The sequence below is a fragment of the Abramis brama genome, assembly GCF_963993115.1.
Source record: "Abramis brama genome assembly, chromosome: 15".
NCBI lineage: Eukaryota > Metazoa > Chordata > Actinopteri > Cypriniformes > Leuciscidae > Abramis > Abramis brama.
Window position 1 is genome coordinate 26,800,275 of NC_139977.1, and position 119,073 is coordinate 26,919,347.

General features: G+C 36.5%; 3 protein-coding genes and 2 long non-coding RNA genes across 29 annotated transcripts; 3 read left to right on the forward strand and 2 right to left on the reverse strand.

Moving 5' to 3' along the window:
• The first annotated feature begins 5,369 nt into the window (after positions 1 to 5,369).
• On the forward strand, positions 5,370 to 79,414 carry nedd4l (NEDD4 like E3 ubiquitin protein ligase). 22 transcript variants are annotated; one of them, XM_084136125.1, is made up of 33 exons: positions 5,375 to 5,739; positions 16,458 to 16,531; positions 26,846 to 26,927; positions 31,050 to 31,088; positions 31,708 to 31,761; positions 42,566 to 42,616; positions 43,060 to 43,110; positions 45,054 to 45,115; positions 45,637 to 45,739; positions 46,802 to 46,962; positions 47,134 to 47,269; positions 47,469 to 47,654; positions 49,253 to 49,333; positions 53,869 to 53,928; positions 54,692 to 54,826; positions 56,039 to 56,206; positions 61,944 to 62,141; positions 64,538 to 64,615; positions 67,592 to 67,606; positions 69,508 to 69,562; positions 70,846 to 70,904; positions 71,414 to 71,479; positions 71,812 to 72,041; positions 73,055 to 73,176; positions 73,545 to 73,615; positions 74,234 to 74,329; positions 74,457 to 74,530; positions 74,614 to 74,674; positions 74,832 to 74,891; positions 75,376 to 75,483; positions 76,718 to 76,814; positions 77,316 to 77,388; positions 77,567 to 79,414. In XM_084136125.1, exons 1-33 carry the CDS (start codon positions 5,695 to 5,697, stop codon positions 77,667 to 77,669), a joined length of 3,054 nt encoding a protein of 1,017 aa, XP_083992251.1. In that variant the 5' UTR covers positions 5,375 to 5,694; the 3' UTR covers positions 77,670 to 79,414. The 22 variants fall into 22 exon arrangements, with proteins under 22 accessions (XP_083992262.1, XP_083992251.1, XP_083992252.1 ...); XM_084136126.1 differs by lacking the exon at positions 67,592 to 67,606; XM_084136127.1 differs by lacking the exon at positions 67,592 to 67,606 and having other exon boundaries at positions 53,872 to 53,928.
• Positions 79,415 to 81,753: 2,339 nt separating this feature from the next.
• Positions 81,754 to 83,171, forward strand: LOC311096904. Of its 2 annotated transcripts, none has more exons than XR_014609160.1 (3): positions 81,754 to 81,855; positions 82,237 to 82,364; positions 82,448 to 83,171. It is a non-coding gene; the product is annotated as an uncharacterized lncRNA (long non-coding RNA). The 2 variants fall into 2 exon arrangements; XR_014609161.1 differs by having other exon boundaries at positions 81,797 to 81,851.
• A 3,623-nt stretch (positions 83,172 to 86,794) lies between these two features.
• On the reverse strand, positions 86,795 to 100,606 carry alpk2 (alpha-kinase 2; the record flags this gene model as incomplete). 3 transcript variants are annotated; one of them, XM_084136327.1, is made up of 12 exons in its annotated part: positions 100,569 to 100,606; positions 100,380 to 100,457; positions 97,364 to 99,539; positions 94,388 to 95,870; positions 93,440 to 93,593; positions 92,810 to 92,940; positions 91,732 to 91,770; positions 91,273 to 91,571; positions 91,096 to 91,184; positions 88,124 to 88,341; positions 87,951 to 87,999; positions 86,795 to 86,996 (listed from the first exon to the last, which is right to left on the reverse strand). In XM_084136327.1, exons 3-12 carry the CDS (start codon positions 99,506 to 99,508, stop codon positions 86,795 to 86,797), a joined length of 4,809 nt encoding a protein of 1,602 aa, XP_083992453.1. In that variant the 5' UTR covers positions 99,509 to 99,539; positions 100,380 to 100,457; positions 100,569 to 100,606. The 3 variants fall into 3 exon arrangements, with proteins under 3 accessions (XP_083992453.1, XP_083992452.1, XP_083992454.1); XM_084136326.1 differs by having other exon boundaries at positions 100,380 to 100,599; XM_084136328.1 differs by lacking the exon at positions 91,732 to 91,770 and having other exon boundaries at positions 100,380 to 100,599.
• A 5,822-nt stretch (positions 100,607 to 106,428) lies between these two features.
• On the forward strand, positions 106,429 to 109,744 carry LOC311097988. The gene is made up of 3 exons (XR_014609348.1): positions 106,429 to 106,458; positions 106,552 to 106,625; positions 109,630 to 109,744. It is a non-coding gene; the product is annotated as an uncharacterized lncRNA (long non-coding RNA).
• On the reverse strand, positions 107,339 to 117,809 carry oacyl (O-acyltransferase like; the record flags this gene model as incomplete). Its single annotated transcript, XM_084137991.1, has 15 exons — positions 107,339 to 107,510; positions 109,078 to 109,220; positions 109,610 to 109,796; positions 109,894 to 110,017; positions 110,985 to 111,095; positions 112,110 to 112,189; positions 112,298 to 112,463; positions 112,578 to 112,679; positions 114,213 to 114,315; positions 114,435 to 114,602; positions 114,748 to 114,980; positions 116,468 to 116,603; positions 116,812 to 116,890; positions 117,082 to 117,215; positions 117,656 to 117,809. The coding sequence occupies 15 exons, from the start codon at positions 117,807 to 117,809 to the stop codon at positions 107,412 to 107,414; spliced, it is 2,019 nt and encodes a 672-aa protein (XP_083994117.1). The 3' UTR covers positions 107,339 to 107,411.
• Positions 117,810 to 119,073: the final 1,264 nt, after the last annotated feature.

The window sequence follows — 119,073 nt, forward strand, 5'->3', positions numbered from 1 at the left end:
ATGAACTAAAATGGTTATATTTAAATGTAACAGGATCAAAGCACCTGTTATAAAACTAAAACTTGACTTTTTCAAATTACCTTCTGAATTTTTCCATGGCACATGGTCAAGTAGCATGATACTGTATGACTCAAGGCCCATTTCACCCCGGCAGACAGAAGGAAATCCTGCATGACTCAAAGATCAAACAAGCTCAGAAATGACCTCTGCAAATCAATGTTTCTATGGTCAGCTGAGAGACTAGCTGTGCCAGTTAATGGGTAGAGAGAAGGGGCTCTGAAAACATTCAGAAGTCATAAAATAAAGTCATAAAGTGAAGTCACAAGTAAAGTTGTGTAAAGGTCAGTATTTATTCATTTTGTAATGTAAACATGCATGGATTTTATTAGACGAGGACCACCCTTTGCTGATGAGTTTGGCTTTTACTCGCCTGCTAGAGAATAAGACTTGGTTTTTAATTACATGCTATAATACGCATGCACACACAGACATTGCAAAAACACACACAGGTATAGCCTCACAGATTTAATCCTAATGATTTCCCGTGCACCGTGCGGTTATTGAATTGACCTCGAATTCACTTGTGCCCTTGAGTAAAGCACTTAAAGGTCACCTCAGGGAGAGTTTGCCTGTAAGTATGTATAGATAAAAAAGTGAATGCCAAATGACATGCAAAGATTTCTTATGGACCAGACAACGGGCTTTAAGCTGAGAGAAACCCAGAAACAAGTTACTACGCCAGCATGTACAATTAAGTTTCATGGCTCCTTTGTGGCACAGTCTTTTTAAACATATAAAATGTTTATCTCATAATTGCAAATACATTATTTTAATTTGGGATCTAATAGCAACTTTATTAGTAGTATTTTTGGTGACGCTTTAGATTACAGCCTGGAAAGTACTGCGTAATTAAAGCGATTTTACAGTGTAACTTTCTGTAATTATAGTATACCTATAAAGTATTTACATGTAAGTATAAGGGAACAACATGTAAAGTTTGGGGAATAAAGGGGTAACAACCGGGAGAACCGGGAGAGCTTTTTTTTATATACTGTAAGTATTGTAGATCTAAGGGGTACTTATTCTACTATTATGATACAACAATCACATTTGGGAGCAATTTATAAAGGTTTCCAAGTCAGTATTATAAGATTGTCTGTATGTATTTTTTATTGTACTTACCCTGTAACTACATTGAACAAGAGGGGAACAAGCACCACTTTAATTTACGGCCCGCAATGTCACACTTACCCTGTAACTACATGGAACAAGAGGGTAACAAGCACCACTTACCCTGTAACTACATGGAACAAGAGTATATTTCCCAGTAATAAAAAAAAATGCAATAGTTTTAGCTTTACTTGCCTTGAAGCATGTAAGCTCAGACTTAAACATCTGCACTTTTGCTATAAAAAACCCCCCAAAAAACTGTAGGCTATAAATGCATAGATATGTACCCTGTAATTTTTAAAAAGCCTATACAGCTTGTATTGGTACACAATTATTACAAAAATGTGCACAGTGTATGTTCTCGCTAAATTGCTCCCAAATGTAAGATTGTTGTATCATAATAGTAGAATAAGTACCCCTTAGTTCTATAATACTTACAGTATAAATGTTTTTTTTCTTTTTTTTCTCCTTGTTGTTACCCCTTTATTCCCCAAACTTTGCATATTGTTCCCTAATACTTACATGGAAGTACTTCATAGGTACACTATAATTACCGAAAGTTACGCTGTAAATTCATCTTAAATATGTAGTACTTTCCGTGCTGTAATCTAAAGCGTTACCGTATTTTTTTAATGCTATTTGTTTTAAATACGTTTTAATAATTTCATAAATATACATTTTATGTAAATAAAAGAATTCAGTTTAACTATTAGTCCATTTTATTTTGCTTTATTTATTTAGTTAATAATTATATAGTATACTATATGTTCTTTTCTGTATTGTTTACATGCACCTGACTTCTGAATTAATATGCACACAGGCTCAGTTCTCCCTCCCTCTGTTTTTACATCCAATCCTCTAATCTGTGAGATTGAGCCATCATCATGGCCAGAGAGGGTCGACTGCATGTCAGGCTCACGCCAGCTGTCCACACTGAACGAGTGCACTGCCATTTGCTTCCGCTGTCAGTCATCTGTCCTATTGCCAAATCTCCTGAACTGTAGATCCTTACCTTTCTCATCCCATCATGTTCCCAAAAGGTTAGTCTTGCTTCCAGTTTTTATGGTATCATGTCAGTTCAGGTGCCTGTAAAACATTTGACATATTTCACAAATGCTTTTGAAATTAGAGGATCATTTGACAAATCAAATGAAAATCTCAATACAAAGTTCTGGCATGAAACTCCAGATTGCCCAGGCTGATAGGTCTTTAACTCAACCTGCCTGCAATCACATCATTCTCTATAGGGCACAGCTGATTGGTGTGATCCTGCTGTATCAGTAGCCAATGAGCTTGCTGCTCATCTTTCAAATACTTGGTCAGTGTCTGCTATAGCAGTTTGCAGCACGCTTCAGAAACCCTCCACCTTCCCCAGCTCCACTTGTACAGATCTGTTACGGGTAAATCATGTATAATCATCTATATTGTACAGCAGCAGCATGTCTTACTTGCTCACAGCAGCGTGTCCCGTATTGCTCTGCAGCAGCAGCGTCCCAGATCGGGGTCAGCCCTATGTTCCCACAGCCCTATGTTCCCACATTTCTAAGAAATTTTTTTTTTACTGAAAATTGTGAAAATTAGGTCCTATGTTCCCACAGTCCTATGTTCTCTCTTTTAATGTCCCCTATGAAGAGTAGGTTTTAGTGCTTGTGCTGGTACAGGGATAGCCCAATTACATCCCAGACAATTCTCCCTCCTGTGAGGGGTAGGTTTAGGTATGTTAGGGTTAGGGCTGTAGGAACATAGGGCTGTGGGAACATAAGGCTGTGGGAACATAGGGCTGTGGGAACATAGACATGCTCCCAGCAGATCTATTCTGGAAAGACAAAACAAATCAACACTTATCAAAGAAAGTCTGTGCTCAGATTTGCCAAGACACAAAGTCTGCAATCAAAAATCAGAGATCTCAGTGAGAACTCAACATTTTTCATTAAATTCTCAAAAGATCTTAGCTATGCAATCCACATTCATTTAGCTCTAAACTCTTATTGTCCAATATATTTCAATAATTCTCACGTTTTGTCAGATTTTTTTTTATTATCCTAAGGAATTTTAGGAGAAACATCTCAGCTGATACTGAATTGAAACTGTGAGCAACAAATCCATTCCCTTGGTCCATGCAAGAGCAACTTCTTAACAATAAAATTTTAATTTGTCTGCTTTTTCTATATCAGTTACTGTCTGTGGCATCAATGAAACTGTACAGAATAAAATACTAGTACATAAAAGTCCTTCCTCTTTCCCTACTGTAAAAGACAGCATTTATCTTCTCTTCCATCATGCAATAAATCCAGGATTTTACAATTACCTAAAAATGTGGCTATCCATTCAAATATATACTCACACCACTAAACTGAATCTGTCAAGATGCTGGATTAACATCATGATGTAGCCAATGAACTCTGACCCCTTCTGCTTTTAGAGTGATTGAAGCCATTAATGGGGTCATGTTTAGTTGCATGTGATGAAAAGCTTAAAAAGCAGTTGTGCGTGTAAAAAAAAGGTTGCTTCTAACGAATCTTATCTCATTCTCCCAACTTCTGCGCTCTTCTTTCTAGAACTTTCCACTCCTGCACACCTGCACCGGTGAGATTTCCATCAACCACATCCGAAAACCCTCCAGCAATAACTGTTTCCCAACTAAGGAACGGATTTCCGCTCATAGTTGGGTGGGTTAGGGAGTGGGCCAAAAAAATAAAAAAAATAAAGAAATCCTCTGCTGAACTCAATGTGTTTTGGTGTTACGTAATTCTACCATCTGGAACTAGAGTTGATTTAAAATGTGTCCATTGTGTTATGGATTTTTTTATTATTTTTTAAACAAAATCATGAAGTGTTTGAACTTGAACTAACATTGACATAATGCTTACTGGCATAGGTGACCTATTATATTTATCCTAGCTCAGTAGTTTAAGGTTAACAGGAGATTACTCACAACTTTTATATGTAATGTTGTCTGACGGTCATGAGTTAGTAAAACATTTTAAGAGCTTTATTGAATTCAGTACCACATTCTCAAAGTAATATAATATTACCAAGCTGCAAGTATCTAATTTATTCAGTAAAGTAACAATATATTTGGCAAATGTTTTTATTGATATTACCTGGTCATATGAACCTATTTCTGAGCTCACAACTAAGTAAAGCCCTTTTTAATGCATTACACCACAGTGCTTGTTTGATGTGCCACTCATCCAGGACAAATTATGTTTTAGTGGTAATATGAGGACATCTGCTGGTGCATATGTAAACTTTATGGGTAGGCTACTTCTGAAATAACATGTACAGTACATGAACCCTTTTTTTCAACATCAAGATTCATACATCGAAATGTCATCGCTTCTAACTCTGATTACATGAAAAAAAGGGGAAAATCTTCTTCTTTTGTTTTTTTTAGATATATTATTAATTTCAATGAATTTATTTATTAAAGTTTTTAAACTGTAAATTTATTTTAATACATTTTGCTTTTCATGCACACTTGTTAAATCGTGTGACCTGAAAAGCTAGGCATATGCTTAAAAATCTAGGTGAATAGTTTTATTTTTTCTCTATTAATAATAGAGAATATTTTTAATGACTCTTGTTTTAACCCTTTATTTTCAGCTTTTTCCTTTACAATTTCACAAACCTGAATTTTCCCCTCTCAAATATCCCTGTATGATAATTTTCATTTTTTCAGTCTGTTAAACATCACTTATGTAGAAAGCCAAGAACAATAAAATACAAGAAGAAACCAACATAAAACTTCTTTTAGTTCCGTACCTAGAGGCTATTTTACATGTACAATGAATCATGATGCATAACTGTTGGACTTTGCCCAATGTTGGGTGTTGATCATTAATTGGCACATGTTTGGCAGTAGCCTATCGCTCTTCTAACTCTAGAGGGTGATAGAGCACTGCTATTGGAGACCAGTTACCAGCTTTGAGATTCAAGAAGCTTATTACGGGCTTTTAAAAAGGCCTAAGTATTAATAAACATAATATATACATACAGACCCACAGATATGTATGTAATATTATAAACAAATGTCAAGCTATTATGGATCCTATATTGGGATCTAACGTTAACTACCCATCCCTGATTACTCCACAAGAGTGCAACAACTTTGCCCCGCCCTCAGTCGACACCGATTGGCTAGCCTGTCCTCTCCGAGTTTCGGAAAACCCTGTGATTGGCGCGGTACGTTGTCACTCAATTCAGCGGGGAGTGTTTGTGATCCTGAGAGGAAGTGAATGATTCGCGTTTGCACTTGACGAGGGGAAATCATATTGTTGGGGGAAATTAAGCGTGTATTCACCGAATTTCAGCCGTTAAATGAGATTAAACCGGTGGACGTACATCTTCTGTGACGATATGGTTTAAAAGGATAATCGTTTTTTTGCATTCAGACTTCGTTGCTTTGGATCAACTTGCATTCACAGGAGGTGGAGGAGGACAGACTTTGCTATTGTTCCAGCTTTCACACGAGTGTGTGTGTGTGTTTTCGTGTATGTGTGTATTAAACTGCCCTTTGGCTTTATGGCTACGAATTTTGAACCCATTTATGGACTCTCAGAGGATGAAGTAAGTACAGTTTTTTTCTAAACCATACCATCTTTAAGACACAATGTATGCCTCCTACCATATTAATACTGTATGTTTATAATTTTTCAATACCTGATTTCATTTTTTTTAATGGGGTTTCCAGTGTGACATGATCAGGATCAATTTCAGTAAGCTTAATACAGTTGTTTTATTGTTACAAATATAAATAGGAAGGTTATTAAGTATTTAAATGCCAATTGCCATCAGCTTGTTCTTCTCACTTCTCCATTAGATTAAATGAGATATCTAATGTAACGCTGTCATCAAATCGTAATATCTTACTATTAATACCAAAATACTAGTCTATATTTAAGTGTTCTAAGGCATAATGTGTTTTTTTTTTTATGATTGGCTGCTCACCTGTCAGAAATCAGGGTGTTGTTGCTTTTGGGTGTTGATATTATTGACATTGACACTGTAAATGGCTGACTGATGGATGTCTTTGTTTCCCTGTTTGTAGGAAAGAGTTATTTGTAGCAACACAATAATAGTTTTCCATGATATTGCCTTGAAGAAACCATGTGGGTGAAAAGATGAATGCACGATAATCAAGATTTATCTCTAGTGTCTAGGTGACACCAGTATTACAGTGTTTCTAGTAATGTTACAGCAGATTTTGTAGCAACCACAACACCATGTTGTTTGTCATAACAGGGCCCCGGTGTGACCCCTGAAAATTCAGGTCAACTGTCTTGAGAGTCTGAGGGCCGCCTTAGGAAGCAGGTGTTCGTTCATGATTCATCATTTTAAGTCAAATGCTGTTTCTCTCAACTGGCATACTAGATATGTCATTTAGTTTTTAATGCCGATGGTGATAGTTCAAGGCCACACATTGTTCATAGGTGTAAATATCAGTGAAGTGTTTGTGTAGGCGTTGATATTTGAGTCCAAAGGAGAGACCCGAGTTACTGTACAAGTTGGCAGCTACATATTTAAGTCTGTATCACATTAAATTGGCCAGTCAGCAATTTCTGGAAAGATATGTGACCTGGCATGCAAAGCATACCAGGTTTTTATGTGGAAAAGTACTGAAGTACTTTTAGTCCAAATCCCGAAACTGTAACGTATAAGCAGGGAAAGTTAATTAATAATTTCTGCACAATGGGTCTTGATATGTTTAATGTAAACAAAGAGAGGAATGTTACTAGCTGGATGTTCGTCCGCAGGTTAAACGGTGGATGATCAAAGTTAAGCATTTGTTCAGTGTTTGTGTTTGGGTGTTAAACAGCAGGAGAAAAGACTCAACATCCCCATATTCACTCTCTCAGGAAGTTCTCCTGAGAAAACCTTATAGAAAATAAGATCTGGCCAAAAGTGTAAACTTGATTTTATTTGATTAAAGTCAGCATTAAATGAAAATTCACCTGATCTATTTTCTAAATGCATGTTAATCTTACTGTGAATTATTCATCCAAGCATTTTTTTTTTTGACCTCGTAATTTTTTATTAAAATATAACTCAATGTTGAGGTGAAATGTCATACTTCTCTCTGGTGACTTATGACAGGCTTCTCCAATCATTTCTGCTTAAACCGCTCCTTTCTTACAGTCGACTGCAAACCCGCATTCAGATTTCAGTTATGACAGAAATATATTACTGTTGTATAATAGAATGTATAATGATAACATCAACAAAAACAACAATAATACAGTTTATCTCAACTGATTACCACCGTTTTTCATAATATATTTGTATTAAATCATAAAAAGAAAAATGTATTTCATAGGACTGTATTATTCTTAATTTTAATAAATTATTAATGATAAAAAATTTTTTTAATCTAATCCACAATCAATTCTTACATTTAATTGATTAGACATGCTTTTGATGTTTTTGAAACAAACAAATGGTTTCAAGTTTGTTATAATGAAGCATTTGTTCAAACCAAATAAATTGTTTTCATTCATTTAAAGGCCATTTTAACGGATGATAATAATAATAATAATAATAATAATTGATTGTTTAATATGCCGTATACCAATATACCGTAATATTTTCAGAGACTGTTTCTGTTATCATACCGTGAAAATCTCATACTGTTACTACTGTCTGTCTTACATTTTTTCTACATGGATAAATTCCCTATATTTGTTTTCATAGCCTTCAGTTTTCACATTTTTGTAAGACATTATTGGTTGGGCAGGATGTGGAATGAGAAAAAAAAAAAAAAAGAAGAATACAGAAAACACAATTGGATTTTTATTGGGTGCATGTAAACGTTGCTTTTGTGAACCCCTCCCCCCCCCCCAACAGAAGGGGTATTTTCATTATTCAGTTCAATTCACATTTATTTGTATAGCGCTTTTCACAATACACATCATTTCAAAGCAGCTTTACAGAAAATGCATGAGTCCACATTACAATTTAGAGTGAATGTGATCATCATCACTGAATAGATATTGTAATACTATAAAACACAGAATACTAGCAATCTCGGTATCAGTCATTGGCTGATCACAAGTATTTTCCCTCCAGTAACCCATCATGTTGACATGGTATCCCAGGTTATTGCAAAATACACACAGGCGCACACCACATGCAGACGACATGCATCGCTTCATCAGTATGCGACAAGCATCTATCAAGTTGGCTTGGAGTCAGCCTTGTCAGCGGGTCTGTTTACCACACAACATTTTCTCTGTCCTGTGGGATCCCATCACTCGCTCCCAGAGTTCCTGCTGGGCATGATCGTGCCTTTCTACTCCTATAGACCTCAGTTCCCAAGACACTGTTATTACACAGGAATGACAAGTTCTCCCTTAGGAACAGTCTGGCAATTCCTTTAGACCTTTTATTGACAAAACTCTTGTGGACTTTTAAACTCCCATTGAGGAATACAGGTTTATTAGATAACCATGTGTAGTTTAGGCATGCTCAATGAATTGGTGACAAATATTTATTGTATATATACCATACCATTTAAAAGATTTAAAATGTTTTTGAGATCTCTTATGCTCACCAAGGCTGTGTTTATTTAATCGAAATACAGTAAAACAAGTAGCCTAATATTGTTAAATATTATAAAAATGATTAAAATATCTGTTTTCTTTTTTATATATATATATATATATATATATATATATATATATATATATATATATATATATATATATATATATATATATATATATATATATATATAAAAAAATAGGAAAGCTGAACTTTCAGCATCATTACTCTAGATATCAGTGTCACATGATCCTTCGGAAATCATTCTAATATGCTGATTTGGTGCTCAAACATTTCTTATTATTATTAATGTTGAAAACAGTTGTCCTGCTTAATGTTTTTGTTTTTGTGGAAACGGTGATCATATATATATTTTCAGGATTATTTGATGAATGAAAAGTTCAAAAGAACAGCATTTATTTGAAAAGATATCATAACATTATGTCTTAATTGTCACATAATTTCTATTTCACCCTGCTGCTATTCATGTTTCCAACCAAGTAAACAGAGAAAGTATGTATAAGTTAACATTTAAAGTAAACCAAACATGTTGCATTTCATTTTGGAATTGTAAATTTTTGGTCTATGTTGGTTCTATTTCATTGCACTAGATGTTTTTGAACATACAAATGTTTCTTGTATTAAAATGAAGACATTTAAGAGACATTAAGACACAGTATTATTATATCACAGACAAATGTGTAATGCATACATTGCTTGATAATCATCTGGGAGTGCTCAGTTGAAGAATATTCATGAACAATGTTAATTTACCTTCTGATTAGCACATAGCCAATTAGTTAAGTCTGCTCAGTGACCGTCACATCACATAATTATTATTTTTCATGTGTAAAGGTAGGATGTATGTATACAGTATATTACAGCATACACAAAGCAGAGTAGGTTGTCAAAGAAAAACATTCTTGGAACCATTAAATAATAACAATAATCTGATCATTTGGACCTGTGGATGTGTGTTTTACACACAGGGAGGACACACAAACGTTTACTCGATTACGCACTCACTCGCTGAGCGTCATGAGCGTGGAATGTGATACAGAGACATGCTGTTACATCATCTTCATTAAAAATACATGATCTATAGTTGCAGCTGAATCATGTTTTCTTGATCCGTGTGGCATGCCTCTGTGCTGAGGCCCTAAGACGAAGCTAGAGATCCTGAGAAACCTGAAACTCCACAAAATCTGCCATTTACTACTATTATATATAAAGCTAGTTCCCCTTTTGATAGATGTATTACTTTGTTTATCCCTAAGGGCAAGTATACACCCTATAGTGCTTTTCAACTGTAATTTCTATTTTGATGGCAGCCAGATATCAGAAATTCAGAATTATTTTTAGTTATGTTATTTATATGTAGTCTATGGTAATGATGCTGCCGAAAATCTCTTGTGTGTTTAGGTTGCAGGCAGTGCTTCTCCTTTTAAATGTTTTATTTTCTTGTCAATATTGAATGAGTGTCTCTCTCTCTCTCTCTCTCTCTCTTTCTTAGCCAAGGTCAACATTTTGCATTTTTATTTTTAAAGTATTTCATATTAGTGTATCAATTTGCGTCCACGAATTCTAAGTGCGAAAGAAGCGTGAGAATAGAAAAGCGTTTGAATTTTTAATATTTTGGAACGTGTTGTCAATTTAATGGTGTTTAATGGAATTTTTGAATTTGGAATTCAGGGCATGGAATGAGTTGGATTTGGAAACTGTGTTTAATTCTGTGTGCAGTTCACAGAGTAACTGAGTTGCAGAGTAGGATGAAACAATAGGCAGTAATTAAGCATTCCGCACATAGCAACCGCATGCTTTCTGAAGGTCAGCGATGTAACCGGTCAGATCTTCCACCTCTCTGCCCCGTCGCTATGTTTCCCATAGATCAACCTATAAAGTATGTTGTTTAATGACACTATGAATAAAGGGAATCTTTCACTTGAACTTGCAACCTTGTTATCAAAACCAAATTCCTAAACATTGGACTGCTGCCCACTTCTTACACGTTTAGCTCTGAATGAACCTTGTCTCTCATAGTCTCCAAATAAGGAGTACAAACACAAATAATTAAATGTAGATTTTTACAAGTGTTGTTGCCGAACTCGTTGACTTCGCTAGGGTGTTCTGTGTGGTTTTCACGAGACTGCTATGTGGTTTCTAGGGTGTTCTTGGTGGTTGCTAGGTGTTTGCTAGGTGAGTCTCAACAAGAACTGACTAGTTTATCTGCATATTTTTTTAAATATACACTACTGTTTAAATGCTTGGTGCTCAGCAAAACTTAATAAAAAAGAAATAAATAAATTTATACCTTTATTCAGCATGCATTCAATTGTTTTTTACATTGTTACAAAAAAACTGTTCTTTTTAACTTCCTGTTCATCAAAAAATGTATCACGTTTCCACAAAAATATCAAGCTGCACACTATTTTTCAGCATTGATAATTATAAGAAATGTTTCTTGAGAACAAATCAGCATATTATAGAGTGATTTCTGAAGGATCATGTGACTCTGAAGACTGGAGTAATGATGCTGGAAATTCAGCTTTGCCATCCCAGGAATAAATTACATTTTAAAATATATTAAAATTAAATTGCAATAATATTTCACAGTATTGCCGTTTTTACAGAATTTTTTATCAAATCAAATGCAGCCTTGGTGAGCAGAAGTGACTTCTTTCACAAACATTGACCCCAAACTACTTAACGGTTGTCTGTTTTTTAGCTAATTAAACACGTTTTGTGTGTTTAATTAGCATGGTGATAGCTTGCTGTATTTTAGGGGTGCGTCTCAATCAGCTCCCTAGGACACTGATCAAGGAGTTAGCTATTTTTAGGGCAAAATCCTTAATTGCAAAATCCTACCAGTGCACTGAATCGTTCACTCCCTAAAAAGTCCCAATGCACTGTGAGAATGTTCCCTTAACGGAAGTTCTGAAGTGCGAAACATAAATCATGTGAGCCAGTTCACTACACATAATGACACGCAATAGATGTTTTTTAAAATGCAAACCATTAATTATATTTCAGCATAAACGTACATCGCTAGAGAGGTAATGTTCTAATGTGTTGTGAGCAGGGCCCTCACTGTCCGACTCCTTACCAGTGCCCGAATTTGTGTACATGATATACTGTTTCACGACCTAGGGAGCTGATTGAGACTGTTAGATACATGACTTTATACAGGATTTCCTTAAGATGGTTAATGCATCCCACGACTACTTTGAAGATAGTTTTATAGGTAGGTTTGCATATCGTGCATCACTACTCCTTAATCCCTAGATTGCCCTTGACTTCCTCCATCAACATAAATCTAAGAGATTTTTATGGTGGTTTCATCGTCTGCCAGATGAAAATTGTAGGTGTGTTTGCTTAGAAAAATAGTCAGAACCACCAATTAAAATGTATCATAATTTATATTGTTGTTATTGGCCTGCTGAGCATGCAGGCTTCTCAGTTCCTGTTGTTTGTGGTGTAATCTGACTGATCTTTAAGGGCCACTTAAAAAAATGTATTGCAAAATGAGCATGATGACATGCTTAGAAGCACTTACAGTGAACCTTTCAATAAGACAGACTTGGTTCTGACGAAACCAGGTGCCATAACATTATGAACTGCATTGATATGGAAATGCATCCACTGAACTCAGCAGTCTTGATTATGTAACTGCTGATAAAAGCATCTATACAAATGGTTTGCAAATCTGTGTTTAGACAGGTTAAAAACAGAAGCCCTTTGATAATAACTCGGGGAGCAGGGAGTCGGGTTGGGAATTGTTTGAATTTTAACGATTCTGATTCCGCTTATCGATTCCTAATTTCGAATCCAATAAGGAAAAAAAAAACGTTATCATTCACATTTATTCTAAATCTTATTGCAAAACATTGCATTGTAGCTGAATACTATGAACAAAAACCAAAGAACAATTACACAAGTAACTTTTGCCTATGGATTAAAAATACCATAAAAACAACTAGCCTAACTAATATAAATGTCAAGCATTATTAAAGACAAGTTAACCTTCATCATGTGACACTGAATAACTGCTAAAAATTCAGCTTTGCCATCACAGGAATAAATTAAATTTTTAAATACATTCAAATAGAATTATCACTACAATTTACAATATTACTGTATTTCTTGATAAAATAAATGCAGCCTTGGTGAGCACAAGCGAAATCTTTATTTTAAATTTTTTTAAGATTCATTTTTGGCGTTTTTGCCTTTTATTATGATAGGACAGTTAGTTGACAGGAAGCGAAGTTGGAGAGAGAGAGGGGGACGGGATCGGGAAAGGTCCATGAGCCGGGACTCGAACTCGGGACGCCCGAAGCACAGCTGCGCTATATGTCGGCGCGCTGCCCACGAGGCTATTGGCACCGTCAGCACAAGAAAATTCTTACTTAAACATTAATTCATGAACCAGATGAGTAGATTGCTTACTATAGCTTCTGTTTTATTAGTTCGGCTTCAGAAAACCAAATCTTACCTGTATTGGTGTACAAAGTCTGGCTCTTTTCTGCCTTACACTTAATATGCAAATACATAATCTATCAAACAGACCGACTCTAACTTTGTTCTGTGACTTGACCTATGCTTAGAACCATGTATTAAAGTAAAGGCAGTGATTTGACTGTGAACCGTCAACATTTTATGGCTTCCTCTAGGGAACTGCTAATGTGTTGTGCTGTTGTTTTAAGTGACATTTAAGACAATATTGAATTGCAGTTCTCCCAATGACCCCAGCAGACCAAGGTTTCCCAGTTGAGACCCGATGATATATTACTTGGAAATACCAAACCTGTCATTGAACTAATCGTTGGGTGTGCACAGGAAGCTAGTCGAAGCTTCAGCTCTCTAAGAGGCTCGTGGAATCTTAATCCTAATTATCCGGCTTGACAGCCACAGCCTGAGTAATACTTTCATGCCATCTTACATCAATGTGAAATAAAATCAGCTGCAGCCCTGTGACTTAATTATTATATCAGTCAGGCATGTAAACTATGGTTGTGGCAAAGCCATTCGTCCTTATTTATAGACTTGACATATTGAGCCGGTAAAGTTTTGTTGACGTAGTAAACACCACTTTATTTTGATCGCATGGGTCCTCCTTTGCTAATGTTTCCAGTCAACATATTTATGGAGTTTGTTGTGGCTGACGTAACTTGATGGTGAAACATCTGAGCTGGGAACCAAAAGATTGTAGCCTCAAATCTTCATCAACCTTCGTCTTGAGCAAGACATTTAAGGTCACGTTACTCCAGGGGGACTGTCATCTTAATGACCAAATAGTAATTAGTGGTATTGCTAATACTAATTTTAATTTAAGTGCTTGCTAATCTGGTTAATGTATTCACATTTGGATCAAGTGCAAGTAAAACGTGATTTCCTCTCTTTGCATGCACAAAACTCAGCAAGGATGCATTACATTTATCAAAAGTGACGATAAAGACACTTACAGTGTTACATATTAGCTTTTTGCTGTTTGTTGACACGATAACAGCATTGAACAGTAGCATCCCTTTTCCATAGATATTCATTGGCTTTTTAGCTGTTCCTCGCATCCTCTTCTAGTCCCTCTACAGCAGCCCTGGCCTTCATCGGCAGTAGCGATGAGTTGTCATTTCCACTAGTGGACAAACCCAGCCATCATCCTTGCCCTATCAATTCATCTCAAGAGTGTATAGGTGATTGAATGGATCAAGTAAGAATGGAAGGCATGATAGTAACTTCGTGTCTCGCTTGGCGTTCTGTATCTTCTGATATTTTAACCTCATTTAGAGGATTAAGGGACAGGCAAGGAAATAATCATAATTATAAGCAGAAAATTAATGTTCCAACTCTGACCTGCCGCTTTGAATTTTATCCGAGAGCTTGAGTGGTCTCGAAGGACAAGGTTTTCGGTCAGTTATGATTCACTTGTCAATAGAGGCAATGCTCTGAAGATGTGTTTGTGATCAGTGCATGTAAAAGGAAAACACACATTTGCAATCCTTTCATGCTAGATGCTTACCAAATTATTGTTAACACTTTAGTTTAGGGTCCAATTCTCACTTTTAACTAGTTGCTTATTAGCATGCATATTACTAGGATATTAGTTGTTTAAAGAACATATTAATGCCTCATTCTGCATGAACATATTCACAACCCTTAATCCTACCCAATACCTAAACTTAACAACAACTTTACTTACTATTAATAAGCAGTAATTAGGAGTTTACTGAGGCAAAAGTTGTTGTTAATAGCTAGTTAATAGTGAGAATTGAACCAGCCCTAATCTAAAGTGTGACCGAATTATTTATGATTGCTTTGAAATATAAAATTGATTACTTGTCTTTCAAATTGTTTACTTGTCCGAAAGCTTGGGTCATCCATTGTGATTCCTGTGTAAATACATTTATGTTGATTGGAAAACCTTTTTTGACATTTCTGTTGTCCAGATTTGTTTGTCATCCTTCTTCTAAACTTGAGATCTGAACTGTTAAGGGTGTTTCATAAGCCTGATCGGAGTTGAAGGCTATAGTGCTGTTTTTTTCTTGGCAATTTTATTTGATAAAGGCGTGTCGTAATGCAACAAGTTCTGGCGGTGTGGTTAGGGTGAGGATTAATACTGTACAATATAGACTTGGATTAGGGAGTGTGCTTGTGAAAAAAAAAAAGAAGAGCTTTGTTTGCCTTTATATTATGCAACTGGTCTTAATGTCCTGGAATTTTCTTGATAATAAGTAGTGGTTCTCCACGGATGATGTGAGATGAACAAGGGGTGTATTGTAAAAACTGGTTTGATTTAATTGCAAACCAAAATATTTGTTCTGTCCTAAAAAAAACTTTTAACCATGGTTTACAAATGGAATTTTCTTGATAATAAGTGGTGGTTCTCTACAGATAAATCTAGTCTTTGTTTGCATTTGATTAATAAAAGCACAGCTGCATCAGTCTGGGCCACCCGGTGGGAGGCCGGTAACACCCGTACCTGTCAGAATATAAAGGCTTCTCCAATCTCATCCATACTGTATTCGTTCTGTAATAATTAGGTCATATATGACAGGCAGAATAAATACAAGCTGTCACATGGTTGTTTGCTTCGGCTGCACGAATGATGTCTTGTGATAATGCAGATCGTCAGACAAATAGAAACAGAATTTCAGTCGTGTAGAGAGCAGAAGCGGGTAAAGCAGGAGAAGAGGGCCTTTCTTACCCTCTTACAGTGTGTCTTTTCTGGGCTGGTGAGCTTCAAAAGCAACAGGGCGAATAAGATGCTCGTTGTGTAATTGTGAGCAGCATGAATAGCTATTGAATGCAGGCCGAAGTGATGTTGGAGGCGGGATGCACTTATGCAGAGTGGGAGTCGTGAAATGGTGGTCGTATCGGATCTACTGCTGGAGAGATTTCGAAGGCCAAGCTGTGAAGTTTAGACCACTTTATTCAGTCATAAGACAATAAAACGTTTAAAGCTCCCAGAGGGTTTTATTTCTCACGGACGATGTATCATTAAAACAGATTTGTTTCCGTGTCTATCGATAAACACAAAAGCTTTTTTGGCTGCAGCTTCCTCCTAATTTCTTTAAGATGCTCTTTTTTGTTTTTTTGTTTTTTCCTGTCCTGGACGAGAAGTGAGGTGAAATTAGGACACTCTTATCCCGTCTTAAATTTAGGCCATGGGGCCGTTTTTTTTTCTTGCTTCCAGACTCATACTAGAGGTATTGATTTATTCATGATGGTCTTTTTCTGTGTGTCATGTTTTGCAGAACGAATCTCGTATTCTTCGTGTCAAGGTCATTGCTGGCATTGATCTGGCGAAGAAGGACATCATTGGTGCAAGGTAAGGAAGAACTAAAGGAGGTGTCCAGAGAAACGCTGCACCTGTTCAGTCTTTTCACGCATTCATTAGCAAATGCAAATGTTGGAACCGTCTAAGTGTGTGTGTATGAATGTGTTTGTCTGTATTTCCTCCTTCATTCATGTGGCAGACCAACTGAGCTGCACTCTGTGGGGCTTTCTCTTGAATTAGACAATAGACTTATCCAAACAAATGATCTGTTTGCCAGGAAAGGAGCACAAAGGGAAAATGCTTGGATGATCTCATTTTTGCAATGTTGCAAGTTCTATTTATTTGACTTTAAAGTTCTCAGGTCCTAAAGTCAGAGGTCAGAGAGTGCATTAATAACTGACAATGTGATTTCTGAACTCAACAGTTAACTTTTTGAATCTTGTATGTACCGTGTTTGATGTCAGATGGGCATTAGAATAGATATAAATGTTTATTTATATGTTTTTATTTATTCATTTTATAGGCCATTCACAGCATTTCCTGCCAACTTTGCATTAGGGTTTATAACTTTACCGAACTTATAGCAGTTAAAACCATGATTCCTTATACCAATTTAATAATCAAAAAAAAAAAAAGAATTATTAATATTACTGTATAAATGTTAACAATTAAATTAAAACAAATACAAGAAATTGAAAAAGAAACGGTAAACAAAGATACAAATTAAGTAAATGGTGATTGATGTACTTCGGGTACAGTATCTAAAAGAAGATTTTTTTTTTTAATGTTACAAAACATGAAACGGAACTGCTGAAATGTTGTATTACAATAAGTATATGTATTTTGTAATATAATACAAAATGTTGTACAAAAAAAAGTAAACTACAAAAAAAAACATAGGACCTTCATGCATTTAATAGGCAATCATCACCTATAACTGTTTACATTTATGGCCCCTGAAATGCCTACAATGTAATTTGTCCATGTTTATCGTTTATCAAACTCTATTACTTAGCTAATGAATAACGTGAGCTTAGGGCAGAAAATTATAACACTCACATTTACAGCTTGCAGCCTACAAGACCTGACTTTGGACATTTGTGAAGTTATGGTTATATTGTACCATCAAATTTTAATACATTTGCAGAGCCTAATAAATTTTGTTTTAAAATAAAATTAGCTTTAAACATTGCTAAAATGTCTTAGAAAATGTGCTGTTTTTTTTTTGTCACTTTTCTTGTATTAGGTTCAGTGCAGGTTTAACCTTTGATACCAAACATTTAAATTCTTAGAAGGCTTAACAATTGTCACCTAGTCACAAATCTCTAAGAGTTGAACTTCAACTTCAAAGTGGAGGTGTCTGGTGCTTGGCTCTCTGTAATGTATAATGACACATTGGCTCTAAGTCTATGCCACTTAGATAAATGCACCCTTATCTGCAGTTGTCCGCTATGTTGCATAATAGACTTATTTATTTTTGCTGCTTCGCAGACCAACGTATTTCCTTTTCCTTTTTCCTCTCGCAGTCAGTCACTTCATCTATTTTAAGACAAAGTGCCACAATATTTTATTAGGTTTTTATTTGTGAGGAGCAGTGTTGTATGTTTGAGATTCAGTGTAGTTGCTACTATGAAACTAAAATAGCCAAAAATGGCGTTTACAACATTTAGCTGTATTGTTTGTAATATTCACTACTGTTCAAATGTTTAATTTTCTTAAAAATAAAGTCTTACTGACTCCAAACTTTTGAACGTCAGTGTATATTTGGCCGTGTTTGAACTGCTAGTTTACTAAATCTCACTCTCATACCAGTGTTGCAAAAAATAAATGTTATAATATCCAAGATATAGTGGGTGTTTACTGTCCCAGAGGATGTGAAAGAGAGGGCTCTTACAAACGTTAAAGGTGTAGTATGTAATATTTAATATTGAGTGGTTAAAATGGATACTGTATTATTATACCAAAATGAAAAATATTGGAGAGAGTTGTTGCATGCCCCGTCATCCTCAGACTCGACACTCGTGTTGCCAGATTGAGGAAACGCAACAGGAACAACCACAGTTGACAGTAGAAGGCGAACAAGAGTTAAATTATCTGCGTTTTAATATGCCTCTGGTCATAGAGCTTTTTAGATGGATCCCGAGACTTTTTGGGTTGGATAGAATCTGTGATCACTAACCCAGTTCGTTTGATGGCTTCCATGTCTGCCGTGCGCTGGGGAAATCTGGCAACCTGGGGTGTCGAAAATACTATTGGGTAAACTGGCAGTGGGTGGGATCATGCAGACCAAAACAAAAGCAGACATTCTGACACGGAACGCACATTTCAAAGTAGAATAACTGGCTGTAGCATTCTTTTTCAGAGAAACCTTGGTGAACCTGGTGTGTTTCCTAAATATCTGCAAACATATTATGGTATTTTTATGCTTTAGTACAGTAAACAAAAAAATTACATACAACACCTTTAAAGCTAGGGTAGGCAATGCTTTTCATAAACACTTTTTGTTATACTGGTTGAAAATCTTTTCACATCTTTATAGTAATTAATAAAAAGTTCATTATTATTAATGGTATTTGCTTTGATACATGAGGTAGTTTAATGCCGTCTCTCGTGGTGCTTTGCAGACTCTGCTCTGGTTGTGCACGTTTATGTGTTTTGGTGTGGCTTTGAAGAGCGCTCTGAAGGAAGGGTCTCATGCTTTCAAAGCTAGCTTGCTATTGCTAGCCTCTACGAAACTGCACTACCTACTTAGCTTTAACCTTGGCTAATTATCATCCAAATTGATAATATAATAAAACTATATAATATAACTGGATATTAGCATCTTCTCTTTATGGTGAGTCGGATCGTTCATCTTGGTAACACCACATTATTTCAGCTATTTTCTAATTATGAATATATGGTAACCGTCATGCTGTGGAAACCCTTGAGTGCCCATTTGCCACTGCTGTCACAGTAAATGTGATTATACCATGGTCTGTCTGAATATTAAATTCTGATTGGCTGGAAAGTGTAAAAATGCAGTTTCATGCACAGGTAACTCCAAGTCAGTTTAATCACCGTTAGATATTAATGTGCTGTTTTCATTGAAGCGCACACACACACACGCTGTGCAGTGCACATACAGAAACATTCAGAAGCACACAAAAATCAACGCTGCCCCACGACTTTTATTAATAAAATAGCTTCGCTACTGAGGCGCTACATTATATTTCTCAGTTTAAGTAATTAAACTGACAGCATCGTTTTTAATAGAGACGCTGCACAGACATACACATATCTCTCGCTCTCTCTCTCTCTCTCTGTCTCTCTCTCTCTCGATAATTAATTGAAAGAAACTCTATTCATTAATTCAAATAAATATGTAATTTTACACAGTATCTCTATGTCTGATCCAACGCAAGCAGATGTTTAATGTTATCCTTCTGGTCAAATATTGTGCTGCAAACATCAACAACAGCTTTAAGTTGTCATTGCTGTCAAATGATCATGATATAAGAGGGATAATCCATGGCTAGCTCTGCATTAAAGATTTGAATGCGCTTCACGGAGGCCTCCATGTTGTGCATTAAAATCATTTAATGCACAGATAGCCATGTATTATCCCTTGCATATTCATTGTAGATTAATTAAAACAGGCCATGCCTCTATCAAAAAGGCGACTAGTTCTTTTAACTGAAAGATGTAACTTCCTTTGTCATATTGAGCATTAAGATTTCTACAGTTTTTTTTCTACAAGTGGTCCATCTCCTCATATTATCATCTGTTGTCATCAAAAAAAGTGTTTGAAAAGATTTGTTGAAAAAAAAAAAGCTTCAGACATTTAACACTGATTAATAAATTATACAAATGTAAGAGTAGTAACATTTTATTTAATGTAATACTATACAGAAAATGTTCTTCAAATGCCAGTTTTTGGTTTGAATGAGAAAAGACATTGATGTGTAAAATGGTTTGTATTTATCTCTTTCTCATTCTGCTCTACCAGTTTTCTGTTTCTTTCTGTCTCACACTTGCTCCTGTGGTGTAGACGTCACAGCTCCTTATGTTCTAACTGTGCTGATCTACTGTTGGTTCCATCAGACCTGTCTGCTCCAATCACAGAGTCCTAGAGTGTGTGCATGTGTGTGCATGTCTATGTGTCAGCGTGAGTGTTTGTGTATCCCAAGTTCCTACTGGTCGTAGATATTAGACATTCTAATACGCATTATGGGTATTTCCTCTATGGACAGATTGCTCAACGGCATGAGTGTTTCTGAGTCTGACGTGTTTGGTTCATGAGGATGATGCTACATCTGTGCTAATTAAAGCAAAAGATGTGCAGCTGAGCAAATAAGACGCCACAAGGCACCATCACAGATGTCTCAACGGAAAAAGTGAGGAGGGTTTGATAGAACAAAATCTGACTCCGAACAGAACGTCTCTCTCATTTGACACCTCTTTTGACGAATCATTCATATACTGAATAGTGAAATTAATTTAAAGCCATATCTAACATCTGCACTTAATTTCTGGAAGTCTTTGACCATGCTGGCATCGGCCGCTCAGAGGCTACGTTCAGACTGTTAGTCCAAATCCTTGTTTTGTGCATGTTATAAATAGAAAAACATCTGTTTTGCAAACTCTCTATGTTGCGGCGGTTGTTTTTGCCGTGTACCTACAGCCATTTGCCAGCAGCCATATCACCCTGTAGCCCAAGACTGGTTGCTCACTGAAGCTAAGCAGGGTTGAGCCTGGTTAGTAGTACCTGGATGGAAGACCTCCTGAGAAAACCAGGTTGCTGCTGGAAGAGGTGTTAGTGAGGCCAGCAGGGGGTGCTCACCCTGTGGTCTGTGTGGGTCCTAACACCCCAGTGTAGTGATGGGGACACTGTACTGTCAAAAAGCACCGTCCTTCTGATGAGATGTTAAACCGAGGTCCTGACTCTCTGTGGTCATTAAAAATCCCAGGATGTCCTTTGAAAAAGAGTAGGGGTGTAACCCCGGCATCCTGGCCAAATTTGCCACTTGGCCTCTGTCCATCATGGCCTCCTAATCATCCACATATACTGTACTGATTGGCTTCATCACTGTCTCCTCTCCACCAGTAAGCTGGTGTGTGGTGGGCGTTCTGGCGCAATATGGCTGCCGTTGCATCATCCAGGTGGATGCTGCACATTGGTGGTGGTTGAGGAGATTCCCCCCTTCCATGTAAAGGGCTTTGAGTACCTAGAAAAGCGCTATATAAATGTAATGAATTATTAATTATTATTATTATTATTACCAACGCAACATCATTGCCATAGAAACCAATGCAGATATTCTTGAAATTGAAAGTGTGGTATGGAACACACAAATTGGATCTGAACGGTTCCAATACACAATGTGGACAGTCAATAATTTTAGGGCATTTTCGCACCTGGCTCATTTGGAACTTTTGCTTCGGACCCTGTTGCATTTCTCATAGGCATTTTGTACACTGCAATCGTGCTCGGATCCGCACCAAAACAATTACTCCGAGATCGCCTGAATGAGGTGGTCTCGCCCACTGAAAACGAACTCTGGGGCGGTTCGGTTGAGGTGAGAAAGCAATCCAACCCAATGGACCAACGGACCAAGTGCCATCATAATTCATAATGGGGAATGTGTTATATAAAGAGCAGTAGTGTCTGATTATGTGAGATTTTGTGATTGAAAACCAAAGAGCATCTCTTTATTTGTGCTGCGTGTGGAAGGCAAGATGGATTCATTGAAATATCAGGAAATCCTAGGAGAGAACGGCATGCCGTCAGTGAGGAAGCTGAAGCTTGGGCATCATTGGACCTTCCAACAGGACAATGATCCCCAAGCATACCTCAAATTCCACCAAGGCTGGTTGCAGAAGTAGTCCTGGAAGATTCTACAGTGGCCATCAGTCACCTGACTTAAACCCCATAGAAAATCTCTGGTGGGATTTGAAGAAGGTGGTTGCAGCACACAAATCCAAGAATATTACTGAACTGGAGGCCATTGTTTTGAGGAATGGGCTAAGATTCCTCAGAAACGTTGCCAGAAGCTGGTGTCTGGTTATACATCTCGTTTGCAGCAGGTCATAACAGCAAAAGGGTGTTCTACTAAGTACTAAAGATGCTTGCCATGAAGGGGTTGAATAATTTTGAGACTGCAGAAGTCATAATAAGCCTGCGGAGCGAAAATGTTCTGCATCATCCATCAAGGATTGACAGAGGAACATAAACAGGTGAAATTTGACCAATTAAGAGGATGTTTTACTCACATGTGTCTTGCTCAAACACATTTTGGTACGCTTTGAAATGTTGCCTTTTGAAAGTGAACTGAACCAAGAAGAAAATGCAACATTGTTACAAATTAAGCCCGTTTCTGAACTAAGCAAACGATCCACTGGTCTGAAAACGCCCTTAGATCAGATTCCAATCGGATACACAAATAATCTAATTTGGACTGACAGTGTGAGAATAGCCAGAGAGCCCACGTACTTTGCAAAAGCTGATCTTTTATTAAAGATAAAAAGAAAAGGAAAAAGTGTGACATCTGGTCTCTTTCAGATTTAAACTTGATATACTGTAACGCATGCTGCTTTAATTTGTTTTGGCTTAAAGATATACAGAAAAGTCAAGAATTTCTTGTTTTGAAAAGTTCAGATTTTGTGATAACAAATAAACCGCATACAGTGCGTTTTTGGTTTGGGATTCTTTCATCCATATATTTGTTTCAGTAATTTTAGTTTAATTTTAGTTATCTATTTATTAGCGAGCCATTTTACATTAAGCTGTATAGTTCTTAAACCTTGTGTTGTCATTTGACCGCAGATTGCTATCAACCTTGAAAATGCAGTTTTTTGCACACACAGTCAATAATCCTGTTCACCTTTAGTTTACTTTACTTGAATCAGTTGAGATCAGTCAGTTGAGAGTGTCCTCTTTCTCAGAGTCGAGACTTGTTTTGCATTTCCCTTGGTTCCCTTCTCATTTCTGCTTTTTGCACAGAGTCAAGTACTGAACCAAGTCCCCCATGACAAAGTCGCCCATCTCTATGGTAACGGTGTGCACTGTTAGTGTTCTTATGACACCTGAGCGGCTCCGTGGCCTTTAACACGGGAAAATGGGACAGTGATTTGGGCATCTGGGGTTTCTCTAGTGCTGGCCAAGAGAAGAAATTCCAAAGCAAACAGATTTTTTCCGACTCTTGCCTTTGTCTACAGGCTATTCTCAGAATGATTTAGGCATTTTTGTCATTTGTTAAACACGTTTTTATATTTATACACTTTACTTTTACATCTGCACATAAACATATCGCTCATCACTTTTTTTTTTAAATCCGCGCCTGGAAGTGAAATTCATCCATCTGTGTTCGAAATGAGTAATGTGTTGACAAAGGCAAGAATGTCCAGTCTCAAAAGTGGTGTATTGTTTTATCCTAATCAAGAAAGCCAAATTCTTATATAAACATTCAATTAGAGGCGACGGGGAATCCAGACACTGCAATTAAAAACCAGAGAAGACTGTTTTCAGCTGCACAATGGTCTAAAGAAAAGGAAAAGAAGCTAAATAACTGTTCCAGAAGCCAATGAATGAAAATGCTGAGCTTGTAGCAGTGACTTTCAGGCTGAAACCCAATCTACATACTTATACTAATTACTGAAATGACTAATTAGATACTTGCTGGCGATTTTAAAGTACACCTTTTTAAGAATTAAATAAGCTAACATGTCAGTATTGGGATGCTATGACATCATAAGATTGTTTCCAAATTATATAATATAATTGGTAATGGCAGTTTGGGATTGGAAATTGGGATTAGACCATACTTAAAAACAGGTTTTGCGTTTTATTTTTTCCCCTAGCACATGCAAAAAATGAATAGATTTGAGATAGATTTTGTTATTTTTAAAATGTGAGACTATGCTTAGTCGATGTGGGGGAAAGGTGTCTTAGTTTAATAAACCAGCATGAAAACACCCACTAGACCCTTACGGAGAGAGTAAGCCACCTGGGATTCAGTCAAATCAGCAGTTCCTAGTCACACGGCCTGCTGTTTTTGTACAACACTTTCTGTTTTTGGTTTTCTATTTGAAGTGTTTTGTTTTCAGTAAATTCAGGAAAATTCCGTTGAGTTCTTAAAAAGACGACTATGATGACATTTTCCCTCGAACTTTGTGTTTGTTGTCATGTAAAAGTCTTCATGTCTCCTTGTATTTAAAGTCGATGTAATCTCTTTCAGGTGTCAGGTGTAAAATTCCATATGGGAAGTACGTAACCAATTCTATACGTTTGGAAAAGTGTATACGTTTTATATACACCGATGAGACAAAACATTATGACCGCCTGCCTAATATGCTGTTGATCCTTCTGCTGGAACAGTGCTGACCTGCTGAGGCATGGACTGTACAAGACCTTGACGGTGTCCTGTGGTTTCTGGCACCAAGACTTTAGCAGCAGATCCTTCAAGTCCTGTAGGTTGCGAGGTGGAGCCGCTTGTGGATCAAACTTGTTGGTCCAGCACATCCTACAGATACTCAATCAAAAAACATTGAGATCTGGTAAATTTGGAGGCCAGAGCAACACCTTGAACTCTTCATCATGTTCCTCAAACCATTCCTGAACAATGTGTGCTGTGTGCATTATCCTGTTGAAAGAAGTCACTTCCACCAGGAAACACCATTTTCATGAAGGGGTGTACCTGGTCTGCATCCATGTTTAGGTAGGTGGCACGTGTCCACATGAAAGGCCGGACCCAGGGTTTGATTGGACAGAACATTGCGGCACACTCCCTCCACCAGTTTGTTGCCGTCCCACAGTGCATTCTGATTTCATCACTTCCCCAGGCATACGGCACACATGTACACGTCCGTCTGCGTGATGTAAAAGAGAAATGTGACTCATTGGACCAGGCGACCTTCTTCCACTGCTCCAAGGTTCAGTTCCGACGTTCGTATGCCCATTGTAGGTGCTTTTGACGGTAGACAGGGGTCATCATAGGAACCCTGATTGGTCTGATCCTCCCATAACCATCATTAAAATTTAGTGAGGCTTGTGTAACATTAGACGTCCTGTCGCTGGTTTGTGGTTTGTCCCTCCTCTGACCACGGTTGGTAAATTCTCACCTCTGCTGACCTGGAGCAACACACAAGCCTTGCCGTTTCAGAGATACTCTGACAGAGTCGTCTGGCCATATCAGATTGGCTCTTGACAAAGCCGCTCAGATCTTTATTCCTGTCCAGTTGTGCTTGATCCAACACATCAACTACATTAACTAATTGATCACTAATCATCTAATCTACTCAGAACTTGACACGTGACCTTGTTAGGAAATTTATCAACATTTTTCGCTTCAACTGTGAGTGGTCATAATGTTTTGGCTCAGTGATAAATTAATAATTCGAATGTCTGTTTTCTTTTAAACGTACAGTGAAAACACAATTGTCCCTTACATATTTTTTTCTCATAATAGCTTAATGATATTTTCACAATTATTTACGTTAAGTTTCATGCTATAAAAATAACAAATTTTACAGTATAGAACTTTTACAGTTTTATTGCAAAATATGTTCAAAAGTACTACTATCAAGCATACTCGTCTTGTAAGTTTCTTATATAACTTTTACATATGGGATAGAGGCTTAACATGCATCTGACCTATTGTTTGATTTAGTCCCTCATTGTGTGTTTAATTGTTCCTGTTTGGTAAGATAATGAGTTTTGCTGTGCTAATCCTTAATTTTTTTATGGCTTCCGTTCTTTGTCTCCCTCCGGTTTCCTGACCACTTTTCCAACTTCACCTCACCCAGACCTATTGCTCTGAGTGTTAGTTGAGTTGGATGGGGAAATGCAGATACTATTCTCAAAAATCTGCCAAATCAGTGCAAATATATTTCCATTAATGTTTGTACAAAAATACAATATTTTCTACTTATAGTTTCACATTGTTATCTAGGTTGGGTGGGTACATAAATTGATTAAATTGTACTGCAGTAAGTTTTTATGGTTCTTAAGAGTACAGCGCAACAGATATAAATATATTCCACACAATACTGTTACATAACAAATTATGTGTGTATTTGTGTAAGAATTAAACGCTGGGCCCTTAAGCTTGAAGCTTATCTCCTTGGGAATTATTTTCCCAATGCCAAAACATGACAGATTTATTTCTTCATTATTTAATTGCCTGACCAGCCAAAGGAAAGTTTCATAGTAAAAGATGAGGAAAAAAAAGTGATCTATCAGTCTTGTAAAAATATAAATCCACTGTTTAATAAATGTTTTTAATGTTAATCTTTCCTAGTTTTTGATTGTATAAACTTTTAATTTTCTAAATTGTTGTTGTCTTAAAGTCTTATGTGTTTTTGTCTCTTTTCTTTTTTCCTCTTTAGTGATCCGTATGTCAAACTCTCCCTATATGTCGCTGATGAAAACCGAGAGCTTGGCTTAGTACAAACGAAAACCATCAAAAAGGTGAGTTTCAGTTGCACTCAGCAGCTGTGACATTTAGGTTTTAGTTGAATGTTTCTGAGAGATTTTAGGATGACTGAAAGAACTGAAAGTGAGGAGATAAACAAGTGATTGTTTAAGATGTTAAAGCCACTAGGAGGAGTACTTCCATAGACCGGTGCCAGTACTTGCATGAGCTTTCGTAGTTTTATCAGGCCTTGAATAATATGATACAACAGTATCATTTTAAGAATTCAGGACCATGTGAATGTATGCAAACTGCTCAAAATGAGAGAACTTTATATTTGCATTATTATACTGTGAACTGGGGAAGAAAATGTTTATTTGTCATGGAAATAATATCAGTCTTTATACTTTTAAAATAAGCTTAATTTACTTTATGTAAACATAATTATCTTATATCTTTCTTTTGATAGTGAGGTCAATTATAACCCAGTCGTGTTATTGACAGGTTTCATGACATTCACTGTCACAGAGTGCTTTATTTGTGTATGCAGTGACGTTAATGGAGTACTAATTCATACTTCCCTATTTATCTGTTTGTCCTTGGAATGCACACACAAGGAAATAAACAACGATGCCCAGAGAAGTCCTTTATGATAACGTCACCAGAAATTAGCAATTGAAATGAGCCTTGGTGTAACATTCACAGACCTCTTTAAAGCAAACTGCATGCTTTGTTTTGATGCAAATGTCTTATAGGCTGTGGAGTGCCCTTTGTGTTTTTAAGGGCAGAATAAGATAGTTTTTATGAATATTGTTCTTTAGAAAAAATATTTTAGAGATTCTGACATGGTGAATGTAATGAAAAAAAGTCCAGATTACCTATCACAACAAAATCAAAATAAATAAATACGTATGTTTAAAGACAACATTAAATCAAATGTCTAGTGTTTAGTATTGCTTATTACTTTAATGATTTAATTAAATCAGCTTAAACACTTCACAATAAGTTAACAAGAACTAAAAATAAAAAATACCTCTGAAGCATGTATTAATCTTACTTAGTAAATGTCAACATATACATTATTAAATCAAAAGTTGTATCTATTAATATTATTTTATTATTAATTTAACCTGCTTTAACAAGAACTAACAGTGAACAGTTGTATTTTATGTTAACAAAGATACTTTAGATAATTATAAAGATAAGTACTTTAACAAATGTATTGCTCAATGTTAGTTAAGGCTAGTTATTGCATTAGTTAATATTCATTAATATGACCTTATTGTTAAGTGTTACCAATATGATGATGATATGAGAATTGGGAGAAAAAAATATGTTTATTAATTGTCATTTATTTATTGAACATGTCACAATTCAAAAAATAGGCTTGATTTTTCTTAAGCAAAATCTAATTTAGCCTATTTCTTTATATTTTTGGGTGAAATATTTCTTAGACATATTCTTGACAGGTTTCTTTTAGACCACTGAATGAAAACTAAGAGTTTGGTCTCAGGCAGGCGATAAATCGACTTGGCAAGTCAGTCAGCATTTGGGTCCATTCAGTTCCATTAAGTCAGTAATCAGAAAGTCCTTACTCTGAAGTCTCCTGTGCTGTGACTGCAGACTTTTCAGGTTATAATAGCTGACAATGCACCGCTGTGTGGAACATAAGCCTCCTCAATCCTCAGGTCTCAGTGTTGACTGATGCTTTAAGCATCCTGCTTTGATGAACTAGTCTGGGAACCCAATGGTCTATGGCACAAAACAGCAGAGTATCTTGTCTCATTGAACAAAGACGTATGTTTGTGACCAGATTTAATTTAAGTGTAAATAGCTATTATGAAATATCTACGTATATCTTTTACTGTAGGCCTATATGAGACATCTAGTCTTAATTTATCACGATTGCACTTAGTAGACGTATTACAATTAAAAGTGTCAGGAAGATATTGCACTCATACATTTTTATGGAAATGTAATAAAAACAAAGCAGGCAGTTTTGAGTGTCATTATAAATAGCAAAAATTGCCAATTACAAAAATGTGAGGTTATACAATTTTACCTAAATGTAAATTTCATTAATCAAAAAAAATGTTTGGAAAAATGAGGACCTTACATGATAACATATGATACAAATTCAGGATTAAAACAAATCCAAAATGTGGCAGAAAGAAAAAAAAAATTATTTCACATTTAAATATACTGTATGTAAAATAGAGGTTAAAGAAGCTTGCTCATTATTTATTGAAAACCATTATTTTTTCCTAATTTAGTTTATTATTTAGTTAGAGTTTACATAATCATAGTAGGTGTGATGCCAGTTAAACTGTTTTTAACGACAAAACTAGGTTTACAATAGGCAATTACCTATTGGAAACTTTTAGACAAAGATAGATTAGAGTGAATTTGAGTTGCAGGCTATGACAAGATTAGTCTGTTAGTCGGGAAGTAACAACTGCATAACCTTCAATAGACATGGAGATGGATTGACTAGAGGCTGTTTGGCCAAGAGTAAGAGGAAGTCAGCCTTGTCTAGGTTAAGCTTAAGGTGATGATTGGTTATCTATTCTGGAACGTGAGAGATGCAGACTATGAAGAAAGTGGAAATGGAGGGAGATTATAGGCTCTAGAACGGAGTGTCGTTGGCATAACACTGCTAAGAGAAACCATGTGGTTTGATAACGGAGCCACAGATAATGCCATCGGCCTGAATACAGAGCCCTGAGGAACTAGTAGTTGTGGGAACAGTAGTTGAGTATTTGATGTGTAGAAAATTACCCTCCAGTTGACTTGATTTGGTTGTATTACCAAGTAGGATAAAAAGCAGGCAAGCAGTTGACTGTCGGACACAGTGGACATGTCAGGAAGAATCAAATCGGAGGAGAGAGAATGCCCTGGCTGCCATAAGTGATTTAGTCACTGTAAGGAGAGAGGATTTCAGTTCACCACTATGACTTGCTGACTTTTACAATAAAAGAGATGAGCAAAGACATACAGTAAGATAATGAATCAGAGTTGGCGGGTTTATTTAGCTGACAATGAAATTCTGTGAATCAGTTCAAACTGTTTGTTTCAGTGAATCAATTTGTGAATGATTTGTTCAATCATCACTCAAATGTCCTTGGATGAAAAATGTTTAACTTAGAAGTGATAAATGTAGGTAAATATTAGTGTTTACTGTGTGCTGTTATATTGATGCATGTAATAAAACGTTTGTAAGAGAGACGCATTTAAACACGTAAGAGCAGTTATATGTTGTGAAAAGACTGGAAAAATGCTTTTTTTTTTTTTTAGCTGTATCGGCCAGAGCTTCGTCACTTTGTTCTTCCTGTATAATTTACACCTGGGTGTATTTCTACGCTTTAATAACCCAAAGTATTTTCACAAGCTTTAACACATAGTTCACAGACCAATAAAGCAGACGTATTTACAGCATCCTGCATGCTTGTGTGTGCGAATCATATCAGTTTACACGTATTTGTATGTTTATGACACGCCAATCATTAATTTCTTGTGCGAATGCCATTTTAATTAGCGTCTTATTTTAAGTTTGAGACCACATTGAAAATCTGAGATTCGACATCGAAGTAGGATTAGGATTGTTAAAAACTGAACACTGTAAAACTAATTTGAAATAGAAGCATTCTGCTGTCTCTATTCTATGTTAAATCAATTAAGGTACTCATCTTAGGGCATTTAAATTAAACTGTCAATCAATCTGCCATGTTGACTTAATGATTAAGTTCTTCTTCCACTTAAAAGGATCGATACCAGTCAAGGGCCGGTGCACTCTCTCTGTCTGAATATCAGCACCCCCCTCCCCCCTCTTTCCTGCCTTCTATTTATCTTTCTCTGTAAGCTACCATAAAATATTTTATTCAAGTATAGTATATATTAGCCAAGGTCTCCTGCTCTAAATTTCCTTTGTGTTGTAAATCTCATCAAGATAATGGCATGCTAATCACTGCTGTTAAAATAACTGGATGAAATGATCCTCTCCACATTCTCCAACATAATCAGGATTTTTTGCAAATTGGTAATTGTGGAAAACATGTTATAGTTAATAAAATTACCTGTTTAATAAATTGTTCATTAGTGTTTTGAAAGGTTAGAGAAAAAAAATCGTAATCACAGAAACTGTTGAAATGCAAAAATTAACATATTTGGTTCTTTTTCAGACTCTCAATCCCAAATGGAATGAGGAATTCTATTTCAGAGTAAGTTGCTTTTTTTTTTTTTTTTTTTTTTTTGGTTATCAGAATGTTTATAAGCCAAACATGGCTCATCTAACTCATAAATTCACCTGCTGGGTTTTGTACTCGAAGGCACCCTGCTAAAATTTAGTTTTCTTTATTAAATCTTGACTCTGTCCAGTGCTATCAAGAAATCAGTGCTTTGTAATATATCTCGGAATGCACATCTGTTATTATACCTCACCTTTCGGCACCTCTACAACTGTAATAATCTATTATTAGAAGCAGCACATCATTTTGTGTGACGTCAATGGGCGGAAATGTTGCTCGTACGTAAAACAATCTAGTGAAAGATTGTGTTCCGTCTCTGCAGAGCTGCTTCGTTTAGAAGTCCATTCACACGGACGTGATTTATAGGTGCTATTCTAAGCCAATGATAATGCCATTGCCCCCAATGAAATGGTTTTATATCTACATAGCAAATGCCTGCTTTGTATGGTTAGGTGGCTTGCATGTAACTGAGAAGTGTTTTTTTATTCTTTACTAGCTATTGTATTTTTGGTTTATTAATTGAATTTCTTTGACAATGTTGCTCAAAAAACATTTTTATAACTTTGTGTTCTCTCTTCTGTCATGTCTGCAGGTCTGCCCACAAAACCACCGGCTTCTTTTTGAGGTGTTTGATGAAAACCGCCTGGTAAGAACCACCTCCACCTGACAGTACATGTCAGTCAGAATTGTAGCAGGCATATGACATTACTGGGCCTATTGTGTTACATTTAATAGATACTAGTGGCATGATGATCCCTCCTTCTCTTAAACGTGTGACATATTGTGACCTATTGGTGTTTTCTGTTACTACTCTCTAGCTCTGCTCCAAAATCTAGTAAATTGCCTTAGTTAATTTCTATATTCCTGACTGCACAGTTGACAATTTTTGATTATTGAGCCACAGCCTTGCCACAATGAATGCATGCACATTTAAATCTGATGTCTAGCAATGTGATTTCAGGACAACATTCACCAGAAACTCAGATTTTGAAATGCTTATGATGACAGATGTCATTGCCTTCACTTCACTGTGATTGGCTGCCGAGTGGCTTTTTTTTTTCATAAAGTTTATAAAGTTGAGCATTTCTTAACTTTTTGACACTCTCACTGTTTGCTCCTCTATGTTTTCAATCCCACAATCCCCCATGCCAGTTTTGAAAATAGAAAACACTCGCTTATCTAGCCAGTGTACTAAAATCGTCATAGAACATCAAAATTGTACGCTTTATGTGGGCAGCAACTCACAACACAATATTTTAAAATCACATGATACAAATAATTAAAATAGAAAATTAAATCAAGCAATTTTTTACTCTATCTTTTCATATTGAAAGTAATATAACTGTATTTATAATTAGCATTTCTATTGACTTTTCAGTGAATGATACAGTGCTGCCTTAGCTTTTAGTGACTGAAGAAGGCAACATAATGTTGCAGCTTACCCTTTGAGAGCTGGGAGCACATGTGATGCCTTAATTTGACATGTTATGCAGTCTAAGTAGGCAGCTCTCTGGGTTTTGGAATAAAGCTTGTGTGTTCTCCGGTGCTCCAGTTCTCACTTTTCTCCTCATAACAAAATTTAGTCTGAAAATAGCTTGCACCTCTGAAATGTATGTCCAAAAGAATCATTAAAACGGTCTAAAAAATGACTGCTTTAGTTGTTTGACCTGCACTGAAAGATGGATACATTATTAAATGATGTATTAATTGTGTAACAATGAAAGAAATTCCACTGTTATGTAACTAATGTCAGTGCTAAACCATTCATTAGTGTCACCATAGCAACGATGCTCAGTTGCTTTGCTTGGTATGCAGTTACCTACAGTACAAACCATTTGTATTTCTAATGGGGTGATGATGTGGAAAAAGAACCAGTTTAGAGTTCATTTTTACAAATCCGATTGACCAGTTTTTCTCTTGGAACATTTTTGTTCCCAGTTTGTCACAAAGAGGGTTTTTCATATTGTGAAGAATTGTGAAGATTGTTTTATTGTCTGAATTTACTAAATCTCTCAAAATTTGGTCTATAGTAATTGTGGTAAAACTTTATTTTAGGGTTCAGTTCTCGCTATTAACTAGTTGCTTATTAGCATGCATATTACTAGGATATTGGCTGTTTATTAGTACTTATAAAGCACATGTTAATGCCTTTTTCTACATGACCTTATTCTACATCCCTTAAGCCCGGGACACACCAAGCCGACGATTGGCCGTTGGGCAATGTTGGACCGTTTTTGAGCGTCGGCCGACGTAGTTTTCCCGGTGTGTTCCGCACCGTTGGCTCTAGTCTGATGCTGTCTGTTTTTTCAGGCCGTCGGTGAAAGAGGGAACTCTGATTAGGGCTGGGGCGGTTACCGCATTACCGCAATACCACGGTCACATGATGCCTACCACGGGTCTGAGCTCGTCACCGTCATCACCGAAAAAAAAAAAAAACATTGGCCTGCACATGTGTGCACGTTGTGTCTAATTACATTGATTCTAATGACATGGATTGTGTCTAATGACATTGTGTCTTACATAAGTTTTGTTTAGAAAACCTTGAATCCATCAAAAGATGGAGCACATCCGACCTTTCGCGAGTTGGGGAGCGCAATGTTCCATGACGCATAATAACATTCCATTCGTATTGACTATTAGGCCTATATGCGAGAGTACCTACAGACATCCCAAGTCTCCCAGAAGTTCCGGGAGTCTCCCGCATATTAATAGCGGCTCCATGATGCCCGCAAATTAGTTAAAATCTCCCGGAATCTAGAGCGAGCAAGGGTGATTTAAAGCGGTTTACCGCTATACCGCGGGAATTTCTTGCTTTTCAACCACGGTAAGAAAAAATCCACACCGTCCCAGCCCTAACTCTGATTGGCTGTTGAGCTTAGTGAACGAGTCAGTGCACAAGAATAATAGCAAAACAGCGAGCAAAGAAGTCAAAACGGTACAGATAAAAGGCTGTTCTAATGTTACGTCATCTTACCCGAGTGTTCCTTGGCGAATATTTGAATATTAACATGAGTGGAGTGGAATAAAGAAAGTGTTTAGCAGGATTGATATTCAAAACGGTAAGCACGCACTGCTTTGTTTATGGTTTGTGTTTCTGCAGCCTGCAGCGTCAGGTTTCCCTTTTTGAATGACGAATATAGATGAATATATCTGCTGAAATAGGCAGTTGTCTCATTTGCACGCAGGCGCAGAACGCGCATTCTAGCTGACAGTCGCCTGTAGTTCAAGTGCAGCTTCCCCCCCCCCCACGCAGGCGACGCGAGGCAACAACACAGTCGGCTTTCATCAACGCTAGTTCTTTGGGGTTGTTTTGGGTTGTCCCGGGCTTTAATCCTACCCAATAGCTAAACTTAAGTACTACAACACCTACCTTACTAACTATTAATAAACAGTAAATTAGGAGTTTGAGACAAAAGTCGTAGTTAATAGTGAATATGTGTTCCCCATACTAAAGTGTTACCGTAATTCATAATGTTTAGCAAATTACAGTCATGAACAGGTAGATTTAAAGTACATTTTAAAAATATTGTAAATAATTCGGAGAATCGTATCTGTCGCATTTACAGCACATCGATTCATCCACTTCCTCACGAAATACATTAAAGTAAGCGCCCGTGAAGTGGGAGAAGAAAAGAGTAAATATTATAGTTGCCTAATACCTACACAACGTGTATCTGATGTAAATAAACATGTTGTATAGTCTGTATGATGCACTGAATGTTCTAATCACACCAGTGTGATTGTACGTGTCAAAGGGTAAATATCTTTTAAATGTACTAAATTGCAACTTCATCATTACAAACGTGTAACAACAAATTGATTTAAATACATGACATGCAAGTTTCAATAGAAATATATTTTAGGCAATTTGAGCTGTTTACAGTGCAACTACATCTTTCAAACCAGTAGTTCTCAACTGGTGGGTTGCAACCTACAAATGGGTCACAATAAGGTTGGGAACAACAAGGGAAAGATGCTAAAAGCAAATAATAAGGCTTATTATCTTTGAAAAGAAAGAAGTGTTTCTTCCCCAATTTTTTTTATGTATGCACATTTTGGTTAATTTTCTAACATATACCATTTTGGTACTTCAATGATGTCCAGTGTAGAATCTGATGCTGAAGCAAAACCAGTTGAGAACCACTGAGTGCATTTTATAGCTCTGGATCTGAAGTACAGCTAATGTCACTAAGTATAGCATTTGGTTTGTGACTGGACAGTGGGATTGTTCTCTGTGCTAACTCTATGATGGATGTGTTGTGTGTGTGTGCGCATGAGTTGTTGCAGTCCACAGGGAAATGGTTGTTGTCTCCCCTGTGTGATGAGTTTTGGCCGAGTTTCAATGCAGAATCTGAGCGTATATGTCTGAGGGAGAACATGGATGGTGTCCCACTGACTGAACACCGATTTAATGATTTTCACGCTTTCTCACGTACATTCTCTCTGTCTATTTCCATCGCTCTGTTATCTTTTTCTTTTCTTCCCTGTGTCTTCTCATCAGTAACGTTGTGTTTCTTTGCTGTTTTCCCAGTTTCTGCTTTTCTGACTGTCTCTTGCTTTTTCAGTAAGAGCAACTCTGTTATTCCACTTTCTTTTGTACAAAGCATTTTGTATCCTCAAACTGTTTGACAGCTAGCTGTAATTAACTCACAGCATGGTGGTTCCCAAGCTCTATTACCGATTGGTGCATATTTTACTGTGATCCGAGGAAGACAGTTGAGGTAATGGCTTCTTTTTATAGTTAAGATGTAGATCGATGGGTTGTTCACAACAATTGATAGCAAATTTTGTAGATTTACATTTTTCTTCATTCCGAAAACCGCTGTCATGGAGACACATATCCATCCCTGAGTCGTGTGGGTGAGCGAATGTGCTTCTTGAAAACATGCCAGATCAAAAAACACCCGTTTGCCATCATTCAGCCAAATGTTTGCTATTAAGGGTTATGTAATGTCTCAGGTAATATAAAGACCATTTCTTAAAAACTAAGTGGAAAGTCAGTATATGTGTAGGTAGCACTGTAGAAGCCCTCTGTTGTAATTCCCAGAATGCTTGGTGCTGTGAAACTAATTCTTACGCCATGATGTCTCCGTTCTTTGTTCACAGCTCAGCCACTGCAAGGCATGTGTGCCCTCCAAAACAATACCTCCTTTAGAGAGCGCCCACACATTCACAATCAAGGCCTTTCTTTCAGTAGGAATCTGTCTCGGTCACTCCATCCAATAAGATGCTGCACTGACTTCACGGTTTATGTCGGGCTGGTGTTGCTGCACAGACACACTCTAATGTTGTTTGGTGTTTACTTCAGTATTAAGCTATCAGACTTGTGATTTCTGGATAGTGGACCATAAAAACAAGTGAAAAAATTCCCCCAAAAAATTCCCAAAGACTTCAGAATATCATAGACTGTTTTGGTTTTTAGGTTGGCTTTTTTGCTAAGCAACCACCTAGCAACCATGCAGAAAACCCTAGCAACCACATTGTAACTTTTTACTAAAGCGCTCAGCACCCCTTAGAATTGTGGTGGCGAGTTTTGCTTGGGTGAAGCAGAACTCACATTCTCTTCAGAAATTTTTTAAATGTTGTACATGTTGATTGGTTAAGTTTACATTATTGTTAATAATTGTCTAATTTGAATTACATGGATACAGTTGTTGACCTACAATATATTCCATTCCATTAGTGACATGAAGTCTTTCACACTCCTGGCAATTAAGTGCCTTTGCCCTCTGTTTCTTCTTAGACAAAGCTCTGTCTTTGTGCAGTGTCTCTTCAAGTTTGAGTACAGACAGTGTAGTGTCATCTCTCTACATGATGTGGGTATTGCACATCGGCTTTAGCAACTTATTCAGCCCGTCAGCAGTCTGGGTAAAATCATTATGTTATTTGCATATCTGTTAGCAGAGGGTTCTGGATACTGATCTAAAGATTCAGATTTTATGGATGATGGTTGTTGTGCAAAAGCAAATGCCAGCACGAAAACTTAAAATTATTTACCCCAAACAGATTTTTAGAAAGAGAAAAAATTACACAAGCTTGTGGCTTATATATGATAAATATGGCTGTCAGTGATTGATCATATTTCAAAAAATTCCAGAAAAGGTAAAACACGTTTTATATTTATTTTTTTCAGATTGCGCACAATTTAAGATGGTTTTTAAACTAAGTACAAAGTAAAGTAAATTGCTTTGTTGTTTTTGTTTTAGGAGTGTTCATGATTGTAGTTTTTTTTCTTTTTCTAGTCTTCTCTAGTTCTAATTAAATGGTCCCTCGGCTGCATCCTGAATCATTGTCTCTGTGTTGAAAGAGAGTGACTGTTGTGGTTTAAAACTTCCATTTGAGTATTTTTTTAGTGCAACGGAACATTTCAGCCATGTCAGCCCTTAAGGAGCTTGATGGGAAGTATTAAATGTCTATACAGAGGCCCCAACATAAAAAGATGTAGTATTTCTCCAGCAAATGTACATTTTCCTGGGTATTTCTGAGAATATCTGTAATGATAGTGGTAAACCTCTAATCCTATCTTCTGCTTACCAATATAGGACTTATTTATTAGGTTTTGTGTGCATTGTTTTTGTGTTGTTTGATTGTTTTTGGGAGTATGGATAAATTCTTCTTTTACCAGCTTGAGATATGGGTCATACCATGTCCCAACTTGGCTTGGCCCAACGTGCCCTGTGTGTGGGATGAGCACAAAGAATTATGAGCTTGTGGAGAGTGTTTCCTGAGTCAGCTGTGATCCCTCTCTTTCTCATTCCACCCCCGGCGGTCTAGTTCCTTCTGACAGATCAGTAGCAGCTGAGAGAGTGCTGTTTGGGTCTAACCGGGAACTGGGGGTGGGTGCCATCTGGATCATGTGACTTTGGCCACCCTACCCTCACCTTTGCTTGTAAGAGCACCAGGCGTCCTTATCCAATCACGCCTGGAATGCAGCTTGCCACTTGGGCTATTTCTGCTGACTGTCGCTATCGAACTACAGCTCGAACAGTTTGACACATGGGATGTGTTTTTTTTCTTTCCCCCGTCTCCCGTTCTTTCCAGATCCCTCTCTCTCCCTCTCTCTTTCTCTCTGTCTCTCTCCCTGAAGCTTGTGGGTTGAACTTTTAAGCTCCCTGGCAGCGCTTCATTGGTAGCTGTGAAACGAAACGCAGCCTCTGTCTGTGAGTAAGGGAAAGAGAGAGAAAGAAAGGAAAGAGGGTGGATGAGCAAGACAGAGAGGGAGAGCAAAAGGGGATCAGACACACTAAACGGTGGGTGAGACAGATCCAGGAAGAGCTGGACAGAGACAGATCAAGGCAGACAGGAGAATGTCTCACCGGCTTCGGTTATATTTTGGATCTGGACGCAGTAACACTGCACCAGAGTTTGAGCAGCTGAATGGGACTGTGGAAGACAGAGATGAGAGAGGCTATAGTGGCGCAGGGGCCATGATGTTCCATGTACAGCCGCAAAACGGAGGACTTGTCGAAAGCCCGGAGTCGGGTTCAGTTGCTTTTTCGGATGCCTCTCTAAAGCGAAGCTCTTCCATGTTCATCCCACAGCTCCAGAGTCAAACTGAACCACGGACGACCAAGAGCACATCTGTCCAGATATCTCTACAACGCTCAACTGCATCTCAAGAAGATGCATTACCCTTTGATCCACCTCCAGGGTACCCTCAGGATCCAGCTCCAGCCTACACTGAGCCTGATGAAAGTTGGCTCTTACCTCCACCTCCAGCTTACCATAGAGTAGAATCCACATCCTGCCAAAATGTGGAACAAAGTCAACCAGGTACTGAGCCGATCCAACCTAAGAGGCAAGTCTTTTGTGTCCGGCCATGTGATGGACAAAATGGTTATGCTAGTTTGGGTGTACCCAATGGAAGTCCTCAAGGGATTACCATTGGAGGTTTCAGTATTTGTAGAAGATCTGCAGATGGCTCCGATCCCCAGGAATTTAGGATCATGCCATACAGCGAGGATGGACAGAATGGCCGTTGGTCTGTCCTGCAAAGCTCAGACAGAGGTCCTGGCATGCAAAGACTGGTATTCCAGCTTCAGCAGGACCAAGGACGGCACCCAAGCCCTACTTCTCAAACTGACATGAGTGACTTAGGCATTACAGGTTCTAAAGGCAGCCGCTTGGTGCGGTATCCTCGGATCCGTCTTGAGAGGAGCGCTTCACAACCATTGCAATTCAGAGGAGCTCCTTCACGCCTCGGATCCATGCCAAACCTTCATGCCCCGATCTCAGAAATGGAGACTGAGAGTGAGATTGTTGAGAACAGAGCTCAAGGCTGCACATTCAAAATTAGTAAGGAACAGAACTCGCGACAGCCCAAGTTTAAGATCTATTTCAGCCAGGGAGGCGAACACAGCCCCATCCATACACAGGATATTAGCTTTGGAAAGGCGCCTACCTGCAGCAATCCACAGGTAATTACAACTGAGGGTCTAAAGTTGAGTTGAATATGAAGTGCTGATTCATTTTTACGTTTAAGGCCTGTTTTATTAACATGCCATTGTTTCGTTACCCAAAGAATGCAGTTAGGTGAAAACCTCGCATAGTGTGTTTTAATAGTTTTTAAGTGGCTGGAGAATGGGAAAAACAGATGAAAGAAGAGGTAGCAGGAAAGAGGAGGTGGGATCAGGAATGACTTACCCACATTCTGGGAAGTGAAAATTCCATGAAAATTGGGGCCAGGAGCAAGACGTAACCACGTCTTTGGTTTCCCAACAAGCATACAAATCCTTATACTCAATATGATATTCAGAAGTGGAAAATATACAGAAGCTAAAAGCATTTTCAGATGTAGCTTCATTCATAGGGGCATGTCCACTTGTCTTTTTTCCTTCTCTTAAGAGGAGCTTGTTCTATCTTTAGTCCCGTGTCAAGTGTTGTTGTTGGTTTTGAAAGCGGCCTTTCTCCCTTGGCCTGGGTCACTGTTCATCTCTAGTAACAGCTGTTCTGTGGTGATTAAGGTCTAATATATAGTTACACATACTGCTTTTCTTAGTTCCAGTAACTTTTTAAAACAAAGATTTTACAGACCTTTGCTAATATTGCATAATAGTTAGATTAAGCTCAAGGCTTTGTTTTGAGTTATTTGCTTCTTAAGCATTTCATTCTTTTTTATATATGCCACATATAATTAGTTATTCTCTACAGGTTACCATTGAGATTCGAAAGCCCCTTCAGTGATTCATTCCTACTCATGTTAGATGCCAATTCATCATAGCAGTGCTGACACACTTTAAGTGTCACCAGTTGTTACTAGTACTAGAACTAGTATTTATCATGTACAGAACTCATAACAGCATCTTTCTGATGGAATGTGGAAAGTGGGACTTCACAGCGATAACATTTTGGAAGGTCTTGAGTCTCTGAGATGTCCACATTCAAGAATCTTCCGATTCCACAATCAGGAATGTCACACACACATACCTTCCCCAATTTCCACGGTAGCTATCGGCAGCATATGTATTTCCAGTACCTGCTCAAAAGACTTACTGGAAATGAGTCAGTCAAAGAACCAAATGTTCCAGCAGCAGAGTTCATCAACTGAAGTGAACCCCTCTCACACAGATCTGTTTACTTTTTGCTGTCATGATTGCCCTTTTGAATTCCTCAATCATGTCTTTTGATGTATCTTATGACATTTGCTGAATTATCTCTGAAGGTAAGGCTTGTAATACCTCATAACTTGTAGAGTTCTTGTTTACAAAGACTATCCACTTTTACATTACAGATCTGTATCAGTACTACTTTTTAATAAGATGCTTTGCAGAATTTCCAGAATTCAATAGCTTTCACATAACTATATCAAATTTCAGTCATCATTTATTGCATTTGTTCCCTGTGGGGTGCATGGATTTCCCGTTGACTTGCCAGTGCTCAGGTTAATACATGCAACTGTTTGCTGTCTCACAAGTTTTAGCAAGCATGATGAGGGGATGTGGGGGGAAAATCTCACTTAAGTCTGCTGTGGCAGCTTTCTTGCAGAACTCAGGATTTAGTGCTTTAAAAAGCCTGTGTGTGCTCAGAGGTAAGAGAAGAACAACTTGAGAGAATGAAAATGATATTTAGTCAAGCTCTATCAGCATTTCCCATTGCTGTGGTGGTACCTTATTGTTGTGGCTCGGAAAGGAACCCTGTTGCTAAATTTGTGGGGGCTCCAGTCTTATTTTAGCACCTCTGAGTGTTGCAGATCAGTTGTCGGATGTTTTTTCTTGGGTCTTATTGTCATAACCCCTGACCCTAACCTTTGCAAACCTTAGCTACATGACCTAAGTAATGTAGCTAATGTTTCATAAACAAGCTCTGCTTCTGGTAAAGAGCACAACATGGTATTCCATGAAATTCTGTTAATTCTCCCATGGGCCTGTTGGTTCTTACGTTCCTGCTGTCTTGATTTCAGCTTGTTTTCTCTGTTTCTGCACATTTCAGCCTCTTTAACGGCTCAAGTCAACTGCTAACTCAGCTCTGTAATAGACGATGACTAAGCAAATATTTATTTTTAACACTCAGACCATTGTGTGGGAAAAGGGTTTTCAGGGTCATAAAGACATGGTATCTTAATGGTCTCAAAGTCGCTGTGGTTAAAAGACATCAGTTAAATAATTTTTACTTATTTAGAGCATCTTTTTTATTGCAAAATAGTTTGCTTAGTGACAGGAATCTTTGTCAAGACATAATTCTTCTGCAATGTGACCTTTAAGATTAAACTAGCGTATTGAGTTTCCTAGGTCATTCCTTCATACCTTACTACATTAATTGCTTCATTTAGCTTCTGTTTGTGATTCACAACTGCTGTTGGTGGATTGGTGGCTCTAACCCCATTTGACTCAGAAACACTTAACATTTAATCAGAGGAATGTCTCAGACATGGTGGGTTTTCCATGATGAATAGGGGGTTGAGAATGTATTTGTGGTCCTGTTTTTCACTCACCACCACAAATAGTGACTCATACTTAACCTTTCCACAATAAATGAGCGTTGTTGTCCGAAAGCTACACCCATTCTGCTGCTCTGGTGCTGACTAACTGGGTGTCATTGTTTTTATTTAAAAAAATATAATAATATAATTTTTTTATTTATATTTATTTATTTTTAATTAAAATTTATTTTTATTTTTATATGCTCAGATATGCTTAAGATTTTGTTGTTGTTGCTGAACTGTTTTTTTGTATGTATGTATGTATGTAGTAGTTTTGAGCAGTTTTGAGATGTTGCTAAAGATCTCAGATTTAATTGGTATTGGACAACGTTCTCCCAAATGTGGTTCCCGTTAACTACACCCTCTGTGTATTTAAAATATTTTACTGTTTGTCATTAATGTCATTTTCAACATAAAGCATATTCATGGTAATTCGTTTTTACAGATACATTCAGTGCCCTAAACAGTGTGCACCCCAGATTGCGAGGATGTGCTCGTCTTTGTTGTCTTAATAAGTTTATTCCACACACAGGCTCGCATTGGTCATGATCGGTCCAAGAATGGGCATTTCAACCTTGGTCAGGTAATCTACTGGTCTACCCTGACCCAACTACCTGACAATTACAGCTGACAATCTCACAGTTTGGCTTATTGGAATTGGTGGATGGACTGAAGGCTTGTGATTGGCGGTTCATACATTAATACACTCCTTCTGACTTTTGACCCTTACTCATTACTTATCTGCTGCACCTCATTGGGTTGGTTGTCAGGTTTTTCCTTTTTAAAGTGGCACCTTTGAAATGAACACTGTCCTTATTACTGTATTTCCTTTCTCTCTCTGTCTAATGCATACACATTCATTCTTCTTGGGTTATACAGATGTGTATTTGTCCTCATCTTTGTGGTTTTCATTGCCAAGTCCTGCTGAAGTCAGTCACTGTTTCACAGCCAAAACTCTACATTACTACTTTTTATATTATTTTAATTTATTCTCGCCCTCTCTTGTTCTTTCTCTTTCATATATAGACCAGAGATGACTTCCTTGGGCAGGTGGATGTGCCTCTTACCCATTTACCGGTAAGTTCATGTGCTCTTGTGACATTGAAGTAGAAGTAAAACATTTTTTTAGCTCTTAACTGAAAGGTTAAGAGATGGAAGTTATTGAGGGTCACATGACGGCAATTAAGCAACTCAAAATGTTGAAGCCCATATCCCTGTACGGAGTGGAAAGGGAATTGCTTGGAATGTAAACACAGGCTGCTTCTGAGAGGGCTATCCCAACTAAAAAAAATCACTCTGCCAAAAATAAGAAGGACTTCCAGGGTGGCCCAGTTTAGCCCCTACCACAACATTATTCAGTATAATAATGTAATAATGTTTGGTCAATGCAGCATTCCATTCATGTTAAAATGCGTCACATAAAATACTTGACCACCATCACTTTACAACACCAATCGATTTTAAATCTTAGCACTGGCTAGGTTTATATGTCATCATGGACTGTATATTTTCTAGTTGTGTTGTCACAATACTAGAATTTCTAACTTTGATATGATATACCATCTTCTAGTACAGTGCTTCTCAAATTGTGGTAACTTGGAACTTACAGTCCTAAAATTGTATAATTTAAAGTGGTGTTTTCTGAGAATCCTGAAAAAAGTATCACCATTTCCACAAAAATGTTAAGCAGCACAGCTGTTTTCAACGCTGATAATAATAAGAAATGTTACCTGAGCATATTAGCATATCAGCATATTAGAATGATTTCTGAAGGATCATGTGACACTGAAGATGATGCTGAAAATTCAGCTTTGCATCACAGAAATAAATTACATTTTAAAATATATTCAAATAGAAAACAGTTCTTTTAATTTGTAATATTTTTACAATATTACTGTTTTTACTGTATTTTTGATTAAATAAATGCCGCCTTGGTAAGCATTAGAGACCTATTTCAAAAACATAACAAAATGGTAATGTTTCCACACTTTTGACAGATACTGTATATATGTATGTGTGCATGGATTATAATTATATATGCAAATATTATTGTTCTATCTTAAAGTGTTATTTTTTCAATGCATATTATTTGTATCATTTTCAAACACAAATATGTTTTAAAATGTAAATGTTTTTAAAATAGTCTAGTACAGTAACTAATATTTTTGCAACATATACCTTATTGCTTCAAAACAGTCCAAACCACACAGCGTCTCAAAGAAGACAGGTGTTGGCAAGCTTTGCGCTTGATAAAGTCATTGGTTTTCAAAATGGCATTTTGTTCCAGTTAACTTTTGAGCAAGAGATAGTTTTCTTGCAGTGGACATTTAGGAAAAGATTTGGAATGGAACAACCCTTGTTTTTGTTTGAAACTATTTCCAGTGGCTAAGTGACATTTCTGTGCTGGATTGCATATTTAGTCTCGCACACGGAGTCTGGTCTGTTTTCCTTGCGGCCGCCTACATATCTACTATTCACTTCTGCATGGTTGCAGTCCAGACCACTCGCTCCTTTTATGCCTGGTCTTATTGCTGAATATTTAAAAGTGGTTTCCTATACTTGGATCAGACATGTATAGATGGATATATATTTCCTTGGAGTGTGTATTTATTAAGATACCTTGCAGATTTGAGTTCTTTCTGGTTTTGAAGTCTGAATGCTTTTCACCTCTAGTTTGATCTAGACTTGCCAAACAGGAAAGCTCTCCCGTTTTCCTTCAGGGCCTCCAATCTTTCCTCACATAGTTTTGGTTTCGGGCACTGGCAGAGGTGCCAATTCCATCAATTTCCATCAGATTGTAGCCACTAATGACCAGCTACGAATATCCAACCTGTGGGCAGTTTAAATGTAACGGGAGAACAGTGTTACATAAGACAGCTGGACGCCACCCAAGGGTCTATATCCCCCGTTCCCCACCTTCAGCCAAGCTGGGACTGTTATAGATTAATGCTTTGTGAGATTGCACTGAGATTAGCCCAGATCTGATGCATGTTTGTTTATTTTCTGAATTGTTTGTATAGACGGAGGACCCTGCAATGGAGCGGCCGTACACATTTAAAGACTTTCTCCTGCGTCCAAGAAGGTCGGTGGTTATGCAGCTCTCACAAACACAGTACAAGAACTTTAGTGTTATATTTTTAGTTACAACAGTCTGATGCATTGGTTTTACCTTATTCACAGGACTGTACGTTTGCTTCGATACAGCACATTTCAGAACGAAATGTGCAACTACCAAACTAACACCAGTGAATCCCCTTAATGCTTTGTGGCTGTAGTTACAGTCAAAGATTTTGCACGGGAACAGTTAATGCTTGTGCACTTTGCTATATATTTAATATACTCGTTGATTACTCCACTTGACTATACACTGTCTCACTATATGGATAAAATATTTTTTAAGAAAGATATTGAGGCTCTCAAAATATTAAAATAATTTCAAACTTATTTCTGATTAAATTCTGGTGTATTTAAGGTCTAAATAAATACAGTTACCACTTAAGGAAAGAAAACTAAATATGTTAACATTTTGACGTCTGTACTATATTTTACTGTACTCTGATGACTGTACTTGACTCTGTGATGACATGTTTTTATGTCCTGTAGTCATAAGTCTAGGGTGAAAGGCTACCTGAGACTGAAAATGGCCTACATGCCAAAGAACGGCGGGCACGAGGAGGAAAGCAGCGAGATGAGGGAAGAAGCTGAGGTAAAACCAACCCATTAGCAGGAAGAATGTATTTGATCTCCTTTAAATGACTCCACTTCCCCTCAGCGTTCATCTCAAAAAGAAATTACTTCAGGTTTAAATCAGGGTTAAATCAGGGTTTTTTTTTTTCTAGCAACAAAGATAGATTGGCATTTTTAATAAATTATATCAATAAAGCCTTATTTTTTTTTTTAAATAATAATTAGTTCAGACAATCAAATTTATAATCAACTAATTTAATCAACTAAATCAACTAAAATGAATGAATATGAAATGCCAAAATGCAAGTAAATTAATAATATATTAATAACAAGGGCAGTGCCAAATTAATTACGGAACATTTTCAAAAGACAAAAAACTATAACTAAAACTTGACCTTATATGAAATAGTAAATGTCTAAACGTTGATTTAAATTAGATGTGGAACGTTTGTGTGTAGATGTAGACCATCCAAGGTTATAGACCCTGGCACATAACAGAGAGAAGGCTTGAAATGTTCTACATCTGAAAAGACACAATTAAATGTCTCCTTTCTTGCTTTCTCTCCTGCTTTTTAGTGATTTTTAGTGGCTTTTTATCGTCTCATCCCCACAGACTACTTGGCATTTTCCATTTTAAAGTATGCCATTTGGCTTGAACCGGTTGACTGTCTGGCATTTGCTTCCTTTAACTTTCTAGCTTCCTGTTCTCTGACTTCTATTCCCACTGTTCAGTTTTCGGTTTGGTTTAATATTTTTCTTTCTCTGCTAGTCGATAGTACAGTGTCAAAGCAACTGCAATACTAATCATAACTTGGTGGACCAGGATTTTAAGATGGAACAGGATTTTAAGATTTAAATGGCACACTGATTTCAAGATGTATGACTTCCTTATTGAAATATTCTTGATATTAAAATGATCTTATCCCTTGCCCCTAGAAATATTGTCCCTAGATGTTTTTTTGTTTTTTTTTTGTGGAAAACTTTTGGTGCTACAATGATTACTTTTGTTGAACATCTGACTCTTACTTACTCTTTTGTCTCTCATATTCTGTTTCTATGTCTCTCACTTTCTTCTTCTCAGGGCTGGGAGGTGACAGACTCCGCAGATCCAGGTTCACAGAGACCTCAGCAGCTCCTGCCTCCACTGCCGCCGGGCTGGGAAGAGAAGGTGGATAACCTGGGCCGGACCTACTACGTTAACCATAACAACCGCACCACGCAGTGGAAGAGGCCCAGTAGTGTGTATGTGACCTCTTTTGCCATCTATCAAAATGGTTTAAAAGCACATGTAAAAACAAGCAAAAACAATGAAATACTAAAATCAACGTTTTACAACATTTTTCTTTGTGACGTGAAACCTTACCAGACTCTAATATGTGCGGAACAATTTTTATCTCCCCAACTGTGCTTTAGGGATGTGGTTTCAGAAACGGAAAATGATAATCAATTGCGGCAGATTAACCAGGAAGCCCACAGAGTTTTCCGCTCTCGACGGCACATTAGTGAAGACCTGGAAAATGAGCAGCTGGACATCAGGGACATAGACGACGTTAGTATTTAACCCCTGGCCTCTGAGGCTATGACTTGAGCTAGATAGCATCATCATTTCTGCGAAAAGCTTTTGCTTTTTTTCCCCCCTCATTGTGGTTAAAAATCATAAGAATATCAGATTTTTTTTATTTTTTATATATTTAGTGTAATAAAAACAATATTCTGTTAGGTTCTCATGCATATCCCTCCTTTTCCAGTCATGGGAACCCATATCTGAGGAAGACCCAACTTTATTGACTGAAGGTCTGAACCATTCTCTGTCCGGACCCTCCTCTCTGGCGATGCCCCTCTCCAGCACTCCAGAAATCTCAGATGAGATCAGCCTTAGATTGTCTCTCGCTCAAGACACAAACGGAGAAATCCCAGGACCCAGCTCTGCTGTGGTAAGAAAGAAAAAAAAGCAAACAAACAAAAAAATATCTTTCTATGTTAATAGATGTTATAAATACATCTTCATATACAGTTAGTGGCCAAGTGATGTCCGTAGGGGATGTTTGTTTTTAATGAGCCCTACAAGTTTGATTAAACCATCAAAATATGAGGAAAATATTTCATATATGAGGGAAGAACAAAACACTATTTAAAAAAAAAATGCATAGAAAACCAAAAAGCTTACAGAAAAAAAGCCTACATTGACTATAACTTAATATTTTGTTGTTACTCTCTTGTTTTTGCACAAGTTCTTTGTATGACAGCCTGGCCAAAATATGATGTCCGCACAATTTGGCATGTTTCATAACATTATCACAAACAAAACAATTGACTCCAAGCACAAGTGGCATGTTTTTTAGTCTACTTCAGGGTACTGCATTTGAAATTCTTGAAATTTTGTTATTGATGTCACAACTAATAGCTGACTCTGAAGCACATCCACACATGTGTACCTCTGTACACTCATGCTGAATCACTCGGTGAATCATTGTGGAGGCAGCGCAGGGGTCTTCTGTAAACTTCTGTGAACAGGAGCCACTCAGTTTGGAAAAATCTCTCTTACTATGGCTTTGTTAAATAATTTGCACTGGTTTGTCTCTTTTTGGTTTTCTTTTGGACTTAGATTGTGGTTTTCACAATAAAATTGCAAAATACATTGTCCATTTGTTCAGACAATGTAGTCTACATGTCCAGACTGATCTGTGCAGAATTAATTTAGTTACACAGAGCTGAAGGTGCTACAGACTCTTATTTGTAGCTGAAAGTTAGACTGAATGTTTAATAAACGGGGCCTAGGGAAGTTGAAACTGAACATTTTTCCTCTGCTGATGCCTATCATGACATCTGCCGCAGTGCTGAATTCATCAAGCATATCAGATACATAAGCGCCAGAGGCATTACTGTATTTATACAGTCATGCACATGATGCGTTTAAAATCACTCACTCATCTACCATTAAATACATATCGAATTGCGCATGTGAGTGAGACACTACTTAACTCATGTCGCATTTGAAATGACAAAAAAAAGTTCCAGAAAGCAGTTTTTGAAAATAAATTTTATAATATATATATATTAATATGAATATATATTATATACATTTATTTTCAACCACTGCTTTCAAGTGCATTTTGTCATTTCGAATGCGACGTGACCATATACATATGAAGACTTAAGATGCAAAAGCCTCTAAGTCCGTCTAAAGTGTATAGGTTATTATTTTATGTTTGTGAGTAAATTTAGATTTATGCTTTGGACGCTATTTAACTTTTTGTATGAATTTAGTCACATCCCAAATGGCAAAAAACTATTTAAAAGCAGTTTATATATAAAAAAGAAATGTATATATTTGTAAATATGAAATTATTTAATCATATCATAAGCAACTGTACAAATTTGAGTGTGAGAGGCCAAAATATTAGATTTTTGCTGGCTGTATGAATTTAGGGCCTGTACCACTTAGAAAATGGCCACTCAGATATTAGATATTTATGTCTTTATTTATTTATAACCGTGTCTAATGCCTTTTTATCTCTTTCTCTCACACCAGCAGAGTCATCTTTCCTCTCGGCTACGCTCCTCTAGTATGACTGATGGAGTCAGCGATCAAACTCAACCTCCCACACCAACGGTACACCTACTTTTCTCCTCCTCACCTCTCCTTCTCACTGCATGTGGTGATTTGTTTTACTCACAGGACCGTATCATCTTTTACTCTTTTGGCTTCAAATCCTGTCTCTAATGAACATCTTGGCTACCTTTGGGAATGACAATAATGTAACAGTAGGAATATTTGATAACACTTTCAAATGCTTAAAGTAAACATGAAGTTAAAATTAAAATCAGCCCTATTTACTTCATTAATACACATTCCTGTCTTAAATTTGATCATTTCAAAGAGGACAATTTTTTTTTGTCTTTGCAATTTTTCATCAAAATGATCAAATAGGCTCTCAAACAACTCTACTTTTTAAAGATGACATCATCACTTTTCTTGATCTAGTCAATCCCACGTGGAAACAAATCATTTCCCAACCTACAGTTGTTAGAATGAGTTGAGAATGATACTGTTGACTTTAATCAACTTTGGAGCCATGACATTCCTGACACATTGAGCCTCGGTGCTCGTAAAGGTTCAGGTCCGACATGGAGGATTTCCTGACAATGTTTTCCATCTCTTACTAATATTATCCTCCCACTTTGTACTATATCTGTTGAATAAAATAAATAACACACATTTTCACATTACATAATGCTTGACAGATCATTAATGCACATGCACAGGTAGTTAGAAATATCTTTAAAATTTGATTTATATTAAATATATATATATATTTCACTGATGTTAAGCATTATATAATGTAAGTGACAAAATAGTCAACGTTACATAAAATGTCACCTGATGTTCACTCAGAAACATATCACCTGTCTTTGTGTTTTGGTGTGCGTAATCTGTTTATGTCAAAGGATAATTCAGAGTGACTTATAGGGTATTATTAAGCTCCTAGGATTGATTTATTGAAGCTATAGTGGTGATTATGATGTCATCGGATGAGTTAACATGTTTCCATGGTGATAATGTAACTGTGGGAGTTCTGGAACATTTGACAGTGCAGCTTTCTCAGTAATGTTTGGAAAAAAAGTGTAAAAGAGTTGTAATCAATTGTCATTGCACAAGGGCATTTCCATTTACACATCGGTTTATTGATGGACATACACTTGTTAATGCTGATGTAGATGAATTACACAGCTGTAACATCTCATAATGTTCCACAAACTAAGTAAAAACGTACCACTGAGAAAAGTCCTGCTCAAGTCATCCTTGCGATTGAGGTTAGGGTTGATTTTAACTAGTTCTTCCAATGTTTCATCATTGTTCTCGGGCTTGAATTGATCTGGTAAAATCGACTCCATCGTTACTGTCCTTACAGTGTGTACAGTCATTGAGAATTTAGGAAGTCTCTGGAACTGAAATTCAGAAATGGTAATGGTCGTTTCGTTTTCGACACACGCTTTAAGCGGTAGACCAATCACAACAGACTGGGCTGTCTGACCAATCAGAGCAGAGTAGGCTCTTGGAAAGGAGGGGTTTAGAGAGGCCGAACCTTCGAACAAACCGTTTCAGACTCTTTGAGAAATGAGGTGATATGCAATGTATATTATGAGAAAATGAAAGGATTTTTTGTCCTTGGATCCATGTAAACCTATTGTATTTTCGTACTTTAACTTGGCTTTTAATGCTGTAAGATGCATCGATGCACAAGAAAAACAGTGTGCTGTCTTTTTAAATGATCCTCCAAATGCTGTTTTACAGCAGATAAGCCACATATGGTAAAATTAAATTACCCATGTGGATGAGGTCACTGCGTGTGAACTGCTCCCGTTTACATGAGACAGGAAACAGACACAGACACTGGATGTTTCACTGGAAGTCCACCACATCTTTGAAGCACTTTTGCCTCATTTAAAAGGCATGATTCCCAGCCTTGAAACTTATGTATTTATTTTCAGAAAATTTCCTGCCGGCTGGTCTCACGTGACTCGCTTCGTTGTGCAACTGTTTGAAATTAGGTTTGTGGAAGGGTTAAGAGATTGGGTTAGTCTCTCTTCTGTTTTGGTGTCTATTTCATTATTGTATCATGACATTTAGACCAGTGCATGCTGGGAATTTCCCAGATAAGATCTGGCAGCTCGCGCAGTAACCTTGTGCTATGGATTAAGATCAGTTATTGAACCTTATAAAGGCATAAAGCAAATGTGATGCACACTCAATTTGGATTTACTTCTAAGCTTTGAATGATTTAGTTGTTTGTAGAGCTTTATTTATTTGAGTACTAGATGTACTGACAAGGTGTTCAGAACCATATCAACACTCGACTCTGGAGTTGTTCGCCCATAAATGACAACTGTCTTAATTTACTCCTCCTCATGTCGTTCCAAACCTGCTGGAGTTTCTGGGATACATGGAGCACAAAATGAGATGTTTTAATGAATGTTTGTTCTGCTCTTTTTCATACAACAAAATATCGTAACCTCTAAAAAAAAAACAAAAAAACAGTTATGTACCATAAAAGTAGCCCATACAACTCATGCTCTATATTCCATGTTATCCTATGCCATTTTTTAGGAAAAGCCAGAATTTACACTACCTTTCAAACATTTGGGGTCGGTAAGATTGTTTAATGTTTTTGTCTCTTTTGTCTCTAAATGTCTCTTATGCTCAGCAAGGCTGCATTTATTTAGTAAAAAATACTGTAAAAAACAGCAATAATGTGAAGTATTACTACAATTTAAAATAACGGCTTCTATTTTAATATATTTTAATATATTTTAAAATTTAAAAGCAAGGCTGAATTTTCAGCATCATTACTCCAGTCTTCAGTGTCACATGATCCTTCAGAAATCATACTAATATGCTGTTTTTGGTGCTCAAGAAACGTTTCTTATTATCAATGTTGAAAACAGTTTTGCTACGTAATATTTTTGTGGGAACCGTAATAAGTTTTTTTTTTTTCAGGATTTATACGATGAATAAGTCAAAAGAAAAGCATTTGTTTTAAATAGAATTATTTTGTAACATAATAAAAGTCTTTGCTGTTGCTTTTGATCAATTTAAAGCATTCTTGCTGAATAAAAAGTGTTAATTTCATTTTTTATTTTTTTATTTCCTGATCCCAAACTTTTGAACAGTAGTGTAAATCTGTTACTGTCATATTGTATGGTTTTTAGATTTGTAATATAGTCAGTGTGTACTGCTTTTATGATACCCCTTTTGCCCTTCACAATATCTTTTGTGTTTCTCTGAAGAAAGAAAGTCATACGGGTTTAAAATGACATGAGGATGAGTAAATGATGACATGATTTTCATTTTTGGTTCAACCGTTCCTTGAAGTGTTATATCTGATTCCCTGATTTACTTGTGAATTACTCTTACTCATCTGGTCCAAGTTTTTGCAAGGCATCTCCTAATGCCTGTGATTATTCTAAAGAGCAGTCTTAAAAGTACAAACTGTCAACCTGAATAGTTTGAATATAAAGTAGTCACATTAATCTTTTACCTCCACACTTCAACAACATTCTTGAACTTTGAACTTTGAAGGAACATATCCTTTACGCTGGAAATAAAAAACGCTTTTCCTCATCCGCTCTTTATTTTCCATCCCGTGCTCTCTCTGCGTCGCGTCTACTTTGTTCTGACAAGAGGCCGGTTGGTTGGTGGCCCGGTTGTCTCTGACTGTGAAGTGCTTCTCAGAGCTGCAGATGAGGGATTTCGCTATAGTCACAGCAAATCTGTATGATATCAGCGTGGGCGAGAGGTGGCATTTCCCCCACACTTCCTGTCCCTGTGTGCAAGGAGGCTGACATTTCACACCAGTGCAAATGTTCAATCATTACTTGAAAGGATGGCTAATAGGATTGCCCTGTTTGAGACAAGTGTCTTTTATTACATCCATATAAAAGCAGATGGAGAGCATTTCATTTTCTGTCAGAGAGTTGAAGCTTTCAGCATTTGAAATGTAAACTCTGTGTGCCAGTCGGATGTTAGTCCAGGTGGTGTTTCCTCAGTATTTTAACAGTTGGTGAGTCAGTAGGAAAGTGTGAGTCAGTTTGAAATGCTGATTATTATTATTATTTGCTTTAGTTTCATGGTTTTGTTTAAATTTTGAATTAAAGGAATGGTTCGTGCAAAATAAAAATGCTGTCATGATTTACTGTCATTTTAAGACAAAATGTTGAAACTGTAATCATCTCTTAATTGCAAATTATGCTTTTTTTTCCCTCCACAAATAAGCACCTGGGTATTTCATGCACTCTCTTATCATTCTTTAATCAAATCAAATCTCAATGTTTTCTCAAATCTAATTATTCAACAGTGATTTCATATTAAACCCACTCCCTGAGGTTCATCTAATCACGTTATTCCACTTTTTTGGGGTTGCTGTATCTTTACGTCACACTGCGGGGCACCTCTCACAAAATCACCCCCTTCAGCTGTCAAAAATTACCTAAAATAACCAAAACCACCCTGAAATCAACCCCCCTCCTCTTCTCAACGTTACACTTTCTGGCTGACCCTGTCCTTCCATTTGCCCTCATTTCCCCTCTCCCACTTGCCCAAAACTGGGCAGTTGCCCGCCCCATCTAAAAGCAGCTGTTATTGTCCAGCAGAGCTCCCAGACCCGACGAACAAGAGCACAAACGGTCACAGGCGTTGAGGACACCATGGTAATGTCCACATGTTGTACTTTGTGTTCTCCTGTCTTCTTGGTTCTTCCCCTTCTTCTTTTTTTAAACATATTTTATCATATTAACATATTTTAAACATACTTTATATATTTTTGTATTTCATTTATTTTAATTTATAATGAGGTGGTTATTATTATTAAATAATTCAAATTAATATAATTACATTTATTATTACTTATATTAATTTAATTTATATTTAAAAAATAATTATTTGTTTTAATTAATTTATATTTAAACAATTGTTTTTTTTTATTATTATAGGAGCTCTATTTTAAAGGTGGCACATCTCATTTCACAAATATTTTTACTTTTTTTTTGTTTTATACCAGTTTTTTCAGCCATAAAATTAGAGATTGTAAAGGTTTGCTTTACACCTCAACTTGTCCATCTTCACCCTAAATGTAAAGTCACCCAGACACATTTATCGGAGACATTTCAAACGTGTTCGTAAAACTATAAGTCATGTCACCTAGAGCGGAGTGTTTTTTGTATGTTGTGTTGCTTAGGTGTTTATATCTACATTTGTGTCTGTGAAAATGTGTTAGTATTCTGACAATATTCCCACAATCATCGTATTAAATGTCATATCAGTTCACAAGGCTTCTCATACAAATATGACCCTGATATCACTGTCAGTCCTGTTACAATGGATTAATCTAAATAGATTTCAATCTGCAAGTTTTTTTCTGCTTCTCTTGGCTTCTGAATACACAAACTCATTAGTCCTTTTCACTTTGTTCAGTCTCCATCGGCCTCCTATGCCCTGACCACACCAGGCCTTCCGCCAGGCTGGGAGGAACGCAAGGACCCCAAGGGACGAATGTACTACGTCAACCATAACAACCGTAGCACCACGTGGACACGGCCCGTTCTGCAGGTACGTAATCTAGCGTAGCCTAGCTAAAGCTAGCAGAGGTCTATTCTTCATCAGGTGTTTTCCAGCATCATCCACTGTCAAATCTGAGTGACTTTTATACGTTCCTTCTTTATGACCCATCTTTGTTTTACTGCATCAGTCTCATCATTTTTTATTGTTCTGCCTTTATCTGTTTGCATCCATGTTATTGTGTACTCATTCCTTCACAACGTCTGGATGTTGTTTGTTCTGACAAGCGTTGTGTGTTCCCTTGATTTATTTATTGCTACTCTGGTCCCTCTTGATCTATATCTTATCGTCCTCTTGCTTGTCCTAGTAAACTAATTCTTCATCCTTTGTAGGATGCTCTCCATTTCTTTTTCTTTTTAAAACAGAACAGGTAAAATGGTTTATATAAAGAGGACCTGTTATGCCCTTGTCTTGTTTTTTTGGGGTCTACTAGAATAGATTTTCATGCTTGAATGTTTCATGCACATTATTTTTCACATGTTTTACATTGATGCAGCACCTCTCTTCACAGTCTGTCAGGAACACTCTGTTTATTTCCTGTATCTATGGACCCCCCTCCTTCCAAAAAGAGCAGTGTGCTCTGATTGGTCGGCTGGACGAACGTGTTGTGATTGGTCAACCGTTTCGAGCGTGTTTCGGAAATGACCATAACCACAACCACAAGTTTCAACACACTACTAACAGAGGCCTAATCCCTTTTATTTTGTATATGTCTTAGGCAGGAATTATTTAAATGAGGAATATTGTGAAGTGTACATTTCTGGAAGAAAACTCAAGACTACATTCGAGACGTTTCATGGAGTTCTGAAAGTGCTTACTGATATAGACAATAACTCCATTTGAAACGGGCTTTGTAACTTTGCAGACGTTTTTCATGCTCAAGCAGCAACATTACACACTATAGAAAGTTTAAAATGTAAAAAAAGTGTACTTTTAACTGCTCTACAATCTTTTAACTTTCTTAAAATATTCCAGTCATTTATAAGCCTGACAGACCATGTTTGTCCCCATAATAAAATTAAACCTTATGGTTATTGATAATTTTCATCAGCTTAATTAGCCTTTGCTTCCTATTATATTATTTTAGACCTTGCTCTCCATTCTGGACCTTTGTAAACCTTGAATGCACTCTAGTTAGGCTCGTTCGCCCATATACCTGACCTTGTGGTGGCTAGCTAGCTAACCCTTCTCTTTGCCCAACAGCTCACTGAAGATGGAGCCAGTACCTCAGCTGCGGCAACAGGGGGCGCTACAGCAGCCACACCCCCCGCTTCCACCCCTTCCTCCTCCAGCAACCATCTAATCGAACCACAAGTGCGCAGACCCCGTAGCCTCAGTTCCCCCACCGTCACTCTCTCTTCCCCAGTAGAGGTGAGAACATCCGTCAGTCCCTCTGTTCCACCCCTCACTTCCTTCTCACTTTCCCCTCCTCCAAGCTCCAGTCCATCTAGCATATGCTTGATTCATCTCAAACAGTCTTGGCTGTTCTTAACCAATGTTTTTATACAAAGTTTCAAGTGTCAAGTGTTACACAAACGTCGGTAAGATTTTTTAATGTTTTTGAAAGAAGTCTCTTATGCTCACCAAGGCTACATTTGTTTGATCAAACATACATTTAAAACAGTAATATTGTTAAAAATAATATTACAATTTAAAATGGCTGTTTTCTATTTTAATATATTTTAAAGGTAATTTAATCCCTTGTTGGCAAAGTTGAATTTTCAGCATCATTACTCCAGTCTTCAGTGTCACATGATCCTTCAGAAATCATTCATATATGCTGATTTGGTGCTTAAGAAACATTTATTATTATCAAAGTTGAAAACAGCTGTGATTGCTGAATATTTTTGTGGAAAACATTATACTTTTTTCAGGATTCTTTGAATAGAAAGTTCAAAAGTGTAGTAATTTAAATAAAAACAAAATATTTTTTTAAATATTACATGTTGCTACTGCCCCTTTTGGTTCATTTTATGCATCCTTGCTGAATACAAAATATTAATTTCTTTCAAAAACACTAATTTCTTATTAAATATTTCTCATTTTATTTTTTGACATTTGTACATGCCATATTTTGCTTTGCTTTTCCTTGCAAATTAGCGACAAACAGTGCAGGTTATTGTGTCATTTGTTTCATGCACATTGTAATTTTGCCCCTCATTTTTTCACTCGGGTGGCTTAATGTGAGGAATGTTCATTATATGTGTTGACATGGAGTTCTGAAGAAGAAAAAAAAAGATTCCTTCTAGATAAACTTCTGAGGTAAAAGTTATTTGCACAAAGCTCGAGTCTCGACAGATGTTTTCTTGTGTTTGTGCATCTTTGATTTGAATCATGTCACTGGCACAATTGAGATTCAGATTACCATTTTGTGCAGTTGATTGCCATATGTTTATTACATTTGGTGCTAGACAAGTGTTAATGTTGAACTTGGGTTTCACACCTGTTTTGTTTCCATTGCGACTGTGCAGTGTAATATAATCACAATGTCCACACACAGTTGGTCGAGATAGGAAATCAGAATTACGTTCTTTGCACACTGCCACTGGCTTCTTTTAGGTATGAACAGCTGAGGCAAATGATTAGTCGTAGCCCTTGTATTATGCGTGGATAAGTTTTAATATGAAAGACTGATGTCTCGAAAGCAAATTCAGTAGAGAGACAATTTCCTGACCTCCAGACCTTTCAATTCAGAGTAATTTAATTCACTTCGATTTACAGTAAAGGAAAAAAAGAATAATCCCGTTATTTAGCTTAATGCCATTATCAGTCGTCATCTTGTTCTCTTACAGCTGACAGCAAACCCTTTTTTGTTATTTGTTTGCTTTATTAAATGTTTCTGAGACTAAATGCTAAGGTAACCTTAATGCTAAGTCCAAACAGCCATACTTTCTTGAAAATGCTGATGCAGATAAAAGGGTAGTTGGGTACCTTAGGTTAAGTTAATGTCATCTACTACCCAGATATAGATATTCAATTATATTTTTCTTAGGGATGCGCCGAAATGAAAAATCTGGGCTGAAACTGAAAACGAAAATAAATGAATAATCAAGTAATATATTTTAAATGCAATTTATTATTATATCAAACTTATTTAATAATCAATACTCAAATAGTCTTTGACTCTTACTCTTACTGAGTTGTTGGAATAAGGCAGTTTTTATATAAACTTTTTAATAACAGATTTGTTTCTACTCCAGTTTGTTGGTGAAATATATATTTAAATGACAATAAACTGTAACATATATTTCTCTGATTGGCCATTGTTTTCATACGCTTAACATATATGTCTGTGATTGGCTGCAGTGATCAACGCTTCAAAAACATGTTGTAAATAGACATTGATGTCACAAATGTCTATTTACAACATGTTTTTGATGCGTTGATCATTGTAGCCAATCACAGACATATATGTTGTGCGTGTGAACACATTGACCAATCAGAGACATGTTGAGCGCAGTTGCCAACCAGAGGTGGTTAAGAATCCGTTCAACGGCGCACAAAATGCTAGAGGGAAATGCTGGTATCGTCACATTTTTAAAATTTGAGTACCGACTTGGTACCGAAGACACGCATCAACAGAAAACAGCACAGACTAAAAGATTTTAGATTTAAGAAGCCATATCATTATGGATTCAAATCCAGAAATTAATATTGTTAATCCAGAGCTAGTGTCCACACATCTGACTTGTTTAACTGTTGTAGCTTATCCACATTGTGTGCACAGAATAGCGCAAAACATCTGTTTCGGTCAATGATTTCAGCCCTCCAAAACCATTTTGGACTGAAACCGAAAATATTTTTTGCTAGCCGAAATTTCGGTGCATCCCTAATTTTTGCACATTATGACGCCTCGCTAGAATACTTGTTTCTGATTGGTCAGTTGCTGAATTCTGATGTATATTGCATAGTACCTACTAAATTGTATAATTGATCGTTGCCCTGGTCAGCCAAGTTCCTACATAGCTGTGCTAGTTTATTGTCTCTATCACTTTATTGTCTCTATCACTTACTTCACAAAAAAGTGCAATAGTTGAGTAACATTTTCAGTCATAAAAATTTTGAGGGGTGCCAATAATTGTAGCATACGTTTTGAAGAAAACATTTAATTCCTTCACTTTTTCTCTATAATTTTCGATTTTTGCAGTGGTTGGACAGTAAAAAAGTATCTTCACTTTGTTACTGTACTTGAGAACATTTTTCAAGTATCTGTACTTAATCAGAGTATTTTTATTTCGAGAAACTTTTACTTCATTCTAAAGCATAATATCATAAAAACATATCGTTCCTCGTTATTTCTAACTGAAGAAATAGCCACGCGATAGCGATGTCCGATTCATGAACGAGCTGATTCGTTCCAGTGAACCTAGTTTTTTCTCATTTTTAAAATAGTATATGGTATATTATTTCACTTCTTTGGACACTTCTTGAATGATCAGTAAATTAAATTGATATTTTGAGTATATTGATGTTTAATGTTTTGATACTGTATAACAAGTTTTGGTTATAAAATAAAAAGTTTGCTTGTTTGCAGATCAATATTAAATGTCTGCTCTAATCTTTCTTATTAGTGCTGACTAATAATTAATCTTATTAGTTATTTCTAGAATAAATAATAAACGTAGTTCATCGATTTAGTACTTTTTACTTTTAATACTTAAGTACATTACAATTCAAGTACTTTTGTACTTTTACTCAAGTGAAAAGTGAGTACTTATACTTTTACTGGAGTCATATATTATTAGGCTATCATTATCATTATCATCATCATCATATTATTATTATGCATTTTACTCAAGTACTTGATTTGTGCATTTCATCCACCACTGGATTTTTTTGAATTTTTGCCTTTCTTTTTGTTTTCCTTCAAATAGGGACACATGCGATTCTCACACACACACATACTGTCTATTCGCACATGATGAGGATTTATTGTAGTATTTACTGTCAGAATGGCAACTTGGCATTTTTATTTATTTATTAATGCTCCCCAGAAACTGCAAAAATTCTTTGAAGACTTTGAATAAATAGTAAAACATCTTGGGATGTGTTTTTAATCTGGCCACAGGCTTTCAGGAGTTTTCCTTATTCGTGATTAATCACAAAGTTGAATTGAGCAGCTGTTGTTTGTATCAAGTTTTAATATACCCATCACCATTTGCATGTGCGTGGAGGGAACAGGGCTGTTTTCTACCCCCGCTTTGTGAATTCGTATCAGTTGACGCTCCTGAAACTAGGGGTAGGGGCAGCTGTCCGTTTGCTTATCGTGAAACTCGCCAAAGTGTCACCATTGCCAAAAAGAAGTTTAATCTCTCAAACAGCCATGACTTCATAGTTTCCTTCTGTTCTATTGCTCTAAATCCATGTCTGACCTTAAACCTGCCTCTTATTTTGTTTTTAATAGTCCTTTGTTCTGAGAAATATATATAGATATAGATATAGATATAGATATAGATATAGATAGATATAGATATAGATATAGATGGATGGAGATAGATATATAGATAGATATATCGATAGATAGATGAATGTTATGGCAATATTTTTTGTTATATTAGCAAGTATAGCCATAAAACATTATTCATGTTAGTGGGAATAGCTTTAAACAAGTAATTCTAGTGATCCTGAAAAAGTCTTGTGCTATACTAATTGCTGATTACCACTGGAAATAATTTTGATCACTAATTTTTAAAAAAGCATAAAAAATAAATAATATTATTATAAATAAAAATATATCATAATATTATATATTTTTTTAAATATTATATTATATGTTATTATAATATGTTATACAATATATTTTATAAAATATTATATAATATGTTAATATATATATATATATATATATATATATATATATATATATATATATATATATATATATATATATATAAAATAATACAAATATATTATATTATAATATTTGTATATATTATAAAATGAATTCTTTGTGATGCTTCTTACAGACTGAATCCAAAAATATGAATCCACAGCAACAGACCACATATACTGTGGATGAAGCCCAAACTGTAATTTAATCCAGAACTTTGCTATGAAAATTGCAAACAATTGAATCTGTCAAGATGGGCCTCAGTCAGAGCTAATGGCCTCCGCTGTGAAGAATGACTTTTCTAATGGAATAAACAATAGCTCTTGTAGCTAATCTGCAGATGTTGGGGATGGGGGGGAATAAGTGTCTTCTGTTTGCTCTCATAGCAATTATTGCTAATTACAGCCACACACTTCCGTGCAAAAAACATGGTAGCTAACAAAAAAGGCATGGGGCTGCCTGGTGTGGAATTGATTAAAATCCCTGTGCTTCTTTCCGACTCAGCTTGTTTTATGATAATAATCAACAATATATTTTAGCTGTTATAACTATATGCTGTAGACTTGTGGAAGTGCTGTTTCTAATTTTTTTACTAGATGTCTGTGAAGCAGAATATAAAAGTTTCAGTAAAGCGATAAGCTTTTGAAAAAGAAAATATCCCATTTTAATTTACATTTCTTTGAACTTTGATACACTTTGAGCTCAGAGCTGATTCATTGTAGTTCATGTTCTAGAGTTATTAACACTTATGGAACACTGTTATATTGCTTGTTTCCTTTGCTAGCTTTTAGAAGGAAAGAATACCCAGAATTCATTCGTCAGATAAGCGATTAGGACTAATCACATGACAGGTGGTACATTTTCCACATCTGAAGTCAGATGATCTGTGGAATATTGGGTAAACATTTCACAAAGGTTTGAAAGTTTACAGAAAGAAATATGGGTTTGTGTTTAAATGATCAGTTACACAGGGCCATGTGAATTTTAATTTAGGAGCTGAAAGGGAAACATTTGTTTTGGGGGAAAAAAAAGCGAGGGAGAGAAAAGAAGAGGTGAAATGGAGGTGAAAGTTGTGCGCTAATTAAAATTTTAGCGGGATTAAATAACAGCGTGCCGTCTCATTAACACGTTCAGCATTTTCCAAATCTTTTACATTTTGTGACATTTCCCATTCGTAGAAGTCTTTCTTGCACAAAAAAAGTCTAATTAGTTACACAAAAAAGCTGTAAAACCTAAACAACGGAGTCTGATAAACGTTGACTCTGTTTCCTGTTGCAGGGAGCCAATAACGTCCAGATACGGCGAGCCGTAAAGGACACGTTTTCCAACCCTCAGTCCCCCCAGCCTTCTCCCTACAGCTCACCTAAATCCCAGCATAAAGCAAACCAGAGCTTCCTGCCCCCTGGATGGGAAATGAGAATAGCGCCCAACGGACGGCCGTTCTTCATTGACCACAACAGCAGAAACACTACATGGGTAAGACAAACACTCACAAAATCTGTTGCTAGTTAGTGGCTGCGTCCGAAATCGCATACTCTCTTGAGTGTGTACTTATTTTAAATAAGTACTCTTTTGGTGAGCGCTAAAAAAGTATGTTCTATATAGTATGAGTGCATGTAGTATGAATGTAATCCTCATTCTTCATGTTGTCACTGTCATATAACCTACCAGCGTTGTGTCGCTTCACTGCCATTCACAAATCCTCTCCTGTGGCCTCATGGGATAGTAAAGTGTCCATCGTATGCACACTTCAGAATCTCACCAAAAGTAGTAGGTCATTCGGGTACTTTTTGCCAACTCTTTTATGAGTACTGTGAATTTGGACCTAATTCTTTTGTCACACACACTTTTTTTTCCTACTATATAGTAGGGAAGTGTGCGGTTTCGGACGCAGCCACTGTTTTCCTCACGGTAAGGGCAATCCCAGAATGCATTGTGATGAGCTCTGAGGAAACAAATGCAAGCTGGCCATGAGTGAAGAGAGATTAAATGTTGGCTAAATATTTCCAAACATCACTAACAAATAGCAAATTAAAATGTTCTGTTCTACACAATATTTGTGTGCTATTTATTTTTATTCCTAGTATGACGCTGTTATTTTAGTAGCACGGTAATTGCAAACTCTGTTGTAGTCATAAGTGCACTATATTTTGCACGTTTGTTCCTGGAGCACAACAGCTCTTTAGGTTTTGGAACGGAGCTATTTTCATTTGCTGACGCAACTATGCTTTATGCGCAGATGTGGTCATCTATTTATATATCATCACTAAGCATTTGTTTACTACAATACAAATACCATCAGGAGTTTGACCTGTAGCTTGACTGGTTGATTCTTCTCATGACTTTATACACCTGCATTATCAGCTGCAGTGTTTTGAGCTTAACAGTGTAATAATAATAATTATTATTATTATTATAATATTATTGTTGCTGTTGTTATGCATGTATAATGAATCATGAATATTATTTTATTCATTATTCTTATCATATATCATTACTATACTTTTATTACTTAAAATGTATATAATTTAATAATAATTATATTATGTTATATTTTATTATATTAATTATATTATTGTTGCTGTTGTTGTTGTTATCCATGCATAATGAATCATGAATATTATTTTAATGAATCATATTATCATACTACGGAAGCCCTGAACCGCAATGTAAAAAAAAAAAAAAATCCGTAAAATAAATAAATTCGAGCATTTCGAGAATAAAGTCGAAATAAAGAATAAAGTCGAAATATTTCGACTTTATTCTCAATGCTAGAACATTAATAAATAAACTAAAACATTTATAATAACTATATAGACATTTTAAAAAGAACTAATAAAAATAACAGAAACAACTAAACGATCATTTTTTTAAAATAAAATTTAAATAAAAACAGAAAATAAAATCTAATTAAAAATATAAAAACTGTAATAGTATGTCAATAATCAGTCCTTAATACAAACAGCCAAGTTATTATTATTATTATTATTATTATTATTATTATTTTGTTATTATTATTATTATTATATTTAGTGGTTGCTGTTTCATCAAATGTTTAAAATTTAGATCTGATCTGGGGTTTTTTGGGGGGGTTTTGTGTTGTTTTTCGTTAACCTGCGTTAAGATGCATGAAAGGTATTTGGGAAATAGACTTGCACGCACACACACACACACACACACACACACACACACACACACACACACACACACACACACACACACACACACACACACACACACACACACACACACACACACACACACACACACACACACAGTCTAGCTCACAATTGCACACTTCAGTGCCTCACTCAGTATCTGGAGAGAGGCCCTGGGTGATGCATGTATGATCCACTCAGAATCACTGTGCCACCTGGTGGCCGGCAGAGGAACTGCAGCTTTCCTCCAGCGTCCTAATTTCCCCCAGCACAGACTCGCCTTTGTCCATTTCTGTGTCAGATGTATTGTGTCCTCTATGGAGGTTCTTTGTAATTGGTTTAAAATGAAAACAAATAGATTTTTATCTTCCAGGCATTATTAAGTCTGTTTTTTTTTTTGTTTTTTTTTCACTGTTGTTTAAAATAGTACATGGTGATTTACAAAGTATGTCTTTATTAAATTCTGCTAGTGGTTTTAAAATGTCCACGAGAAGACTTACATTTCACTAGGCCTATGTGTAATTACTGCATAATCTCCCCATGGAGACGTGAAAAAAAAAAAAAACACTATCATTCCTAAATTACTTATTGTCTGAAGAACTGCATTTTGGCAGCAGACAGTGAATGCAATTTACTGCTAAATGAGGATAAAACCTTCTGGGAAAATCTGAGCATGTGTCAACCTCTCTCTCTTTTCTCTTTCTCTCTTTTCAGGAAGATCCACGCTTAAAGTATCCCGTTCACATGAGGACAAAAGCATCCCTGGACCCTGGTGACCTCGGCCCACTTCCTGTGAGTATAAAAGGAGTGACGTTGAGCAGTATTACCCACAATCCCGAGCTCTTTCAACAGCCTCGCCTGACATGTGTCCTTGTTTGTGACACTGCAATGCACGATCATGAAATCAACAGCCATGTCACACAAGAATTGTGAAACCAATTCAATCTGCAAAGCAAAAAATAGGATTAAGTCTGACAAAACAGCTGCAACGAATGACACAACAGGAATTTGGCTGTGGTGTTTCATGGATTTCTTTGTTATTAAACTACATTCTTAAGCCTAGTTATTTAACACTGATGCACAGAACAATGCTACAAAAATCTGACAGTAGATTAGCTCATGTGAGATCATTTCTTTTTTGATTTATCGTTCTACTTGTCTAAGAACAGCCCTAAAGTCTGGCCTCGATAAGTGCCAAAAGTGCCTTTGGCAAGTCAATGCAATGCTTGCCAGTTGGATGGTAACTTTATAAGGAACTGCAACATAATACAATAACAGAGATATGCAAGATTCAAATCAGACACAATCAAAGCATTTACTAAGGGAAACAGCTGTTGTGACTTATCGTGTAGCGAAGTTATGTTTATTTTTTATTTTTTTCAGAACTCCATGGCTGCGTTTACACTACAAGTCTTTAATGCACACACAGATCGGATCTTTTGACCATTGTCCCGCCTGTTTACATTCACGTTAGACATGCTAGACTGGTATCTGATATCTTTACATTAACCCTCTGGGGTTGTCGAACGCGCCGGCTCGTTTGGTGGATTTTTTTCCATATAGCAGCAAAATCGACTTAAAATACTTTTTGTAATACATCATTCGAAAATGTACTCTCACAGTAACGACACAACTTTGTGCTTTTGTAAAATAAAGAAAACAAACAGGGTGTGCTTTCTGCCGTCTCACTCTGTGAACTACTTTCTGAAGCGCATCACAAAAATGAATCGAAACTCTGCGAATACTTGCCACACATACATGACATATGTCTTTAGAAAGCTTAAAGTGTCTACTTTTAAATTAAGCAATTCATATCAAAAACAAATATTCTGTTTATTCTCCGTATGAAACCAACGAGAGGTCAAATATTTAGCGTCCTAAAAATGAATTCTGTTTTTGAACGCTTTACTATGTGACATGGTTAATCCTCGGGTTTTTAATGGCCGTACTAAAATTATTTACATAATTCACGTCAGGTAGCCATGATTATTTCCCAGCATGGAAATAAGTTAAAAGCTGTCATGGATTTTTGCAGCGCAAAATCTGACTGAACAGATATAGATTGGAAAATAACTCATTTTAGTTTAGTTTATCTATGGCTCATTAGACCTTGAATTCTGAAATAAAGTAACATGGTAAGTTTTTTGTAATGAATTCGAATGATTAAACGAGAGAGAGAGAATTACAGTGAAGTTATCACCTCATTGCTGAAAAATATAATGTAGCTTTCAATAGCGAACCATGGTTCAGAGGTTGAAAACCAGTTTTTATTCTCTTAACTATAGAGGGGAAAAAAAGCTGAGGTTTAGTGCAAGCACGTACAGGCACATAAATATTCATAATGTAACACTTCATAATACAACATTAACAAGCTATCTTTGTGTCCAAACATGTCACCCTCACCTTGTGTTGGCTTGGAATTCAAAAGGGAATCGGATGTACGTGTTTAGACGCAGGTCATATTTCCAGATATTGAATATGTACAGTATCTGATTTAAAGCCACATTTGGAAGTAGTTCAGATCGGATGCGAAAAAATCTGATTTTGTGTGGATTTTTGTGTTTACACATGTGCAACAAATTCCGATCTGTGATGTCAGTAAATTTATTTTGATTTTTAAACGCAACCCATGTGTCAACATACGTGAAATGTTTCTCAAATTAAGCGGATAAAAATGGAAATATGAGAGGCAAAATTATAATTCGTACTGCTCATTTTTACGACAAGTCTCTTTTCACCTCAGAGTCTGGCTTATCACAAGAACCTTTTGCAAATATGCAAAAAATATTCTAAATAATAAATAATCCTGTTGATGAGAAGACGAAAATATATATTTTTATTTAAAGTAATGTTTATATTTATAAATATATGTAAAAAAAAGTTTAAATTAATTTTGAACCCTGGAAATAATGCGTCCCTGGTGATTTTGTAGCACAAAATTATCACCAGTGAGCACTTTATTTTTTATGCGTGTATGAGACGCATCTTTCGTTAACCAAGAAAGAGTTGGTGCAATATGCATCTTGCATAATAAGATTCTGAAGAAACTGATTTTTTTTTTTTTCACCTTTGAAACACACTTCGATTCTGATGTTTGGTAATCGCACCTTCTCTTCTCAGGTTTTCAGTGGGAATACGTGCCAGGAACTAACCTGCAAACAGGGACTTATCTAATAAACATCTATTTTCATGCATGATTTCATGTAATATTGAAATTTCCATATGCATGTTAAAAAAAAGAACATTTTAATATATGCAAAAATATGCATTGCTGTGGCTTCAAAAGATTGCATTTTTTTAATCAAATATCATATAAAATATCTAAAATATACTGTTCTTTCCACCTTTGTCCATTAGTTATTTTAGTATTATTTATGTAATATTAAAGTACTTATTAATATTTTGAATTGGCTTTTGTTTTTTTAGCTTTAATTAATTAGTTTTAGTAAATTTTAGTATTTCAACCTAAACTTCTTTCAATTAATTGCCAAAGCAACATCACTAGTTTTCGTTTAAGGTTATCTAATATTTGTTTTATTTTATTACTGCTTTCAGTTAACTACAACAATGTTTTTAGTTGTAGTTAACATTAACAACACTGATATATTAACACATTTTGTTATGATTTTTCTTCTTTTTTAAACGTTTACTGTAGTGCTGCTGTCTCACAAGCTGGTTGTGTGTGTGTGTGTGTGTGTGATTTCTCTCTGGTCTTTCGGTGGCGTGGGGGAACGTGATGCGCTCTGCGCTCGATGCTGTTTGTGGCAGAATCTTCCAGAGGAGGTCGGTCCTCTCTCTGCCTGCGTGTTTTCCTGCCTGCCCACCGAACTCTCCACCCCTTCTTATCATTGCTGGCATGGATGACTGTGCCTTTTCCCCCCTTTTGTTTTATTCCATCTTTCACTCTTTCTATTAGTCATCTTTGTTAGTCTTTGCTTTTCTTGTTCTGATTTTTTTTTTTAGTCTGTTTATCAGTCTCTCTATAGAGCTCAATATTGACTGGCCTTGGTTCCAGAAGTATTTTTTCAGAATATTCTTCAATAAGTTTTATGCCTTGAACCAAACCAACAAGATAAATCATAACATGTGTTTCAGAGTCAAAAAATATTTGATAATAAGGAAAAAGACAAAGGTTAATTAATTACAGTAATTAATTAATTAATCGAAATAACTGGTACCAATAAATGAACACCGCATATTCTTTATTTAATTTAATTTTTATTTACCTGCGTAGGTCAAACAGTATGCAAAAGTTTGAAAATAATATTGCCTGAATAGGAAAATTTACTGGTTTGTAAATGCAGAAACGGCAGGAAAAGTCTGATTTATCTTACACATGGATTGAAAAACTGGGCCAAATATTGAATAAATGCTAAATGAATTTGAAACGAAATACAGGTTTTTGGTTTGCGACCCACCAGATAAGAACCATTGCTTTAAATTGCAGTGATGGTATATGCTAATGTAAAAGCTACATTCACTCTACAATTCCAGAACTCTTAGTAGGTGTTTTGAAAGACATTGTTGCTGAACTTACTATCCATAACCTTGGATACCTTGGATTTTTACTTCCAGAACCCTTCTATTAAGCTCTATTTTTCAGTTTTCTATTTGTCTCGGTTCATCTCTCTCTATGTCATTCCTCCTGTGTACTGTTTTTCTTTATATTTCTCTCTGCACGTATCTCTTTCTGGTTGTGTTGACCATCCATCCATAGCGTGCATCCATCCATCATGTACATCTATCCGTCCATCGATCCATCCATCGCTTGCATCCATCCATACATCCATCACGTGCATCCACCCATCCATCCATCCATCCATCCACCCATCCATCCATCGCTTGCATCCATCCATCCACCCATCCATCACGTGCATCCACCCATCCATCGCTTGCATCCATCCATCCACCCATCCATCGCATGCATTCATCCATCCATCCATCGATCGCGTGTATCCATCGCGTGTATTCATCCATATCAATCCATCGCGTGTATCCATCCATATCCATCCATCGCGTGTATCCATCCATATCCAACGCGTTCATCCATCCATATCCAACGCATCCATCCATCCATCCATCCATCCATCCATCCATCCATCCATCACGTGTATTCATCCATATCCATCCATCCATCCATCCAGTCAGTCAGTGCTTCATTCAATACCAGTTTTGGTTGATGCCCGTTCAGCACGAGAGCCATGGTGTCGCGCCTGTCTTCATTGCTGGCTCACAGTCTCTCAGTCGTGAACGAAGGTCTTGTCCCCTCTCCGGATCCCGTGTGTGGGTCGTTAAACGGCTTCCCTTGATGTTGTGGGTTATGAATTGTTGGATGTGTCTCCCTGGCTGTGATTTTTGTCAGGCCTGGCAGTTGCCCGTTATGTTGGTATTGACGTGGGTTTGCAGGTCTCGGGGTCTCCGCTCTCAAAAGAGGGACAGTATGTTAATGCGAGTGTGTGTTTGTCAGAGCGAGAGTGTGTAACAAACTCTCTTCTGCATGCCAGTGGAACCCTGTCGTGGAAGCTCTCCCACACTGAACTGAGGAATCTTCATATCTTTCTGTTCCTTTCTCCCATCACATTATCTGTTACAGTTATTGTGTTGGTGAATGAGTGGTTTATCAGGCCTGGTGGTCTCATCTGGATTATTTTAACATATTTCTTTCTCTCTCTGAATCTCCACAGCCTGGGTGGGAGGAACGAGTGCATGCAGACGGAAGAACCTTTTACATTGACCACAGTAAGGACACTCATTTGTTGACGAAATAAGCAGACACATCTGGAGCAGGGGGGGTTAAATTGAGGTCCACGGGCTTGCTAGGGTCAGCAGAAAAAAAATTGGAAAACCTATTTCAGCATGTTAATTTTATGCATAAAAAATAATAATAATAATTAAATATTTTTTTTTTAAAATAATTATATATATATATATATATATATATATATACAAATTATAAATGCTTAAAAGACATCAGTTCGATTTTTAAATTTATTTGATCAAAAATATAGTAGAAACAGTAATATTGTGAAATATTATTACAATTTAAAATGCTCTATTTTCTAAGTTTTAAAATGTAATTTATTCCTGTGATGTCAAATCTGAATTTTCAGTATCATTACTCCAGTCTTCAGTGTCACACGATCCTTCAGAAATCATTCTAATATGCTGAAGAAACTTTTCTTATTATTATCATTATTAAAAAACCGATGTATTGCTTAATATTTTTGTGGAAACTGTGATACATTTTTCAGGATTATTTTATCAGTAGAAAGTTCAAAAGAACAGCATTTATTTTAAATAGAAATATTATATATGAAGATTTGCAAAAGCCTCTAAGTCCGTCTAACGTTTTTCTTTAATATTAATTTTTTTATCAGGCTCCTATCTATAGGTTTCTACCTAAGTACCGGCATTTCTGAATGGGCTGAGGCTGGGATTTAGTGATTTTGAAGTGAAAGTATTTGATGAATGTATGTGCGGAGAGCATTCACTCAATATTATTATCTCATTTTTGACATAGGTGGCTTTCAGAGGCTTTTGCATCGGAGGTCTTCATATACAGATATTTAGAAAAAAAATCTATATATCTATACATCACTATATACTTAGTTTGGAGTGCAGCATATATATAGCACAGTTAAACACACACAGTAAAGCAGGTTTCCGTCACAGATATGCTCAGGTTTCTATTTGTTATTTTGTTTCTTTATTCTGTGCTGTGTGATCAATAATTATTTAGATGTTTAAGGTAACACACGTTGTGAGATCATTTTACTCATGCATCAATAAACTCGGACATGCCTTCAGTGCCTGTCGCGCTCCACAAACACAGGTGTGTTCAACCACTGCTGAATCTGCTGCTCCGGTCGATACACACCTGTTCTGTCTGTCAGCTATACGCATTCACAAACGACCTCTAGTGTTTGCATTGTCCAGTGGTGGGTGTAGTGTAAATATAATCTGTATCAAATAGCACTGAAAATGACGAAGTGAGCTAATGAAGTTCCACTTCTCCCTCTCAGACACCAAAAAAACACAGTGGGAAGACCCTCGCCTCCAGAGTCCTGCCATAACTGGACCTGTGAGTGTGCTTTTATTCTCGGTCACAATTTTTCTCTTATTTATGTTTCTGTTTTCCTCTAGCATTTCTTTTTTTTGTTGTTGTTGCAATTGGGTTTTGTCTCAAGTGGAAAGAGAGAGAGAAAGATTACACACACACACACACACACACACACACACACACTTTATTATTATTTTACATTATTATTAAATAATACATATCAATGATTATTAAATATTTTGTCTCGGTAACTCATTTTATATATAAATCTTATTTAATTAGAGGCATTCCAACAAATACAAATTTGGTTTACTCTACAGAATAATAATTCATTTTTATATGAAATATGACTTGTCCAGTTTCTTGACATATGTTGTGAGATTCATCGAAATATACTTAGAAATTATGCTTTCAAAAGAACATTTGATGTTCCAAACTCATGTTTGGTTTCTATCTCGTCCAGTGAAATACGTTATTACACTGATATTAAACGTATGTATTTGATTGTTTATTTGCTTGTCTTCTCTTAGGCGGTGCCGTATTCTAGAGAGTTCAAGCAGAAGTATGACTACTTCAGAAAGAAGCTAAAGAAACCGGTAAGAAACGAAGCGTTTTCAGAGACATTGCTGTAAGCTCTTTCCTGCTACATACTGTAATCCTAGCCACACTAAATTATTCTGTGTGAAATCCTTGTCAAGGAGTGAAGAGGTTTTTTTTCTATTGGGTGTTAAATTGTTCTTCACACGACTGAAACAGCCGTTTACAGTACTGTGATTGTTTCAGGCATTAATATTATGTTGAGATGTTAGTGTGACGCTCAAAGCTGTTGGCTAACCAACAGTGAGCTTCAATTTATTATTTTATTTTCAATCATGAATTCCAGGATATCATTTTATGTTATGTTTTGTTGTCGCGTTCTCTCCCGCAGGCAGATATTCCGAACCGTTTTGAGATGAAGCTGCACAGGAATAACATCTTCGAGGAGTCATACAGACGGATCATGTCCCTGAAGAGACCCGACAGCCTGAAGGCCCGTCTGTGGATCGAGTTTGAATCGGAGAAAGGCCTGGACTATGGGGGCGTGGCCAGAGAATGGTTCTTCCTGCTCTCCAAGGAGATGTTTAACCCTTATTATGGGCTGTTTGAGTACTCAGCCACGTAAGTATCACATGTGTTTGTGCACTACTATCTGTCTGTCTGTCTGTCTGTCAGCTTGTCTGTCTTTATTAGGCATGTGACGGCATTTTTATGTTGCGATAATTGCTGAAGCTTTTATCACAGTATTCGGTATTATCACTATATTAAAATAAGTTAAAAAAAAAGTGTTGTCATACTATAACAGGTTTAAAAACTTTGTTCCTTATAATAAAAATAACTGAACATTTAAATACAATAAAGCAATACAAAAAAGTAAACAAAAATGTATAAATGTAAAATGTGTACAGATTAAAATGCAAGAGAATTATTAAGAACAATAGGGGACACTTTACAATAAGGTCTCATATTATTTAACGTTAACAATACAGAATCAAAACATTTTCAAACAATATCTAGGGCATGTTGTAGCCTACTCCAGATTAAAATGTAAAATGTTTTTTTTATTTTTTTATAAATAGCCTATTAAGTCCAAGTATTTAAGTGTTCAGTGCTGCAATGAATGCCATTGTGCATACAAAATGGCTGTTTAAAACATTTAAATACTGTTCAGAAACAGAAAGTAGCGCGGCTTCTGGGTTACTGTGAAAACGTCTGCATGTCTGCTGTTCCGTCAGCGCCATCTGCTGTCTGAGAGTGAATGTACTTTTTTTATTCAGTGCGTCTCATTCACTCATTCTGCCATGCGCTTCTCTTGACGCAGCACACAGCGGTGCATGTTAAACAGTTGATGGGAAAATTATTCTTAAAATGCATTCAAACAAATCAGAATAATTTGTAATAAATAACTATTCACGGTATTTTGAAGTATTCACGATAACAATATTGTGCATGTTCATTATCATGATATATCGTATTACCATATACCAGCACATCTGTCTATCTATCTGCTGTTGCTCTTTCACAGAGCTGGTCTGTTATCTTGTTAGATCTCTGCCACTGACACTCATTACGGGACACAGCAGAGCTGGCAACATCATTCATTCATTTACCGTCTCCCATCTGTCTTTCTGCAGAGATAACTACACCCTTCAGATCAATCCAAACTCCGGCCTGTGCAATGAGGATCACCTCTCATACTTCAAGTTCATTGGTCGGGTGGCTGGAATGGCTGTGTATCACGGCAAGCTGTTGGATGGTACGTAAGCTGAGGACCTTCAAGAGCCGATCAGAAGCTTTTTCATGTGATGTTTTGGTTACACTTTATTTTAAGGTGTCTTTGTTACACTGTAATTATACATTTAAGTATGGAGTAATATTAAGTAACTACATGTACTTACTATAGGTTTAGGATTAAGGGTTGCATGCAATTATGCATTATAGTTATTACTACAGTAACTACATGTAACAATGACACTGTAAAATAAAGTGTTACCGATGTTTTCTTTCTTTTTATTGTTAACGTTTGATAATTATCATGGTATCAGCTATTTTTTGTGGATTTAGTTTGATTTTTAGTTTCTTTCCCCAGTTTAAAACAGAAATGTGTTCTTGTTTGTTTTTCAGGTTTCTTTATTCGACCGTTCTATAAAATGATGCTGGGCAAACAGATCACCCTGAATGATATGGAGTCAGTGGTGCGTTAACACACATGTACACCAATTTTAAGAGATAACACATAGCGGCACAATGCAAAAACAGATTTGTCTTTGAAATGTTGGCTAACACTTTATTTGGTAACACTTTATTTTAAGGTAACGTTACATGTACTTGCTTTAGTAATAACAGTAAATTATGCATAATCACATGCAACTAACACTAAACCAAACCCTAACCGTAACTCTATAAGAAGTACATGTAGTTAGTTAATTTTACTCAATACTTATTTGAGTAAGTACAATGTAGCTACGTCACTTTAAAATAAAGTGTAACCCTTATTACAGTGTAATTATACTTATAGAGTAATATTAATTGTATAAAGAGTAATAGTTTATAGAGAATAATGGGGTTACACTTTTTTTAAGTTTTTAAGTGTCCTTGTTATAGTAATGGAGTAATAATACTGAGTAATATTATTACATGTACTGCCTACAGGGTTAGGGTTTGGTTTAGGGTTAGTTGCATGTAATTATGCACAATTTATAGTTATTACTGTTACCAAATGTTGTTTAGAGGCATTGATTACAATGTTAGTTATATGAATATATACACTATATATACTTTTCTCATGTTTTATGTTCATGTACACTATGTAGGACAGTGAATACTACAACTCTCTAAAGTGGATTCTGGAAAACGATCCCACAGAATTGGATTTGCGGTTCTGCATTGATGAGGACAACTTTGGACAGGTAACACCATCATGTTTCTAAATGTCTGTGTTTATTTTAGATTTCATTTAATTTTAGTAATTTATGTAATTTTTGTCAGTGTTTTTTTGTATATGTTTATAAATTTTTTATATATGTATATTTATAGACATATCAGGTGGATTTGAAGCCAAGCGGATCAGACATGGTTGTAACCAATGACAACAAAAAAGAATACATAGAGTGAGTTGCTCTTTTGCTCTGTATGTAAAATCTTACATATGGCTTCTTATACTAACAATGTCTTTTCTTTCGGCTCTGCACAGCCTGGTGATTCAGTGGCGGTTTGTGAACAGGGTGCAGAAACAGATGAACGCCTTTTTGGAAGTACGTGATCAAATTCCTTGCGCAATCAAAAGTTATCTGTAATTTCAACTAATGCCACTAGGTGGTAGCAGAAGTTAGATTATTCATAATACTTGCATGCCAACGAGCTATAATGACATGCAATGTTTTGATCATGTTTCTCATATCCGTTTCACAGGGATTCACCGAGCTCATTCCCATCGACTTGATAAAGATTTTTGATGAAAATGAATTGGAGGTAACAACTTCCCACATACCCATTACTCAGTGTCTGCCGTTGTCATGGAGACTGCATCCTCCATGTCCAAGACTTCCATAGAATAATACACGTACACTTCATAAAAGAGCCAAAATTTCTTGTTTTGTTGAATGAATCGGCTCTTCTCACATGAGCACAGGATAATACGTCCATGTCCAGGCTGTTGTTTGCATAGTGGGGGAAAGCTAAATTTATGCCCGTCGTAGTGGCAAATAATAAAAAACTAATAAAGACAGGCGTTGCATTATATACCGTGGTATAAATGTGTCAGCCAGTAGAGGTTCTGCTGCTTTACTATTTATACCGCAGTGTATCCTCTATGTGATTTGACAGATGTGAAATAAGATAAAGTACTTATCTTTTGTAAAGTTAAAAAATATATATATCAATCATTATCTACAGGATATTGAGGGTAAAGATGTTGGTTTGTGTTTGTTTAATGTGCTGTATTCTCTGTGTCCAGCTGCTGATGTGTGGTCTGGGAGACGTGGATGTCAATGATTGGAGGCAGCACACTGTTTATAAGAATGGCTACTGTCCTAATCACCCTGTGATCCAGTGGTTCTGGAAGGTGTGTAGAACAAACAGTCTGTGTGTGTGTGTGTGCAATATAAGTTTAGTTGCACCTACTAGTAATTCTTTATTATTACTATTTCTACATTTATAACAATTTTAAAGTCATCAGAACTATGAAAGAAGACAAATATAGTCACTGAGAAATGTTTAACAAATTAAAACGATCTTCAAAGTACACTATGCAACTTTATTTTACATACATTTTACATACATCTCTGAAAAGCCAAGCTTTTGTACCTTTACAAATTATTATTGTAACTTTTACTTAAAGAAGTGTATCCTGGGATGATTTTTAATCAGTATTGAAGGAGTTCTGACACTTGTTGGCTGCTCAAACTAATGCATACATTTTTTTTTTTTTTAATAATAAGTATAAATATATTCAGGCATGAATGCATATTTTCTTCGAAATTAATTTCATGCCTTTAAACACAGTCCTTTAGATTAAAAGATATCAAACATCACGAAAAAGTCAAGTGTGTCAGCTTTTGTGTGCATGAGTGTTTCTGAGCCCATGCCAAGTACACCGCAGGGCAGTTGCAGATCAAAGTCTGTTTGATGTGAGGCTCATCGAGTGTTTACTCTGATGAAAGAGTCATTAGGGACTTCTTATCAGCAGTCTGGAGCCAGACTTGCTCTTTCTACATTCTTTCTAAATATCTATATTATTTCAATTTATTTCAGTTGCAGTTGCTCAGCTGGCAAACTAATTTTTGAATGACAGTCGATGGAGAAAGATTATTGTATGCCACAGAATGGTGTAGTTATGGCATCTATCAGCAGGGGCTTACGGTACTGACCAAACTTTGACCTCTGGCTCTGACATGTTGAGCCACAGTGCAGGTTCGAGTGTAGCTTGTTGCATTTTTCGATCCTTTTCCCTGCTCTCTTTTCCGTAAATTCATGTTCTCTCACAACTTTACGAAAAAAAACTCACAAAAAATGTACGATGATTTTTTGATATATTTAGATATAAAACATTTTGGGGTGATATGAATTATTTTTAACATATCCTAATTCACTGGGTCGGTTTTTGTGCACACTTTTTGAGTTTTTTCCACTCATGCTTATTTAAATGGAAAAATTAGGATATTTATTTTAAGAAAACTTCCTTGAAACAACCGTGTAGGGGAACCAGTGTTGAATGTTTAAGACCTCTTTTCAATGGCGTTTGCATAAACAGATAAATGTTATTGGTATTAACCGTGTCTCTCTATATCTCTACTCAGGCTGTGTTGTTAATGGATGCCGAAAAGAGGATCAGACTTTTGCAGTTTGTCACCGGAACATCCAGAGTGCCAATGAACGGCTTTGCTGAACTCTACGGTAGATGAGTTATAGATGTAGATATTATAACATAACATATAACACGTAATGTAACATATAACATACAACAACAGATAATATATCATAACACAACATATCATAACATATCTAACATAACTTATCAAACATAACATATAACATATCAAACATAACAACATATAACATATCATAACAACATATATCAACATAACATATAACATATATGAAATAACATAATATATAACATACAGTGTCATATAACATCATAACAACAAATAACTACATAAGGTAAATATTTAACTAATAAATTAATATAGTATAATATTAATTCAATATTTCAGAAAATGTCACTGGTGTTGCAGTAGTATTGTAGTATCATTTATCTTGACATTTTAATGAAGACAGTATAATAAGATGTTTGTAGCAGCTTCATCTATTTTCAGATCTTAGTGTTGCCCTTTGAGACCCATAGAATAGCTCCTTCCCTGATTGGTCCTTGATGAGTCATGTGATCTTTCACAGGTTCCAATGGGCCGCAGTTGTTTACTATCGAGCAGTGGGGGACACCTGAAAAGCTCCCTCGTGCTCACACCTGGTAAGACCTAGAGGGATTTGACCACGTTACATAATCAAGAACATCAATATATATTCCCTTCAATTCCATTTCATAAAACAAACACATTTTGGTAATATTCTGAAACGGCATAACTCTGTTCTGATTTCCAGCAAGTAGATTGTAATTTCTTTGATTGTTCCATTTTCTTCCCGCTCAGCTTTAATCGCCTGGACCTCCCGACGTACGAGTCGTTTGAAGACCTGCGCGAGAAGCTTCTGATGGCGGTGGAGAACGCCCAAGGCTTTGAAGGCGTCGACTAAACAAATCCCTTCATATACACACCATCTTCCCAATGCAACCAACGAGCAAAGACATGTACAACACGCACACATCTATACTCACATATACACACTCTCGAGTTGCCATTGTACAGCCAGAACCCAGCGGTCGCATGTGTGTGAGATGTCAGCACACGGTATATGCATGTATCTGTCTAGCCTGAACGACATTGGCTGTGAACGAGTTTTGACGCCAAACAGCCCTGCAGTATCCCACAAATCATGTTCTCTCCCAACACGTTTTATTTTTAAACCCACCTCTGAGGCCATGGCAACTTTTATATTGACAGTAATCGAAACTTCAGTGTTTGAAGGCCTCAGTGGGTGTGGCCTCAGAGTGGGCGTGGCCTTGATACAGCATAAAAACCACTGCAATCAATCCCATTCTTGCATTAACATAATAAAAGTTCAGTGAAGAGGCAACAATGGACACTTATCAGGTCTTACTTACACCAGATTACCTTAGGAAACACAGCCTGGATGAAGGGCGCATCCTCATCCTCCCTTATCCGGCAAAGTTCGCCAAGTTTCCCCTTCCTTCGTCGAGGATTATTTTTTATCTTCTTTTGCAACGCCAAGAAGCAACGGGATGTTGATAATTGTTTTTAATAGTTTATTATTATCGCTGTTATTATGATACTGTTGTCATTCTTACCGAGTAAACGGATATTTGTACCAACAATGTGGTTTACTATTTTAAACAACGTTATTGAAAAATGCATCAATTGCCTGGCTATATCCATATCATCGTGGGTAAAAAAAGAAAAAAAAAAAAACACACACACACAAAAAAAACAAACAACCAACATGATTATTGTATTGCTATGAAAACTGGCATGAACATGTATCTTGTGTTTCAATATGATTACGTAGTAATTATAAAGCTATTCTCCTTCTTGGTTGAGAGCAAAGATCGATAAAATCGTTACGGACATGCATTGGACATGTAAACGAGTTTGTCAGAGAGGGTTTTCTTCAATTGTAATAAGTATTGTTCTTATCTTAATTATGATTAAACCTGTTCATAATGCTGTAAATGAGTTTGTTTTTGGGAAAGACGCGGTTGGAAGTATTAAAGAGCGACACGGAGTGTAGCTATCTTAAAAGCGCTGTGATTCAACACTGCAAGTCTCGTAGACTTTCAGGACGTAAACGTTTCTTTCTTTCTCTCTTTCTGTCTTTATTTCATTCTATCTCGTTTCTTCTAACACCACTGTACCTATAAGGGCACTTTATTGATCACACACTAGGGTCATGTCACCTGTTTATTTGTGAACTTGAATGTGATTATCTATTTCTTTCTTTTTAAAGCACTCAGTTACTTGGTGCAATATCTATTGTTTGTAATCGGCCTGCTGCTAACATATCAGATCACAGCTCATCCCTACAGCTGATCTGGAGTCAGCCTGACTCCTCAGTGTGACGTCTGGATCAGCTCTGTAGGAACGAGCTCCACCTGGAGTAAGACTTCAGACTTTTTCCATTTTCTTTTCCAGTCTTCTTGTTTTTTTTTTTTCTGTACGCCTCCCCACTCACACTTTTCAGGCCGCTGTGGGTCTGTAGGTTTGTGATAACATTATGATTATTGTTATTGTTATAAATTTCCCTTCCTCTTTTGTAGGGGCAGTTCTTTTTTTATCGATGAGGAACATTTACTGTCTGGTTCCTGCTCACCATGAGACTTTGCAATTCGTATAACTTCATTCGAAATAAACTGATAAATGGAATTTAGGTGTGTTGTCGTTTTATCCGAAAATTCTCAAAATGTTTTGGCATAAATGCAGGAACTAAAATAAAAATTTAAATAGGATTTTCAGTGTCAAATGGGTTTGGATTTTACGGAGCCCCTAAAGGGACATGGTGATAAAAAAAAAAATTGATGGGAAGAAAAATTCCGAAAAATCTGGAAACTTTCCGTTCGATCGCGAAACATTTGCGTTCCCCCGAGAAACATTTGCTCTCAAAATCGCTCTCTCACTTGCAAAACTTTGCATTCTCTCACAAAACCTTTTCGTTCCCTTCGCAAACCATTTGCGTTTCCCTGAGAAACGTTCACTCGCAAAACTTTTGCATTCGCTCACAAAACCTTGGCATTCCCTTTGCAAAACATTTGCGTTCCCCTGAAAAACGTTCGCTCTCAAAACCTTTGCATTCCCTCGCAGAACATTTGCGTTCCGCCGAAAATCTTGGCATTTGCTCGCAAAACATTTGCGTTCACTCTCAAAACTTTTGCATTCCTCCGAGAAACTTTGCATTCACTCATGAAACATTTGCGTTCCCTGGAAAAACTTTTTTGAAAGCAAATGTTTTGTGAGCAGAAGCATTGAGAATCGATTTTTTTTTTTTTTTCTCCCATCTCATTTTTTTTTCCCCATCAACATGTCCCTTTAGGGGCTCTGTAGTATTTCTACACATTGATTTCATGGTAAATGTTAAAAACTAATTCATGGTATTTCTACCATGGTAAATTCCCCTACAGTACATGTCTATTCCAGGTTTCATTTTAAGCTGAAGGTTGAGTGGTTGAGATAAACTGAACTTTATCATTTACTGGATTGTCTGAAGTCGAAGAGAATATTGTGGGGGTTTTCTTGCTTTTTTTTTTTTTTACAGATATGCAATGTTAATGTTCTGTTGATTTGACCTGTTTCAAAGCTGCAGGCGCTGTAACCGGGTCAAATCTGGCAGCCATTCAGTCTTTTTAATCTAGTTCAAGGCTGTTTTGACTTCTCTGAATTTCTACTTCTATGCTTAACATTACAATCCTACATAATTTATGAAATATATTAGAAATAATTGTCAAACAAGAGGCTTTCCATTAACAAGAGATTTTTCATTATGCATATATAAATATATGTATATATATGTATGTGTGTATATATATATATAAATAAATAAATATATAAATATATATATATATATATATATATATATAATATAATATAATCATATATCATATCATATATATGCACACACACATATACATATATACACATATATACATACATACACACACAGATTATAAATAAAATATAATTGTGTAATATATATAGGCTACATATTAGAAATTTACATACAGTACACTACTTTTCAAAAGTTTGGGGTCGGCAAGATTTTTTTATTGCATTTATTTGTTTAAAAATAATAATTTTCACGAATGTAAAGAACTGGTTTAATAGGTTTTAAAATCAATATATTTATTTGATGACAGAGCTCAATTTTCAGTCTTCAGTGTCACATGATCCTTCATAAATCATTCTAATATGCTGATTTGGGACATTTATTATTATTATTAGCAATGTTGAATATTGTTATGCTGCTTCAAATGTTTGTGAACATTGTGATATATTTTTTGGGGGGATTTTATTTATTTATTTAATTTTTTGAAGAAAAAAAAATATTTGAAAAAGAAATCTTATGTAACATTATATATGTCTTTACTGTCACTTTTGATCAATTTAATGCATCCTTACTGAATAAACATTAATTTCTTAAAGATTTCTTAAAAAAAAAAAAAATCAAACTAACTCCAAAGTTTTGAATGACTTTTTAAAAATTATGAATGTTGTCTTTTTTGGACGTCAACATTTTCATTTTCAAATTTCACTAAAGCAAATAATATTGATATTATTTTATGTGCCGGAATACTGTCAAGTCATAGTTTTTGCGACGTTTTTGGTTCATTACAAACCAAAATAATTCTGTAAAATATTTTATATTATACATTTCTTATAATAGTAATTGCATATAATTTAACATGAATTATGCTTATATTATTCACAATACAAAATTATGATTAATATGCATTATATTTTTTTATATGATGACGTTTCAAAAACGTATTTGTTTTTCTAGACGGTTGATTTACTTGGTGAGTCAAATCATTTCTGGTCATTTGTCCATTAATGTTGCTCAGCAGAGCCTCATGCCATGTGTCCAGCTGTGATGCTAAGCGGTGAAGGAAACTCAGTTCATTCACACATGCAATCGGGCAGCAATCAGATCCAAGGACAAGCAAATAAAAGCGGCTTGCTGTCCTGTACACTTTATCAAGTGCTCTCTTTCAGCAATCGCAAACAAGTCCAGCTCCAAACTCACCTGCACCTATTCAGAGAATGAGCTTCAGTTATTGTAACACTGCGGCAGGCCTGACTGTGTTGGAAAGTAGGTAAGACGGTTATGTTACGTGGATTTGAATGGAATAAATACAGTCCTCTAGTGTCAGTATAATCTTTCTTTTGCACCTGCTGAAATATTTGGCCTGACAAAATCAATAACCATATTATCTTATATTTCAATCACTGATTCAAGAGCCTATCAAAGCATTTCAGAAGGTCTCACCACGATTTATATCGCATGATTGTTTTTATGGGTACAGATGTCTGAAATGTTGCTGGTGCATTTGTAAGAATGCTTACTGGAAACTGCTTTTCAAAAGCTTTTTTTTCATAAGCACTCAGGTTTTGGGTTAGTGACCTCGTCCCCACGTCACTGCGGATCAATACTTCTCTAAGCTTATCACAAAACTGTTTGACTAAACCCTCTCTAGGTACATATAGGGAGGTTAGAGGAGAGCAGAATGACCAGTCATGGCAAACTCGGTTCAGAGACTGGACTTGTTCTCGTTTTCTTGCAGACTGAGGAACCCTGTAAGAGACTATGTGAGGATATAAGAGTGTGAGTGTTTTATAGTGTTTGTAGTTCACTGAGAGATTGTTTTGTGAAGTGTTTCTTTTTCAGTGCTCTCTTTATTCCTACAGCATGGAGGAACACGTGGATCAGCCATCTTTACAAAACAGGGTCTGTGGTAAGTCAACGTGTCCACAGAAACTCTTGAGAAAGGATATGGTGTCAAAAAAAAAATCCTCATTTGAGCTTATTAATTATCTATATTAATATTTAAGGTTGTGGTGTTTTTTTCAGTAGGAAATTCATGACGATTAGAAACGATTCATAAACAACAAAATGATTGCTTTTTACAATTTACTTTTTTTTAATGCAAACAAAAGGGTCAGTGAGTGTTTGTACATCAGAAGTGACTAAACTTAATGTCTTCAGAAAACAAGTTTTATATAATACTAAATCTTTGTAAAAAAAAAAAAAAAGTAGTTTCAGTAGTTCAGTAGTTTAATAAAAAAAGAGTTCAAGAAGAGACATTTCCAACTATTTTTCAATCAATGGACCTTGATGGATAAAAAGAATTAAATAAATTAATAATTTTGCTCAGCAAGGATGCGTGAAACTGATTGAAAATTGACAGTAAATTATTGTTATTTTTGTAGCACTGAGATACAATTATATCATGAAGATTTTTTATTTTAATTTGTTAAAATCTTAGTAATTTTGGTGTCGTTTTTTTTTTTTTTTTTTTTTTTAAATGTCTGTAGTTTTTATTAATGTTTGTTTCAGTTTGTTTATTTTAGTACACCAAAATAGAAGGCTTGGCAACTATCTGAAATAAAATGTTTAATTATATTATCATTTTAAAATAAAAAAAATATTGTTTTTAATATTAAAGTTTTATTTTGTTCAAATGAATTTAACTTCCAGAAACAAACAAACAAAAAGTTTATTTATAATGTTATAAATTCTGTTCTTTTTAACTTTCTATTCATCAAATAACGTTGATAATAAGAAATGTTCCTTGAGCATCAGATCAGCATATCAGAATGATTTCTGAAGCATCATGTGACACTGACTTCATGATGCTTATATTGAAAAATGATGCATTGCCTTAGTCATATTCTTGTACATGACATTTTAATATTCCATATGGAGTGGCAATGGGACCATTTAGCAGAACTTTAAGTTCTGAAGGTTTTTGTTTAGGTTACTTTATTGTTACAACATATTTAACATTTTCAAAAATAATATATGAAACAAACTATGGTTTAGAAGAAACCATCTGCACTGTTCCCATCACCGTCCACTCCACTGACCAGCATGTAAACAGAAGACGATAACCGACTGCTGACTGAAAGAGAAGGGGGGAAGGCCAACCTATCCTGGCCTTGTTCATTTAAGTGCAAGTTGCTGTTCAGAGGATAATTTTGAGGGTTTAGATGCGATTCTGAAACGTTAAGACGAATTCAATACCCTGACCATACTACAAAGTAAAAGTATAGTGTTACAATTTACAACAGTTGATAAAACTACTTCTGGAATGAGCACAAACACGGTTATACACCTGCAGTGTTCCTGTCTGTCTGTTTGTTGTCCTCCTGAGCTGTGGAGTGTGACAATGGTGTTTGTATCCTCTGTCGTCAAACGCCATTATCACACTAAATAGTCACGGTGAGACCTCACGACCCCCTCAGCCAATCAGCAGCGAAGAGAAACAGATGATGTCACAGGCTTGTGGGATTCTATTGTGGGAATATGAAACACCTTTGTGTCTTTAAATGAATACGTATGACTTTGTGTGTAAGGTTGATGAACAGATCATGTCTGCCTACTGACCCAGTTGCTGTTATTAGATTATTAATAATGAGTTCAGCATGCATGTCATGTGATGCTTGCTTCCTTCATATTGTATTCTGTATTAATGTGGTATCTTCGTGACAATAAAATCTACAAAGTTTTGAAGTGTTTTATGGGTCAAATGTTATTTGTAACACATGATTTGTGATTAAAATCAAGCCCATACTCAAAAAAAAAGAAAAACAATATTTATTAGTATACATTATATCATTCAGAAAAGGCCATTCAAAGCCAATACAACAGGATTGAGGTTTAGTCAAATCAAAAATCTTATAACCTATGACCTTCAATCCCTATTCACTACTAATACTTAAATATAAGACTATCTAGATTTGCATAAAGCAGCAAACATCACAGTTTTTAATTTCAGGTGATTCATTTGTGCGGTGCATTAACAGGACAAATATGTTGCTTCAAACGTGTGTGTTTATATATAGTAATGAGGCAATAAGTCATTTGACTTTCAAAGGATGATGGAAACGTGAAGGTGGGAGGATTGTCATTCTTACGGTTACAACAGCTGTTTACTAGGGCAAGTGTGCAAACTTTTCCATAGTATCATATTCACCACCTTATCCTACCTTCACAGAGACAAACAGCATAGATCAGTAAAGTAAAACTAAACAGTAAAGGAAATAAAAATGAAATATTTTACTTTGTAAATTTTAACATTGAAAATGAGCAGCTTCCAACATTCAGTTCTAGCAGTTACATTAACAATTTTTACCATGTTGTACATTCATCTCGCTCATAAAGTAAATATCTATTTAAAGGGATAGTTCACCCAAAAAATGAAAATTCTGTCATCATTTACTCACACTCATGTCGTTTCAGACCCGTTAGACTTTCGTTCATCTTCGAAACACAAATTAAGATATTTTGATGAAATCTGAGAGATTTCTGTCCCTCCACTGACAGTCTACGCAACTACCACTTTGCAATTCAAAAAGTTCATAAAGAGATCGTAAAACTATTCCATATGAATTGAGCGGTTTAGTCCGAATTTGAAGAGAAACGATCACGTTATATGATGAACAGATTTAATTTAGGCTTTTATTCACATATACCTGTAAACATTCATCAACTCGCACATCAGTTGTGGTAAACTGAGGCTCAAACATGCTTGCTTGACGTGAAAAAACCAATGAGATTCATTCTTGTGTTACACAGCATGTTTGAGCTTCCTCAAGAACCAATGAGATTCATTCTCTTGTTATACAGCACGTTTGAGCTTCTGCAAGAACCAATGAGATTCATTCTCTTGTTACACAGCACGTTTGAGCTTCCTCAAGAACCAATGAGATTCATTCTTGTGTTACGCAGCACGTTTGAGCTTCCTCAAGAACCAATGAGATTCATTCTTGTGTTACGCAGCATGTTTGAGCTTCTGCAAGAACCAATGAGATTCATTCTCTTGTTACGCAGCACGTTTGAGCTTCCTCAAGAACCAATGAGATTCATTCTTGTGTTACACAGCACGTTTGAGCTTCTGCAAGAACCAATGAGATTCATTCTCTTGTTACGCAGCACGTTTGAGCTTCTGCAAGAGCCAATGAGGTTCATTCTCATGTGTTACGCAGCACGTTTGAGCTTTAGCAAGAACCAATGAGATTCATTCTTGTGTTACACAGCACGTTTGAGCTTCTGCAAGAACCAATGAGATTCATTCTCTTGTTACGCAGCACGTTTGAGCTTCAGCAAGAGCCAATGAGATTCATTCTCTTGTTACGCAGCACGTTTGAGCTTCAGCAAGAGCCAATGAGATTCATTCTTGTGTTACAGCACGTTTGAGCTTCCTCAAGAACCAATGAGATTCATTCTCTTGTTACACAGCATGTTTGAGCTTCTGCAAAAACCAATGACTTTTGTTCTCGTGTGTCAAGCAGGTTCGGTTGAGCTTCTGTTTATTTTCACTGATGAATGTTTATATGTGAATAAAAGCCTAAATTGGACTAAACTGCTCGATTAATATGGATTAGTTTTATGATCTCTTTATGAAATTTCAAAGTGGTAGTTGCATAGTTTGTCAATGGAAGGACAGAAATCTCTCAGATTTCATTTAAAATATCTTCATTTGTGTTATAAAGATGAACAAAAGTCTTACGAGTTTGGAACGACATGAGGGTGAGTATGACAGAATTTTCATATTTGGGTGAACTTGCTCATCAAGCTTTAGTACTATCATAACAAACATTCATAATAACATTATTATTCGGGCATGTCTATTATAGAATAGTGCCAGTAGGCTAATAATAAAGAAACAAGATGGCAGCACCACTGGCACTATTATGAACTTTTCAACAGAGCAAATCAGGATGAAAACCCTATGCTGATAACTTTCTATATTTCTTTCATTTTAACAAAAAATATTACATCAATTCTTTCAACAATCCACTCACCCCTTAAAAAACATTCTAAAAAATAAATACGAATCAGCAATAAGCTCATTTAAAATAGCACAAAGAACTCTCAAGAAAGAAGTAACCTCCCTAATGTCCTTACAGATGAATGTCATCTTACATTTAAAGAAACATCTCAGAAACACAATTGTCCCTAAGCAAGACTTCATTGCTAAAACCTGCAAACACTACTTATCCTACAAGCAAATGTTCAGGGCTTCTGTCCAATCAGGATTTGCCACTCAGAACAGGGCCGAAAGTTTTTTTCTTTGGCACGTGTTGTGTCTTTGGCTTTGGGGGGCCAACGGTGCGTTTCGGCTTGGGCTGGAGGGACATCAGGCCCAGGAGCTCACAGTAGCTGTTACACTGATGCAGAGCTTTGAACTGATCAATGAAGGACATGGCACAGTTCCCCCTGAATCCCTTATAGCTGCACCAATACAAATCAATATTACTGCTTTCATAAGAACTACACATTTAAAAAAAAAATTCACTTAAATATAAGAAAGGGATAATTTATTATATTAAAGCTGCACGATAAATCATTAAAAACTCACGATCGCAATTCAAACACCCACGCAATCTTATTCCTAAATGACAACAATTCAAACCTTTGAAAAGTACGATATCAGTGGAATTATTCAAATTTATGTTGGCGCTGCCACTGAGCCAGAGAGATGTTTTCAACATCACAGTATCATTATTTCTGTGTTACAATAATTCAAACTATCACAGGATTACTGGGATACAAGTTTATAGTTCAAATATCAACACTGATTTTTAATGATCAAAGAGTATAAAACATCATTTGAAAGTAACGACGCTTCAAATAAAGATTGTATTAATTACATTGTTTCACCAGTAGGTGGCAAGCAGTGACTGTTAAAATGTATTTGACATTGAATCATTCATTCAAGAGATTCATTAAAAAACGTTGATTCATCCAGTAATGAAACAAGCGAAGTCTTTAAGTGAGAGAGTCATTAAATCATTCATTCAAACTTGATTCATTTGTTTTAGAAAAAATTCATTCAAATTAATTAAATATTTTTTTAGCCTACCATTTTGTCAGAACCTCTAGTAAATTACAGTTATTTTATTTAGTTATTTTGTTTAGTTGTCTATTCAGAATCGTGAGAGAATCATGACCTCTATTTTACACAATTCTCAGTTTATTCAGAATCGTGCAACTCTAATTTTGTAGATAGGCCTATGATATTTACATTTACATATTAAAATATGAAACATATTTAAATAATGTAATATTATTATTATATTATATAGATTTCTATTAGATATATTTATATTTACATATTTCAATATATTTACTAAAACATAAAATTTTTAAAGGATACATTTGTTAGATATTTGATTAATAACTTACCCTTTTTTACAGGTGGCAATCCCAACATCTGTTAGTTTCATACCGACGCCTGTTCATGAAGGAGAAAAATTGTGAATCTTAAAAATGTTCTGCTTCACTCCATCTACAACCTACATCTATACTGTACATGTCATGATGTGCAACACGTGGTAAAATTGAAGTACATTAAATACCCTGCATATCGGTGACCAGCAGGTTGCCCTCTGTCTGTGCGTAGACCCAGTGCTGAAAGGCACAGCATTTCTGTCCCGCCTCAGAGTCTCTGCGCATCAGGTTGATCTCCTTCCCATCCTTCACAGAGTACTTTACGAAGTCTCCCAGCAGCTCCTCCTCCAGCGTGGCGTAAGGGATGTCGTTGGACGGCCGGTGCACCAAATAAATAGGGATGATTCTGGGAATGTTTATGAATGCTGATTAATTCACTTTCTTTGTGTGTAAATATACGTATTGTACACTACCATTCAAAAGTTTGGGGTCAGAAAGATATTTTTTAATGAATAGTTTCTATTTAGCAAGGTTGCATTCAGTTGATCAATAGTGACAGTAAAAAAACAATGTTGCAATTCTATTTCAAAGACAGTTGTAATCGAAATTATTCAACATCCATTGCAAATCAGGTTTATTGGCAAAATGTATAGACCTTCAGCTGTTTGCAATAAAAAAATAAAAAAAAAAGACTTCTTCAGTCTCAGAATTATTCAACTCCCTGAATAGAATCCCTCACAACAGCACAAATCTGCTAAATCTTTCTCAAGCACACCTGATGCAACTAATCAAGGGCTTCATTAGTTGCACCAGGTGTGCTTGAGCTAGAACACATGAAATATATGAGTGTCACTGCATGTTAGAAATACAGTATGGCTAAGTCAGAAGAATGGTTCAAAAAGTTAAGAGAAGACATCATCGCCCTTCACAAACAAGGAACAGGATACAAAATGATAGCGAAGGCACTAAATGCTCCTAGAGACACCATTGGAAGCATAGTTTGCAAGTTCAAAGTTAAAGGAACAGTGGTTACACTGCCTAGAAGGGGCAGAAAAAGGAAACCATCAACGGCTGCAACCAGATTTTTTGAGAAGGCAGGTTCAGAAAAACCCTTGAGTGACTGCAAAAGACCTGCAGCGAGACTTGGTGGCAACAGGCACTGAGGTTTCAGCTTGCACAGTAAAAGTCAAGTAAAAGTCACAAGAAAAGTCGGCTCCGATTTGCTCAAAATCATAGAAATAAGCCACAGAAGTTTTGTGATTCTGTTATGTGGAGCGATGAAAAAAAACTGGAACTTTTCGGCCCTATGGATCAGCGGTATGTCTGGAGGAAGAAGAATGAAGCATATGCTGAAAAGAACACTCTGTCTACAGTTAAGCATGGTGGGGCTCGGTGATGCTCTGGGGCTGCTTTGCATCCTCTGGCACTGGAAACCTGCAGCGTGTGGAAGGCAAGATGATTCATTGAAGTATCAGGAAATCCTAGGAGCTTGGACTTGGGCTTCATGGGCCTTCCAACAGGACAATGATCCCCAAGCAAACCTCAAATTCCACCAAGGCTTGGTTGCAGAAGAAGTCCTGGAAGATTCTACGGTGGCCACCAGTCACCTGACTTGAAGCACGCTAACCCAAGAATATTTCTGAACTGGAGGCTTAAACAGGCAATATTTCATTGCTCATAAGGAATGGGCTAAGATTCCTTAGAAACGCTGCCAGAAGCTGGTGTCTGGTTATACATCTCGTTTGCAGCAGGTCATAACTGCAAAAGTGTCTTCTACTAAGTACTAAAGGTGCTTGCCAAGAAGGGTTGAATAATTTTAAGACTGCAGAAGTCATTAAAAGTGGCATTTTCTGTTGAATTTGGGGAAACCACTTGAAGCATTTGGTGTTGAGCTATTTCAATTTTGTTTGATTTGTTCAATGCAAACAGCTAAAAGTCTGTAAATTTTGCCAATTAACCTGATTTGCAATGGGATTGAATAATTTTGATTACAACTGTAAATGTTGTTCTATAGAACTTTCTATTCATTAAAGAGCCCTGAAAAAAAAAATGTATCACGGTTTCCACACAAAAATTAAGAAGCACCACTTTTTGATAACAAGAAGCTGAGGAATGGCTGCTGAAAATTCAGCTTTGCCACCACAGGAATAAATTTATATTCTATTCAAATAGAAAACACTTTTTTACATTTGTAATAATATTTCACAATATTACTGTTTTTACTGTATATTTGATTAAATAAATGCAGCCTTGGTGAGCATAAAGCCGCCTTTCCACTGCGCACGACATTCGCATTCGATTGTCGCATTTCACCCCCTGGTGTCAGTCGCAAGGAACTTTGAAATTGGTCGTGAAGCAACCGTTACCCTCGGCTATTCACAATTGTAAAATTAATGATTTTAATGAATATAATGCATGCATGAATATATCCACACAAAACGAATGACCCTCAATACATCTAATATAAAAAACAGTCGATTTTATAGAGCTAATCAATATAAATATTGATTTAATAATGATACAAATATTTTTTCAGCCATAATTATTAATAACCGTCATTTTGCAGGAATAGCGTTTACATTAAAGTATTGAAATATTGGTAATTCTAGCTTCGCGCTCATAGTTTTGATTATAATACATCACATCCGGTCGACCGGTCGCATACGGTCTAGCCGCAGAAGTTCAGATATTTCAACGCATCCGAAGCTCAAATCGGATCCGAAATTTCCGCATACGCATATGATCGGAACTCCCCGCAGCTCCCGTACGACTCTCCATTGGAAATGAATGACTTCCGGTCCGACGGCTGTCGTTTGTCGTTTGCAGTGGAAAGACGGCTTAAGAGACTTCTTTCTAAAAAAAAAATCTAAATCTTACCAACCCAAACTTTTGAACATACTGTAGACGTTACTTTAATTAGAAAATCTTTCCTAATTCTTAAGTTCAGTACTGTCAAAATTCAAATGCTAATTAAGTTTACTTTTTAATTAAGTAAATGTGGAAACGTTTTCACTTCACTCGTTTAATTGAGTCACGTAACGTACGTAAAGTACGTACAAGTTTCCCAGTACTTTTTATACCTCACTTTACAAACATAAGTGTGTAATGTCAATATTGTGTAGACAGTAAGGAGACAGTTGGAGAGTTTTGATATACTTACTCTGGCACCTCTCCAAATGATTCAGCAGACTTTGCCACACTATTGTACGCTTTAATATATTCCCTTGCGGTATTCTGCACATGACATTCCTGGTTAATACAGAAAAAAAAAATCAGTTCCAAATTTCCTTAAGTTAATTTCTTAATTAAACATCTCCCTGAAGACATCCATTCTCACCTCCACAGCCAGGCTGTAGTTCTTCTGGACAAGTTCCTCATTATTTTTAGTCCCATAGCTGATGCCGTTGTGGACTTTCAGGACGCAGGGATGGCCAGGGTTAAATCGTGGAAGATTGCCTTCTCTAAGAGTGGTTCTGAAAGCCTTGCGGTGCATGCCTTCACCGAAGTGAATCTTCTCAGTCACAATGCTAGCGGATTGATTCTCTCCAAAGTACTGATCTGAGAGAAAATCCTCCTTAAATAGAAGCTGGCTGCACTGGACGTTCTCCTCGTCCCCGTTCACAACCCTGGGCTCAGCTGGGAGATTAAATAGGGGGAGAACTTTTGTATAACTGACCAATCACATCCATAAACCATTAAAAACATACATCTGTGAGATTTGCATGAAATAAAATGTTCATAATAGTTTTGCTACTCTGCAGATTCTTTAAAGACCATTAAATTAAGGTCTGTTTACCTGGTTGATCATGACTCGGAATGACTAGTTCCATAAGCACTGCAATTAAAAATGTAGACAGTTGAGTCAATGTGTGCAATAAGCTATCTGCCATTATTTTATTGTCTTCTCATGTTTATAGATTTACAATATGAGGATTGGTTTCCCAGAAATAAATTGTACATATTTGATACTAAAATGAAGAAATCTATACATTACGCTTCAAAAGTTTGAGGTCAGTAAAATTTGTATTTAAAGAAATTTATACTTTTTTTCAGCAAAGACACATTAAATTGGCCAAAAGTAACAAAGACATTGGTAATGTTTTGTAAAAAATGTATATTTTAAACAAATGCTGTGCTTTTGAACATTGTATTCATTAAAGAATCCTGAAAAAATATATCATATTAAACATTAAAAACGGTAAGAAATGTTTCTTGAGCAGCAAATCAGCATATTAAAAGGATTTCTCAAGGATCATGTGACACTGAAGACTGGAGTAATGATGCTGAAAATTCAGCTTTGCATCACATGACATTTTAAAATTGATTGAAATAGATAAAAGTTATTTTAAATTGTAATAATATTACACAAAATTACTGTTTTTACTGTTCTTTTCGATCAAATAAATACAGTTGTACTGCTTAACATTTTTGTGGAAACGGATGCATTTTTTCAGGAACAGCATTCATTTGAAATAGAAATCTTTTCTAACATCATAAATGTCTTCACTGTCACTTTTGATCAACTGAATGCATCCTAGCTGAATAAACATATTATTTTCTTTAAAAAAAATCTAACTGAATAGTATTGTAGTATGTTTGAATTGTATTCATGCCACACACATGCATACTTGCAGAATGTACTAAATTACCAGTCAAGTTGTATCAAATTCAGTAAGTCATTTTGAAAGTGGGAAAATCTCAATCTTTTTTTTTTTTTGTCTATTACATCAATCTTTCTGCTGAAGTTTCAGAGCGCGAATTAAATATCCTGCTGTACATTTCTGCTTAGTCATGGAGTACATTAGCAAATTAAAATCTTAATTTATAGCCTCTGTAATCAGATTAATCTGGGAAAGCAACCCTCTATGTCTTACCCTCAGATGTGAGATGGTACTCTAATGTCGAAACAGAAACGCTGGCGGCATTCAGACTGCATTTGTACAGCCCTAGATCTTTACTGCAAGCATTCAGGATTGTCAGTGTGAAGCGGCCGTCATCCTTCTCTCTGCAGAAAAAAGAAAAACCTAGTAAATCAATAATTCTTCACACATCTGGGGCAAATATTTTCAATTACTTAATCAAGGCCCTAAAGACTAAATAAATACAGTGGTCAATGCAGATGTTCATCCCTGAATCTATATTATACACAGTATAACTTCAGTTACAGCTTACAAAACAACTCAGAAGGACAATTCTGGAAAGCAGAGGCCTGTTTGAGAGTGTCTGAGGCATAGTCAGCATTTCGTAGGAATGAATCACATGGTTATGTAAAAGGTTCATTTTTCTCTCACTCCAACTCATGGCTGAATCACCAGTGCTCTGATGTTCAGTCGGGTCTCTGCCAAAATGTACAGCAGATTTAGACAAGAACAGAGTGACACCAAGTGGTAAAAAAGTTATGATGAGGTTCTTCAGAAATGTGGTCATCTTAGTTAACTAATTATGTTTGGACCCAGAGACAGCCGATAAAGTGGGCACTGATGGGTAAAGAGGGTTTATCTTACACTTTGTTTATGTTTGACAGCACTGTTCCCTCTTTAGTCCACTTAATGGTGGCATCAGGTGGGATGGGACTGAACTGGCACCAAAGTAAGATGTTTTGGGGGTCAGTAGGGACTGGGTCAGCCTGGATCTCTGAGACCACACGAGGAACCACAACTACAACAAAACACATACAAACATGTCATTAATAAACCATTTTTCACATGGCCACTTATTAGTGCAATATTTGATAATCTGCTGCCATAATCTGTTGATAATCTTAGCTAGTCTCCCTAAGGTGGCCAACTAAAACCACCTTAACTAGGCTGGGAGACCAGATAAATCATCTTAAACCAGTTAAAACCAGCAAAGACTAGTTCAAGTTGGAGTTTTTTCCAGCAGGGTTCTGACATTTCTGACTCAGGAACTGGTAAAAAATAAAACACAAAGGCCTGATTTCACAGACAGGGTTTAGATTAAACCAGTATTAGGCCTTAGTTCAATTAGGACATTTAAGTAGCTTTTCATAAACGTGCCTTAGAAAAAAACATTACCGGTTTGCATACTGAGACAAAACAATGGCACTGACATATTTTACGACATGTCAGTGCAAGCTGCTTTTAGTTAAAACAGCTCAAACATGAATTTTAGTCTGGGATTAAGCTTAAGCCTTGTCTATGAAACCGGGCAATAATGTTCTAATGAGAGTGTGTCCAATCCTAACACTATTCTGCAGAGTTTAGCTCCAGTCCCAATCAAACACACCTGAACAAGCTAATCAAGGTCTTCAGGATTACTAGAACACTTCCAGACAAGTGTGTTTTGGGCAGGTTGAAGTTAGACTCTGCAGGACATTGGGCTTTATGGAGCAGGACCAATCCTGCTCCCCGAGTGCCAATGTCGTAGACTTCAGCTCTGTTCTACTGGATTGACTTTTAAAACTAAGTTGAACAGGAATGCATTTGGAGAACCTTCTTTGGGTGTTGGAATCTTCTGCTTGACGGCATCACTGTAAGCTCTTCGAGGCACATCTTCTCCATCTTTTCTTGCTTGGCGGAAAATTGCAGGCAGCTGTGGTCTTGTCCTTATCGAAACTGCTCCAAACACGTCTGCAATTCGTCTGCGCTTTATGTCGTCATTTAGCATACTGGATAAACACGTGCTCTGAGAATCTGAGGTGCACGTCTTATTTTCCATCTTGGCTGTGTTACTGGCGTCTGCTTTGAGTTTTATAGGGACAGCTTTCTGAGTGGCATTTATGCTGGCAGGGTTCATCTTGGCCCCACTGGGTTCTACTTTGGGTCTCACTGTCATGACTTTTTGAGTGCTATCTTTGTTAGTAATGTCCATTTTGGTGGGAAGATGAGATGCTGATTTTTCCAGACCATTTGACGCCACCTTCACTTCAAGGTTCTCTGTCTTGCCAATTGTGCTCTTCTGAGCGATCCTGCTCGCTATATTAGTTGGTGTATCATTCTCAGGTTTTGGCGTCCCATGTTGCGTGTGCTTCTTTTTTTTCTTCCCTTGGGTTTTAGGAACGATCTTCTCTGTGACGACGATGGTTTCAATGACAGTGACCGGATGATCTTTACAACCAGCTTCTTCTGAGTTGAATTTGTCTTTCACCTGGGATGAAAACTGAAGATCTTGCTTTTTTGATGTTTGAATCCCATGTTGCTGCTTCTCAGCTGGTTTCTCCTTATGTTTAGAGCGTGTTTTACCATCTGAGGTCTTTTGAGGCATAGTGTCTGTTTTAGGTAGTTCCTCACAGTTTGACAAGGAAAAAGGACTCAAACTTCTGGGTTCCTCCAAGTCTAGAGTAACATATGCAACACGTTTGTTCTCAGACACCATAAAATGCTCTCCTGTCAGTAAAAGTAACTTAGAAAGCGTATACTTAATGGAAGGATCATCTGAATCTACAACGGATGAAGATGAAGACTGCTCAGGGCATGTATGAAAGCGTTCTTCAGAAGAATTGTCACTACTGACTGATTTTTGATCACTCTTAAGGTGTATCTCATTAATAATCCCTTTAGGAGGAAGATCTAGATCAGCTTGTGGACTGTCCTCTCTCAATAAACTATGATTGAGGAAATTTTTTCTAGTACAGAGTGGAGCAAACGGCATAATAAACTCTGGAATTGTATTTCTTTCCTCTTCTCTTGGCTTCACGGTACAGTCCTCAGAGTTAGAATGCACAAACAATCCATTTCCTTCAGCACGCCCCGCCTCAGAAGACAAGTGAATGTCCGATTGAGAGGGACATGTGTGCAGATTCACATTGGAGCCATGACGCCGCTCATTGCCACTCACACAGCCAGTTAAATTCTTGTTGCTGGTGTAAGCTGAGATCTTCGGAGAAGAAAAGCTGCTTTGACGTTCCTCATCGAAGACCAATCCGAGTACGGAAACTTTGTCTTCAGTCACCTCCACCAGCGTATTTCCCTCCGACTGAAACACAAAAACATTAAATGTCATGGAGAAAACAGAAAGGCCTATCTGGAGACAATAAAGTCAACACAGGAATTGAAGAATTAGAATTATTTAACAAGTCACAATTTAGGCCTATCCTCGTCCAAACTGCATTACTGTGTTTGTCTACATACCTCACTGAGGCGATGGTCTGCCTAATGCAAAACTCATTATGCTTTCATGCAGCAGTCTAAAGCCACATGCGGTTGGCAATGGTAGGGATCATCTCTATTATAGTGATCACAGCCACTGTGTAACACAGGTGAACCAATCACAGCTCTCCCACTGGCTCAGGGGTCTGTGGGATTGGAGAAACTGACGTACAGTACGACGCTGAAGTTGCGAGCAGGGGTCGTATTTCGGCCCTCAGCTGTGCTCGTGCCCCTCAACCCCCTGCCTCTCCAGTTCCTTTTTTGCTTTCTGGTCTATTATCATCTGCCACTCTCTATAATTAGTCTGCATTTTTGTTTATCAGTATTTTTCTCTGCACCTCACATTTCCTCAGCAGCCACAGTTATCTGTCATAAATGACGGGGACGGTGAATGTTTAAGTATTAGTGAGTGTGTCTGAGCCATACTATGGGGATGAATTTGTCAAAAATGGCTCTGGAAGTTAGATAAGTAACACAAAAACTTCCTTTTGGGTAGAAAAAGGTCAAATTAAAGTAAAGTAAAAAAAAAATTGATTCACATGTAGGGATTTTTTTTTTAGCTTTAGTCTCTAATTATTATAATTAGATTAAGTAAATTAGGTTAGGTAAATGTGTTTATATGTGTGTGTATGAGAGCTAGAGAGAGTGTGTACTGTACATTATGAAGAGAAATTCCTGTGTGGAATGACTGGGCTCTTCCAGCACACAGTGTGTAATAATAAATAATGAAAGTATTCAACACATGTAAGATCTATTAATGGAAATGTTAAAGGTGACAGGCTATTTCAGATCACATACTGTCACAGTAGAAGTTTTTACATAATGGAAATGGTCACTAACAAAACAATGTAAAAAAAACAATGTTTTTGTTTTTTTTACATTGTTTTGTTAGTGACCATTTCCATTGGTATTGGCATTTTTTTATGTGACAGTAATACCGTAGCATGTTTTTGGAGATGTACAGTGTATTCTTTAAAGTTCAGTAGCTTGTAAATTCCATGGTATACGAATACAGAAATCATTCAGTAACATGGTGTATGTGAGATGATCCCATTACTGAACTAAGGGTACAAAGGTCAATTTCTTTTTAATTCTGAAACCGTGTAGTAGTTACATTCAGATTCAGCTTTTAAAATACCTAAGCTCAGTATGAGGTTATTTCAGTGCAGGTAACCAAACCTAACCTTTAGGTGAAATTGAAAACTCTGAAGTATAAATCTCTCAACGCAAATCGCAAAAGATCTAAAGAATACTCAGTCAAAACACCAGAGTCTAAATCTGCCTTCGCTAATTGTATTTTAAATGTGCTAGTCATCTCACCTTTCCACTCCAAAGCTCTCCAGAGATGTGCTGACTTCCATTTAGTTTGGCACTGAATTCATTTGCAGAAGACATACATGACTTTGATGCATTAAACGTATCCATGGCTGCATTATTATCTGGTTTAAGGGATTCAGACTTAACCAAAGTCTCCATCATTGCATTGTCCCGACTGTCTGCGTCTAAATGAGAAGGAAGCCCGTCTTTATCTCCTTGTTTAAAAAAAGTTCCATTAGTGTTATCAGACTCGACTTGTCCTCTACTTGAGGCTTGACCTGGTTCTTCTGGTTCTAGGAGGTTCAGGGACAGACCAGTCTGTCCATTGTTGTTTGCATTATGTGGACCTGTCCTCTGCTCCAAAATGTTGTCCTGGATTGCCATACTGTGCTTAGAACCAGTGCTTGAAGTGTTAGCGCTGGTAAAAGAGTCTTCCGGATAGGTGTTAACAGCCTGGAACCAGTCTGAAAGAGCGCTAGCCCAGCTGTCTGAAGACGACCACCTCTCAACAGGTGGAAACCTCAGCTCCCAGTCCTCAGCATGGTGGTCAATTGAAATGTTCTCTCTCCTGGTGTGGTCCGCGGCTTTTGTGTTGTCTGGATGGGTCGTAAGGGGGCTGGGAGAGCACTTGTCAAAAATAGCACCCTCATCCTCTTCACCTGCCAAGAACTGGAAAGCGTCCAGCCACAACTCACTACCAGCCTCAACATCACGTTCTCTTCCTGTGAACTTTAAGCAAGCGCCCTCGATCTCCTCAGAACGTTTACCTAAATCTCCATTTGTGACTGTTGTTGGGCAGAGGACCACTTGTGAGACATCCTTCTCATGTTTTTCACCAATCTCTGGGGTTTCAAGTATGGATTTGGGGAAAATTGACTCTGAATTACCTATTGTTGCACTCGGTTCATGGCTACTGTGCACTCTACTGTCTTCCAATGAGAATTTTGTATCAATCATTCTATCAAGCATGGAATCATCAGTTCTGTTGGATTCCAATTCTGTTACATCATTTTCTGAAACCTGATGACGATTCTGAACCGTCTGGGTTAAAACGGCAGTGCAAAACCCAACATTTGAGGAAGCCAAGTCTTTAATTACAGTCTGAATGACGTCACTGTCATTGATAGGCATGTCAGCTGTTTCCAAGATGTTGTTCATCCCCAAAGAATCTAATAATGTGGAGGCATGTGTTAAGATATTTAGAGTGTCTGCTTCGTGCGAATCGCCCAAGCATATAGGGACGTCAGTTATTGGATTGTCCATCTTTGGTGTCTGGTAGGTTGTGAAGCCGCCACACGTCAAGCCCTCTGCAATGGCATGCATCTCTGGGTGAGTTTTATAGGCAGTTGCTCCTTCCACTGCTACATCAATACCTTCAGGTGTATCCTGGCAGGTCTGGATGAACGATTCAGAGGAAGTAACATCAATCTCATTGTTTGCTATCGAGAATGGTTGGTCATGGTGTTGCTCAGTATTCATTACATCAGAGACAGTATTTACCAGGGGATCGTCATCATTAGCCATTTGGCTAACCTCAAGTCCAACACTCTCAGAGGAGGAATATTGGTTTAAAATGGTGTATTGGCCCATTTCCTCTTGTCTGTCGTGTTCTGTTAATGATGGAACTTCTAGACTCATTAAAGTCCCATGAGTATCATTTGGATCCTCTATAGTGTTTAAATCACTATGTTTGTTATTTTGATTTCTGTCTATCATATTGTCCACGTCCATGAGTTTAATTAGGTCAGGGTTGTTAATGCTGTTCGTAATATTGTCAGTCTCCATTACAACACCAGTATCGAAGTCACAATTATTGCTTTTATCATCATTTGGTTGATTTATTTTCATTTCAATCAGTGCAGTTTGATCCATAGGCTGCGTTAAGACTAAACCATTCTCATCGTATCTTGCCCCGTGAATGTTTGGACTATGGATCTCCATGGTCCTGCCCTGGCACAGAACTGGCATTAATCCTGAGCTTTCTGAAGCTGGATCCGGCTGTTGATCAGGGACGGGACTGAAGCTGTCGTCCGTCTGGTTGCCCGGGGCATGGGCCGGCTCATCTTGCTCTATGGGCACTGAAGCGAGGGAAGAGTTGACAGCATCTGTGCCCAAGAGCAGCAGATTGTCAACCTGCTCAGCTGTCATCTCCTCTCTCTGGATCACTGCGCACACGTCACTGCGAGAGAGGAAATGGAAAACGAGGAAAAAGAAAGCAATTAGACGCATAGAAATTGAGAGCTGGAGATCATTTAAAAAAGCAAGTTTCAACAAAAAAGCTTCTTTTTAGGAAATTTGGGTAAATAAGGGGTAATACTATAATACACAAATATGTTTTTCAGTATCTGATACTATCAATACACCATTATACAACCACAGTATGTTTTATAATACATCATGGGCAAAATCATGCAACTATATATATATATATTATATATATATATATAATGCTAGGTTTTTCCTTTACAAACAACCTGTATTGTTGCCCGATGGTGTTGGGCTACACTGGAAAATGACTGAGTGATTGGTCAAATGATTTTCCATTTAAATTTGTATCAAACCATGTGTGCGTAATTTCCATACGTGATTCCTACGTCAGAGCTATCAGATGAATATGACTCAGCCCTGTTTTTCCTACTCGCATGATTTTCTAAAGCTACTCTTAAAACTGTCATCATGCACTTCAATCAGATGCAAGACTTCATAAATAACTTATGAAGAAGTAACGCAAAACATAAATAAATAAGGTCAATTATTATTTTATATACACATCTGACTCATTTAATGTGCATGCAAAACTACAACAACAAAAAGTTTTGTGTACGTATTCATAACAGACGCATGATAATAATAATAAAAAAGTGACCTATAAAAAAAATGTCTTGTTAGAATATGAAAAGTGCACTGTGACAGAAAACATAACTATAAACAAATGAGCGTAATTAATTATAATAAATAAAAATTATTTGATATTAAAAGTTAAAGTCATAAAACCTCACAACCTTTGAGAGTCCATTACCTTAATTAGGACACATCGGTCATGAGAGACCATCCAAAAATCTCACTCTTAAAGCAGACAGCTCTCGGCATGAGTTCCCTGCATTCACAACAGAAACTGTTTGTCCTAACAGAGAAAATCCCAGTGACAAAATCCCACTACCTTTAAAAAAATAATGATAATAATTCCAAATGGCCAATTATACTCAACAGTGATGTCGGTCTGGATAATATGAGGTTCACGTAAAGCTGAAAGGTCTTGGGGGTTTGGGGAGAGGGTTTATTTTTAGTCAACATCCCCCTTAGTTCAAAGTTGGTTACCTGATAGCAGAGACATGTGCCATGCCCAACAATTTATCACTTCACTGCTATATTTACCTGCCTTGCGCTAATCAGAGTTGACAAACATCATGAAGAAGATCTCTGAGGTGTTTTCATCTGTGGAGCCAGAATGAGATTATTACTGTCAGAACAGTGGAGGGGAATTTGACATTGAAAGGTATTTTAATGCCTCTCAGAGGCGTCTGGCCGAGTCTTTATCCTGCATCAGTGTTGCAGGCGCAGATAGAGGGATTCTATGTTAGAAATGTTTAAAGCTCCACGGGGAGGATCTGTTCTATGAGCTCTGACGCAGAGGAAGAAGATTGCATGGTTCTGAGAAGTGCTTCGTTCTTTCCTTGGACGCCCTAATATCCATCACCTTATCCTCCTATTCAAATGCTCTCTCTCTCCAGCACACACATCTGTAATGTGAGGTGGCCTTTCCAACAGGTGCATTTGATAGGAACACAGTTATGGAAACTTTCTCTCTCTGTCTCAACACCTACGTGAACTGATTCAAGAAGCTGTCAACAAGCTGCATGCTTTTTTTTAGTATCTTTTTTGTTATTTAAGAATTGGTTAACAGCCGAATTGAATTCTGTTTGCATCATTGATCACTATTTTCCTGTTTATCACAGTAAAGCTGCTTTGAAACAATGTGCATAAAGCGTTATATAAATAGAGGTTTGATGCAAAAGCACCATAAAGTACTATAAATGTGGTCCATGTGAAGTAGTGAAATGTAGTGCAAAATTGGGGTTCAAAGTGAGGTTCACTTGGAATGACAATAAAAAAAAAATTCAGGTTTCATTGTCATGTTTAATATCTCCCTCAATTTACAAGTGTGTCTCTGGATGCAACAAATTTATCCCACATACTCCAGCTTAGGGTTGGCACAGGTCGAGAAACCTTTAAGCTTTGCAGGCTGTTAAAATCATGCTGAGGTTTCAGTCTTCAGAATGTGTTGCGATTGGTCTCTGTATGTAAAGACATACTGTCTTTAATCCTTCAGTGTCCTACTGCAAACCAAAAAAAAAAAAAAAGAGGGCGTAAACCCTTGACTCCAGTCTGTGTCCTGAGACAGGGTCATGAACAATGCACACACACGCACACACACACACACACACACACACACAAGCGTTGGGTTTCCATGTTTTTTGGGGACTTTCCATAGACATGGGGGGCCTCATTTATAAAACGTGCGTACGCACAGATTTGATCGCTAAAATCCATGGCAACAATCATATTTCATAAAAACGGTCTTTGACGTGAAAAAGTGCTTAGCACCACGTCAAGGTCTAAGCAGACGTACGCACTTTTCCTTGTGGCAGAGAGTCTGAGTACTGCGGGTATTTGGAAATCTAAGCAATTCTTGCTGCTCGCCATTCACAATCATTTGGGCCACACACACACACACACACACACACACACGAACACACACACGCACACACACTCACCTCACATCTACAGGTCAAGTGGTGTGACCTTAGTTCCCCATTGAGCCTCACTTGGACACCTCTTAAAACAAACACACACACACAAACACACACACGTCTATAAATGCAGACGTCTCTCATAAACAGTCGAGCAGAGGAGTGGCATTACATTACACAAAACATCACAACATATCTTTCTGTAAAAATAGATATGTGGTGTTGTGCAAAAATGGGTTCAGCATTTAATATTTTTATCGATGGGTCATTTTTTAAATGAAAAAATAGATACACAAATATTTCTTTCACATTGCTATCATTACAATTACTGGAACGGTCACATTTTTAACAGAAAGAGACATTACTTCTCACCTTCAGTACAGAGGAGAAACAACACATAGCTCATCTAGAGATGTTGACGGCATACAGTCCCGGGTTTTGACACTGTAATAAAACACACAACAGACTGTTACATCATTCATGTTACATCATGTGTGTGTGGTGTATTATTTTCTGATAAATTTATGAGCCGGTCACTGACAGCATTGTGTTGTATACAGGAAGAGGTGTAGACAGGCTTAAACTCAGCATGACCATTCCTGTTTGTTTAACAAGCCATGTTGATGTTTTGAGTGTGTGTTAGTATGTGTGTCTGAACAGTTGCTGGGCAGATCCGGGTCAGGCAGATTAACAACTGCCTATAAGTATAATGAAGTATACTTAAGCAATGTTCAAGTATATTTTACTACTTTACATAGTAAGTATACTAATGTCAGTGTAGCCTACTAGTAGTAAACTTGTAAGTGTCCTATTTCAATACTGCTTGGGACTAAATTGCCCCACTTTTAGTAGCCTATATAAAAAAAGTGTATACGTACACAAGCCTCAGAATAAGGAAGTTTTCTTATAAATCAATATTTTCAAACAATGTAAGTTTATAAGACATTATGCAAAACTATGTGAAAAAAGTATTTAATAGGCTACTCAATCAAAAGATTAAACACAACTACCAGCCAAGTATAATACTTAATTATACTTTAAAGTAGGCTATATCTCAAAGTAGGCCCAATATACTTAGACCTTTCTGTCAGTATAAGTCAAGTAGCTGTACTTAAGTGCAATTTTAAGTAGGCTATATCTCTGAGAAGTAGGCCTAGGCTACATAAAGTATATATTTCTGAGAAGTAGCCTATATAATAAGTAGACAAATTATACTTTCTTATTTTTAGTTTAAAAGAAGTATACTAATAGCACACTTGAATAAACTTTTTCGTAAGGGAAACACACACGCACGCACACACGCATGCACGCACACACACACACACACACTCATAAACACTGATATGAGGACTAGGACATCTTTAATTTGTTTTCTTGGAGGCCGCAATGTCTTCGCAGTCACTTCAAAATAGAATGTTATAGGTCATATAAAACTGTTTTCTGACGGCAGCATGGTATACTGATGGAAAAAACATGGTACTTTGAAACTTACTATGGGTACTGATACATTATCATACAGTATATGCATGTATACAGTGGTGGCCAAAATGTTGCTTTTTGCAACATAATAAATGTCTATACTGTCACTTTTGATCAATTTAATGCATCCTTGCTGAATAAAATTATTAATTTCTTTAAATTTTTTTTAAAAAAAAACTCTTACTGACCACAAACATTTAAACAGTAATGATAATGTTACTGAAATGCTATTTCAGATAAATGCTGTTCTTTTGAACTTTCTATTTTCTATTCATCAAATAATCCTTGATAATAATAATAAATGTTTCTTGATAATCAAATCATCATATAAAAATGATTTCTGAAGGATCATGTGACACTGAAGACTGGAGTAATGATGCTGAAAATACAGCTTTACCAACACAGAAATAAACTGCATTTTAAAACATATTCAAATAGAAAACAGTGATTTTAAATTGTAAAAATATTTCACAATATTACTGTTTTTGCTGTATTTTGGATCAAATAAATGAAGCCATGGTGAGCAGAAGAGACTTCTTTTAAAACATTAAAAAATCTTACCGTTCTAATACTTTTGCCCACCACTATATATATATATATAGTAATGATCACCATGTAGTATGATGTCGGGCTCTTGTATTCTTATCAAAGAACAGAGTATCACTACACACTCAAAGCACTTCAGACACATGCTTGTTAAACAATTTTGAGAACAGATTGCACAGCGCTTGTGTTGATGTATTACAGTAAGTGAATAGCCTTGAAATTTGTATTAAATGAAGGTTAATCTCACATTATCATTTTAAGAATGATGAAAAAATACAATACAGCTTAAGTAATTATTATTTATCAGCATCCGTTCAATACTGTCTGGATTCTGGATCACAGAGAATAAATATTAATAAACCAACTTACGATTATCAATTAAATAAAATTGTAAATCTGATTTATTAATCTCTTAATTCATGGATGTGTTTCATATTTAAATTCGTAATAATATAAAAATGTTTCTTGAGCAAATAAGTATATTAGAATAATTGCTGAGGGATCATGTGACACTGAAGACTGCTAATGATGCTGAAAATTCATTTTTACCATAACAGGAATGAATTACATCTCAATAATAAGTGCCTTGGTGAACATGAGACTTCTTTCAAAAACATTAAAAAATACTGACCCCAAACATTTGAACAATAGTGTAAGCCTATGTGTTGTGTGTTTGTGAGATCATATAGCCCATTTGAAAAAAAAAAATTAAATAAAAAATCATGTATAAAATACAGCATGACCCATGTCCTCTAAGTCTTAAATCACAAATCTCTGTGCAATCAGTTCATCAGTCACGTAAATAAGCTTGTTAAGTGTTTAATTGTGTTGTTATTCCCAATCCAGACACATGCTTACAGATCTAGTCCTGTTCTGGCACAGAACCTGAAGCATTCTTGAGTGGAGATATGGAAAACGTCCAGAGTGTCAGCTTTCTAAAGTCAGTTAAATATAACTTCACTAGCATGTGTTGTTGCACAGGGCATCTTGCTGCACCATATGAATCACTGTATGCACGGTGGTGTGTTAAATGAGGCCGAGAGGTGCAGAAAACAGAAAGTGGGACAGCCTTTGACTTCATTCTCAGGACTATGCTCCAGCTGACCCAATAAAAGGCACTCTTTAATGAAGAAAATGTCAGGACAAAGTGACTCAGAGGGGCTAAATGACTTTGATTTGAATATGCCATTTGTTAATTCATCCACGAAATTTAATAGGAAGACTGATCTAAGAAGCATCCATCAACATTCTGACAAATAAAGTCACCATGCATTTATAACTTTTCGTGGATAAGACCACCTGCTAAAACAGCTTCACAGCTCTCAAATAGCAAACGAATAAGACTTGCGTCATAAGTACAGTGCCAGTAAAGCATACTTTAGTGTTGGAGTCATTTTATGCTCGTGAACAAAAGTGGTAAGCGATCTTGATGATGTTTCTCATTGTATCCACAAGGTGTCGCTGTATACATGTTAATTATCATGTACATTTTTACATTATATTATAAAACGGAATGTTTTTTTCTTGAAAAGACTAAGCACATCGTCGAATAAAAAATATTAAATGTAAATGTGGTGTTCTAAATAAATAGATTAGTCTACTCTTTTAAAGATGGATGTCAGGCTTCGCAGGCACTTTTTTCCCCAACTAGGCTACTAACATGAATAAACCTTCACTGACAGTAGAAATGTCATATATAATCATCAAAAGTCTCAAAATACCTTTCAAGTACCTTTTAACTTTGGAAAGTCCGATTCTTTGTATCGAGCGGTTGTTCGAACTGTAGGCCTATGTTTCAATAAATTCACACTTCAAAATCTCGCCGGAAGTAGTAGCTATAATGTCATCTGGGTACGTTTTGCAACAAACAGTGCATAGGCCTACTAAAAAAAACATAAAGCATACTAACTGAAATACTGTATCCCACAATGCAATGCAATTTTTTAAAACGTTTTAACGCAATTTTGGAAATATTAATTAGATAAAAAAAATAATGTACATTGTTCAGTGAATTGAGGTTTACTTCTTCACTTGCTATTTTTTTAAATTGTACTATGCAGTAGGCTAATAAGGCTATATAGTGTATACTGTGCAGTAAGTAGCTCGTGTTAAGTTTGGGTTATTGCAATAGGTTAATTTGAGTTTGAACTTGTTACACAAAAGTCTAAATGAGTTGCATGAAGTTTTAAAGTAGTTCTGTAATTTCTAAGTTGTGAAATAGCTACAGTAATTGGCCTCTTGAAGAGTTGATTGACCACTTGATGTTGATTGTCTTCATGTGATTCAGATGTTGTTGCTTACCAGATTACAGCAGGCGCTCAGGTGGGTAACAGCATGCTATGCAGTATTTTGTCTTGCAAGCCTTCTTTTCTTAAGTGACTAATGGGATGATTTTTTTTTTTTTTTTAATTACAGTGATGGACATGAATCATCTTTCACTTCCTGCTATTAAGATGTGGTCACTGGTCACCCAAACTGCACTTCAACTGGTCAGAGTTTTATTGTCTTGAGTTGCTCACACTTGAGGTACTCATGTTTGTCATGCATGACATCAGCTCATTTCATGCATGACATCATTCCATTATGCAGAGACATTTCCTGTATAATATGCATACAAAAAAAAATCCCCAAAAAATGGCTGTTGTAATATTTAATGCTGATACCATCTGATGTCATCATTATACCATAGTACCATCAAAGTAAATGTTTACTCTCTGTGAGTCTTGCATTATAAAAAAAACCAAAAAAAAACCAAACAAGCATTGTCACTATATGACAACATACACTATAACATTGAACTTTTCAATTCTATTAATTCTGTACATCAATATAGGCTATCATTTATTTTATGCATTCAAATAACAACAGCAAAGCTCTCTAACACTGTTCATAAACCGTAATCTACAGCTTTCACAGAATGAAATGAGGTATAAGGGTAATAAATGAATAAATGAATAGTTCAGATGCAAAAGCCTCTAAGTGCCATCTGAAATCTTCTTCTAGAATGATCATTTTTATCAAGCTTGTACATTTAAGTTCTGTAATTTCACTTAAATGACATTTAATAGGTAATTTTCATTGCCATTTAAGTGAAATTACTGAACTTAAATATACAAGCTTGATAAAAATGATCATTATAGAAGAAAATTTCAGATGGCACTTAGAAGCTTTTGCATCTGAACTATTCAAATATACTGTAATTAAATCTTCTCTTTTCTCTTAAATATATGCTAATCTTCTCTTCACCTTCCAGTTTTGAGGGAATGAAGCAGGACTTATCGTTTCGACAGGAAGAGATACGGCTTTTCAATTAGCACAGTTAACACGTAACCTATAGAGACTGTCAACAGCAGGTGACCCAGAAACAGGTAGAACTGAGGACAGAAAACGAGAGAAAAGAAGACAAAATGCTAATTAAAAATGGCATCCGGAAAGAGAATGAACAGTTCACCATGATTTGACTTGATCAAAAGTGACAGTAAAGACATTTAGCCTACAGTGCTGCATAAGATTCTGCAATTTCTTCAATTTCTTTTGAACTTTCTATTCATCAAAGAATCCTGAAGATTTTTTTTTATCACAGTTTCCCCCAAAACATCAAGCAGAACATCATTTTTTTTAACATGGGTAATAATCAAATGTTTATGGAGCAGTAAATCAGCATACTAAAATGATTTCTGAAGGATCATGAGACACTGAAGTCAGAAGTAATGATGCTGAAAATTCAGCTTTGCCGTCACAGGAATAAATTGCATTTTAAAATAGAAAGCGGTTATTTTAAATTGTAATGATATTTCACAATATTACTGTTTTGACTGTATTTTTGATCACATAAATGCAGCCTTGGTGAGCAGAAGAGACATATTTCAAAAACATTAAAGGGGCTTATGTAAGAATTTTCATGTTTGAATGAAAAATTATTGCCAATGTGGGAACAGCTTGTAATGAAACTTAAAAACACAAGACCTTCCCCGACTTCCTAGGTTGTCAATGAAAGCCCGTAGACTGATTTTTATGTGAAGGGACGGTTTGCTAGCCTGGTAATACCAAACTCTGCTACTTCGCTTTGCTTCGTAGAAAGAGTCTGGCATGGCATAATTGAAAAGCGTTTTCTTTCTCGCGGGGGGGGGCGCTTGTCTGAAGTTTAAAATCATTGGTTACCGTAAGCCAATCACATAACGTTTGTTTATGGCGTGTGTTATGCGCATGCTCAGCCGCATCTAACTTCCACTGTAAACACATGTATGATGCGAAAACAAAACCATCGAGCGAAATACCGGAGTGAACATGGCTGTGAACGACTTTTGCAGATTATGTGAAGTAAATCTACGCATCCACGGTACAATCAGCGTCTACGTCGTCACGGCTCTCAGCCCGCCCTCTGTTCGTTGATTGGCCGGCTGTTTTCAGGCCGGAGGAAAACGGAAAGCTATTACGCTGTCTCAGACTGAGTACAGAAGCGAAATGAAATTGAGCGGAAGTACGAAGTCTGACGTAGTCAGGCTAACAGTTTGCATGGGAAAATAAAAAAAGGAAACTATCATTACAGTGCGATTTAATTAAGCTCATCTGTCGAAATGATGCCGGTGAATCATGTTCAGTCACTGTTTTGGCCAAGACTCGCTCACGTCACTTTGGAGTGTGTGTACGAGTGCGAGCAATAAGTTGCTAATAACAAGGGGTTACTGAATTCTACATATAGCCCCTTTAAAAAAATGTAACACTTTACTATAAGGTTTCATTTGTTAACATTAGTTAACCACATTAGTTAACATGAACTAACAATGTGTTAACATTTATTAATGTGTGTGTGTGTGTATATATATATATATATATATATATATATATATATATATATATATATATATAAATAAACATCAAGATTTTATTATTAACTGTCCTGCATGCTCTCATTTGCATTTATTTGAAGAGAATACTTACAAAGTTGAAGTCTGTGTAGTGCATGGTTGTCTCTTGTTTGCCATTGTACAGTATAATAATAATGGGGTGGATCAGATAACAGGCAAAGCTGATGTTAGACAGGGGAGCCCACAGGCCTAAAGACAGAATTTTATCCACAAACCCTGTGCAGAGAGATACATATTTAGGTATGTTTTAACAGACACCACTTACATGCATTTTTATTTGGTTGGCAGTTAATTAATTATGGTTGAAAGGTGCTTATTAAAATGATTTGCTATTATTACACTGCTGGTTTCATGCCTCATATCACTATGTAGTCTCTTTCATTTAATTTCAATTCAAATCAATGTTCATTTATTTAGTAGCAGCCATGTAATAATGGGTAAGATGTACTATCAGCTACTCTTTACCATAGAAATTAACTCCTCAGGGTGATGCAAATCCATTCCTGTTATGGTTTGCTTTTTGCAATAATGATTAGCTGACTGCACGTTATGCCTTAATTATAATTTTTTACTTCAATTTGAGTTTTCAAAGCTTTTCTTGTTACCCCCGTGTCCTTCCTCACAGGCCAGGATGATCCAGACCAGAGCCAGGGCCCAGAGCGAGCGGTGTGTCCCCTGATAAACAGCATGGGGAAGGGACGGATAGGGCGGGACTTCTCTCAGCACATAGGCCAATCCCACTAACACGGCCATGACTGACAGGGAGCAGAGCCAACCTATGACTACCTGCCACTGTCACATAACAAAAATGATTTGTTAAGTGACTGAAAACAAATTTTTGATGTAAAAACGAATACTGTGACTAAGTAAAAAGTATTAAACACATTGCCTGTTGTTTTATAAGTCTTTCTTTCTTGGTTGTCATGTATATTCCAGCAAGAATGCCCAGCAGATATGGTCCATATCTTGTGTAGGGTTTGTTGTAGTAATACTGAAAATAGCTTTCGTAGGCCCTGAAAACAAGTCAACCAGTCCAGAATATCAATGAATTACATTTAAATAGCAATTTGAAACATAGGTAACATTTAAAGGGTTAGTTCACCTGAAAATGTCGTTCCGAACCCGTAAGACTTTTGTTCATGTTCACAAATTAAGATATTTTAATGAAATCTAAGAGAGTTCTGTCCCTCCATTGACAGTCTACACAACTACCACTTTAGCACTTCAAAAGTTCATCAAGAGATCGTAAAACTAATCCATATGAATTGAGCGGTTTGGTCCAAATTCGGTTAGGCACAATCGCTTTATATGATGAACAGATTTAATTTAGGCTTTTTTTTACATATAAACACTCATCAACGCACACATCAGTTGTGGTAAACAGAACCTCAAGCATGTTCGCTTGACGTAAAAGAAGCAATAAGGTTCATTCTCGTGTTACGCAGCACATTTGAGCTTCAGAAAAAAACAATGAGGTTCATTCTCGTGTGTCAAGTAGGTTCAGTTGAGCTTCTGTTAATGTTCGCTGATCAATGTTTATATGTGAATAAGTCTAAATTGAATCTGTTCATCTTAGAAATCGATGCAGTCTCTTCAGAAAATTTTGACTAAACCATCAATTCATATGGATTAGTTTTACAATCTCTTTATGAACTTTTTGAAGCGTCAAATTGGTAGTTGCGTAGGCTGTCAATGGAGGAACAGAAATCTCTCTAATTTCATATAAAATATCTTCATTTGTGTTTCAAAGATGAAAGTCTTACAGGTTTGATAAACATGAGAGAGAGTAATTGGGAAATTTTTGGGTGAACTATCCATTAAGGGAACAAAAATCAGACTCTTGGTATTAAAACTGACTCTGTATTGCATTGGCAGCAGAGGCCATAATCAGTGTTTTAGAAATGCCTGCTTTGCCTGTGTGATTTCGTCTCATTGGGAGTGTTTTCTTAGTGATGCAATAAATAAAAAAAGATCTCTTACAGTGTGGTTGGCTGGTGCACAGGGAGTTGCAGGAAACCGGTGATCAGGGCTCCCGTTACACTGGAGAGGATTAGGAGAACCGACGACACAACGACAAGCACACTTTTGTTTCTGTAAATAAGCAAGAGATGTTGATTATGACCTGGAAACAACTGGCAGCCTTTACATGGGTGAATCTCACAAAACATTTCATATTTTACCCCAAAGAAAGAAATGAGAAATCATGGCTTGTTTAATGAAAACAAAGCCAATTTTTTAGAACTATTAAGAACTATTTTGCATTGCATTCTCTTTACTTTTATTTTTTTTAATCATATTCATCATCTCAAGCTTTTGAAAATTAATACTTTAAGCAAGGAAGCGTTAAAATGATCAAAAGTGACAGCAAAGACAGCATAATGCGACAAAGATTTCGGTTTCAAATAAAAAAAAATTATACAATATACAATATTTTTATATTTTATTTGGAACTTTCTGTTCAATGAAGAATCCAAAAATAATGTATCACAATTTCCACACAAATATTAATTAGCACATTTTTTTTCAACACTGATAATAAGAAATGTTTTATGAGAACCAATATTAGAATATTAGTATGATTTCTGAAGGATCATGTGACACTGAAGACTGCGTAATGATGCTGAAAATTCAGCTTTGATGACAGGAATAAAATGCATTTTAAAATATATTAAAATTGAAAACAGTTCTTTGTAATTGTAGTAATATTTAACAATATTACAGTTTTACTGTATTTTTGACCAAATAAATGCAGCCTTGGTGAACATATGAGACTTATTTCTCATATTAATAAAAATTGTAATGTCCCCAAACGTTTGAACGATAGTGTATGTGGACATTTTTTATTATTTTAAACTATTTACAATAATTTGCAACTACTTTTTGTTGTAAGCATTTAATTTAAGCTATTTTTTTTAGATTACTTTATTATTTTATTATATTGCCTTTACTCTGTTTCTAATGAAAATCACCATTTATTAAAAAATGTTTTTTAAATAAAATATTTAATATATATACTGTATATACCCACATGTCTAACGTGAGATATAAAGGGTGGTGTGGTAATAAATTCTGTATTTATGATACAGGCAAAAGGACTGAACTTACATTCTGTATAGGAAGATCAGAAAAGGTGTTGTTGCATAGAACTGGAAGTCAATGGATAGATACCACGTCCAGGGTGCACACTTAAAAAAGAAGTTATTTTTTATTGCAATAATGTCATGTACTTTTAACCATATGCTGCAATTACACGAGTGAAGTGATCAGATAAATCAAAAGGTTCCCAGACGTACAATGTCTGTGATGGTGAAGAGGTTGTTGATGAGGAGCAGGTTTGACCACCAGTATTTCTTACAGCTGAAGACCTCATCCTCTGCTATGAACCAGAAGACCCCTCTCTGAACGACGGAGAAGAGTCCAATGGTTAGACACACGATGAAGAGATGGAGAGGTTGAATCCTGGGAAGAATTAGATGAGATACTAAAGGTAGATGATTATCAGAATATCAACCAGGGAAAATTGGCGTAGAACTAACATATGTCTTGACTGGAAGCTATGAAGACAAAACTAACCGCTTGAACCGCTTGAAGAGGAAATGAGCCACCAGACTGAAGCTGAGAGTGTCATCTGACCTCTGGATGGAGTTTAGCAGTGATTTGGCACTCAGTAGACCACTGACACAACCAAACAAACAACACACTGTCAATACTAATAAGCCAGTTATTCTAAGTTGGAGATTATGTCATGCAACATGGTTAAACAATGTTTTGGTTACACTTTATTACACAAATAAGTAATGAGTAATATTAATTAACTACATGTACTTTCTATATAGGGTTTGGTATATGGTTAATTGCTTGTAATTAGGCAATTTAGTAAGTTACGCATAAATCCCCAGCTGCCCATCCTAACTGTTAAAAGTCAATTGTACATAATTCTTCTGGGCATTTCTGTACAATATAAATGCATTTATTTTTCTGAAACATAAATCACAACCATTATATATGAATAAATACAAGCATATTATTTAAAACAAATCCAAATAAATAAATAAATAATGATGTCATTAAATTGAATGAATATCCAAAGAGAAAATACCTTAAAGAACTGCCATATGGCAACAACTTTTCTCAATTCTGTAAAACTGTTCGACAAAAGTTTAACACCTTAGTAACTGCATAGCAACACCTTAGAAATGACTCAGAACAACCTAGTATTTACCAATATCCTAGCAACCACTCAAAAAACACAAGCAGCCACATAAAAAGTCTCTAAGCATCTTAGCAACTGCATAGCAACGCCCAAGCAACCACCCAGAACATGCTAGTAATTGTATAAAAAAAGCCTTAAGGTACGTTTACAGGACAACAATGTACTAAAAACAGATTTTTTTCATGTACAGATGACAATGTTGTAAAAAAGATCCCTGTACACACGGATCCATAAAAGCTACTAAAAATGCTGTATTATGCTGCCATCCCAGTAGTGGGCGATGTCACTTTGTAAAGAAACACTACACGCCTAGACTGAACACATATATGCATGTGCATGAAGTCACCATTTTCACAAATTTGTGTTTTTGTAGTTTACACTGAGACAATAACGGTATAATTTTCAGTGTTTTCAGTCCCCCAAATCGCCATTGTAGTGTAAATGAACGGCCAAAACACATACAAAGTTTTTAGTTGAAAATGGTGTAGTGTAAACGACCCCATAAAACGCTAGACAAAGTTTATGAATCTGAAAAAACACTTAAATACCGATAAATACATATTAAATGGCATGTGGCTTAAAAATAGCATATTATTAGTGTCTTTAAAGACTGCCACTTTATTTTAAACAGAGCCATTTTTTTTTATTTTTTTTTGACGAATAGCCAACAAGTGAAGGCGAATGATAGTACTGTGATGATCATAGATTGCTTTTGTTTCATATTTTTGTCTAAAATGACATGTGAGCCAGTTCACCAGCCCATTTTTTCAGCAGCGTTGGTTCCAGAAGTATTTTTCATTTCTCCCATTGGAATTTCAAAAAAGTATATAATGCAGTCTAATGGCTTCAACAGAGCAAATACCAAATACCAACAACCTTGTAGCTCACAGTAAGGCTGTCTTTAAAGGTTTATAAGTTATCATTAAAAAATCAAATGAATGGAGTTTTTACTTCTGGAACCCGACTGCTGCGCTCTATTGCTAAGATGGTCTTACCCCAGCAGCAGAAAAGAGTCAACCGCTAGATACACTGGCCCACTGAAGGCCAAGACATACAGAGGGTTCTTCTCCACCATGTCCTTCCACCTCTTTTTATTATCTACATGGAAACAAATCAAGTGAAACTGATGAAATCAGGTGAAAGACACAAATAACACTTTTCTCTCAATTAATAGTCAAAGTAGTGCATGGATACGGATATCTCTCCCTCACTCTCACCCAGGTTACTCCAGGCACTGAGCTGCACGGTGTGGCCTGAGATGATCCAGAGTAGACTGAGGATACGGATGCCATTCAGAGAGGAATAACTGCTTCCAGAGCTTTCCATGGCGAGCACCCCCTGACTGCTGTTCTGTACAGAGAGTGCCTGAAGGCATGATAACACCGCTGAGAAAAGAAAATATGAGGATAGAGGAGGGGGGAAATAATGCGAGGAAAGGGCATGAAATGTGAAAAAAGAAAGATTTTTATAGTCACATTTGCTATAAATGCTAAAAAAAGGGTATCTGTATGTCTCTGTGTGTGTACTTGCCCTGCTGGTCATTTTCTGCATTTTGATTCCTCGTTTGTGAGGCATCAGGGGCATCACTGCATGCTTTACTCTGATTGGCCGAGCCATTAGCCAAGACAGCGCCGTATTGGTTGGTGTTTGAGGTTTGAGCAAAACCCACCACTGGCCTCACCTCTCTCATTCTCTTCCTTTTTATTAACGCCACATAGATGGAAGCTATGAGAGGAAGTGCCAATAATGCACAGCAAACAAACCTGAGACAAAAAAAAAAAAAAAAAAAACTCTTACACACTTATTAATGTTTTTGCTCCAAGAAAAACATCCTTATTTGCATTCGCATCCACCCAGAACAACATGCCTAGCAACCACCCATAACAACTGCATCAAAAGTCTCAAAACACCTAAGTAACTGCATAGCAATGTACTAACTGTATAGTCTCAAAAACACCCATGCCAACTGGAACCTAGCATTTACCAAGCAATGCCCAAGCAACTACCCATAACAACCTGGCAACCGTATAGTATCATAACACCTTAGCTACTTCATAGCAATGCCCTAGGAACCACCCAGAACAACCTAGCATTTATCAAGCAACACCATAGCAAACACCCAAAACGACCAACACCCTATCAAACACCCAGAACAACCAAACAACCGCATGAACTCTCAAAACACATTAGCAACTGCATAGCAACACCCTATCAACCACACAGAACAACTTAGCAATTGCATAGCAATTGCCTAGCAATCACCAACCATCTACCTAGCTATGCCCTAGCAACCACCCAGAACAACCTTACAACCGCATCAAGTCTCAAAACACTTTAGTCTCTGCATAGCAATTCCATAACAACCACCCAAAACACCCTATCATCTACCTAGCAACATCATAGCAACCACCCGGAACAACCTAGCAAATGTCTAAAGTCTCAAAACATCTTGGCAACTTCATAGCAATGCCCTAGTAACTGCCCAGAACACTGCATAAAAGTAACTGCATAAAAGTCTCAAAATGCCTTAGAAACTGCATAGTAACTTCCAAGCAACCACACAGAACACCAAAAAAAGTCTTAAAATACCTTAGCAGCTGCATAGCAACGCCCTGGAAATCACAGACACAACACTCTAGCATATGGGGCACATGTGCAGAGCCTCTAAAAGGGACATGGTGGTGAAAAAATAAAATGAGATGGGAGGAAAGAAATGCATCAATGCTTTTGCGTTCTGTCGCAAATGGTTTGCAGTCTTTGCAAAACTTTGCAACGTTTTTTGGGGGAACACACTTTTTTTAAATGAGAATGCCAAGTTTCTTGTGGAAAAGTTTTAAAACATATTTTTTTCCTCCCATCTCATGTTTTTTTCCCCTTTAGGTGCTCCGTACATGTGCAAGTCAAATGAAAAAACTACTTCTAAAAAGTAAAATAAATAAATAAATAAATGACTATGTAAAAGGAGCAAACTAGGAATAACATAATCAAGTGTGACTGTTTAATAAAACACCCATTCTAAGCTTGAACCCATGTGTGTGTGGGGGGTGGGGGGTGGGTGAGGAACAGCTTCCTGGGTTTTAAAAGAAAGACCAATGGAAAGCTGAATGGATGGGCACAGGGATTTGGTGTGTCATCAAACTGGCCAGACTTAAACGACCTATGCTAGAAGACAGGTACTAAACTACGTGTGTGTGTGTGTGTGTGTGTGTGTGTGTGTGTGTGTGTGTGTGTGTGTTTGTATGTTACTCACAGGCAGACTATAGCAGACAGGTCAACATTGGGGGAATCACTGAGGCATTGAGTCATAAATATGCCCAATGTGGAATCCGACATCAAGATTGAAGGCACAGAAGGAAGCAAAGAGATATGTTTCTGTTCAAATGCCTCTGTTGAAACAAACACACAAATGTAGACAGGTGTACATACTGTATGCCCCACACAAAAATGATAAAGAACCATAGTAAATCTATAATTTGTGTATCTTGCTTTCAAATAAATTACACATGGTTAACTGTTTGTCTAATGCAATGAAAAAAAATGTTTTAAGGGTGGCATAATTGTTTTGTGTACATCAGACACAATGATTTCACTCACCATAAACCACTAGCGTCTGGACGTCTGATTCTGTACAAGAGTCTGGAACACAAACACCTACAAAGTACTCCACCCTGTCCTGCACAACAGAATCACCAACGATCACTCTTTCATCTCCATTCCAGACAGTGTCGGGTTGTTTAATCACATTGCAATATTTGTATCACACACTGGCATGATACATAAAACACTTATTGTAAAAAATATGCAATATTATAAAAACAATTTCTTTGTGGATTGTACATGTTGTTTGTGTGAGTGTACCCGTACCTGTTTGAGGAACACCTGGCAGTACTGTCCCCTGAACTCGGGGCCCTCCACAGACAGACACTCTCTCTGAGATCCAGGTCTGTTCACGTTCCCTCCCTCAACATCACTGCCTATCTTACCAAACGCATCATACACTACAACAAGTGGAGCAGGACAGAGGAATGAAAAACAATCAAACCATATATATATATATGTGTGTGTGTGTGTGTGTGTGTGTGTGTGTGTACTGTATGTTTGTATGTATGTATATTTATATAATAAAAAATAATATATTTTAAAAAATACAAACATTTTTTATTAAATTATTTAAAAAATATTAAACATAAAATCAAAATTTAACATATAAACACCTCTAATATATTCTAAACAATGTTTCAAATATTATTAATATTGTTAAATTAAAATGTCTGATAACAGAGTTCCATGAGCACAAAAATGTGTCAAAGTCAGTCAATAATTACGTTCATGATTCTGGGAGTAAAATAAAAAGCAAAGCTCAACCAGAAAACATGACCCCCATTCAAGTAGAGGTTTAAAAGTGATGCTTCAGTAAAAGTCTGGCATTATTACTTACTCAAAACTGCGTATTTTCTTGGAGTTTCTTTCTGTAATTCCGTAAGGAACGCTTTTGTGTCCCCCGTGCATTTCTGTGACACGTTCCAGGCACATGCGTCGTGAAAAACGAACAGGTACATCAGAGTGACAGCACTCCATGTTAACCGTGGCATCTTGTACAGTGATTCATTTTGGCCGTTTCACTGGTTTAAATAATGTGAGACCTGAACACATGATGGGAGAAGAGGTGGACATGTGACCCGTCATTCAAAATGACCATGGAAATCAAATCGGCACGCTTGGATGCTAGTCTGTCCATCACACCCAACCAGACATAATCAGCCCTTTACCACCGGGAGGCCATGAACAACTCGACAACAACACAACGTTTGTTTTGTGAATGTGGTCATGATTAGTTCTCTGCTCTGAAGAACAAAATCTGGAGAGAAAAAAAAATCTTAAATATTTCTGATAAGGTTCTTCCAAGGCCAAATCATCTGAGCTATGCAATCCACATTATATAGCAATACTCTAATATCATTGTCTCATGCAAGGAGAAACAAAAGACAAAACAATGATATTTCTGTGACACCTTAATGAGAACTCAATTCAGTCTAAGAGAAACATTTGCCAGAAAAAATCACTTATATTAACAAATATTTAAGGCAGAAAGATTAATGAATCTTAACATGTAGCACGTTTAACAAGACAGAAGAAATTTTATAAAATTATATTTTCTCTAATGCCTTAGATTTACACTACAGTGCACTGTAAACCTGCAGCTGGCAAAACTAAGAGGTAATAAGTTACATCAATATTTTTAAGTTAGGAAATTCAAAGTAAGCAGAACTTGCATATTTTTATTTTGTACTCAGACATTTTAATTGCTCTTAACTTGAAATATCTGAGTAAGCTCATTCATTCAATTTAAATCATCATATGATCTCAACTTATGTTTTCATTAGAGGAAACTTGTCTAGCTTTAATTAGCTAATTCAACAAATGCTAACTTGTTGGTAATACTATTGCTTTGATAGCATTAGCATAGCATAACAATTGCTGAACGAATACTGCAATATAGAAAATTGAACAGAATGTACTACTGTACAACATAAACTCTTCTTAATTAGCATAGCAAAGCATTAAACACTACTAAACCTCCCACTTAACATTAATCTTGCACAAAAATATTATAACATTTAATTTTTAGCATTTACTCTTCCTTTCGAGGGCCATGGCAAAGCATGCTGGGAAATAGAAATCCCAGCCCAGTTTCAGTTATATTTAAGTTTGTCTAAATTTAAAGAAACAAGTTTCTAAAACTCAAAACAATGAAACATTCAGATTTCTTCAAATGTTTTAGTTTTGTGAACTCAAAAGAAAAAGAAAGTTCTAAAATCTCATAAAAGTTAATTGAACTAATTTGTTTAATTTAAG

Coding starts and splice junctions, on each gene's coding strand:
- nedd4l (XM_084136138.1), top strand. CDS start 38,423: ATGTCTCACCGGCTTCGGTTATATTTTGGATCTGGACGCAGTAACACT. Junction 39,533..42,565: donor CTACCTGCAGCAATCCACAG/GTAATTACAACT, acceptor TTCCACACACAG/GCTCGCATTGGTCATGATCG. Junction 74,892..75,375: donor TTGATGAAAATGAATTGGAG/GTAACAACTTCC, acceptor CTCTGTGTCCAG/CTGCTGATGTGTGGTCTGGG.